We start from the raw sequence: 144,179 nt of genomic DNA on the forward strand, positions 1-144,179 counted from the left end.
GGGCGACAACACTCTTGACCACTGCTACTCAAAAATCAAGGGCGCCTACCGTTCCATCCCCCGACCGCACTTTGGGAAATCAGACCATAAAACGGTGCTCCTTCTCCCGGCATACAAGCAGAAACTCGAGCGGGAGAATCCAGCTAAGAAGGTTGTGCAGTGCTGGTCCGAGGAGACAGAAGAGCTCTTACGTGACTGCTTAGAGACAGTGGACTGGCCCATATTTAAGAACTCAGCGGCCAACTTAAATAAGTATGCCACCACCATCACAGACTTCATCAGCAAATGTGTGGACGACTGCATGCCAAAGAAAGCAGTACGTGCATTCCCCAACCGGAAACCATGGCTCAAATGCGAGATTGACTCCCTACTGAAGATCTGAGGCGTTCAAGGCAGACGACCCTGACCTATACAAGAAATCCAGGTACGACCTCCGCAAAGCCATCCGAGATGCCAAGAGAGAATATCAAACCAAGCTAGAGTCACAGACAGACTCTCGGCGGTTGTGGCAGCATGGTAGCATTGTGGTTAGCACAATTGCTTCACAGCTCCAGTGTCCCAGGTTTGATTCCGGCTTGGGTCACTGTCTGTGCAGAGTCTGCACATCCTCCCCGTGTGTGCGTGGGTTTCCTCCGGGTGCTCAGGTTTCCTCCCACATTCCAAAGATGTGCAGGTTAGCTGGATTGGCCATGATAAATTGCCCTTAGTGTCCAAAATTGCCCTTAGTGTTGGGTGGGGTTACTGGGTTATGGGGATAGGGTGGAGGTGTTGACCTTGGGTCGGGTGCTCTTTCCAAGAGCTGATGCAGACTCGATGGGCCGAATAGCCTCCTTCTGCACTGTAAATTCTATGATAATTCTATGATAAACAACATAGCGGGCTACAAAGCGAAGCCGAACAGTATCTCTGGCAGTAGCGCACTCCTCCCCAATGAACTCAATGCATTCTATGTTCGGTTCGAGCAGGTAACCAACAATCCGCTGTCGAGTGCCCCAGCAGCCCATAATTTACCCATACCCACCATCACAGCTTCCGAAGTCAGATTGGCCTTCCTGAAAGTGAACCCTCGGAAGGCAACGGGCCCGGACGGGATCCCTGGTCGTGCACTCAGAGCCTGCGCGGACCAGCTGGCTGAGGTATTCGGACATCTTTAACCTGTCCCTACTCCACTCCAAGGTCCCCACCTGCTTCAAGAAGACCATCATCATACCGAAGAACCAGGCTACGTGCCTCAATGACTACCGACCAGTGGCCCTGACTTCAGTCGTAATGAAGTGCTTCGAGAGGTTGATCATGAAGCGCATCACCTCCATACTCCCAGAACGCCTTGATCCACTGCAATTCGCATACCACTGCAACCGGTCCACATCAGACACCATTTCCCTGGCCCTACACTCATCCCTAGAGCATCTCGAAAACAAGGGCCCCTACATTAGACTCCTATTTATTGACTACAGCTCCACCTTCAACACCATAATCCCAGCCAAGCTCATATCAAAGCTCCAAAACCTAGGACTTGGCTCCCCACTCTGCAACTGGATCCTCGATTTTCTGACCAACAGACCACAATCAGTAAAAATGAACAACAACACCTCCTCCACAATAGTCCTCAACACCGGCACCCCGCAAGGCTGCGTACTTAGCCCCCTACTCTACTCCCTGTACACACACGACTGCGTGGCAAAATATGGTTCCAACTCCATCTACAAGTTTGCTGACGATACGACCACAGTGGGCCGGATCTCGAATAACGACGAGTCCGAATACAGGAGGGAGATAGAGAACCTAGTGGAGTGGTGTAGCGACAACAATCTCTCCCTCAATGCCAGCAAAACTAAAGAGCTGGTCATTGACTTCAGGAAGCAAAGTACTGAACACACCCCTGTCAACATCAACGGAGCCGAGGTGGAGATGGTTAGCAGTTTCAAATTCCTCGGGGTGCACATCTCCAAAAATCTGTCCTGGTGCACCCACGTCGACGCTACCACCAAGAAAGCACAACAGTGCCTATACTTCCTCAGGAAACTAAGGAAATTCGGCATGTCCACATTAACCCTTACCAACTTTTACAGATGCACCATAGAAAGCATCCTATCGGGCTGCATCACAGCCTGGTATGGCAACTGCTCGGCCCAGGACCGCAAGAAACTTCAGAGAGTCGTGAACACCGCCCAGTCCATCACACAAACCTGCCTCCCATCCATTGACTCCATCTACACCTCCCGCTGCCTGGGGAAAGCGGGCAGCATAATCAAAGATCCCTCCCACCCGGCTTACTCACTCTTCCAGCTTCTTCCATCGGGCAGGAGATACAGAAGACTGAGAACACGCACGAACAGACTCAAAAACAGCTTCTTCCCTGCTGTCACTAGACTCCTAAATGACCCTCTTATGGACTGACCTCATTAACACTACACCCTGTATGCTTCATCCGATGCCAGTGCTTATGTAGTTATATTGTTTATGTTGTGTTGCCCTATTATGTAATTTCTTTCATTCCCTTTTCTTCTCATGTACTTAATGATCTGTTGAGCTGCTCGCAGAAAAATACTTTTCACTGTACCTCGGTACACGTGACAATAAACAAATCCAATCCAATAGGGGTAGTTCCAGAGGAGTACAAAGAAACTCCATGATAATTTGCTCTGTAACAGATCGTTTACCTGCCACGTGTGATTTAATAATGATCCTGATTTGGACAAGTCACAAGTCGTTTGGTAGATTCCTTCCTAGACATCGAATGCCAAACACAACATCCTCCCTAAATCTCTCTGACTTTGACTCCTCCTTTAAGAATGTCGTTATCACCTACCTCGTTGATCCAGCTTCTGGTCAAGGGTAGTAATAACTTCTTATGTGCGTCAGTGTCTGTTTCATAATGCCTCTGTGAAACAAATTGACATATTTTTCCTACATTGAAGACACTGGGCATGATGTAATGGCCTCGTCGCGCCAGAATTGGTGTCAGGATGAGGCCGTTGAATCTCGCGAGAGAACTCTCTGATCCGGATCTGCACATTTAAATTATCATTAGGCTCATTTACACATACGTTCACAGGATTCTTCTGGCACCCGGGACTTAATGGCCACGGCAGGGAGAACTCGCCAGGGCGCCGTTTCGTACTGGTTTGCACAAACGTGGATCAGTTGTAATGGCACCTGGGCGGGGTCTCCTCGGCCACTGGAGTCCCCCGGGTGGTCAGGGACAGGGTAAGGTTATACACTGGCACTCACTCTGGCACCCAGGCACCTTGGCGCGGCCATCCTGACATCCTAACAGTGCCACCCCAGCATTGCCAGGGTACCCGAGTGGCACTTGCAGGGGTGTGCCAATGTTAGGGTGCCCGGGTGCCAGGTGGGCACTGCCAGGGATCGGGCCGCGGGATCTTACCAGGTGCTGGATGGATGAGAGAGTCTTCCCGAGGGCCTCTCCGAGGTTGGGAGGGGGGGAATAGGGGGCTGAAAATGGGGTGGGGAGGGCTGAAAGGCAGGGGGAACGATCGGAGCAGCCAGACAAAATGGTGCTCCGATTTTGTGAGGAGCCTTTCCTGCTGGGCTTGCCAGCTGGATATTCACTCTCAGTGCGGCCTCGGCAGAGAGACCAAAAAAAAAACAAAGTGGCATTGGACAGTGGGGTGTTTCTCAGCACTGCCGCCACCGGAAAACGCTAAACGCACCCAAAACCGGACATAGATTTTCTACGGTTAAATTGCACCCATAGAACCATAGAAGTGGGCCATTCAGCCCATCGAGTCTGCACCGACCCTCTGAAAGAGCACCCTATCTAGACCCACTCCCCTACCATACCCCGTAACCCCACATTACCTGCACATCTTTGGATATTGAGCGGCAATTTTAGCCTGGCCAATCAACCTAACCTGCACATCTTTGTGTCAGCTAAATGATGTGCTGTATTCTCTGGAGTTGGGGTTTAAACCCACGACCGTCGCAGATGCAAGTGTGTTACCAACTGAATCTCACATTGTGTAAGGCATTTGAACGAACCAACTGTGTCTGAATCTCACTTGCATTAATATAGGATATCCAGCAGGGCTCACAGGGCTTACAATGATCAGCAGCAGGAGCTTTGGCTGTGATATTATTTTTAATTCCATTCTAACCTCAAGGCCCCTTATGCAAACGATCTCTGAGCCAGGTTCCGGCTGAGAACTGGATCTGAGATTTTCCATTTCATTGCAGACACTTCATCCAGCTTTGGAAATTGCTTTCATTGCCTGATACATAATCCTGATTTTATTATTAATCATATTCTCCTTGACGATCTGCTACACTCTACTTTATTCATTTATTTATTATTTCTCAAACCATCATTGATTACTTTTTTATGTTAACCCAGTCACTGGACATCAGCCCTGTTAAAGGTAACATTATTAGCTCTCCTGAATGAAAGTTTCACCGAGAACGACATTAAACTGTTCATTCTGTTCCCAGCCTCTCTGACCATTTCTCTGCTGATTCCTCTTTCTTTCCAGATGTCTCAGTAACGATTGGGAGACTGGCTCAGCAAAAATAACATTTCTCAAAACGTCTCATTCATAACCTGGTCACCACGAAAGATCGATTGGTCATTAGTATTAACCTGACATCAAAGCAGATTCCTATTTGTCACATGCTGAATATCCTGGTGTATAATATTCACTTTACCTAACACTCTGGAAGGTATGTAACAGGTGACCAATGCATTATCACCCATTTAGCATGACCGCCCACAACCATTTTCTCTCTGCTTGTGTTTCACAAGCTTCCTGGGGGGTGGAAGCCGACCTGAGGAAATTTTTACTCAGCTGTGTGCCTGGTGTTTAGACAGTAATTGCATCCTCACAAATTAAACCTACATCTGCACAGTGGTTGGGAATTATGTAAAGGGGCTTTACCATGGGGAATGAACCATGGCAATGCCTTTAACCAATCAGAGTCAACCTGCCCGGTTTGAATTTAAATAAAAGCTTGACAGTTCCCTGGTGCATTCTCCATGGCAACACCTCTACAAATCTGGATCTACTTGCCAACCAATCATTTTTTTTCTTTTTTAAAATAAATTTAGTGTACCCAATTTCTTTCCAATTAAGGGGCAATTTAGCGTGTTCAATCCACCTACCTTGTATATCTTTGGGTTGTGGGGGCGAAACCCACGCAAACACGGGGAGAATGTGCAAACCCCACACAGACAGTGACCCAGAATCGAACCTGGGACCTCGGCGCCGTGAGGCAGCAGGGCTAACCCACTGCGCCACCGTGATGACCTACTTACCAACCAATCATGCAAAAATATTGTTGTTCCCTTTACAATTGATATCCTTGTAAATTCTGCCCTGATGAGTGCAAGACGAAAAGCTTCAACAGCATGTTTCTTCTTCGGCAATGCTCAAACTTCCTGATAGATTGAAAGTTTACCCACTGTACCAATTGTATCTACCATTAGGACAGCGACATTGTCAAAATAAAAGTGAAACATTGCATTTTTATGGCAACTTGAATGACCTCAGAATGTCCCAAAGTTTTATTTACAGCCAATGAAGTACTGTTGAAGTGTAATCACTGTTGTAATGCAGTGAAACACAGCAGCCAATATCCACACAGGAAGATCTCATAAACATCTTTGTGGTCTGCAAGCCTATCCTTTAAATTTACCACAAAGAAAACTGGCGACAAGGAGGTCAGAACCACAGCGAAGAAACAAAAGGACAGGAAAATTGTTGATCCATGTGCTGACATCCAAAAAGGATTAAGAAGCTAAAAACTTCTCTGCACCAAAGCTGACAATGGAGGGGTGCCAAATATGGATAACAGTCATCAAAGGAACCAAAATTTAAACATAGATTCTAAGGAAATAACATTGAATAGCTCAGCACTTGCTCTGCAAGGAAAGATCTGGAACAGTACAGGGAGTACTGTACCCTGCAACAATAGTTTTGAGCTGGGGTGTTCCAAAACCTGGAAGAAAACAGGCTGAGGTCAGGAGTACCTTGTTTGAAAAAAGAAGCGAGGCTGTGCTCAAGGATTTGTGGCAAATCGTGCTTATGCAAGCCCTTTCCATAGTAAAAATGGTGAGAATTTTTGTTCCATGGACCGTATGGTGAGACACTGAGGGGTGGAACTCAAATACGGAAAGATTTGATTATTTTTTTCAAGCAAACAAAATTGAGGCAAACATTGTAGTCCCAACTTTCCTGAGCACAACGGGAGGGTGAGAAGCCTTCAACCTCCTGCGAAGTCTGGTGCAGCCAGAGAAACCAGACTCAAAACCTATGGTGAGATTGTGGAGATGTTTCAGGGCAACTTCTCACCTAAACCCTTGGTCATCGCCAAAAGGTTCAGATTCTATAAACATAACCAACAAGTGTGAATCAATCACACACTTTGTGGCTACTTTGAAGAAATTAGCTGAATACTATGAATTTGGACATGTCTTGAATTACGCCATTAGAGACAGACTAGAGTGCGGGTTAAGAAGTATTTCAAAAAAAGCTATTCAAGAAAAGACTGTTAACAGAAAGCAACTTAAACCTAAAGAAGACTTTAGAAGTTTGGTTCTCCATTGAATTAGCTAAGGAAGGCCAATGATTAAGTTTGAGCACTAAAATCAATAAAATGTTGCTGAGACCCAAACACACACGTTCGAAATGGCCATTGATGTGGAAAAACTGGGCACTCAGCAGACTGCTCGTGCAAGGATACAAAATGCAGGAATTGTGGTAAAAAGGGGCTCATCGAATGTGTGTGTTGGAGAAACAACAAGTTCCAAATAAGAACGATAAAAAGAAAGAACCAAGGGTATCAAATGGAACACCGAAGAGAAGAAAGAAGATCCACATGATACAAAAGCGGCATGATAAAGGACCAGAATCACAGTCAGATGACGAACTGTCGTTGAACATTCTGGCTATTGCTGGTGCAACCAACTGTTACTGGATTACTCCTTTACTGGACAACCAGTGAAAATGGAAGTAGAGACTGGAGTAGCCATTTCATTGGTACCAGAACTATTTTCCAAGAGAAACTACGACATGTTGCCTCAAAACCGTCAAAGGTAACACTTAAAACATATATTGAAGAAGTAGTGCCATTGAGGGGCTTTATTGATGTTAATGTGCAACTAATCGGACAGACCACAGACTTGTCCCTGCACATCATTAAAGGTAATTATCCAGCCCTAACAGGGAGAACCTGGCGGGAGAGAATCAAGCTAAACTGGGCCGAGGTGAATCTCATGTTGGAGTCTGAAACAGATATACCGAACATTTTAAAGAAACATGCCATAGTCTTTAATGGAGAGCTAGGAAGATTGAAAGAGCTCTCAGTCAAGCTAAATATTAAGGGTGTGTTTAAAGGCCACATTGCACCCGGCAAAAATTCAGGTGGGCTGGTTAGCTCATGGGAAAGGCCCAAATCGGGAACCGTGCTGAGTGGTTTACAATCTAACCGGCCCACTCCCGATGGCAGGATCCAGATCCTACCTAGACGTGGCTGAAGCTACTTGAGGCCAATTAAGGGCAATTTTTATCTCATTAGCGAGATGGAAGCCCAATCTAACCAGCTCCCTAGTGATAGGTCCCACCGGCGCCGACTAGTACTGGTCCACACAAATGTGGACGAGGCGTCATGGCACCTGGGGTGCCTCCCAGGCCATTGGAGGCCCCTGGGTGGTCAAGGACAGGGCAGTGAGGCCACTGCTAAGATGCCAGGGTGGTGCTGCCAGGAGCACTGCCAGGGTAGCAGCGCCAGGGTGACATTGCCAAGGGTCAGGGTCTGAGGGCAGCCATGCCAATGAAAGGAGGGATGAGGCAGGGTATGAAGGGTGGGGTCCCGATCTCTTGACTCCCAGATGCGACCCCCGAACCCCACAAAGCCCCAATTCACCGATAAGGGAGTCCTCAGGCCCTCTCCTCAACCCCCTGCACCCGCATAGATTACCCCTGGTCCGATCCACAGCACAGTGGATCTGGTGCCCAGCTGGCAGCAGCATAGGTGAGTTCGGGCTTTGGGGGCATTATGGTGTCGCGTCATTTTGGGTTGAGCCATTTTTTAATGACGTCCTGACCTCCTTCAGCATTGGGGAGTTCCGGCGAGCAGAGTTCCTCAGTGCAGAAAATGGGACTAAAGTGAGGCTTCGTCAGGGGGTTCCCTGTTGAGGCCCCGAATCTACCTGAATGGGAACAGAGTCTCATTCCATAGCATGGGGTTTCTTGGTACTCGGAGAATACTCGCTATGGGATTCTGTTCCCATTCTGGTAGATCTCGCCCAATATCTTATTTACTGGAAAGAATGAAGAAGTGCATCTTCACAATTTTGGTGCTACAGTCCAGAGACAGGAAGATTACGGACTATGAGTACGGAAGGATAAATGTGAATTCTTCAAATCTTTTATTGAATACCTGGGGCACGTCATAGATTATTATTTTAATTATAATCTTTATTGTCACAAGTAGGCTTACATTAACACTGCAGCGAAGTTACTGTGAAAAGCCCCGAGTCGCCACATTCCGGCACCTGTTCAGGTACACAGGGAGAATTCAGAATGTCCAAATTACCTAACAGCACATCTTTCGGGACTTGTGTGAGGGAACCGGAGCACCCGGAGGAAACCCACACAGACACAGGGAGAATGTGCAGACTCCGCACAGACAGTGACCCAAGCCGGGAATCGAACCTGGGATGCTGAAGCAACAGTGCTAACCACTGTGCTACCGTGCTGTGGACAAAGATGCAAAGGGACTGCACAAATCATCTTCAAAAACAAAAGCTATAACTGAAGCACTTGCACCTGAAAACGTAATTCAATTTTGATTTCTTTTCTTGGTCTTAATAAAATATAATGGAAGGTTGTCCCTAATTTAGCAACTATTCCCAAGCCAAGTTATTGTGTCTAAACACGAAATGGAAATGGTGGATCAGTGCAAGAAGGCCTTCGCACAAGCTAAGGAGGCACTACTAAAGTCAGAAACCTTGCCACATTTTGGTCCGAAGTTACCATTGCAATTGGTTTGTGACACATCTCCTTATGGTGTGGGTGCAGTGGTTTTTCACATAATGCCCAATGATGAAGAGAAGCCAATACCAGTGTTTGCATCAAGATCCTTGAACAAAGCAGAAATGAACTATGCACAGATAGAGAAAGAAACTCGAGGCATCAATTTCGGAATCAAACATTTTTATCAATGCCTTATGGACAGAGATTTACTTTACTAACAGGTCATCGACCACTGACAGCAATACTGAGGCCACACACCATTACTCCACCTCTAGCAACGAGCCAGATGCAGAGATGGGCATTGCTGCTGTCATCAAATCTCCATGGGAATTCTGATGGACTCTATAGATTACCTTTAAGTAACTGACGAATGTGATATAAAATAGTTACTTTAGAGATATTAGTTACTGTAATGTAGAGATAGGCCAGTCTCATTCTGTTGAGTTCACAGGCAAAGGATTTCAGACCGCATGGCAAAGCAAAGGAAGAGGTGTGTCCACCAAAGGAGGAGAAAAGGATGCTGGGTAATAGGGGCCAGAGGAAGGGATTGGAAGTGAGCCAATCAGAATGTATCACCAGGTCAGGAGGGGTATAGGATGACCTATGGGAATCGTGTATGTGAAACTTGATGCCATTTGAATGTATCAGTACAGACTCCTTTGTTCTACAGCCTCACTTGATTCCAGAGGTGTACGAAGCAGGATGCGCTTTGTGCCGCTGTGAACGGAGTAAAGCTTGCAAGCTAAATAAAATAACTAATGCTGTACCTGCAAATCCATCTCGACTTTTATTGAGGCCAGACTGACGGGTAAAGAAATTTGGGATTTGACATAACGAGTCATCAATGAATAGTTCGAGTGGTAATATTTTCTATTTAGAATAAATTGATAACACTCCTGTAACCACAGGACAAGGTAAGAAGTACACCAGAAATAATCCACACACCAGACATAATCCACTCCTGTCAGAAGTTTACGGACATGGTTCTTGGTGGTAAGACCGTGGGAGCAAACCCAGAGTTGAAGCCATTTGTTACCCGAAGACTTGAACTAGCCGTACAGCTGAGGGTCATTATTCTACCATTGTTAAGGGAACGTGTCTAAAGACATGCAGGTTACGTGGAGTTGCCATGATAAATTGCCCTTAGTGACCAAAAAGGTTAGGAGGGATTATTGGGTTACGGAGATCGGGTGGAAGTGAGGGCTTAAGTGGGTCGGTGCAGACAAGGTGGGCCGAAGGGCCTCCTTCTGCACTGTATGTTCCATGTGTCTTAAACCAACTTCCATGAAGGTCATTTTGGGACAGAAAGGATGAAGATTGCCAGAAGCTATTTTTGGTGAACAGGGCTCAGTAGCAAAATCGAGGAGAAGGCGGGCATGTGTTTAGCTTGTGCAAATGTTCGAAACCTGCTGTCACTAGCACCATTACACCCATGGGAATGACCAGAAGAGCCATGGCAGAGTTCATGTCGCTTATGCTGGACCATTCGAAGAACAAATGTTTTTCATTGTATTAGATGCACCCTAAAAATGGCCTGAAGCCGTCATTATGAAGAGAACATCCTCGGAGAGAACAATAGAAAGACTGGGTGAGATTTTTGCAAGATTTGGTTACCCTGAACAATTTGTTAGTGATAATGGGCCACAGTTCATTTTGCAAGAATTCACAAGTTATCTAAAGGAAAATGGAATCCAACACATCTGATCCATTGCTTATCACCCTACGACAAATGGGCTGGCTGAAAGGTTTGTTCAGATAATGAAGCATTCTTGAGCAAGGATCATTGTCAAAACAACTGAGCCAATTCCTGATGACATACAGGAATACAACACATTCAACAACCCAAAGTTCTCCAGCATTACTCATGGTAAAATGTCAGTTACATACAGCTGAAGCCACCTAAGACAAGAGTGATTGTTGAGAGGAAACAGCAAAGTCAGGTTTTGTGACGTGAGAACAGGGTTAAACACAGTGCCTGTTCTGGAAGGTCAGGAAATATTGGCGAGGAATTATACCATCAGTGATAAGTAGATATCTACCATCGTCTTAGCACAGACAGGACTGGTCTCCTACACTATTCAAACTTTGGACGATGTAGTGTGGAGGAGACACACTGATCAACGTTTAGCAACTAGAACTAGTTTGCCAGAGACAGAGTCAAACAAGAGACTACAACCAACTATGCCAAATGAAGACCTAGATATTCCTGTGAACCTGACAATACCAGAAACAGTTTTGGAAGACAGTACCTCAGTTGAGGACGTTTTAACACTGAGTCAACCTGCAAACATTACGTCAATTCCAGTAGAGGCAATTACAGATGAGATCCAATCTCAACCCAAAACACCAGAGGCTGCACTCAATATGAAAATGCAGACACCTGAGGTTCGCTGACAACCACATAGAAATGGACATCCACCAAAACATCTAACTTATTGACTGTTGTGTTTGTTAATTCTTCATATTGTAAATTTTGATTGTTAACATCAGACTGTGTTTCATTGCGGAACATCTAATGTAAAAGGGGAGGAATGTGTTTGTTCCTAGTTGAAACAAGGTCACTTTAAGAGTCCGATCACGTGACATATTGATGATGTTACCGGCCGTGTGCGCAGGCAAGTGAGCAGTCTATCTTTACAGCCTGTTAAGTAAACACCTTTCCAATAAAGCTCTTGTGTGTTTCTACTTTCATGGTCTGCAAGCCTATCCTTTAAAAATAACACACTTGGGTCATGTGAATGTGGGAATAGTGCTCCCTGGGTCTACTGCTGAAAGCTTTTCTTGCCTTCTTTCTTTCTCCGTCTCTCTCCCCTGAGGCAGCTGGTGCTACTCTGTATGATCTCATTTCCTCCTCCAATTTTTCATGTGGATGATGGGGGACACCTTTCTCCTGCCACTCCTGTAACATACAGTGGCACAGGACTCATTCATTTGGGGTGAATTCCTGAGAGAATTTCCAGAATAAATAGTGATAGGTTGGTAAATTCTTGACAAACTATCCTTGAATGTCTCCCAAAGTGTCTCCAAACAGTGCAGTCAGCCAATCTCAATCAGCAAGTCAACACTTGAAGCAGATTATGACTTAAGTAGCACTCAAAATTCTCACCACGACTTGGTCATTCCTGTTCAGCTGGTTGCTGTGGGAGACGTTGTCAAAGCATTACTCACCAAAATGATGTGAAACCATTTTACTGAATAGCAATCACCCCCTGAAGAGTCTCCAGGCAGCTGTTCCTGGCACATACTTCAATTCCTTCACCAAAATGTGCTAAACCAGTGTTGCAGATTAAGACCTCAGTTTGGGCACTGCAGAGGCTCCTCAATACGTAAACTAATGTTTGAAGTTACTGTAGATCAGGGCAGAGATTTAATAATACACAGAAGGAATTTTTGATCCTGGCCTAAAAATGATTTTTCCAAGGAAGCATTTCATTAGATTAGATTATAAAGTGCCATTAACACATTCTGGAAAGATGCTGATAAGTGATATTGAGTTGTCCATCTCCAGGTCTCTATGTCCATTCTAGCCTTCATTTTCCTGAGGCAGATTATCTGAGAAATGAAAAATGCAATTTTTAATTCATAGTTTATATGCTAATACGGTTCCAATATGTCAGGCATTAGGCAATGGAAACTTAATTAACTGAATTAAGTTATTTTAAAGCATGATTATTATCTACAAAGGAAAAACGGAAAAATGAGATTTATAAAGCAGCTTTCAAGCCATAGGGACATCTCATACCACTTTACAGTCACTGAAATACTTTATATCCATCTCAAGACACTACCTGCAGTCCCTTGTGCTTTAACTTTACATAGTAATCTGTTATGTGAGACCTTGTCAAATGCCTTCTGAAAGTCTAAATAAACCACATCCACTGGTTCTCCCTGGTCAACTCTACTAGTTACATCTTCAAAGAATTCTAGTAGATTTGTCAAGCATGATTTCCCTTTCGTAAATCCATGCTGACTTTGCTGATTACTCCACTGCTTTCCAAATGCTGTGCTATGACATCCTTGATAATGGACTCTAGCAACTCCCCTACTCCTGACTTTAGGCTCAATGGTCCACAGTTCCCTGTTTTCTCTCTACCTCCCTTTTTGAATACCAGGCTGAAATTAGCTACCCTCCAATCTGTAAGAACCATTCCAGAATCCAAAGAATTTTGGAAATGACCACCAATGGATCTATTATTTCTAGGACCACTTCCTTCGGTACTTTGGGATTAAGATAATCAGGCCCTGGAGATTTATCTGCCTTCAATCAGATTAATTTCCACAAAACTATTTCTTTACTACGACTGATTTCCTTCAGCCCCTCACTAAAACTTGTGTTGCTCAGTACTTCCGGTATATTTTTCACGTCTTCCCTTGTGAAGACAGAAGCAAAGTATGAATTTAGTTCCTCAGCCATTTCTTTGTTCCCCGTTATGAATTCCCCCGTTTCTGACTGTAAGGGGCCTACATTATTTTTTGTCAATCTTTTTCTCTTTACATATCTATAGAAACTTTTACGGTCAGTTTTTATCTTAGAATCCCTGCAGTGCAGGATGAGGCCGTTCAGTCCATCGGGCCTGCATGGCTCTTGCAAACAGCACCCTACTTAAGCTCACGCCTCCACCTTATCCCCGCCATCCGGTAAACCCACCTAAACGTTTGGACACTAAGAGCCAATTTATCATGGCCAATCCACCTAACCTGCACATCTTGGACTGTGGGAGGAAACCAAAGCACCTGAAGGAAACCCAAGCAGACACGGGGAGAATGTGCAAACACCATAGAGACAGTTACCCGAGACCAAAATTAAATCTGGATCCTTGGAGCTATGAGGCAGCAGTGCTAGCCACTGTGCCACGTGCCACCCTTGTTCCCTACTAGCTTACTTTCATATTGTATTTTCTCCCTCTTAATCAATCCCTTCGTCTGCCTTTGCTGAATTTTTGTTCCCAATCCTCAGGTCTACTGCCTTCTCCTGCTAATTTGTTTGCCTCTTCTTTCAATCGAATACTATCTCTAATTTCCCTTGTAAACCATGGTTTGGACACACTTCCCTTTCTACTCTTGTGCCAAAAAGGAATAAATAACATTTGGAGTTCACCTATTTGTTCCTTGAATGCCTGTCCACTCACTGTCCTTCCTATCAGTAATGTTTGCAAGTCCATCATAGCCAACTCATGCCTCATACCATCATAGTTACCTTTACTGAGATTCAGGACCCTGACCTCAGAATCAACTACCTCACTATTCACCTTCATAAAGAAGTACATCATATTATGGTCACTCATCCCCAAGAGCTCTCTCACAACTAGATTGCCAGCTAATCCTTTCCCATTGCTCAATACCCAGTCCAAGATGGCCTGTTCCCTTGTTGGTTCCTCAATGTATTGGTCCCGGATACACTCCAGAAATTCCACCTCCATTGTGCTGCGACTAATATGACTGAACCAATCTTTATGCAGATTAAAGTCACTCATAATCACAGATGTTCTTTATCACATGCACCATTGATTTCCTGTCTAATGCTATTCCAAACATTACCACTGCAGTTTGGTGGTCTGTGTCCCATCCCTATGAATGTTTTTTGCCCCTAGATGTTTCTTAACTCAACCCAGACAGATTCCACATCATCTGTGCTGAACTCTTTGCTCAATATTGCTCAATATTGTATCAATATCTTCTTCAACAGTATAACTCCACCACCTTTTCCTTTCTGTCTGTCCTTCCTAAAAACTGAATAACCCTCAATGTTTAGTTCCCATCCTTGATCACCTTGGAACCATGTCTGTGTAACTAATTCATCCATCTAATTTTGAATGCTCTGAGTGCTCAGGTACATTCGACCCTGCCTGGGGCAGAACCCTATTGGGAGGCATTAACGAGACAGATCAGTTCAAGGGTCAGGAGCAATTGAAGTGGTAGGTTGGCTCCATGCAGTTGACGTTCTACCATTAGCTCCATGCTACTGTGTGGGGTGGGGCCTTTGGAGTTTTGATTGTACCATGGAACTTGAGGGGTGGGGCTGGGGGGGGGGGGGGGGGGGGGGGGGGGGGTAGAAGAGGAGCTGAAATTCCTCCCGAGAAAGAGATTTTCATGACTCACCACAATAACTGTTACCTAGGTGGGTTGCTAAGACAATTTGCGACACATATGTTGGTTGTATCTGCCACTTACTGTGAAGTTTGTGGTGTGTTCGGCCATAGTTGGCCTGGTAATTATTATTTACCTCGTGTTAATTCTGGATGTTTGTGCATAAGATAGATAGAATTGACGTTTGCTTTGCTGATTTTTGCATACTAAACTTTCTTCCATTTATTTAAAACATTAGTAACAGGAAATCCGCAGGCTTGAGTGTGCTGCCGGCGAAGCGGAGGATCCCATCGGCGGAGAATCCAGCTCATGAAATACGAGCAGTAGTAAACTATCCGAGCCCTCTGGCCTGCCCCGTCATTCAACAAGATCATGGCTGATCTGTTTGTGTTTCTAGTTCTACAGGCCAATCTATCCCTGATAACCTGTGATTCCCTTGCTTAACAAAAGTCTATGTAGCTCCACCTTAAAAATATTTAGTGACCCAGCCTCCACCGTCTTCTGAGACAGAGTTCCAAAGTCACACAACACTCTGAGAGAAAAGAATTCTCCTAATTTCCGTTCTATAAGGGCAACCCCTAATTTTAAAATAGTGCCCCCTAGTTCTGGACTCACCCACAAGAGGAAACATCCTTCCCATGTCCATATTATCAGGATGATTCAGGATCCTATATACTTCAATCAAGTCACCACTCACTCGGGCGGCACGGTGGCTAGCATTGTTGCCTACGGCATTGAGGATCCGGGTTCGAATTCCAGCCCCGGGTCACTGCCCGTGTGGAGTTTGCACATTCTCCCCGTGTCTGCGTGGGTTTCACCCCACAACACAAAGATGCGCAAGATAGGTGGATTTGCCACGCGAAATTACTCCTTAATTGGAAAAAAAATAATAATTGGGTAATCTAAGTTTATTTTAAAAAGTCACCACTCACTCTTCTAAACTCTTGTAGAAACAAGTCCAGCCTGTCTACCCTATCCTCATAAGACAACCCACTCATTCCAGGTATCAATCGATTAAACCTCCTCTGAACTGCCTCCATGCACTTACATCCTTCCTTAAATAAGGGGACCAAAACTGCACACAATATTTGGGACGCTGTCTCACAAATGTCCTGTATATGAGTAGGTTCATCTCAGGGGTAGAATATCCTTACTTTTCTTCTTGTAACACAGGATAGCATTCCATTAGCCTTCTTAATTGCTTGCTGTAACTGCATACTAACGTTTTCTGACTCATGCACAAACACTTAGATCCCTCTGCACCTCGGAATTGCTTTTTAAAAAATATTTATGTTCAAACAAAATTTTCATTATTACAAAAATATCATACAACACAACCCATCCCAACCCAGTTTTATAGCAAGACTACCCCCAAATCCTCCCCCTCACAAAGAAGACTAGAATAGACTGACCAACCCACCACCTCCCCTCCCCTAACAGCCGACGGTAACCAGCTCCCTTGAAAATGGCAATAAAAGCTGCCACCTTGAGTAAAACCCATCCACCCACCCCCTCATGGCGTATTTGATCTTCTCAAGGTACAGAAGTTCCATCAGGTCCCCAAACCAGGCCGAAGCCTTAGGCAGACCTCCACCCGTGCAAGACTCGCCTCCGTGCTATTAGCGAGGCAAAGGCCAAGATATCTGCTTCCATCCCCGCTTGCAGCATCGGTAAGTCCAACACTCCAAAAATGGCCAACCTTGGCCATTAACACCCAGAGTCCCTGACATTGTTCCAAAAAAGGAGACCCAAATTTAGCAAGCTTGGGCAGGACCAAATGATTCGCCGGCTCCCTAGAGGGCTGCTCAAGCCTATCCTCCACCCCTGAGATGATCCTACTCATACACAGTCTAGTCAAGTGCGCCTTGTGCAGCACCTTGAGCAGCATGAGGCTTAACCTTGAACATGAGGAGGTGAAGTTGAGCTATTCCCCATTTAAAAATACTCTGCTTTTCATCTTCCTGCCAAAGTGAACAACTTCACATTCATCACATTATTGATATTGCCAGAATTTTGCCCACTCTCTCAACCTAACTATATCCACCTGCAAATTCCTGGGGCGAAATTCTCCGTTATCGGCTCAAAGTCCACCGATCGGCGCAATAAACGGCGCAAATCTGACATGCGTCACGCCGGAAAAACCGTTGCAAAGTCTCCGGCCCGAAATGGGCTAGCAGCGACGTGACGGGATCCGCGCTTGCGCACGTGGTTCACGCCGTGCAGCGTCATACATGCCACACGGCGTGACGGCTCATAAGGACGCGCTGCTCCCCCCCACCTGACCGGAACACCCGACCGGAACACCCGACTGGATGGCTGGCCGCCGCTCAGCCCCAAGGTTCCAGTCACGGGATGTGGAGGCGCTCCTGGACGCAGTGGAGCAGAGGAGGGAGGCCCTGTATCCCGGGCACGGCCGCAGAGTTGCCCCACGCCACAGCCGGCGTCTGTGGAGGGAGGTGGCAGAGGCCGTCACCGCTGCGGCCCTGACACCATGGACAGGCACCCAGTGCCACAAGAAGTTGAACGACCTCGTCAGAGCAGGCAGGGTGAGCCTCCCACCCCCCCCGCCCGATATCCATATCCCCCTCCCCCATATCCCCCCTCCCCCATATCCCCCCCCATATGCCCCCCTCCCCCATATGCCCCCCTCCCCCATATCCCCCCTCCCCATATCCCCCCTCCCCCATATCTCCCCCTCACCCATATCTCCCCCTCCCCCATATCTCCCCCTCCCCCATATCCCCCCTCCCCCATATCTCCCCTCCCCCATATCCCCCTCCCCCATATCCCCCCTCCCCCATATCCCCAAGTGAATCCAGCCCTAACCTTAACCTCTGCAATACACGCGCAACCGATGGCGTGCATTCATATACCTGCCTAACACTGTTGCCTTTTACCCCTGCCACCACCCCCCACAGGAGAAGCGCACACACAACAATAGGGAGCAGGTGAGGACTGGAGGAGGCCCCGCTGATGAGAGGCCACTGACCGAACATGAGGAAAGGGCCCTGGAACTGGCTGGCAGACCTGAGGACCGGGAGGTTGCTGATGCAGAGGTCCAGTACTAGCAAGTGAGCCACCGACAGCCCGTCCCCATATCCCCCCTCCCCTATATCCCCCTCCCCCATATCACCTGATCACTGCCTGCGTGTCTAACCATGCATGCTTCATTGTGTATCGCAGGACCAAACGTCGAGGCACCCATCCCCGCAGATGCAGACCGCCCGCAGGATGCCCCTCGGAGGCCACGGGAGATGGAGAGACCCGGACCCTCCGGCATGCGACGCCCGCAGGATGCCCCTCGGAGGCCACGGGAGACGGAGAGACCCGGGCCCTCCGGCATGCGACGCCAGCAGGATGCCCCTCGCACACCACGGGAGACGGAGAGACCCGGACCCTCCGGCATGCGACACCCGCAGGATGTCCCTTGGGAGACCACGGGAGATGGAGAGACCTGGAGCAACAGGGAGACGACGCCCCCGTCACGTGCGGGTGCGACGACGCAGGCGTGTGCCACCGAGCGACGAGAGGGGCAGCCACAGGCCCCCGTCACAGCCGAGCCAGGACACCACTACCCAGGACACCACTACCCAGGTCACCACTACCCAGGACACCACTACCCAGGACGGACACCACTACCCAGGACACCCCTACCCAGGACACCCCTACCCGGGACAGCACTACCCGGGACAGCACTACCCAGGAAGACGAAATACCGGACAGTGACTCAGAGTGGATGGGTGGAGACGAACCCCCACCCCAAAGTGCCATGGACTCAGAGTGGGACGAAGAGCACGACACAACGCCACTGCTGTCACCAACACCCTCCACCATCGCTGAAACACTCACCTCGGTTGTGCACTTTAGTGATGAGGCGTCTGGTACACTCACTGGTGCGCACAACACAGCCGTCCCGGTACAGCAGGTGGAGGTAGGAGCAGCAGAGGGGCCGGGCGGTCGGAGGGCAGCCCAGCCCAAGCGAACATCTGCCGCCCAGATGGATCCCGGGTTCCTGGAGTTACCACACCCACCCATAGATCCGATGCAGCCACCGATCCGGAGACGAGCGATGAGGGTGACGGCCGGCTTACGGCGGCTGCAGTCGCAGGTGGAGGAGTCCACCCGCGTCCAGGAGCTGGGAGTGGTGCCGGTCATGCGTGCCACCCAGGCCGACACCGCACGGGTGGCGTCCGCGGTGGAGGCAATGGGTGCGACGGTGTCAGACATGGGGAACGGTTTGCGAGGCCTGGAGCTTTCCGCGCAGGCGGCATCTGTGGCCCAGGACATGGCTGCCCTCTCACAGGAGGCCATGAGCCAGTGCCAGCGCCAGATGGCAGAGGCGCTCAACGCCATAGCCCAGTCTCAGCAGGCCATAGCCCAGTCTCAACAGGCCATGGCCCAGTCTCAGCAGGCCATGGCCCAGTCTCTGCAGGCCATGGCCCAGTCTCTGCAGGCCATGGCCCAGTCTCAGCAGGCCATGGCCCAGTCTCAGCAGGCCATGGCCCAGTCTCTGCAGGTCATGGCCCAGTCTCTGCAGGCCATGGCCCAGTCTCTGCAGGCCATCGCTGAGGGCATCGGCGCCAGTGGCCATGTGCGAGCCGGCGTCGCACAGTCACAGACAGGGTTTGCCAACCCCCTGGGCTCCATGGCTGCAAACCTGCAGATCCCTGTCGATACCAGCACGGGCCTCCAGGACTGGCAGCGCCAGATGTCGAGGGGGCGTCGGATGGCCAGTCCGTTCGCATCCCCCACCCATGTAGAGGCCTGGGGGCCATCGGGCACCCCGAGGGAGGAGGAGGTGGTGTGGTCCGTCCCGGGTACCCCTGTAGGGGAGGTCTCGGAACACCGCAACACCTCGGACTCCCCCCCCCTTCCGCCCCAGGTACATCGGGTGGGCAACGGGCAGGACAGGCTGGCAGCTCGCCATCCCAGTCGCCCGGGCCGCAGCCTAGCCCATCTAGGCCAGGACGCCGCAGGAAACGGCCGCGAAAGGGATCCTGTGTCAGAAGGCAGGAATCACAGGAGTCCACCTCCAGTTCTGCTGTACCGTCTGGGGAACCACGTACACGTAGTCAAAGGGCCCGTAAGGCCAAACAATTAGACACTGAGTAAGTTGGCACGGGTGCAGGGCACAGATGAGTTTTAGGGGCTAGGGCACGTGCATGAACTCCGTTGGTTATTAAAGTCAATGTTACACCTACAGAAGCTGCCTTTGTGCTCTGTCCAAAGCGTGCGGGGTGTCATGTACATTGAGCGCAGGTCTGTGTGTGAGGGGTGGTCTTACCTCAGCCCCAGGTGAGTCTGCCCCCTTCCCCCTGGGCCGCCATCAACATCCCCCCGGGCAGAGGACGGGACCGTGCGCTGCAGTGTCACAGCCGCATGCAGGGATGGTCCGGGTGGATGGGGGTACTGTGGCCATGGGTCAGACATAGTCCAACAATGTGGAGCCAGGTGATCATCGCAGGGCGGGTTGTCATCATCCTCCATGGCCTGCAATAGACACGCGTCCACCCGCAACTGTGTGAGCCCGGCCATTGTGCCGCAGGTAGATCGGCGATGGGGGGGGTGGTGTGCATGCGGGTGGGGTGGGTGGGGTTGGGGAGGGGGGTGAGGGTGCTGGGTGGGTGGATGGGTGGGGGGGCGTGGGTGGTCGGCTGTTGCCATGGTGTGCGGTCTGTGGCCACACTACCCGATTCCCACGCCCATCTAGTCAGTGAAGCGGGCGGCTATCAGTCTGTCCCGTGCCCGCTGGGCCAGCTGGTAACGGTGGACAGCCACCCGCCTGTGTCTAGCCCGTCTGCCCTGACCATTGCCCCCATCCCCCTCATCTGGGGAGGACTGCGCCTCTTCCTGCTGCTCCTCCACTCCGCCCTCCTCTGCCTGCGGCACATCGCCCCTCTGTTGGGCTATGTTGTGCAGGACGCAGCACACCACAATGATGCGGCCGACCCTATCTGACCGATACTGGAGGGCGCCCCCAGAGAGGTCCAGGCACCTGAAACGCATCTTCAGCACGCCAAAGCACCTATCACTCCCCTTGTCGCTACATGGGCATCATTGTCGCGGTTCTCCGCCTCATTGTGTGGCCTCCGTATAGGCGTCATCAGCCACGATCGCAATGGGTAGCCCCTGTCGCCCAGCAACCAGCCCCTCAGCCGGGGATGGCGTCCCTCGTACATGCCGGGGATGGATGACCGTGACAACACGTATGAGTCGTGTACACTGCCTGGGTAACGGGCGCAGGCGTGCAGGATCATCATGCGGTGGTCGCAGACCACCTGTATGTTCATCGAATAGGTCCCCTTCCTATTGGTGAACACGGCCCTGTTATCTGCAGGTGGCCGCACGGCGACGTGCATCCCATTAATCGCGCCCTGGACCATGGGGAACCCGGCCACGGCAGAGAAGCCCACGGCCCGGGCATCTTGGCTGGCCCGGTCCACAGGGAAGAGGTTGTAGCGGTGCGCCATGGCATATAGGGCATCTGTCACTGCCCGGATGCACCGATGTCTGCGATATGCCGGACAGGTCCCCACTCGGTGCCTGGAATGACCCCGTTGCATAAAAGTTCAGGCCCACCGTAACCTTGATGGACACGGGGAGAGGGTGGCCCCCGCCAGTGCCACGCGGTGACACGTGTGCCAGCAGGTGGCAGATGTGTGCCACGGTTTCCCGCCTCATCCGGAGTCTCCTCCTGCATTCCCGGTCCGTGAGGTCCTGGTATGACTGCCGGGGCCGGTACACACGGGGCGCCCTCGGGTGCGTCCGTTGCCGTGGGGTCTTCCTCCCCCTCCTCGTCCTGTCGGTCAGGTGTCCCTCCAGCCTGGGCGGCTGCCGCCTGCCCCGCCTCTCTGGCACGCTCCTCCTCCTCCTCCTCATCCAGGGCAACATAGACATTAGCGGCTGCCGCCACGGCGGCCAACATCGCTGGATGATCGGAAAACATGACGGCCTGGGGGGGGGGGAATGATGACATGTCATCATTGACAATATCCCCTCCTTCCCCCCAGCCAGGTGGCATGGACCGCATGGGTCCAACTGTTGGAGGCCGGCACCTGGCCAGGTGGACCAACTCACTTGCCCTCGCATCCCCCTCCCCGGCACGGACCCCCCCCCCCCACATCCCCCTCCCTGGCACAGACCTCCCATCCCCCTCCCCGGCACGGACCCCCCCATCCCCCTCCCCGGCACGGACCCCCCCGCCCATCCTCCTCCCCAGCACGGACCCCCCCCATCGTCCTCCCCGGCACGGACCTCCCATCCTCCTCCCCGGCACGGACCCCCCCCCATCCTCCTCCCCGGCACTGACCCCCCCACATCCCCCTCCCCGGCACGGACCCCCCCCGCCATCCTCCTCCCCGGCACGGACCCCCCCCAACCCCCTCCCCGGCACGGACCACCCCCCATCCTCCTCCCCGGCATGGACCCCCCCCATCCCCCTCCCCGGCACAGACCCCCCCATCCTCCTCCCCCCCGGCACGGACCCCCCCCCCATCCCCCTCCCCGGCACGGACCCCCCCATCCTCCTCCCCGGCACGGACCCCCCTCCCGGCACTCCCCCGGAGCCCAGCCCACTCTAACCACCCCCCCCCGCCGCACACACACACACAAAACCCTACACACACCTCTCCCCCACACATTCAGACTGCGGCCATGCCATCGCCTGCCCAGCGGCCAACCCCCCAGGCCGTCACTCACCTCCACGCTGGTCGGCGTGAACCTGGAGCACAGGTTCACGCCGATGAAAAGGAAGTTTGATTTACGTCGACGTGACCGGTCATCACGTCGACGGGACTTCGGCCCATCCGGAAGGGAGAATATCGGCAGGCCCCAAATCGGCTGCCTTGCGCAGACCCGTGCCATTCTCCGACGTCTGCGGCGCCATTAACGCCCCGCCGACTTTTCTCCCTTCGGAGACTTCGGCAACTGGCGGGGGCGGGATTCACGGCGGCCAACGGCCATTCTCCGACCCGCTGGGGGGTCGGAGAATGACGCCCCTGATGTCCTCTTCACAACGTGCTTTCCTCCCTATCTTTAAATCTGCAAATTTATCTACCTTGCCTTCACTCTCCTCTCCTAAGTCATTGATATAAATTGTAGAAAGTTGAGGCTCCAGCAAGGACCCCTGTGGGACTCCACTTGTCACATCCTCCCAATGAGAAAAAGATCCATTTATGCATGCTCTGTTCCCTGCCAGCCAATCCATGCTAGTATGTTACACCCTACACCATGAGCTTTTATTTCCACAATCAACTTTGATGTGGCACCTTATCAAATACGTTTACTGGCTCTCCTTTACCATGGCGACATGATGGCACAGTGGTTTGCACTGCTGCCTCACAGCACCATTGTCCCAGGTTTGGTTCTGACCTTGGGTGACTGTGTGGAGTTTGCACTTTTACCACGTGTCTGCATTGGTTTCCTCCGTGTGATCTGGTTTCCTCCCACAGTCCAAAGATCTGCAGGGCCATGCTAAATTGCTCCTTATTGTCCAAAGATGTGCAGCTTAGCTGGGGTTAATGGGATAAGACAGGGGAGTGGTGCCCTTTCAGATGGTCGGTGCAGACTTGATGGGCTGAATGGTCTCCTTCTGTCGTGTTTGTTACTCCTTCATAAAACCATGCTAACTCTCCCCAATTACCATGCATTTCTCGAAGTGTCCAGCTAAAATCTCCTTAGTGATTGATTCTAACACCGTCCGTATGACAGATGTCAAACTAACTGGCCGATAGCGTATTATTTTCTGCCTCCCTCCCTTCTTGAATAGAAGGTTTAGATTTGCTAGTTTCTAGTCTGATGGAACCTTTCCAGAATCTAGCGAAATTTGGAAAATTAACACCAATGCATCTAATACCTCATTAGCCACTTCTTTTAAGGACAGAGACTTATCAGTATCCATCAATTTGCTCAGTACAGCCTCCTAGTGACTGCAATTTCACCAAGTTCCCCTCTCCTTCCCACCTCTTGATTTACAGGTATCAAGGAATGTATTTTGCATCCTCTATAGTAAAAGCAGATGCATATTTATTAACTCCCCATTCTCACTCTCTGGAGGATAGTAAATCACCATAATCCCAGATGACCGTAGTGGTGATTTAACCCGAGGATCACCACATCTCAGGTGAGGGGCAAGGTTGAGAAGGTGGGGCCTTCATGAATCATCTCAGCAAGTATGGGAATTGAACCCATGCTGCTGGCCTTGATGTGGAGATGCCGGCGTTGGACTGGGGTGAGCACAGTACGAAGTCTTACAACACCAGGTTAAAGTCCAACAGGTTTGTTTCGATGTCACTAGCTTTCGGAGCGCTGCTCCTTCCTCAGGTGAATGAAGAGGTCTGTTCCAGAAACACATATATAGACAAATTCAAAGATGCCAAACAATGCTTGGAATGCGAGCATTAGCAGGTGATTAAATCTTTACAGATCCAGAGATGGGGTAACCCCAGGTTAAAGAGGTGTGAATTGTCTCAAGCCAGGACAGTTGGTAGGATTTTGCAGGCCAGATGGTGGGGGATGAATGTAATGTGACATGAATCCCAGGTCCCGGTTGAGGCCGCACTCATGTGTGCGGAACTTGGCTATAAGTTTCTGCTCGGCGATTCTGCGTTGTCGCGGGTCCTGAAGGCCGCCTTGGAGAACGCTTACCCGGAGATCAGAGGCTGAATGCCCTTGACTGCTGAAGTGTTCCCCGACTGGAAGGGAACATTCCTGCCTGGTGATTGTTGCGCGATGTCCGTTCATTCGTTGTCGCAGCGTCTGCATGGTCTCGCAATGTACCACGCTTCGGGACATCCTTTCCTGCAGCGTATGAGGTAGACAACGTTGGCTGAGTCGCACGAGTATGTACCGCGTACCTGGTGGGTGGTGTTCTCACGTGTAATAGTGGTATCCATGTCGATGATCTGGCACGTCTTGCAGAGATTGCCATGACAGGGTTGTGTGGTGTCGTGGTCACTGTTCTGAAGACTGGGTAGTTTGCTGCAAACAATGGTTCTTTTGAGGTTGCGCGGTTGTTTGAAGGCAAGTAGTGGGGGTGTGGGGATGACCTTGGCAAGATGTTCATCGTCATCAATGACGTGTTGAAGGCTGTGAAGAAGATGACGTAGTTTCTCCGCTCCGGGGAAGTACTGGACGACGAAGGGTATTCTGTCGGTTGTGTCCCATGTTTGTCTTCTGAGGAGGTCGGTCCGGTTTTTCGCTGTGGCGCGTTGGAACTGTCGATCGATGAGTCGAGTGCCATATCCCGTTCGTACGAGGGCATCTTTCAACGTCTGTAGATGTCTGTTACGCTCCTCCTCGTCTGAGCAGATCCTGTGTATACGGAGCGCTTGCCCATAGGGGATGGCTTCTTTAATGTGTTTAGGGTGGAAGCTGGAGAAGTGAGCATTATGAGGTTATCCGTGGCCTTGCTCTGCACCGTGAACCAGCTGTCCTGTCAAATGGGCTACTTCCCTAGTTATTTGATTTGCAAAGATACTCATCCCAGCACAGTTCAGCTGTCGTCTGTCCCAACGGTACAGCCCCTATTTACCCCAGTATTGGTGCTAGTGCCTCACAAACTAGAACACACTTCTCCCATACTCTTTTGAGCCACGCATTCATTTCTGTAATCTGATTTTTCCTATGCCAATTTGCAAATGGCTCAGGTAGTAATCCAGAGATTATCAATTTTGAATTTCTGCTTCTAAATTTGGTACCTAGCCTCTCATACTGACAAGGCAAGACCTCTTTCCTTGTTCCGCTATGTCATTGATACCTACATGGATCATGGCGATTGGATCTTCCCCCACCCACTGCAAGTTCATCTCCAGCCCTAAGGAGATGTCCTAAACCTTGGCACCAGGTGGGCAATATAGCCTCTGGATCTCGTTCTTTGCTGCAAAGAACAGTGTCAACCCTCTCACTATACTAGCCCCTACTAACACTACATTCCTGTTTGCCCCTTCTGTTTGAATAGATTCCTTTACCATGATGTTATTATTATAATCCCAGACCAGACCCCAACAGTAGCTAGGAAACGGGACAGAAACCCCAATACTTTATTTAAATTTTGTAAGACTTTGTAAGAATTTTGTAAGACGGTGAGGAAAGGATACCTCGCTCCAAGAGTGATTACGCGAATAAATAGGGATATGGTATTTTAAAACAAACTTTACAACTAACACTATTAAAATCTTTAACAGTCCAAAGATGTGCGGGTTAGGTGGATTGGCCATACTAAATTGCCCATAGTGTCCAAAATTGCCCTTAGTGTTGGGTGGGGTTACTGGGTTATGGGGATAGGGTGGAGGTGTGGACCTTGGGTAGGGTGCTCTATCTAAGAGCCGGGGCAGACTCGATGGGCCGAATGGCCTCCTTCTGCACTGTAAATTTTATGATCTATGATCACACACGGAAATAGCTTACAATTATCCCTCAAACAATACTATTCAATACAGAGTATACAATACCCTTAATTTCTATCTTTATTCCTACTTAAACAACAAGAAAATAACCCATTTCAGCTCTCAAACCACCTTAAATACCAATGGCCCAGAGTAATACTTGCTTTACAGAGTTATTCTTTGAGAAAACGATCTCTTGCCACTGCTTTACAAAACAGATCTGACTCCGGTCCAATCCCCGGCAGAATATCCGGCTGGATGTCTTCAAAATATGTTTTCAACTGGCTTGTTTCAGCTTTCCCTTGTCCTCCGACAAGTCTGCACTCCTTTAAATACAGTTAATCTCTTTTAACTAATTTACAGTGAGAGCAGGATTGTTTCACTGTGCACACTTTCAGCCAGATCAGAATTCAACTCAAAATGCTTTCTCAAAATGCCCGATGCCTTAGCTCCACCCAGAAATGACATCATCTCATTTAGTTGAAAATGAATTAACTAATCAAAACAAAATTGTATTAGCCCAAGCTTTTACAATGGCTATTTGCACCTACAGCTCCTAAAAGCTTTGTTGTCTTTCAAACCGAGAATCTCTTAAAAACATGACTGCAGCAGTCAAACACACTTCAGCCTAGGCTTTTAACCCTTACTTCACCAAATACTTATTTTTTTTCTTTAATTTAGAGCACCCAATTATTTTTTTTCTAATTAAAGGGCAATTTAGCACGGCCAATCCACCTAGTCTGCACATCTTTTTGGGTTGTGGGGGTGAGATGCTCGGAAACACGGGGAGAATGTGCAAACTCCATATCGGCAGTAACCTGGGGCAGAGATCGAACCTGGGACCTCAGCGCCATGAGGCAGCAGTGCCAACCACTGTGCCACCGTGCCACCCTTTCACCAAATACTTACAATCCAATATATCTAAAATCTTACATTCATCACACCATGGTCAGCCTAGTCAGCCTGCAGACTTCGTATTTGTCCAAACAAGTTGTGAGCACCTCAAACCTGTTTGACAATTACAAAGGCTGAGACTCCTCCACTCGGTCCCTTTACCTATCTCACTCACAGTCACATCCTCCTGTCCCTCACTGTTGATTAAAACCGAGGCCCCCTTGCTGGGGCTTCTTCATGCCAAATTCAGTAAAGTGCTACCTTGACATCAGGTGCAATCAGCCTCACCTTGCCTCTCAAAAGCAGCTCTTTAATCAATTTTTGTAAGAAGATGGGGAGCAGAGAGCTCCAAGAGGACCCCAAACTGAGCACTAGTCAGCAGGTTATTGCTGAGAAAATATCACTTTTAGCATTGTCATAGAATTTACAGTGCAGCAGGAGGCCATTCAGTCCATCAAGTCTGCACCAGCCCTTGGAAAGAGCACCCTCCTTTTTTTATTTTGTTTTGGTTTTTTTAACATTTAGAGTACCCAATTCATTTTATCCAATTAAGGGGCAACTTACTGTGGCCAATCCACCCACTCTGCATATCTTTGTGTTGTGGGGGCGAAACCCACACAAACACGGGGAGAATGTGCAAACACCACACGGACAATGATCCAGAGCCGGGATCGAACCTGGGACCTCGGCGCCATGAGACTGCAGTGCTAACCACTGCGCCACCGTGCTGCCCAAGAGCACCCTACTTAAGCCGACACCTTTACCCTATCCCCTTAACCCAGTAACCCCACCTAATCTTTTAGACACAATGGGGCAATTTAGCATCGCCAATTCACCTAACCTGCACATCTTTGGACTGTGGGATGAAACCGGAGCACCCGGAGGAAATTCACGCAGACACAGGGAGAAAGTGCAAACTCCGCACAGTCACCCGAAGTTGAAATTGAACCTGGGACCCAGGAGCTGTGAGGCAGCATCGCTAACCACTGTGCTACCATGTCATCCCCAGTGTGCCACCGTGCCATCCATGATGCCTTCATCACATTTCTTGGTTTTGTTGTGCACAGGACAAGCCATGACAATTTTCCTCATTATCAGGTAGATGCCAGTGTTATACCTCTACTTGAACAGTTTCAGCTAAGGGCAAAGCTGGTTCTGAAATCTAAGTATTCAATGGTGTTATCAGGCTCACTGCTATGCCCATTGTCTTCAGTCATTTTTGGATTTCTGAAAATCATTTTAATAACTGCTTTCTGTACTTGTTCAAGGTATGGTTTTGCATACTAACCCTGATCAGATGTACAGTCAAGACTTTGGACATCCAAATACGTGTGGCCTTCCAAAGCTGGTACAACATGGGAAATTCTCTCCATGCTGTCAAACGTTCCTTTAGGAATTTCACTGATCAGTCTTTCCAAATGAGTTGAACAATGAAACACCATAAAATCCAATTGCTGGTTTGCAATCAAAGCCTGAAATATAAAACAAACAACCCTAAAAATAATAAAATGGCGTACGATGATAATAGGCTAAGACACTCAATAAGCAGGTTGTCATGGACAATTTTAAGGTGTTGTTTTTTATTTATTTATGTGAAATGTGTATATTTCTTACCTTTGATGTGAGTGAGTCAATTTTAAATAACCCAGCAGCAAGAATTTTGGCTTTAAAAGGGAGAAAGTTAATTTATTTTTTACACCCACTTCCCTTGTAGGTTATTTTTTTAAAAAAAATTTAGAGTACCCAATTCATTTTTTCCAATTAAGGGGCAATTTAGTGTGGCCAATCCACCTACCTTGCACATCTTTGGGTTGTGGGGGTGAAACCCACGCAAACACGGGAAGAATGTGTCCATGTATAGAGATCCCTGAAAGTTGCCACTCAGGTTGAGAGGGTTGTTAAGAAGGCGTACGGTGTGTTAGCTTTTATTGGTAGAGGGATTGAGTTTCGGAGCCATGAGGTCATGTTGCAGCTGTACAAAACTCTGGTGCGGCCGCATTTGGAGTATTGCGTGCAATTCTGGTCGCCGTATTATAGGAAGGATGTGGAAGCATTGGAAAGGGTGCAGAGGAGATTTACCAGAATGTTGCCTGGTATGGAGGGAAGATCTTATGAGGAAATGCTGAGGGACTTGAGGCTGTTTTCGTTAGAGAGAAGGTTAAGAGGTGACTTAATTGAGGCATACAAGATGATCAGAGGATTGGATAGGGTGGACAGTGAGAGCCTTTTTCCTCGGATGGTGATGTCTAGCACGAGGGGACATAGCTTTAAATTGAGGGGAGATAGATATAAGACAGATGTCAGAGGTAGGTTCTTTACTCAGAGAGTAGTAAGGGTGTGGAATGCCCTGCCTGCAACAGTAGTGGACTCGCCAACACTAAGGGTATTCAAATGGTCATTGGATAGACATATGGACGATAAGGGAATAGTGTAGATGGGCTTTAGATTGGTTTCACAGGTCGGCGCAACATCAAGGGCTGAAGGGCCTGTACTGCGCTGTAATGTTCTATGTGCAAACTCCACACGGACAGTGACTCAGAGCCAGGATCGAACCTGGGACCTCGGCACTGTGAGGCAGCAGGGCTAATCCACTGAGCCAACGTGCTGCCCCCCTTGTGGATTATTAAAGAAACTAGGTTTCACTCAGTCTTTCGCTCATATCATACTCTCTCTCTCACACACACACACCAAAACTATGTACGGATAAAGATACAAGCAACACTTGTAAAAATTGAACGGATCTCAGTCTCTGTTTTGAAGCAAGCTTGTTATTTCATAGTTGCATCGTTACATTGTCGTTAATTAAGGTTTTGAAACTGCAGAGATATCTCAGCAGTTATGATGGCTTCTTTCATTGACCTGCCGGGGATTGGTTTCACAGATAAGCTTGAAGATGGAACCAGATAGGTGGGAAAGAGGAGGTTCTTTGCCTTCAAAGAACTGTGGTGTGCTCTTTCCTTTCTTTAGCCTGGATGATTGCAGCAGTTTGACGGCTGTGCCCTCATTCCCTATGGGATGAAGTTCTGTGTTGGCATTCTGTCTGGGAGATCTGACATGATTTGTAGCAGTTTGCTATATTTTAAAAGGATTAAAGATGGCAATTATATCATGTGACCGTGTAACAAATGCCAAGTCAATTGCCAGCTGAGACATTGAGATCGTTTAAATTAGCACTCTGATACTTTTTGCTACTTGTGGCTTTAGCTTTTGTTCAGGCCAAGGTAAATTTACATTCTTACAATGAGATGTTAAAGAACTTTGTTTGCTCCTGGCGAGGCCACAGTGAGTCATAATTAAATTAAAGATCGTCTTTGTCCTCTCAAAAGAAAAACACAGTTGAATCCACAAACCTGCCTGGTAGCTTGGAGTTATTTTGATAGTTAATCTTTTCCAAATCAGTTAAATGGTTTATATACGGTTCAAATACGGTTTTTAAAAATTTGTAATCGGCATGCCTGCACGGGCATAACATCTGACCAATAAGCAGTCAGGCAACACAGTGTCAGGGTGTTTATGGTGAGATGAGTTAGGGTGGTGCCATACATTGTTAAGGTTTAATGGCAATTACACGGTTACAGTTTAATAGAATTAACATTGTTAAACAGATGATGGGTATTTGTACACCTATAAATGGGAATAATTGGGACACTGGGGAGGAGGTGCGTTGGAGCAGTGTTGACTGTGAACCGTTTAGCCAACATAACCCCCGCAATGTTTTGCCCCTGTGACTGGTTGAATCTTTATAAGAAAATTGTAAAATGCAGCGCCACAGTAAGATCATTTTTTGGAATGTTTAGTAAAGAGACATCACACACATTGCTGATGGGCCAAATGGCCTACTTATAGGCAACTGCTTCACATAGTGATCAGTCCAGATACAGATTACAATTTGTGGGAAGGTGAATGGGGAAAATGGAGTTACATTACTGACTTAATCTGAGCAAGTATCCCTCTAAACTGTGAGTACCCATTTACACCCTATAGTCACTATAGTTGCCCTGTACATTTACCTGACTCTGAAAGGACTGCCAAGGGCTTACTGAAAGTTGAGTCATTTGGAAGGCAAATGGAGTTCAGATAATCAAGTTTAACTTTGGGCTGTGATGGGGCAGCACGGTGGTGCAGTGGGAATATTGCAGCCTCACGGCGCTGAGTCCCAGGTTCGATCCCGGCTGAGTCACTGTCCGTGTGTTGTTTGCACATTCTCCCTGTGTTTGCGTGGGTTTCACCCCCACAACCCAAAGATGTGCAGGGTAGGTGCATTGGCCACGCTAAATTGTCCCTTAATTGGAAAAATGAATTGGGTATTCTAAATTTATAGAATTTCTGCCAATGATAAGGAATGGGAGATAGCCATCCTTTATATTGTCAACTCCATTTTCTAAAGTCAACGCAAGGGGAAACTGAGCAGGGTGTATAATGAACAGCTTTATTGCTGTCTGTTTACACCATTCCTGTAACAACTACCGATCTCTTTACCCAGTCCATGGATTCCAAATATTGTCTATTTGTGCTGCAAGTTCTCCTGTTCCAATGAATGGCTGCTTGTTCCTAACAATCAAGTAAGTTCAATGGTTAATTACATTTGTGGGTTTTCCAATGTTAACTCACCTGAACGGCAAGGCCTGTACTGTAGATAGTCCCGATGGTACCATCCTTTTGCTTAGCCGCAAGGAGTCCCTGCAGTAGTCGCACAATGGGCCTCTCAATTTTAAGTCGTGAGATCGTATTGAATGGGGAGCCATGTAAACAGCTTAGAGCAAGTACAGACATGGAGGCTGTGTCTATAACATACAGAATGAACCCAGTTACTGCTCTTGAACATTTTATTCCATCTTTTTGTTTTGAAGATACATTAAATTACAACGGTGGTCAGATCCTATGGGATTCATTGTAACTTCTGGGGATGATGTAAACCAGGTGGGATTGAATTAGCCATCCATTATACATCACATTCCATATCCTTTTTCAATGATTTCAAAGTATAGCTAAATTGGGTGGGGTGTATAAAGAATGATGCATTTATATCATTGCTCAAAGCTAATATGCCCTCCTACATATTTAAAGGCTGTACTATTTGTACCACAACACTAGGGGAGGACTTGCTGAACATCATAGAATGTACAGTGCAGAAGGAGGCCATTCGGCCCATCGAATCTGCACTGGCTCTTTGAAAGAGCACGCTACCCAAGCCCACACCTCCACCCTATCCCCATAACCCAGTAACCCCACCCAACACTAAGGGCAATTCTAGACACTAAGGGCAATTTATCATGGCCAATCCACCTAACCTGCACATCTTTGGACTGTGGGAGGAAACCAGAGCACCCGGAGGAAACCCACGCACACACGGGGAGAACGTGCAGACTCCGCACAGACAATGACCCAAGCCGGAATCGAACCTGGGACCCTGGAGCTGTGAAGCAATTGTGCTAACCACCATGCTACCCAAACATGGACAGATGCAGCATCAATCTCAGTCGTTCAGATGAGTCGTTCAGACTGCTGAAAGTGCAGCTTTCTGCCAATGAATTAGAACTGTAAATGAGATAGTTATAAGATACCAGCTTGCAAAAACTGCATTATTGAGCAACACTTTAAACAGTCATGAGCTCTGTTACACTGAGATTGACACCAGCAGTAGAATTTGCATTGATATTTAAATTAATCAGCAGGTGCATTCAAACACGAATCATGTGCAGGTGGTTATGGCTGTTTATGATGTTCTCGACAAGTAATCGAACCTGCACTTAAATATCCCTCATTCCTCAAGATGTAGGACGGAATTCTCCAGCTTTGAGATTCAGTGCAGTGGCAGACAGTGGGGACTGTCTGGATCCCACACAAGGGGCGGGATTCTCCCAACGGGAGTCGAAGTGCCGATGGCGGAGTAAACACGGGAGTGTTTTACTCCTGCGTCGGCGCCCGTTCCCAGACCCCTATTCTGGGCCTCCGTGGGGCTGGCAGGGGTGTGGCACGATTTGCGGGGACGGGGCACGCGGCGCCTTGGTTCCCGCGCATGCGCAGTTGGGCCACGCCCTCCTGTGCATGCGCGGGGAACTTCTTACGCGCGCCAGCCCCGACCCAACATGGGGTCGCTGTTCAGGAGCTGGCCGCGGCGGAAAGTAGGTCCGGAGGGGGTGAGGCTGGCCCGCCGATCGGGACAGACACCATCGGAGAAGGAGCCCCCCCCCCAACAGGCTACCCCCCCCGAGTGTTCCTGCAGTGTTCCCGCCAGCAGCGACCAGGGGGGAATGGCGCCGGCGGGACTCTGTTGTGTCGGAGCGGCCGCTCGGCCCATCCGGGCAGGAGAATCGGCGCCCCGCCGATTCCAGCGGCCCGCAGCTGGTGCCGCGCCAAACGCGCCGACGCAAATGGCGCCGATTCTCCGCACCTCGGAGAATTGCACGCGGCGTCGGGGCGGGTTGATCCAATTCTCCGGCCCGGCGCGGGGCTTGGAAAATAGCCCCCAAGATTCTGCACTTGGAAATTCATTCATTATGCACAGGTGTGGGCAGCACTTGTCCTTCCCTCCACTTCTTCTACCACCCTCCTTTGACCCCTTGTTTTCATCAGGCCAAATCTGCCCCCAGACCCGGCCTCGCCTCACACTCCACCCTTGGTCAAACTTCAGACCTTTTTGTGGAGGAAGCATGAATCCTGCAGCACAGTCATAGAATCCCTACAGTGCAGAAGGGGGCCATTTGGCCCATTGAGTCTCCCCCAGCGAAAGAGTGCCCCAACTGAGACCCACTTTAACACCCTATCACCATAACCCCACCTAATATTTGGACAACAAGGAGCACCTAACCTGCACATCTTTGGACTGTGGGATGAAACCGGAGCACCTGGAGAAAATCCACGCAGTCCCAGGAAGAAGGTGCAAACGCCACACAAGACAGTCACCCAAGGCCGGAATCAAAACCGGGTCCCTGGCGCTGTGAAGCAGCAGTGCTCAGCACTGTGCCATCGTGCTGCCCTCTCCAGATACACACTGCCGTGTGCACCAGGGGCAAGGAGACCCCTGTACCCCCAGCCCCAGGCATTACATGGATCTGACTCGATGATGCAGGAGGTCCACAGCACAGTTCTGTCCGTGACGACCAGCTCGGCATAGAGATAGAGGCAGGAACCGGTTTGCCTCACAGATTGGTGAACAGCGCATCGGCAGCAGCACAGCACTATGGCAGAAAGTTGTTACACTCGCCCTGAAATCTCGAGTGAACTGAGGACAACCTAGTACACATCACCCATTAGGAATCGTGTTTTCGACCAATGTGATTTCATGCTATCCTGGCTCAAGATTGAAAGGTTTGACAGGATGCCGGCAGGCTGATTTTTTTCAATGAGCATTCATGAGATGTAAATGGCATTCGCCCCACGTGCAAACGGGAAGACTGACCGACGGGAGAATTGCAATGTCACTTTACGCTGGCAGGCTTCCGACCTTTTGGCTTCTGCTAGATTCTCCGTTCCCACTCGCCACCAAACCCACCACAGCGGGATGAGAGAATTCTGCCCGTAGTATCTTGGATGGGCGGCACTGTAGCACAGTGGTTAGCACTGTTGCTTCACAGCTCCAGGGTCCCAGGTTCGATTTCCGGCTTGAGTCAGTGTGCAGAGTCTGCATGTTCTCCCCGTGTCTGCATGGGTTTCCTCCAAGTGCTCAGGTTTCCTCCTACAAGTCCCGAAAGGCGTCTTGTTAAGTAATTTGGACATTCTGAATTCTTCCTCGGTGTACCCGAACAGGCGCAGAATATGGAGACTAGGGGTTTTTCACAGTAACTTAATTGCAGTGTTAATGTAAGCCTGCTTGTGACATTAAAGATGATAAAAGTGTAGTAAATAGCGAGGAAAATAGGAATTGACTTCAAGAGTATGTAAACAGGCTATTAGAACTAAATATCAAAGCCGTATTGCTCACAGCAGAAGAAATGACCAAGGTAATGGCCACGGAACTTGAAAAACAGTTCACAAAGCACATGGAAGCGATGAAGGAGGAGATGGGGGCGGTATTGAAAGTGCTGGTGGAGGAGGCGATTGCCCCGGTGAGGGCGGCGGTATTGAGCGCAGCGGTGGAGGTGCGGGAGCAAGGTGAGACACTGAAGGAAGTGGAAGAGGCATTATTGCAGCACAGTGATCAACTCACCTCGATGGGGAAGGAGCTGCGGAGGGTGATAAGAGACCAACAAGGGTCTGCGAGCCAAAATGGAAGACCTGGAAAACAGATCCAGGCGGCAGAATCTGAGGATCGTGCGTTTGCCCGAAGGGGTGGAAGGCCCGAGGCCGACGGAGTATTTTGCCACGATATTGGCAGAGATATTGGGGGAGGGGGACAATCCCTCTCGATACGAACTGGATCGGGCTCATAGGTCGTGGAGGCCTACACCAAAGGCGAGTGAGCCGCCAAGAGTCGTAACTGTTTGTTTCCGTAGGTACAGCGTGAAGGAGAAGGTCCTGTGCTGGGAAAAGCAGAAGCAGGTGGTGGTGGGCTGGAGCTGGTATACGTATATACCAGGACTTTGCGGTAGAGCTGGCGAGGAGGCGGGCGGCCTTCAGCCGGGTGAAGAAGGCACTGTACATCAGCAAGGTGCAGTGCGGCATAGTATATCCAGCTAAGTTGAGGGTGACCTACAAATCAAAGGACTTTTATTTTGGGACGGCAGAAGCGGCGGAGGGGTTTGCGAAGGCAGAAGGACTGTGGCAGAATTGAGAATTGGGACTGAGAACGGGTCTTGTACCGATGTAGCCTCATGTAACTTTATTTTCTCACTGCGTGTTGGTGTATGTACTAAATGAGTCGACAGCTGTATATTTGGACAAGGGAAGAGTTGGGACTTTCATTTGCAATGAAGGTTCTTTGGGGCTTGGGTGGGTATGCTGGAGTTGTGTGCTAAAGGGGATTTCTTGGTTTTTCCTGCGACCGGGCAAGGGGAAGGAGACCCGGGCGGGGGCCTCCACGCTGGCCGGTTTAAGTCGGCCAGTGAACGGGAGTGAGGTGGGGGGAGGGGCTGTAGCCATCGGAGCCTGGCAGAACAGGTTTCGGTGAGTCTAGCCGGGGTGAAAAGTTGGGGGAAGGAACCAAGGTTGGGGGGAGGAATTTACAAGAGGAAGTGGAGGGGAGGAATTTCTGTGTGGTGGGGGGGTGGGTCTACAATTCATGGGTGTCATTCACGGTACTCTTTCGGGGATTGGATGGCGTCGAATATTAGGGGGGCGCTGGACTGTATATGTCAATGGTGACCATAGGCGATTCCTGATTCCTTTTCCTTTTTCTTTTTTTTTCCACCTTGGGAGGTTTTGTTTTATTTGATGCTTATATTGTCATGCGGGCCATTGCTTGGGAGGTGGTGGGAGGATGGGATCATTGTTGTTAATAAGGGGATTGACATTGTATTCGTTACCGTTCGCGGTTTGTTGATGGGGTGTAATTCTTGAAGGAAATGTGAAAATGGAGAATAAAAATATATTTTAAAAAAAAAGAACTAAACACTAAAGAAGTGTGAGGTGATAGTTTAGCAGGAAGAATGAGGAGAGACAAGACGTGATGGGCTCAATGGCCTCTTTTTGTGTTGTATCATTCTATAATTCCACCCACCACCTGTATAGCCTCTTGACAATGTTAATACTTGAACCTACTTCTAGAGCTACCTTTCATGTCATGTATATCTAGTCGTGTTTGTTTTGGACCTAAAATGGCAACAACCTTGTTCTTATTGCATCAAGGGTTTTTTGATGTATATGTAAGAAAAAGCAATGGGACCAGTCCAAACTGGAAAATGGATAGTGTGGACGTGGAGAGGATGTTTCCACTTGTAGGAAAAACTAGAAGCAGAGGACACAATCTCAGACTAAAGGGTCGATCCTTTAAAACAGAGATGAGGAGGAATTTCTTCAGCCAGAGAATCAGTGGAACTCTTTGCCGCAGAAGACTGTGGAGGCGAAATCACGGATTGGCTTGAAGACAGGTTTTTGATCAATAAGGGGATCAGGAGTTATGGGGAGAAGGCCGGAAAATGGGGATGAGAAAAATATCAGCTATGGTTGAATGGCGGAGCAGACTCGATGGGTCGAGTGGCCTAATTCTGCTCCTATGTCTTATGGTCTAAACTCTGGCATTACCTGATGGAAGCTGCATATGTTTTAATTATTCATTTTTATTTTAAGTATTGTTCATTTTTATTAATAAACGGAAAACCTTCCTACTCACTGTGGTCCGTGGGGTTCATTTTAACTTCGGCAGAGAGTGATCTTAGAATTAGAACTAAGCTATTTAGAGGGAATCCAGAAAGATAGCTGGAAATGTATGGCCCTGTCAAGGGTTGTGGGCAGGGCTGTAAAACACAGCGCACTGTCCAAAAGTGCATCAACTTCAGTGGGACCACAGGCGTAAAATTCCACACATGTTTTGATAGAAAGGCTGAAAGAAATCAGAAACTCTCTGCCCTATAGGCTTTGGGACAAGTAGAACTTTCAAGACTCAAGATCAATGGATTTTTGTTGGTGAGGCTGTCAAAGGATATGAAGCTGAGGTGGTTAAACGGTGTTGAGGTACAGACGAACAATGATCTCACTGAATGGTGGAATAGGTTGAAGCAGCTGAGTGCTGGAGTCACTGCCCAGTATAAACCGTGCCCAATTTCCTCTCCATGGACAGCAATTGAAATGAATATCATGCGTGCAGTATAACGGGACGTCGAGTTCCTTGCACCTGATTGACACCATCAGCCATAGAAATGACCCCACATGGCGAACACTGTGCACTGGTTCAGTCAGAAAGCAGCTGGATGCTGGGTGATCAGAGGCCCACCCCTAGAATCACAACATCACTGCATCGCAGCAAAGAATACCCGCCTGCGAGATCAGACTCACTTCCATAATGGAATGGGTCACGGAAAATAGCACAGTGCCTGGAGATCAGAATCTAATGCAAGAGCTAAACCAATTATTGCATATTGGAAACCAGCCAGATTAGTCAAATAAAGAGCCTTAATTGTGAGACCATCAAGGAATAGGCAGTTAATAAATAGATATATTAGTAGGGCTGTAATCTTTTTGAAACATTTTTATTCGGGTTTTAACATTTCATAACATACTTTACACAAGACAAAATCAAGACACGTATTTACAAGAATTTGACCACTACTGTAGTTTTAACTATTATACATGGGGTGTATCATCTCGACCCTCGGGGCCTGTCATACAATGCTCAGTCGTTGAGATCGCAAGGTGGTCGAGACAGATACAGAAAGAAGTGGCTTACACAGAAAGAAAAACTGCTGTTGAGTGCAGGTTGGGCCAGGCCATGACCTGGAGTTTGGCCACTCGGTCATGTGGGAGTCAGTCGCTGGCTGTGCTGCCTGCCCCCACCCTGGTTGTTCCGAGCACTTAGCCATGCTGGAGGGGAGTGCGCATCCGCTGGGTGCTCCTTCTTTTGTTGACCTTTGTTCCTTTGTCCCTTGTGGTTTTCCCCTTTCCTACTTGCCCTGCATTTTCCCTTGGTGCTTTTATCCCTCTCTCCGCCCCTCCCCCACCCTTTCCTGTCCTACCCCCACCCCAGCTCTTCTGCTCTCCCTTTCTCTTCGTGACCTGTACAGTGTCCCCATCCCCTCCTCCTTGCTTTACTGGGTGCTGGTCACAAATAGGTCTTCGAACAGCCACCGAGTTTTACGGAAGCCTTCCTCCGCTCCTCTGATGGCATACATTATCTTCTCTAGCATGACAAATTCTGCCAGGTCAGACAGCCAGTCTTCAGCCTTGGGTGGTGCTGTCGAGCAGGAGTCTCCGGCAGGCGATCAGGGAGGCAATGGCCAGGACATCGGCCCCTCTTCTCATGAAAACCTCCAGCTGTTCTGATACCCCAAAAACCGCCACCAGCGGGCAAAGCTCCACTCTCACAACCCTGGACATGGCCTCGGAAAAGAGTGCCCAGGACCTGACAAGTCTGGGGCAGGCCCAGAACATTTGGGTATGGTTGGCCGGGCCTCCCTGGCATTGTTCACACCTGTCCTCCACCTCCGAGGAGAACCTGCTTATTCTCGTCCTCGTTAGGTGTGCTCTGTGCACCACCTTTAGCTACCACCTTAGGCTCAGCCCTGCGCATGTGGAGGTGAAGTTTTCCCTGTGCAGTGCTTCGATCCAGAGTCCTCCCCCTATCTCCCTGCCTAGTTCTTCCTCCCACTTCCTTCTAGTCTCACCCAGGGGTGAGCATACCTCTTCCAGCAGTGGTACACACAAGTTCGTACAGTTCCCCTCCCTAGTTCGTCCACAGTCAATATTCCGTCCAGTAGTGTGCGTTGTGGTATCTGAGGGAATATCATCATTTCCTTGCAGAGAAAGTTTTGGACTGTATCTGAGTTCATTCCCTTTTCGGGAGCTGGAACGTGTCCGTAAGCTCCCCAGGGTCGCTACTCTGCCCTCCATGTGCATGTCTCTAACCGTTATTGTCTCCTCGTCCTGTCTCCACCTTTTGAAGGACGCGTCCATTGTCACGGGGGTGAACTTGTTGTTTTTACAGATGGGGGCTATGGTGGACATCTCGGTCAGACCGAAGTGATGTTGCATTTGGTTCCACATTCAAAGTGTGGCAACTACCATTGGACTTTTTGAGTATTTGGTTAAGGGGGGTGAGAGTGCGGTTGCGACTGGCACTCGGAGGGATGTCCCTGCGTAGGCATCTCCTCCATTCTGACCCATTCTGCTCCCTGTTCCTTAACCCAACCCCATACCCTTTCCGCGTCGGCTGCCTGGTGGTAGAACTGGATGTTCGGGAGGGTCAGGCCTCCCACGTTTCTCCTCCTTTGTAGACCCTTCTTCCTGATCCTCAGGCTCTTTCTCCATCCCCTCCCCACCTCAACACCCCCGCCCAAAGCAATTTGCTTATCAATTGCAGTGAAAGGGCCTTGGGGGTGAATATCGGGAGGGATCTGAACAGGAAGAGGAACTTGGGCACCACAATTATCGTGATTGTCTGCACTCTCCCTGCAGGTGGGAGTGGGAACGTGTCCCACTTCTGCAGGTCCTTTTTGACTTCCTCCACCAGACTCGTCAGTTTCCATTTGTGGATCCGTGTCCTGTCATGGTGATTTGGATCCCCAAACATCAGAATTTGGTCTGGACCAGTTTGAAAGGCAGTCGCTCCAGCTTTGCTCCTTTCCCCTGCGGGTGCACCACGGAGGTAGACCCACAAAGGAGACCTCCCGATCGGACGCGCGCCCGACCCTCAAACCCCGCACAATCATTCCCTGGCTGCCTATAAGGCCCCCCCCCCCCCCCCCCCCCCCCCCCCGGCCTCCGATCCACCCGCTACCGACCAGGGCGACCGCGGACTGAGTCCGCAGCCGCCACACAGTATCCCAACTGGTTAGTTCCACGCCGTTGGGACTTCGGCGGAGAATGTCGGAACGGGCCTTTGGCAATTGTCCCCGGTGGTGAGGTGTACTCCCCGGTGACGCCGTTTTTCAGTGAACGGAGAATTGGTGAACCGGCGCCGGTCACAATTTCTGCTTCAAACTCGATTCTCCTCCACGGCGCCAGCCGCGATTTTGACATCAGGGTGCGGAGAATCCAGCTCATAATGTTTTATAGTTACACATAATTAATACTTGATTTTAAGTACATGAGTGATAAATCACGAGAACTGTAAAATGATGTCTTCCCAGGCAGTCTGGGAAGATAAGATGGAATTCTCGAGATTTTTATGAATGAATGAATGAGGCTTTATTTAAGCTGTTTCATTTCTTTCAATAAACCTTTGAGTCAAAACATCAGGAGATGCTGGCAGGTGCCAGGAACCAATTGTAAATTGACAAAGTTATATTCACTAATTATTGTTCAATAATTAGGTTAACTCAAGATAAATGATACCTTAAGAGATGCCATGGACTTAAGGTTAAGACAATTAGCGTAATTTGCTAAAACCAATGGACAAATTATAGACCAATTGGCTATTTCCAACACAACATGCAGCTAAGGTGGCTTGCAACGTCTTTTAGGTATAAACTAAAGGTCTCGAGAAGCCATGTTTGTTAACATGTTATCCACGTTTTGGAATTATCACTTCATCTATCGGCCTGATCAACCGAGGGGGCTGTGAGAAGTCTGTTTGATTGTTAAAGTTAAGGGGCGCGATTCTTCCAACGGGAGTCTAAGTGCCGACGCCGGAGTGAAAACCGGAGTGCTTCACTCCAGCGTCGGAGCCCGCTCCCAGCCCCCTATACTCCCGCCCCCGGGGGGCGCTAGGAGCGGCGTCGTGTAATTTATGCGCACTGGGCCTTTACGCGGCGCCGCGTAAATGACACGGCTGGCGCCGCATGCGCGATTGCCGTCCTCCCTGAGGCCGCCCCGCAAGAAGATGGCGGATGGATCTTGCGGGGCGGCGGAAGAAAGGAGGTCCTCCTTTAGAGAGGCCGGACCGCTGATCGGTGGGTACCGATCGTGGGCCAGACCCCATTGGAGGCCCCTCCCGGTGCAGGGAACCCCCTCCCCTGCCCCCCCCCCCCCCACACAGGCCGCCCCCCAGCGTTCCCGCGCAGTTCACGCCGGCAGCGACCAGGTGTGGACGGCACCGGCGGGAACCTGTCGTGTTGGGCCGGGCGCTCGGCCCATCCGGGCTGGAGAATCGCCGCTCACCTTTTGCAAACGGCGAGCGCCGTTTCTCCCAGCGGCCAGCCGTGATTCTCACCGCGCTGGTTTGGAGGGGGTGGGAGAATCGCGTGCGGGTGTCAGGGTGGCGTGGCGGGACACGCGTGGCACCCCGGCGATTCTCCCACCTGGCGTGGGGGGGTGGGGGGGTGGGGGGGGGGGGGGATGGGGGGGGGAGAATTCACCGCAAGGTTTCTCCTCTTACTGTTAATTACTTAATTAATGCTAATTGCTATTAATTTAGACTTTGCTTTTTATCTTTCTGCCTTATTAGCCTTTTAAAGATTAAGAAACCTTTTGAATTTACCACTTACCAAAGTATTCATTCTTGGACTTCCGGTGGCAGCTATGAAGGAGTAGGTCGCACATTTGGTGGCTCACACTCGGGTCAGAACTTTGGACCTTTTTCCCCGATTTTTTGTTGGCTCTGAAGTGGAAAATTGATGTTGGATACAACTGTGACGAGGAATCCTACATCAGTGCATGGAGAAGCGGACCAGGAGTGCTCGCAAAGGAAGAAATAGGCGAATGGAGAAGGCTTGGGCTGAGGCTGCAATGGGAGAAAGCATGGCGGAGGACAGGAGTTCTGACTCGACGACCCAGCGGTCGACGGAGCAGTTGATGCAGTTTATACAGGAGGGCTTCGCCAAGCAGAAACAGGAATGCTTGGACCCGATTAAGGAATTGATTGCTTGGCTGGAACTCAGACTGGATGCTCAAGATCGGGCGATCCAGAAAGTGGAGAAGGTGCTGATTGAGCAGGAGGAGCACCAAGGTGCAGTGGAGTTGGCGGTGGGAATGTTGAGAGACCAACAGAAAAGTCTCCAGGAGAAGGTGGAGTATCTGGAGAACAGGCCCCGCTGGCAGAACCTGAGAATCGTGGGTCTCCCGGAGGGATCCGAAGGAACGGACGCAGGGGCATACATAGCGGCTATGTTTGAGAAGCCACGGGGGGAGGGGACGTTCACCTGACCCTTGGAGGTGGACTGGGCGCACAAAGCGCTAGCGAGGAAGCCACGTGTGGGTGACCCCTCGAGAGAAATGGTGGTGAGATTCCACAGGTACCTGGACAAGGAATGCATTCTACGGTGGGCCAGGCAGACGTGGAGCTGCAAATGGGAGAACAGCGTCCTGCGTATATATATTTATATATATCAGGATCTGAGCACGGACGTGGCCAGGAGAAGAGCAGTGTTCAACCAGGTAAAATCAACACTTTTTAAGAAGAAGCTAAAGTTTGGACTACTGTATCCGGCCCATCTTTGGGTTACGCACGAAGAGTAACATTTCTACTTCGAGTCGCCCGAGGAAGCGATGGACTTTGTGAGAAGGAACGGGCTGGTAGCAGACTGAGGTGTTTGGACTGAACTTTGCTGCAGTGTTTTTTTTCCTCTTCTTTTCAGTTATTTTTTTTTTTAAAAGAAAGGTTTTGGGCGGGATTCTCCGACATCCCGCCGGGTCAGAGAATCGTCGGGGAGCGGCGTGAATCCCGAATTCTCCGGCGGCGGAGATTTAGCGGGGGCGGGAATCGCACCGCGCCAGTCGCTGGCTGCTGGTAGCGGGCCCCCCCCGGCGATTTTCCGGCCCGCAATGGGCCGGATGGCAGCCTGTTTCTTTGCCTGTCCCGCCGGCATAAATTAGAGTAGGTCCTTACCGGCGGGACCTGGCGGCGCAGGCGACCTCCGGGGTCCTCGGGAGGGTCTGGCCCCGGGGAGATGCCCCCACGGTGGCCTGGCCCGCGATCGGGGCCCACCGATCCGCGGGTGGGCCTGTGCCGTGGGGGCATTCTATTCCTCCGCATCGGCTGCTGTGGTCCTCCGCCATGGCCGACGCGGAGATCATCCCCCCTGTGCATGCGCTGGGATGACGCCAGCACACGCTGGAGTTCCCGCACATGTGCCAACTCGCGCCAGCCGGAGGAGGCCCTTCAGCGCGAGTTGGCGTGGCGCCAAGCCCCTTCCCCGCCGGCCGGCGCCGCGCAAACCACTCCGGCACCGGCCTAGCCCCTGAAGGTGCGGAGGATTCCACACCTTTGGGGCGGCCCAACGCCGGAGTGGGTCACGCCACTCCTCTGTCCCGCCGGGTAGGGGAGAATGTCTTTGGATGTTACTTGTAATGCCTTTTGTATTGATTTGGGGTGTGTGGACGAGCTGCTTGAGTTAAAATTTGCATTTCATCTGTTGGGAGATGGAGGTGTGAATATTAGATGTTGGATCTTCTTTTTGATTTTCTTTCGGGCAATTGGGTTGGGATTGTTTCAGTTTGCATATGTGTGTCCGAGCACGGCCGGGGGTGGGGGGGTTCTGCTGACAGGGGAGGGACTTTTGCTGTGGGACAATAGGGAGGTCGGGGACCGAGGTTGCCGGGGGGCGGGCCTGCGGATTGCAGGGCTGGAGACTGGCCCAAGGAAGGGGATGGCTGATCGGCGGGTGGGGGGTGTGAGCGAGAAGCCCCCCAACCAGGCTGATCACATGGAATGTAAGAGGGCTAAATGGGCCGCTTAAGAGGGCACCCTTGTTCGCGCATTTGAAGGGACTTAAGGCAGACATGGCAATGTTGCAGGAGAAGCACCTTAGAATAACTGACCAGGTCAGACTAAGGAAGGGATGGGTCGGACAGTTCCACTCGGCGTTGGACTTTAAGATTAGAAGGGTCGCGATCTTGATTAATAAGCGAGTGTCATTCGAAGCGGGAAGAATAGTTGCGGACGTGGGGGGCCGGTACATTATGGTCAGTGGAAAACTGGAGGGCTGCCGGTGGTACTCGTGAATGTGTACGCGCCGAATTGGGATGATGTGGCGATCATAAGGAGGATGTTGAGGAAGATCCTGGACCTGGATTTGCATCAGCTGGTTATGGGGGGGGGGGGGGGGGGGGGGGGGGGGGGGGGGGGGGGGCGGACTTCAGCACAGTCATTGACCCAGGGCTAGACCGATCTAGCTCAAGAACAGGCAGGGTGCCGGTAATGGCAAAGGAACTAAAGGGGTTAATGGAGCAGATGGATGGGGGGGGGGGGGGGGGAGAACCCATGGAGATTTGGGCGGCCGAGAGTGAAGGAGTTTTCCTTCTACTTGCACGTGCGCATGCATAAAGTGTTCTCCCGGATTGACTTTTTTTATCCTGAACAGGGCTTTACTGACGGGGGTAGTGGACACCGAGTACTCGGATCATGTCCCGCACTGGGTTGACCTGCAGGTGAGCAAGGAGCGTAGGCAACGCCTGCACTGGAGGCTGGACGTGGGACTTTTAGCTGATGAGGAGGTGTGTGGGCGGTTGACAAAATGTATCCAGAACTATCTGGAAGTCAACGACACGGGGGAAGTTTCGGCTGCAGTGGTCTGGGAGGTGCTGAAGGCGGTGGTCAGAGGGGAGCTGATCTCGATAAGGGCCCAAAGGGAGAAGGCAGACAGGGCAGAGACGGACCGACTGAAAAAGGAAATACTACAGGTCGACAGGAGGTATGTGGAGACCCCAGAGGCAGGGCTTTTAAGGGAACGGTGGAGGCTATAGGCGGAGTTCGGGTTGTTAACTACTGGGAAGACAGTAGAGCAGCTGAGGAAGGCGAGGGGGCGATCTATGAATATGGGGAGAAGCCCAGCAGAATGCTTGTACAGCAGCTCAGAAAGCGGGAGGCGGCCAGGGAGATTGGGAAAGTAAGGGACAGAGATGGGAACCTGGTCAGAGATTCAGCTGGGGTCAATATGGCAGTCGAGGAATTCTACAGCAGGCTGTATGAGTCGGAACCCTCAGCTGGGCCGGAGCGGATGAGGCAATTCTTAGGGGGGCTGAAGTTCCCAAAGGTTGATGAAGACTTGGTAGAAGTGTAGCCATGTAAAATGGCTGACTCCCGATTAGAATGGCCAAACCCCGATTTAAAATGGCGAACGGAAGAGGCTGATGGGAAAATCAGCCAACAGGACTCAAACAGACAGCTGCAGGTAAAACAGTGTATTCGCCTCTGGAGAAGCCAGACCGAATCGATACCTGCAGCCACATAACACCCCAGCCATCTGCATATTAATCAGCAATCCCCGGGAACAAATGATACAAAATAGACACACAAAGCCGACCCAGACCTTTCGGCGCCAGCAGGAGCTGATACAAAGAGAGGTAAACGACCACCCCTCAATCAAGGAATCGCTCCAGCATTGGAGAATATCGAACCAAGTGATTGGGACCAAGTCCAATCACTTGGAACCAGGTACAAGGTCCGCCCCGAGAGGCGGGAAGCCCCTGGGGACTATAAGAATAGGGGCAAAATTAAAATCGACCCTTCTTCTCCTCTCCACACCCTTCGAGACCCTTCTGCAAGAGAACGTAAGTTTTACTCCAACGATCGCTACCAGATAGACTCTCCTGACTATCGACCTGTACCAGCTTTTGAATCCCGCAGGCTCAGAACCCATTCGAAAGGCCATTCGTTTCCCTGACCTGGTGGGCCATTTCCAAAGTTAAGTATTGGCCTGTTAGTTGTAGGAAGTAGCTTAGGAGTAGAATTAATGTATAAGTATTAATTGCTGTATATAATAAATGAGCGTTGATTTAACTCTTACTAAGCGGTGTGTTGGATTATTAATCATTACTCGGACTTGAACCAGGTGGCGGTATCAGAAAGATACCTGGTGACTCAAGAGCAAAGGTGACAGAATTAGAGCAATTAAACTAAGCAACAGGGGTGGTGGCTCCGATCGGGTTGGAAGAGATAGCAGATGGGCTGAATGCCATGCAGTTGGGTAAAGCCCCGGGACCGGATGGGTACCCGGTGGAGTTTTACAAAAAGTTCTCTGGGATGCTGGGGTCGCTGCTGATGGGGACATTTAATGAGGCAAGGGAGAGAGGGGTGCTTCCCCCTACGATGCCACAGGCCACGATCTCATTGATCCTGAAGCGGGGTAAGGACCCAAAGCGGGATAAGGACCCGGAGTTATGTGGGTCCAACAGACCGATCTCCCTACTAAATGTAGACGGCAAATTGTTGGCCAAGATCTTGTCCTCAAGGATTCGGACTACGTCCCGGACGTGATTGGGGAGGACCAGACGGGTTTGTTAAGGGGGGTCAGTTGGCGGCCAACGTAAGAAGGCTGTTGAATGTTATCATGATGCCCCCAGAGGGTAGGGACGTAGAGGTAGTGGTCGCAATGGACGCAGAGAAGGCATTTGACCGGGTAGAACGGGATTATCTGTGGGAGGTACTGGGGCGGTTTGGATTTGGGCGGGGCTTCATTGACTGGGTCAGGCTGCGGTATCAGGCGCCCGTGGCAAGTGTTTGGACGAACAGGTTAACACCGGGCTATTTTAGGCTGCACCGGGGGACGAGGCAGGGATGCCCCCTCTCCCCGCTGTTGTTCGCACTGGCCATAGAACCGCTGGCAATTGTGTTGAGAGCCTCAAAGAGCTGGAAGGGACTGGTCCAGGACCCATTGGAAGGGATGGAAGAAATTATGGGGATTCTGGGGGATTTTCGGGCTACAAATTGAACATGAGGAAAAGTGAGATGTCGCGATCCAGGCAAGGGGGCAGGAGAGGCGATTGGGGGAGCTGCCGTTTAGAGTGGTAGGGGGAAGCTTTCGATACTTAGGCATCCAGGTGGCTCGGGAATGGGAACGGCTGCACAAGCTAGTAGACCAAATGAAGGAGAATTTTCGGAGGTGGGACGTGCTCCCACTGTCACTAGCTGGGAGGGTACAGACAGTGAAAATGACGGTTCTCCCAAGATTCCTGTTTGTGTTTCAGTGTCTCCCCATCTTTATTCCTCGGTGCTTTTTTAAACGGGTCAACAAGGTGATCGCGGGCTTTGAATGGGCGGGTAAGACCCCGCGAGTTAAAAAGGGGATGTTGGAGCGCAGCAGGGGGGAGGGCGGGCTGGCATTCCCGAACTTTAGTAATTATTACTGGGCGACGAATATGGCCACGATGAGGAAGTGGATGGTTGGGGGGGGGGTCGGTGTGGGAGCAAGTAGAGGTGGCATCTTGTAAGGGAACTAGTTTGGGAGCGTTGGTAACGGCGCCTCTGCACGCTACTCCACCAGCCCCATGGTGGTCATGGCCCTGAGAGTCTGGGGGCAATGGAGGAGGCGTGGGAGCAGAGGGAGCATCGGTCTGGTCCCCAATTTGAGTGGGAGAAGGGAGGGTTGCGGACATATATAAGGAGCTTATGGGGTCAGAGGAAACACAGACCGAGGAGCTGAAAGACAAATGGGAAGAGGAGGTAGGAGGAGAGTTAAAGGATGGTCTCTGGGCAGATGCGTTGAGTAGAGCCAACCCATCCACAACATGTGCCAGGCTCAGCCTGGTACAATTTAAGGTCATTCACCGGGCTCGCATGACAGTGGCCCGGATGAGCAGGTTCTTTGGGCTGGAGGCCAGGTGCGCAAGGTGTGCGGGAGGACCAGCGAACCATGTTCACATGTTCTGGACATACCCGAAGCTTAGGGGATATTGGCAGGGGTTTGCAGACGTCATGTCCAGAGTATTGAAAACAAGGGTGGCACCGAGTCCAGAGGTGGCGATTTTCGGGGTGTCGGAGGATCCGGGAATCCAGGAGGAGAAAGAGGCAGATGTTCTGGCCTTTGCCTCTCTGGTAGCCTGGAGACGGATACTATTAGCCTGGAGGGACTCAAAGCCCCCGAAGCCGGAGGCCTGGCTAACTGACATGGCGAGCTTTCTCTGGCTGGAGAAAATCAAGTTCGCTTTGAGAGGGTCAATGTGAGCGTTCGCCCGGAGGTGGCAACCATTCGTCGACTTCTTTAGGGAAAATTAACCGTCAGCAGAAAGGGGGGGGCGGGGGGCTGTCGGGTTAGTTTAGTGTAGAGTAGGGGTTTAGTAAAGGTGGGACCTGTGAAAGAGGAAGATGGCTTTTGCACTATGTTTATAATTGTATTTACACTGTTTCTTCTGCTACTGTTATAAAACCATAAATACCTCAATTAAATATTTATTTTTAAAAAGTGTTCATTCTTATTTGATGATTGAGTCTTGTAGATTTGATTTACGATTGGGGACTTATTACAAACAACCTGAACTTCAAAAGACTTCAAATAAGGAGAGAAACCAATAATGGGAATCTCCATAGGCAAGGAATGAATGCAGAAATATATACCTAAATTCTACAAGAACTGGAACTTGGAAGAAGCTAAAGCCTTATAGAAAAATAAGCAGACAAAAGATGTGGGGCTGGATTCTCCGCCGGTGGGAAGCTCCGTTTTGTCAGCATCCCGGGGTTTCCCGACGGTATGGGGTGCCCCACAATGGAAACCCCATTAAACAGCTGGCGTGACGGAGCATCCCCCTGGCGGGGTGAAACAGAAATGTGGTGCGACGGGCGGAGAATCCAGCCCGCTTTCTTTAGCAATTGTAACTTACTGAAGAGAAGTCCACTAAGAAAGCTTAGAATATCTCCAATTTAAAATTGTCATCCACATTCTCAAACCCCTCTGTTCCTCTCCCTGACCTATCTCTGCAACCCCCTCCATCCTTAAAACCCTCCAAGATATCATCGCCTCACAGTTTGCCTTCTTGAGAATCTTCATTTCATCGCTCTATCATTGGGCTGTCTTGCCTTCAGCTGCCTAGGGACTAAGTTCTGAAATTCCCTCCATAAATCATTCCGCCTCTCCACCTTTCTTTCCTCCTTTATTTCGCTCCATTTTTTGGATGGGATATTAAATTAAGCCCTCGCTGCCCTCTTAAGTGGACACAAAGCATTCTGTGCCATTATTCAAAAAAGCGAGGCATTCTCCGACGTATCCCGACAAATATTTATCCGTCAGTCATTATCACACTGTGCAGCCTTGTCTGCAAATTAGCTGAGTGAGTACATTTCTTAAAAAGTACTTAATTGGCTGCAAAACACTTTGGGACATCACAAAGTAGTGAAAGATGTAATAAGATTGCAAATTTTTCTTTCTCAAACGTCACTTCTTTGACAAAGCACTTCTTCACATGGCTTAATATCTCCTGCGGTGGCTGATATCAAATTTTGATTGGAGCACCTCTTCTGAAGCACACTGGGATATTCCACTAGGTCAAAGTCACTATATAAATGCAAGTTGTTGGTATAAAAAGAGTTTATACTCGTGAATTAGTGAATAATGTGCGAGTGGGGAGAGGTAACATAATCAAAGCGGCAAGTACAACTGGAGAGAAAGTCGTGGACGGCATTTTAACATGGAGCTCAGGGGTAAGAAAAGCTGATGTTACATAATGTATTATACATTATGTATTATGCATATTATAATGCTTATTATACATCTCACCCAATTGTCCTCTCAACTGAAGGCAACATAAAGGAAAGTGGGGCCTGGTGTACAATGGGTGGATATTTCATCATCACCCATTTTATACCATTGCCCAGTATAAACATTACCCATCCTTATCCCAACGTCTGTACAAAAGTGAATGATGCCATCATGGAAAATCATGAGTTAGGCATGCAGAAGTAGTGGTATCGAGGCCCAAAAGTTGGAAGTCGACTGAAAATTGGACATGTTTTGGTTCCAAAACTGCAATATCACTTCATTTGCCCATTTCATTCCCTGCCCGATATTTAGTTCCCTTGATTTCATTGAGATTAATATTGGGAGGACAGCTTATTTGTTAGGGTTGTGGCCATCTAAAATGGCCGCTCGCAAGGAATGATGGGAATTGTGGTCAGGTTGGGACACAGACAGGACACAACTTGTGTACATTGCAAACAACAACTCAGACTTATACAGAAACTCGCACCTGCTAGAGGCCACTCACAGTCTCCCCAGGACAATGGGCTTCAGATTGAAACGTACCATTAGTAGTAGACTCGGGGGAGCATATTGGCCTTATTTGGGAAATGCCTACGTGCCTTGGACAATAACAACTAGGACCCGCCCAGCCATCAAGGTACCCGCCCCTAATTGGCCAGAATCGATTAGGGTGATCAAAATCCTATCGATCCATTGGATCCCTACCTCGGACCGTCCAAAAGAGCGCAAAGAGCGGAGGATAAGAGGAACTGCGCAACGAACATTCTGTCTCTTTTGGGGGACCGGCTTCTGTCATCCAACTGCAGCACATCGACCAGCCAAGTTCAAGGACCCGCGTTCTCCATCTGAAAGACGACACTCAGCCTAGACGAACCATATAACCTCCAGCCGCCACACATGGGGAACCAGATAAAGGCCTCATCTAAACCGAACAAGAGCCGATCACTTGGAAGTTAAGTGAAGGTCGTTTAAACTGCTAGATATAATCTAATGTGTAGTAGCGTGTGATTTATTAAGTATAGAACTAATCCTATGTTCAATAATAAACTGTGATTATACTAAATACTTGTTATGTGGTCATTTGTCCAATACACGGAACACACTCGCACACTGTGGTTATTAATAATAAAGATAGAAGTTAACAACAGGGTGATTGCTGGAAAAACAAATTTGTGGACAAGGGAAAAGGTCAGGAATTGAACAAACCAACGTTCTGTGGAGGCATCACTCCTTCCCCTTTGTATCCCAGGAACAGTATTTGCGGCAAAGCTAACTAAATCTAAAAAGTGGAAGTTACCACGGGAGACAAAAGCATCTAAGTAAAATTGGTCACTGGGATTAAGAAAGTCCATCAACATCTGAGAAAAGACCATGGTTAAATTTTTAAGTACCAATCAGACACTATAATGTGACAGTTGCAGTGAATTGTACTTACCAACGGAAAAAAACGTTATAAATGGAGCTTCATAATCCATAATCCTAACAATGAGCTCCTCCACAACGTAAGTAGAGACAGGTTGTTTTTCTATGCAGAGTGCTAGAATTGCTAAAGTAAGTTGATAGTAGTCTGTCAGAGGCTGTCGATTCAACTCTGTAACATGGAAACAAGATGTTTAGTTGCAGCACAGAAGCCAAGCCAAGGTGATCATTGAGCAGGTTAAGTTTTGAACAACGTTAAAAGTACATTTTGAAGGGAGAAAAGTAAATGCGAAAATACTGTAATTGCTGCAGTTTGTGAAAGGCACTTTGAAATGTTAAAATGTTAAAACCAAAGTAAACAAATAAAGTCACAAAACAAAATCAAAAAAGCAAAGAGATAAGACGCGAGATGGGGCTGCACGGTGGCACAGTGGTTAGCACTGCTGCCTCACAGCTCCAGGGTCCCAGGTTCAAATCCAGCCTCGGGTGACTGTGTGGAGTTTATACTTTCTCTCCGTGTCTGCGTGGGTTTCCTCCGGGTGGTCCGGTTTCCTCCCAAAGCCCAAAGAGGTGCAGGTTAGGTGGATTGACCATGCTAAAATTGGCCCGTAGAGTCCAAAGGTATGTAGGTTAGTTGGGATTATGGGGATAGGACAGGTGAGTTAGGCCTGGGTGAGATCTTTCACAGGGTCGGTGCAGACTTGATGGGCTGAATGGTCTCTTTCTGCACTATAGGGATTCTATGGAAATCTATGTAAGGACTTCGATAGATACAGAAAATTGAAATAGAAATAGACAGATGCCAGAGAGGTAGTGTGTGAGAAAACAAACAAAGGTAGAATAAAACAGATTGTCTACCTTGTTGTTCAAAGGAAAATCCAAATTAAACTTGAAGACATTTAAAATACTTTTGCCATGTCCTTACTTGCACCAACCCCCAATCACCATGTGCACAATGACTTACACTGAGCGCCTGGTTAAGCAATATCTTGATTTTGAAACTCATCCTGGTGTACAAATCCCTCCTTAGCCTTGCGTCTCACTATTTCTGTAATCTCCTACAGCCCTGCGACACTCTTTAATACCAACCTAATAGAGTAATAATTGTCTGTGTTTTCAGTCAAGCATACATAATGAGACAAGAATGGGGACCACTGGAAAATGAGGCTGGAGAAGTAGTAACGGGGTACAAAGAAATGGCAGGCGAACTGAATAGGAACTTTGCATCAGTCTTCACAGTGGAAGACACCAGTGGCATACCAAAGCTTCAAGGGAGTCAGGGGACAGAGGTGAGTGTAGTGACCATCACTAACGAGAAGGTGCTGGGGAAACTGAAAGGTCTGAAGGTGGATAAATCACTCAGACCGGATGGACTACACTCCAGGGTTCTGAAAGAGATAACTGAGGAAATAATAATGATCTTTATTCGTGTCACAAATAGGCTTACATTACATTGCAATGAAGTTACTGTGAAAATCCCCTAGTCGCCACACTCCGGCGCCTGTTTCGGTACACTGAGGAAGAACTCAGAATGGCCAGTTCACCTAACCTGCACATCTTTCGGGACTTGTGGGAAGAAACCGGGGCACCCGGAGGAAACCCACACAGACACGGGAAGAATGTGCAGACTGCGCACAGACAGTTACCCTAGCCAGGAATCAAACCCAAGTCCTGGCACTGTGAAGCCACAGTGCTAACCACTGTGCTACCATGCCGCCCTTTTTGTGGAGGCATTGGTGGTGATCTTTCAGGAATCATTGGAGTCAGAGAGGTTCCAGAGGATTGGAAAATGACTAATGTAACAACCTGTTTAAGACGGGAGGGAGGTAGAAGATGGGAAATTATGGGCCGGTTAGCCTGACTTCGGTCCTCAGTAAGATTTTAGAGTCCAATATCAAAGATGAGATTGCGGTGTACTTGGAAGTGCATGGTAAAATAGGACTGAGTCAGCATGGCTTCGTCAAGGGGAGGTCATGCCTGACAAATCTGTTAGAATTCTTTGAGCAGGGGGCGGCATGGTGGCGCAGTGGTTAGCACTGTTGCCTCATGGCACTGAGGACCCAGGTTCGATCCTGGCCCTGGATCACTGTCCGTGTGGAGTTTGGACATTCTCCCTGTGTCTGTGTGGGTTTCGCCCCCACAACCCAAAGATGTGCAGGGTAGGTGGATTGGCCACGCTAAATTGCCCCTTAATTGGAACAAAAAGAATTGGGTACTCTAAATATATAAAAAAAGAATTCTTTGAGGAGGTAACGAAGAAGTTAGGCAAGGTAGCGCAGGGGTCAGTGTTGGGACCACAGATATTCACAATATACATTAACGATCTGGAAGAAGGAACTGAGGGCATTGCTAAGTTTGCAGATGATACAAAGATACGTAGAGGGACAGATAGTATTGAGGAAGCGGGGAGGCTGCAGAAGGACTTGGACAGGTTAGGAGAGTGGGAAAAGAAGCGGCAGATGGAATACAATGTGGAAAAGTGCGAGGTTAGGCACTTTGGTAGGAAGAATAGAGGCATAGACTATTTTCTAAATGGGGAACGGCTTCGAAAATCTGAAGTACACAGGGAATAAGGAGTCTTGGTTCAGGGTTCTCTTAAGGTTAATGTGCAGCTTCAGTTCGCAGTTAGGAAGGCAAATGCAATGTTCGCATTCATGTTGGGAGGACTAGAATACAAGAGCAGGAATGTACTTCTGAGGCTGTATAAGGCTCTGGTCAGACCCCATTTGGAATATTGTGAACAGTTTTGGGCCCCGTATCTAAGGAAGGATGTGCTGGCCTTGGAAAGGATCCAGAGGAGTTTCACAAGATTGATCCCTGGATTGAAGAGATTGTCGTATGAGAAGCGGGTCTGTACTCGATGGAGTTTAGGAGGATGAGGGGGGATCTTATTGAAACTTACTGAACACTGCGAGGCCTGGATAGAGTGAACGTGGAGAAGATGTTTTCACTGGTAGAAGAGACTATAACCCAAGGGCACAGCGTCAGACTAAAGGGACGATCCTTTAAAACAGAGATGAGGAGGAATTTCTTCAGCCAGAGGGTAGTGAATCTGTGGAACACTTTGCCACAGAAGGCTGTTGAGGCCAAATTAAGACAGAGATAGATAGATTCTTGATTAATAAGAGGATCAGGGGTTATGGGGAGAAGGCTCTTTCAGAAGTTCAGGGTAGACTCGATGGGCCAAATGGCCTCCTTCTGCATTGTAGGGATTCTATGATTCTACAACCTAAGGCAGGAGAATGGGGATGAGAAACTCAGCCATGATTGAATGGTGGAGCAGACTCGATGGGTCGAATGGCCTAAGGGCAGCACGGTAGCATTGTGGATAGCACAATTGCTTCACAGCTCCAGGGTCCCAGGTTCGATTCCGGCTTGGGTCACTGTCTGGGCGGAGTCTGCACATCCTCCCCGTGTGTGCGTGGGTTTCCTCCGGGTGCTCCGGTGTCCTCCCACAGTCCAAAGATGTGCAGGTTAGGTGGATTGGCCATGATGAATTGCCCCTAGTGTCCAAAATTGCCCTTAGTGTTGGGTGGGGTTACTGGGTTATGGGGATAGGGTGGAGGTGTTGACCTTGGGTAGGGTGCTCTTTCCAAGAGCCGGTGCAGACTCGATGGGCCGAATGGACTCCTTCTGCACTGTAAATTCTATGATAATCTATGATAATTCTGCTCCTATGGGCACGATGTAATGGGCTGCTTCCGAACTTTGTACTTGAAATTCTGCCCACAATGTTTGTTTACATAAGGTTAAGGTTTTAACGCTTTATTGTTTTGCTTTTGGCACTTTGAAGGTGCTGGATGATTGACATTTTTATTAGCTTGTACTGAAGTGACATCTTTCCAACATAGGAGAAAGTTACGAATGAATTACTGATGAAAGCTACTTTTATGGGGCAGCACTGTGGTGCAGTGGTTAGCACTGGGACTACGGCGCTGAGGACCCGGGTTCGAATCCCGGTCCTGGGTCACTGTCCGTGTGGAGTTTGCACATTCTCCGTGTCTTTGTGGGTTTCACCCCCACAACCCAAAGATGTACTGGTTAGGTGGATTGGGCACGCTAAATTGCCCTTACTTGGAAAAAAAAATAATTGGGTATTCTAAATTTAAAAGAAAAATAAAGCTACTTTTATACATCCTACTGTTACTAGCGGGTTCACTGATTCTGGACAATGTATAGTGGGTCAATGGGCATGCAAGTACCATAACTCGGCATGTGCAGCACGAACAAACATCGGGGGTGGGATGAAGGGCAGAGCTTCAGCATAGGAGGCATGAGGAGGCAAAGAGGGTGGGTAGACGGCATGAGGTAGCATTCATTTTTTTCAATAAATGGTTTTTATTGGGTTTTTGAACAAAGTATATTTACCGTTACGTACACAGCATAAAATATATATATATATATATATAGAAGAGAATTGCACGCACAAACAAACAAAAAAATAAAAATAATATAAAATAACTGGTAGGGTATTATGCACTAGCTCAACATCAGCAACTCTGTACAATTGGCAATATTACACATAAGTAGCCATCTGTTTGTGGGGGGGTGGAAACTGGGGGCGTACATATACATTTGGGTGTCGGAGAAACAATTACAGAGGGCAATACGCGAATGGATCTGGTGTTGGTGTTGTCACTTGCTTCTCCCGATGAGGTAGCATTCATGGGGCATGTGAAGAGTTTGGAGGGCGTGAGGGGTGCAAAATGGAGGGTAATTGGTGTTTATATTTGAACTGGGACAAAAATCCCACAGCACCGAGGTGGGCCTGTTAAAGAGCCCCCCCCCCCTGCAGCCGGCAGACCCTTTTGGCTGTCTCCAGATTTTTTCCTGGGTCAGCTGGCCCGACCACAGACGCACCCTACCGCTGGAAAGCTTTCTTTGTGGAGAAGGGGATTATTTGATTACACATAATTTCATTATAGAAATTTCTAAAACATACTTAAAACCCACTATGGCTGGAGCAAAATGTGACTTCTTCCATCAGTCAAAGTGGCAACTTAACCCTCTTATATTTCCACTACTTGCCTAGGCTTTGGATCTCCTGCTTTAACTTGTAATTGAGATGTTCCACCAAATCAATTTGGCTGTGTCCATCTGATATTTTGGCCGGGTCAAGGCAGGCAGACCTGAAAGCTAATGTGTAGAGTGCAGTAGGGCCACTAGAAAAGTCGTCTCCTTCAGGGAAAGAAGAAGGAGCAGAGTCAGTAATATCATCCACATCTATAACTCAGCCTGTAATCTTATTAACTACTTGCAATACCTTATTACAATTCTTTTCACTGTAACTCAGTACATGTTGATGTGTTATGTAAATTGGTTCAACATTGACCGCAACTGGATGCAGTGAAACTAGAAACAGGCTTCTGACACAGGAGATGGTCCAATGCTGTTTTATTGAACTTCCTGATTGCTGTACATAGTCTGCTGTGAGTTGACACTCTGACAATCTAACTGATAACCTCCTACTGGCTTGACCAGACTAACTCTCTACCATATGGCGATGGTGCTCACTGGCTTGTGCACTCTTACTATCTCAGTAGCTGTGTCCTGTAGAGAGAGAGTCTTAATGCCCTGTGTGCTTCATAGTGGTGGTGTCCTGTCTGGTGATTGGTTGTTATGTGTTGTGTGTGTTCATTGGTTATCCTGTGTGTCAGTCTGCATCTCATTATATACATGAGTGGATATTATGGCACATGTGACAATAAATCCAAATCCAAATTTAGTTTATATTTTCCTTATGAGTCATTTGAAAACTTTCACAGGGTGGAATCTTACCAGGATTTGGCAAAGTGTCAAGCTCCGACTGAAAACTGGTGTTTAATTCGCCAGTTACACAGACCAGTTTTCTCTCCGGATCTTTAACTTCTTTAAAGAAAATATTTGAGTGGGCATGATTTACGCCATTACTCTGGCAGGGTGGGGCCTGAGAGAGCCGGCAACCGGCTCCACAGATATTGGGGCCCCATCTTAAAGGGGCTCCACAATCAGCACTGAAACCTGATGGCCCCCAGCCCCAATCACGGAGTTATAGAGGGCTCCCCCCGCACACACTGACAATCATCACAAGCATTCCGCGCCACCACCACCACTGCCGAAGTATTACCAGCATTACCCCCCTCAGTGCCCGTGCTGCACCCACCACACATAAATGAATCGTGCCAACCTGTCGGTGCCAACCTGTGCCAGGGCTGTGCCACTATCCGAGCATAAGACCATAAGACATAGGAGTGGAAGTAAGGCCATTCGGCCCATCGAGTCCACTCCACCATTCAATCATGGCTGATTTCAACTCCATTTACCCGCTCTCTCTCCATAGCCCTTAATTCCTCGAGAAATCAAGAATTTATCAACTTCTGTCTTAAAGACACTCAACGTCCCGGCCTCCACCGCCCTCTGTGGCAATGAATTCCACAGACCCACCACTCTCTGGCTGAAGAAATTTCTCCTCATCTCTGTTCTAAAGTGATTCCCTTTTATTCTAAGGCTGTGCCCCCGGGTCCTAGTCTCCCCTGCTAATGGAAACAACTTCCCTACATCCACCCTATCTAAGCCATTCATTATCTTGAAAGTTTCTATTAGATCTCCCCTCAACCTCCTAAACTCCAATGAATATAATCCCAGGATCCTCAGACGTTCATCGTATGTTAGGCCTACCATTCCTGGGATCATCCGTGTGAATCTCCGCTGGACCCGCTCCAGTGCCAGTATGTCCTTCCTGAGGTGTGGGGCCCAAAATTGCTCACAGTATTCTAAATGGGGCCTAACTAATGCTTTATAAAGCTTCAGAAGTACATCCCTGCTTTTATATTCCAAGCCTCTTGAGATGAATGACAACATTGCATTTGCTTTCTTAATTACGGACTCAACCTGCAAGTTTACCTTTAGCGAATCCTGGACTAGGACTCCCAAGTCCCTTTGCACTTCAGCATTATGAATTTTGTCACCGTTTAGAAAATAGTCCATGCCTCTATTCTTTTTTCCAAAGTGCAAGACCTCGCACTTGCCCACGTTGAATTTCATCAGCCATTTCTTGGACCACTCTCCTAAACTGTCTAAATCTTTCTGCAGCCTCCCCACCTCCTCCATACTACCTGCTCCTCCACCTATCTTTGTATCATCGGCAAACTTAGCCAGAATGCCCCCAGTCCCGTCATCTAGATCGTTAATATATAAAGAGAACAGCTGTGGCCCCAAACTGAACCCTGCGGGACACCACTCGTCACCGGTTGCCATTCCGAAAAAGAACCTTTTATCCCAACTCTCTGCCTTCTGCCTGACAGCCAATCGTCAATACTACCCCACCTCCCCACTGCCCCCACAACCCCCACCCTGGAGGGTCAAAATGACCTCTGCATTTCTGGAGGGATTCCCTTGACTGCTTCCCGTTTGGCCAAACTTGTTATAAGCCTCACCGACGGAGGTATGAATATTTAGTAAGGGGGATAATGTTGCGAGGAGAGGGGGGAAATAATATTCATATTCATTAAAATTTATTTCAATTAGTTACCCGTCCCTCATGGGTGTGAACCTTGTGACGTCGCCAGCAAGAGGCAGGGAAATTGGGGAAACGTGATCTCTCCGGAGAGAACCGCCTTTCCAGAGTCTCTCCGGATTTTCCGCCCATGTGGCCGATCGCTCTGACGGCGATTGCACGCTGAAAATCACCCCCCATAGTCTCTGTTTTGTTATTCTTGCATTCATCCATCCATTTACCATCAATCAACAAATCAATAAGCAACAACAATACGCCAGTCATAACCATGTAAGTGATATCAAATCCAATGAGAACTTTCGGGGTTGGAGTTTGACTGGGTATGGACTTGAAGCAAGCGGTAATTATCGGTCATCTGTGATACATCCCACCCAATATTCAGTTCCACACTCTGACAAGACTGAATATGGACCAGTCATATCGCAATCAGGCAATGCAATTCAGCCTGGCTTGTGTCCCTGTCAATATACAATTTAATTCCCAGTGATATTTTTAAATGACAAATGTTTACCTTCCTTCACTTTTCTGACAGCTGCTTCAATCAGGCGCTGTTGGAACCGCCTCTCCCCTTTCAGGTTGTGTTGGTTGGCCAGACGCAGAGCGAGGAAGGCAGTGGGATCAGGATCAGTGGAGTCGCCATCCTTCACGCTTCGCAGCAATGTATTGAGGAGTGAATTGACCAGAGGCCTTTCGATCTCAGAAAAGTCTGTCAAAGGCAAGAATATGAATTTAATGATAACTTTTTTTAGCTGTGAAGAGTCACCACAAGAAGTTGTGCTAATGGCTCATTGGTCAACAGACTCAAGCTGACCTAATGGATTAGTCTGGTCAGCTTCCCAGCATATCATTCGAAGGATGTTCTCCAGAGAAATGTTTCCAACTGCCTGTGGAAGCCATTTATGGAATCATAGAATCCCAACAGTGCAGAATGATGTCATTCGGCCCATCAAACCTGCACCGACCCTTCGAATGAGCACTCTACCCACAACCAACCCACCCTAGCCCCGTAACCCCACATCCCTGGACACTAAGGGGAAATTTGGCATGACCAATCTACCTAACCTGCACATCTTTGGACTGTGGGAGGAAACCGGAGCACCCGGAGGAAACATATGGGGAGAAGAACAAACTCCACGCAGAAGTTACTGAAGGCTGGAATTGAACCCGGGTCCCTGGTGCTGTGAGGCAGCAGTGCTAACCACCGTGCTGCCGTGCCATCTTATGTTGAGCACTGTGCTGACATTCAATAGCCACCCTGGATAATCCAGAAATGAAGGAACAAATCGAACATTCCGCTCTCTGGCCTGCTCCACCCTTCAGTCAAATCAAGGCTGCTCTTAATTTTAACTCCATTTACCTGCCTTAGCTCCTTATTCTCTGATACCCTTACCCTAACAAAAATCTCACGCTTCCAGTCCTGAAAACTTCAATTGTCCGAACACCCACAACCTTTTGAAGGTGTGAATTCCAGAGATTTGAGCATAAACTCCAGTGAGGAACTGCTACACTGTCAAAGGTGCCATCTTTTGGGTGGCATGTTGAACCGAGATCTACCCTCTCATCTGGACACAAAAGATTCCATAACATTCTTCAAAGCAGAGCAGCTGTCCCCTCCAGTGTCCTGCTCAATTCTTATTCTTTCAACCAACGTCACCAAAGCTGATGACCTGATTACAATAACATCACCGTTTGTGGAACCTTGCTCAGCAAACATTGTCTGCTGGGTTTCCTGTATTGTAACTCAAACCTACCTACACTTCAGAATTTCTTAACTGGCTGTTTTGGAATTCCTGTGGTCACACGACCTAAATGTTCTCTTCCTTGCTTTAACTTCAAGAAAGAAACCCACTTCCTGAACACAAATTTGTGACACTGATAAGCCTCTTCCTTCTTCACCTTCTCAATGCTTACTACGATCAAGTGACAGGTGCTGGGACTGAAATTCGACTGACATCAACAAGACTTAATATCATATAAGGCGCCATTTCATGGAAAAGTTTCTCAGTGTGGTAGCGAGCGGGAACTGCCGCAGGTATCCTAGCGCTCGACCCGGTGAGGCCGTCACCTCTATAAAACGTCAATTTGTCCACTTAACAAGGCTCCACGGGCTTCAGGTCACAAATGATTGTCCTGCCGGCTGATTCGCCTCTGAAGCCAGCTCCACAGAGTGGTGGATGCCCTGTTCTCCCGAGGGGCACGGAGGGTCAGCCACAGGGCAGCCAGTACTGCCTGGGAGGAAGTGGCAGCGGCCGTCAGCTCGGGGAGCATCACCAGGAGGACTGGCAACCAGTGCCATAAGAAGGTCAACGACCTCCATCAGACCACACGGATGGGTTGGCACTGGCCCTCTGGCATCGCACACCTCTCCCCCACGAACATGCGCCTGGCACCGCCCCCACCCAGCACCATGCCTATGCCCAGCCCACCCATGTCCAGCAGTGCCAGCCCGCACCCCCGCGATGAACGAAGCATGCAGCTCACGATGCCGCCGTGTGCCCACAGGAGAAGTTGGTCCACAATAGACAGGAGAGGGCCTAGATGGGCGGCGGGGTGCCGGACATCAGAGTCCGCACCCCCAATGAGGAATGGGCCCTGGAGGTCGCAGGGGTGGCCCAGGACAGATTGGTCACCGAGGCAGAAATTGGCGTAAGGCGCAGGGGTTAGGATCCAACAGCGCACACCCAGATGACCTGTCACACATGAGTTGTTAATGCCATACAGACTGGCCTATTCCTCCCACTGACCACATGCCTATTCTCCCGTAGGATCTCCACCCGATGATGCAGGTCCATCCTTGGTGGTCCCCCTCCATGCCCCCCATGAGAACACCTCGGAAGGGTGCTCTGAGGAGACCACCATATTCACGGCACAGCTTTCATTTCAAACCTGGACCAGGTTTACCTGGAGCTCACCCAGGTGGGGCAGCAGTCAGAGGTCTGCTGGATCCCAGGACCCAGCTGGGTCCCAGTCAGACGCTGAGCCTCTGGGCCAGATTTACCCGGAGCTGATGCAGTCGATAGTGTGCAGCTGAGAGATTCAGAGGGGATGTCAGCGACACTGCCACAGGTGTCCATTGTCGATTGGAGGAGTCCTAAAGGCAATGGGCGCAGGAGACGTTGTCGGCAGTGCGCGGCACCGAGGCCAACGCTGCTAGAGTGGACACTGCAGTGGAGAGCCTGGTGCATGATCTCAGCAGCATGAGTGGTGACATCCAAGGTGTGGCTCGGTCAGCGACGGCCATGGCTGAGCGCCTCAGCATCATGTCACTGGGGGACGTCACCCAGTACCAGGTGGACGTTGATGAGGCTCTGCGGGGCATGTCCCAGACTCAGGTTAGCATTGCAGTGGTGCTTCAGAGCATATCCCAGCCGCAAGTGGGCATTGCTGGGATGCTTCAGAACATGTAGCGGCACAGTACCACAGTGGATAGCACTGTTGCTTCACAGCGCCAGGGACCTGGGTTCGATTCCCGGTTTGGGTCACTGTCTGTGTGGAGTCTGCATGTTCTCCCCGTGTCTGCGTGGGTTTCCTCCGGGTGCTCCGGTTTCCTCCCACAGTCCAAAGATGTGCAGGTTAGGTGGATTGGTCAAGCTAAAGAATTGCCCTCTGTGTCCAAAAAGGTTGGATGGGGTTGCTGGATTACGGGGATGGGGTGGAGGTGTGGGCTTAAGTAGGTTGCTCTTTCCACGGGCTGGTGCAGATTCTATGGGTGAATGGCCTCCTTCTGCACTGTAAATTCTATGATTCTATGTCTCAGTCGCAGGTGGGCATTGCCGGAACACTCCAGAGCATGTCCCAGTCATTGAGGAGCACTGCCGAGGGCATCAACACTGTGCTGCAAACATCGAAGAGCTGCCTGGGCTGGTAGAGCCAGATAACGAAGGTGGCAGCCGGGGCTCGATTCAGCTGGCGCTCCACCTCAAGGTGAAACCCTATGGGCCCCGACCGGGAGGATGGGGTGATGGGTGCCAACCCGGAGCCACCTACGGAGTGGCAACGGCAGCCACCAGCTTCCCCGAGTTCCACCCGCCTGACAACGGTGGGTCTTGGAATCAGCCCATGGAACAGGGTGGCACAGCGGGGCATGTGTCGCTGGCAAGTGGGCCAGGGTCTTCTGGCCCCAAGGCTCGCAGAGGACTTCCTCCAGAGGCATCGAAGGCCACAGGATGCGGTAGGCAGCAGGCTGCCTCCACATCTGATGTGCATCCTGGGGACACAACTAGACTCAGCAGTAGAGCACGGAAGAACAAGCAGGTTGAGGATCACGGAGAGGGTACTGGGGGTAGGAGGAAGAGTGGGGTGAGGTGGGGAACCGGTGGACCCTCCAGTATGCTGCTGGGAGAGTCGTCCGCATTGTGGCGACCTGCTTTGTCCTCTACAACATCACACAGCAGATGGGGGACGTGCTGGAGGAGGAGGATGAATGCGAGGCCTTGTCTGACAGGAGGATGAAGGGGGAGGAGGAGGATGGACAGGACATGGCGCCCAGGCAGGCACAGGAGGCTATACAACCTGTGCGGCAGGCCCAAGGCTCACAGGACTCTCCGATTGCCTCCCAGTTCACCGACTAGGGGCGGGGTCTGGTCAGGGGCACAGAAACCCCCCACCTCTCCCCTGCCCCCTCCGCCGGCTGACCACCCCTCCACCCCCCCCCCCCCCCCACCCGCTGTAATCCCCTCCGTGATACATACCTGTCGCACTATTGGGTGGGGCCCCTGGGTTGGCAGTAACAGCGGGTCTGGTCCATGGGATGGAGGATGATGACGACCCGCTCTGCAATGAGCTCTGGTGCTCTGCATCATTTGACAACATCTGACTCCTGCCCACGTCAGCACTTTTCACCATCCACCTGGGTAACCCTGTTAGCGAGCTGGCCATTCCATCACGCTGTGCCATAAGATCCCTGGAGTAGCTGAGGTGGAGACGGTGGACACGAGCTGAACTGCGGTCACTGAGCCAAGTCTTACCCACAACGTCCTCCCATTCCCCCTCTCCCCCCACCCTCACCGCACCTCCTCTGCTGCCAGCCCTGGCGAGCCCACCCCTCACACCTATCTGACAGAACATCGAGGCAGGTTGTAGCAGTGTGAACAGGTATTTAATGTGAAAACATATATACGGATACGTGCCCCAGTCCCAATCACTAAACTGTGCTCTGCATCCGTGCCAACTTAACCCTTGTGTACTTTTCTAGACTTACGGGTCCTAACTCTATGCCGAGATGGATCCCTAGAGGGTACCACAGGCGTGGAGGCGGTCTGCTGTGATTCCCATCCTGCGAACTGGATCCCCTTTGGTGGGCGTCTTCTGGGACGACTGGGCATGGATAGGCCCAGCTGCTGCTCAGGTGTCCCGAGTGGAATGGTGCCACCCTGTTCTGCCTGCTGTCCACTAGATGCACCAGGAACAGGAGGAGAGGGGGGTTGGGGCAGAGAAAGTCTGGAGTACTGCGGTGTTCCCGCACCTGCCCTGTGGGAGTCACCGGCATGGACCACATCATCTCCTCCTTCCTCGGGGTGCCCGATGGCCCCCCGGGCTACTTTATGAGACAGGGGTGCGAGCGGATCCATCCCCTGCGGGCTGCTGCCAGTCCTGGAGGCCCGCTCTGATCTTATAAGAAAGGAGCAGGAGTAGGCCATCTGGCCCCTCGAGCCTGCTCCACCATTCAATGAGATCATGGCTGATCTTTTGTGGACTCAGCTCCACTTTCCCGCCCGAACACCATAACCCTTAATCCCTTTATTCTTCAAAAAACTATCTATCTTTATCTTAAAAACATTTCATGCAGGAGCTTCAACTGCTTCACTGGGCAGGAATTCCATAGATTCACAACCCTTTGGGCGAAGAGGTTCCTCCTAAACTCAGTCGTAAATCTACTTCCCCTTATTTTGAGGCTATGCCCCCTAGTTCTGCTTTCACCCGCCAGTGGAAACAACCTGCCCGCATCTATCCAATCTATTCTCTTCATAATTTTACATGTTTCTATAAGATCCCTCCCGCATCCTTCTAAATTCCAACGAGTACAGTCCCAGTCTACTCAACCTCTCCTCATAATCCAACCCCTTCAATTCTGGGATTAACCTAGTGAATCTCCTCTGCACACCCTCCAGCGCCAGTACGTCCTTTCCCAGGTAGGGAGACCATAACTGAATACTATACTCCAAATGTGGCCTCACTAACACCTTATATATTTGCAGCATAACCTCCCTAGTCTTAAACTCCATCCCTCTAGCAATGAAAGACAATATTCCATTTGCCTTCTTAATCACCTGTTGCACCTGTAAACCAACTTTTTGCGACTCATGCACTAGGATACCCAGGTCCCTCTGCACAGCAGCATGTTTTAATATTTTATCATTTAAATAATCCCTTTTGCTGTTATTCCTACCAAAATGGATAACATCACATTTGTCAACATTGTATTCCATCTGCCAGACCCTAGCCCATTCATTCAAACTATCCAAATCCCTCTGCAGTCTTCCAGTATCCTCTACACTTTTTGCTTTACGACTCATCTTCGTGTCATCTGCACACTTGGACACATTGCACTTGGTCCCCAACTCCAAATCATCTATGTAAATTGTGAACAACTGTGGGCCCAAACTGATCCTTGAGGGACACCAGTAGCTACTGATTGCCAACCAGAGAAACACCCATTAATCCCCACTCTTTGCTTTCTATTCATTAACTAATCCTCTATCCATGCTTCTACTTTCCCCTTAATGCCATGCATCTTTATCTTATGCAGCAACCTTTTGTGTGGCACCTTGTCAAAAGCTTTCTGAAAATCTAGATATACCACATCCATTGGCTCCCTGTTATCTACCGCACTGGTAATGTCCTCATAAAATTCCACTAAATTAGTTAGGCACGACCTGCCCTTTATGAACCCATGCTGTGTCTGTCCAATGGTACAATTTCCATCCAGATGCTGCGCTATTTCTTCCTTGATGATAGATTCCAGCATCTTCCCTGTTACCGAAGTTAAGCTAACTGGCCTATAATTACCCGCTTTCTGCCTACCTCCTTTTTTAAACAGTGGTATCATGTTTGCTAATTTACAATCTGCCATGACCAGCGCAGAGTCTAGTGAATTTTGGTAAATTATCACTAGTGCATTTGCAATTTCCCTAGCCATCAGTTTTAGCACTCTGGGATGCATTCCATCAGGGCCAGGAGACTTGTCTACTTTTAGCCCCATTAGCTTGCCCATCACTACCTTCTTAGTGATAACAATCGTCTCAAGGTCCTCACCTGTCATACCCTCATTTCCATCAGTCACTGGCATGTTATTTGTGTCTTCCACGGTGAAGACCGACCCAAAAACCTGTTCAGTTCCTCAGCCATTTCCTCATCTCCCATTATTAAATCTCCTTTCTCATCCTCTAAAGGACCAATATTTACCTTAGCCACTCTTTTTTGTTTTATATATTTATAGAAACTTTTACTATCTGGTTTTATATTCTGAGCATTTTTACTCTCATAATCTATCTTACTCTTCTTTATAGCTTTTTTAGCTTTCTGTTGCCCCCTAAAGATTTCCCAATCCTCGGGCGAAATTCTCCCCAAACGGCGCGATGTCCGCCGACTGGCGCCCAAAACGGCGCCAATCAGACGGGCATCGCGCCGCCCCAAAGGTGCGGAACGCTCCGTAGCTTTGGGGGCCAAGCCCCAACATTGAGGGGCTAGGCCGGCACCGGAGGGATTTCCGCCCCGCCAGCTGGCGGAAACGGCGTTTGTTGCCCCGCCAGCTGGCGCGGAAATGACATCTTGGGGCTGCGCATGCGCGGGAGCGTCAGCGGCCGCTGACAGTTTCCCGCGCATGCGCAGTGGAGGGAGTCTCTTCCGCCTCCGCCATGGTGGAGACCGTGGCGGAGGCGGAAGGGAAAGAGTGCCCCCACGGCACAGGCCCGCCCGCGGATCGGTGGGCCCCGATCACGGGCCAGGCCACCGTGGGGGCACCCCCCGGGGTCAGATCGCCCCGCGCCCCCCCCAGGACCCCGGAGCCCGCCCACGCCACCTTGTCCTGCCAGTAAATAGCTACTCTAATTTACGCCGGCGGGACAGGCAATTTATTGGCGGGACTTCGGCCCATCCGGGCTGGAGAATTGAGCGGGGGGGCCCGCCAGCCGGCACGGCCCGATTCCCGCCCCCGCCCAATCTCCGGTACCGGAGACTTCGGCAACCGGCGGGGGCGGGATTCACGGCGGCCAACGGCCATTCTCTGACCCGCTGGGGGGTCGGAGAATGACGCCCCTCTAGTCTCCCACTAATCTTTGCCACTTTGTATGTTTTTTCCTTCAATTCGATACTCTCCCTTATTTCCTTAGATATCCAAGATTGATTTTCCCCCTTTCTACCATCCTTCCTTTTTGTTGGTATAAACTTTTGCTGAGCATTGTGATAAATCGCTTGGAAGGTTCGCCACTGTTCCTCAACTATTTCACCATAAAGTCTTTGCTCCCAGTCTACCTTAGCCAGCTCTTCTCTCATCCCATTGTAATCTCCTTTGTTTGCGCACAAAACACTAGTGTTTGATTTTACCTTCTCACCCTCCATCTGTATTTTAAATTCCACCATATTGTGATCACTCCTTCTGAGAGGATCTCTAACTATGAGATCATTAATCAATCCTGTCACATTACACAGGACCAGATCTAGGATTGTTCCTTCGTAGGTTCCATTACATACTGTTCTGGGAAACTATTGCAGATGCATTCTATAAACTTCTCCTCAAGAGCAGGGTCTGCATGCTCGCGGCCATGGAGCACAGGGAGTGGACCGCCTCCATCTGGGACTGTACCACATCATACTGTGGCTGTGACTGTGCCAACACCTTATAGGTCTGTGCCACATCAGCCAGTGACTGCACCATCTCCCTCTGGGACTGGGCCACCTCCCTCTGCATCATGTCGGCCAGTGCCTATGCAATGCCGTCGACACTCAACCATGGCCGGCTGTAACTGGGCCATGCTGAGGAGCGCCGCTGCATTGTCTAGGTGGCTCTGGCACATGGCTGCCTGTGAGAGGGCAGCCCTGTCCTGGGCCTTGGCCACCACCTGCACACGATGCCCCAGGCCTTGAACACGCTGATCCATAGCCGAAACCGTCGCCCCCAATATCTCCACTGAGAATACCACCCATGCGGTGTTGGCCTGGGTGGCATACATGGTCGACACCACCTCCTGCTGCTGCAGGCAGTTGGACTCCTCCACCTGCACCTGCAGGTGCTGGATGCTCCCAGACAGCCCCTCAGGCAGTCCCTGGTTCTGCGACTGCATCTCCACGATCGATGGGACTGTCTGTTCCAGAAGCCCGAAACTCGTTGAATGGTAGCTTGTTCCTGGGGTCGGGCTGCCCTCCGACCCTCCGCCCCCTCGGGAGTTCCTGCCTCCACCTGCTGTACCGGAACATGTGTCTGGTGCACACCAGATAGTGTCCCAGGAGCCACTTCACTAACGTGCCCAACCGAGGTGAGTGTCTCTGGGATGATGGTGGGTTTTGGAGACAGCTGTGACAGGAAACCTGTTATCCTCGGACTCGAGTTTCGGGGTGGCCGAGGCCTAGCACAGGGCTGCCCTCTCACAGGCAGCCATGTGCCAGAGCCACCTGTACATTGCAGCGGCACTGCGCAGCATGGCCCAGTCACAGCAGGCCATGGCTGAGAGCGTCAGTGGCATTGCCCAGGCACTGGCCAATGTGGTGCAGACACTGGGCGAGGTGGCCCAGTCCCAGAGGGAGATGGCCCAGACACAAAGGGACGCGGTCCAGGCCCACAAGGTTGCAGCCCAGTCACTGGCTGATGTGGCACAGACCCACAGGGTGGTGGCACAGTCGCAGTGTGATGTGGCACAGTCCCAGACGGAGATGGTCCACTCCCCGTGCTCCATGCCGCGAGTATACAGATCCTGGTCGAGACCAGAGTGGGCCTCCAGGACTGGTAGCACCAGGTGGCGGGGGGGCCTCAGCGGATGGCTCCGCTCGCATCCCCATCCCATGGAGAAGCCCGGGGGCAATCAGGCACCCCTCCCTTCTTCACCCCTCCCTCTACTCGGTGAATCTGGAGGCGAGCAGAGCACCTGAAGCACATATTCAGGATGCTGAAGCATCGCTTGATCACACTCCTGGTCATTATAGTGGGTCTCCGCTTCGGTCTCCGGATAGGTGTCTTCAGCCACGGCCACAGTGGGTAACTCCAGTCGCCCAGGGCCAACCCCTCAGCCCCTCCAACATGCCAGGAATCACAGAGTGTGCCAGGATGAAGCGGTCGTGCACTCTGCCTGGGTATCGAGCGCAGAGGTACACGATGCACAGCTGATGGTCACAAAGGTACCCCTTTTGGTTAGTGTAGAGCGGCCCGTTATCCGGCAGTGCCCGTAGGACGACATGCATCCCATCCATTGCTCCCTGGACCCGAAGCATCCCGGCGACGGCAGCGAACCCCACTGCTTAGGCATCCTGGTGGGCTCGGTCGACATGGAACTGGATGTATTGAGGCGCCTGGGCATATCGGGCCTCTGTGAGGGCGCGGATGCACCTGTGCGCCAAGGCCTGTGAAATTCCAGACAGGTCCCCACTCGGCGCCTGGAAGGACGACATGGCATCGACATTCAGGGCAACCGTCACCTTGAGGGTCACCGGGAGCGGGTGTCCTCCCCCACGGTGCCAGGTGTGCCATCCTCTGGCAGATGTGTTGCACTGTCTCTCTGCTCAGCCCGAGTCTCCGACATCATGGTCCGGCATGGCAAGTCCTCGAAAGACAAGGTCTCATGCTGCGCCACTTTGGCACCTCCTCCTCAGCCTGTTGGGCGGCCGCCCCTCCAGCCTGTGCGACTGCCATCTGCCCCTCTGCAGCCCGATCCTTTGCTACCTGCTCTGCTGCTGCCTACTCCGCTGTTGCAGCGTCCCCCTCCTCTCCAAGTGGCCCCCGCTCACTCGGCCGCAGGGCATCTCACAGGGCTGCGACCATCAGCACGGCGGCCAGCATTGTAGGTTGAACGTCAAACGCCATTGTCTGCAGGGGGTGAAAGGCCAATATGTTAGCATGGCGCATACTCCTGTGGGGAGTCCTGTGGGAGGGCACCCCAGCATGTTCCCCCCCTTCCCCCTCCTCTCCCCGGACCCTGGCAGGGCCTCCTCCTGCCGCAGCCAGCACAGCTGGTGACGGGCCGGCAGCCCACAGTCACGCCACGCCATTTCCTACCTCCTCTCTCTCGCTCAGCAGCCACGACGCCAGGTTCACAACTTTTGAGAGCACAAGTGAACCACGCTGTCGGGAACTCGGCCCATCGGCGGTGGTGAATCTCGGAGGCCCCGGAGAATAGGGTGTCAGGCCCGCTAATGATATGCCTAGTGTACTTCAACCCCGCACGTTGCGCGATGCATTTATGCCATTTTGGGGGTGCCGGAGCATTCCAATTTGGCATCAAACCGCCGCCTACTTCGATTTCAGTGTCGGAAGCTATTCTCCACCCAATCGTGTTTCGCGATTTTGGTGTCGAAAAACAGAGAATCCCGCCCATTATTTTTACTGCTACAAAAATGGAGAGAACGAGCCAGGGCCTGTGTGTTTCTGGGCTCCAATACTCTCGCTTATAAAAAAATTAAAATCACAATAGAGAATATCATTAGCGAGGTTTATTGATAATTTACAATGTTTTAGCTATTCCCCCACGCATAGATCACTTGGGTAGTTGCACAACCTCTGTTCCATTGAGTACCCATAATCTATACATTGCAATAGGATAAATCTATGGATTGGACTGCTTATGAAGCTCATTACGAGGGTCACCTTAACCAAACTTGCAATGGAGGATCCCATGGAATTTGGTGGAAATGCCAGTTTTACACCTCACCCTCAATATTACTCTCGTCACTGATGTAACAGTACCACAGGCAGCATAGGGCAGCTCGTTAGCAGAAGTGGATAGCACTGTGGCTTCACAGCGCCAGGGTCCCAGGATCGATTCCCCGCTGGGTCACTGTCTGTGCGGAGTCTACACGTTCTCCCCGTGTATGCGTGGGTTTCCTCCGGGTGCTCCGGTTTCCTCCCACAATCTAAAGACGTGCAGGTTAGGTGGATTGGCCATGGTAAATTGCCCTTAGTGACCAAAAAGGTTAGGAGGGGTTAATGGGTTACGGGGATAGGGTGGAAGTGAGGGCTTAAGTGGGTCGTTGCAGACTCGATAGGCTGAATGGCCTCCTTCTGCACTGTATGTTCTATGTTCTAGGCAGAGGGAGGTGTGAGGAGGGATGACAGAGGCAACACCAACTGGAATACAAGTTTCCCATGTTTACATGTTTCATCTTGTGCAAGAAAGGGAGAATGAGCGACACTCACAAAAATCAATAAAGACAGATTCAGCGGAATTCAATTACTTACGGCATTTTTCAGTGGAATGTCCAATGGTAATGAGAAACTGGAAGACAATAACTCTACAAATAGACATTGTCAAACAGAAGCTCCTTGTTCCATAACCTATATGCTGAACAGAAAAAAGTGACACAATCAATTTTAGAACATCCTCCTTTAGATTGAAGTCATCGACAAATTGGTTTTCACATTGTGCACATTTAATAGGTGTTGCACTGGATATATCCACTCTATTTGTTGTGTATAGGCAGCTGAGCATTGGAATTCATATTCAGTCTGTTTTCTAACTGTTCCCAGTGGGGATAAATTGAACTTTGAATAAAGGCACAAAATGCCTTATGTCCCCTTCAGTTGTGGACAACGTTAAAATCTCTGGTAGTAGGCAGCACGGTGGCGGAGTGGTTAGCATTGCTGCCTCACGGCGCCGAGGTTCCAGGTTCGATCCCGGCTCTGGGTCACTGTCCATGTGGAGTTTGCACATTCTTCCCGTGTCTACATGGGTTTCACCCCCACAACCCAAAAGATGTGCAGACTAGGTGGATTGGCCACGCTAAATTGCCCCTTAATTGGAAAAAATTAATTGGGTACTCTAAATTTATTTTTAAAAAAGAACGAACAAAGAACAGTACAGGACCTTCGGCCCTCCAAGCTGGCGCCAATCATGATGCCCGTCTAACTTAAAACCTTCTGCATTCCGGGATCCATATGCCTCTATTCCCATTCTATTCATTTATTTGTCAAGATGCCTCTTGTAGCTATCGTACCTGCTTCCACCATCTCCCCTGTCAGCAAGTTCTAGGCACTGTCTCAGTCTTTATAGCTAACTTGCTGGGCACTGTGAAATCGAGACCACGCATAGTGACATATTGTGCAATTCTCTGGTTTGTGAGATCCGTAATATCCAGAAGAAGTTTCTGTCAGAATCCAAAATTGAGTTGGAAAAAGCGATCGAGGTCGCTCAGGCAATGGAGTGCACCAAAAAGGCGCACTGAGCTTCAAAACATGGCTGAAGGGGTGGTTAACCAAGTATAATAATAATATTATAATAATCTTTAATGTCACAACTAGGCTTACATTAACACTGCAATGAAGTTACTGTGAAAATCCCCTAGTCACCACATTCCGGCACCTGTTCGGGTACACAGAAGGAGAACTCAGAAAATCCAATTCACCTAACAGCACGTCTTTCGGGACTTGTGGGAGGAAACCGGAGCACCCGGAGGAAACCCACTCAGACACGGGGAGAACGTGCAGACTCCACACAGAGTGACCCAAGCCGGAATCAAACCTGGGACCCTGGCGCTGTGAAGCAACAGTGCTAACCACTATGGGGCAGTATTGCTGCAAGGTCTGCAGTGGGATCAACATGCACAGCACAGAACTAAACACTGTCTTCAGGACAGGACCGGAACCCAAGAAGCGGGAAGTCAACCCGAATCGGAGGTGTACTGCTATCCTTGCCGAGGGAGGGGGCCCATTCCCAGGAGACCTGCCATGTTCAGGTGCTTGTGTGCTTCCGACACAAATGAAAGGGATAGATTCAAGCACGTTGCCGTGTGAGGCAAAACGCGCCAATGCAAAAAAAAAAAACAGTAGCAGCAGCAGTCCATAGTGCCACTGAACATAATGGAGAATAGATCTGAAAAAGAGCATGCACTTTGAATGAATATCGGTTGAATGCAGTCCATTGAATAAGATGGCCCCGATTGAAATAATCTTAAGGGTAAATGGCAGACCCCTTAAAATGTAAGTCGACACTGGAGCTTCGGTGACTGTAGTGGGTGAGCAGACCTTCCAGACTGGGAATCCAGTCCAAAGATCCTATCTTTGTGCAGGAACCCAGTCTTTAAGTTGGAAGAGTACTACAGCCAAACTTTCAACATTCTCTGGGGAAATTTTGAAGATCTTTGGAACAACCAATACCCCAGTGACCTAGAGGGCAGGAGGCCAATCTGCCGCTGGTTGTGGTGGAAGGACTTAGACCCAGTCTGTTGGGAAGAGACTGGTTACAGAAGATTAGGCTCAACTAGCTGGAAGCCTTCTACATATCTAATGGCGTCCTCCAAGATGTCTTAAGGAGGTATGAAGACATCTTCCACAAGAAATTGGACTGGATTAAGGGCGTTAAAGCCAGATATATGTCAATCCATATTTGACACCCAAGTTCTTCAGAGCCAAGCCAGAGCCATATGCATTGCTTCAGAAAGTTAAAACAGAGCTAAAAAGACTGGAAAAGCTGGGTGTAATCAAGTCAGTTCAATTTTCAGAGTGGGCAGCGTTGATAGACTCTGTCCTTAAACCTGATCGTTCGATAAGGATTTGTGGGGATTATAAGCTGACCATAAATCAAGCTGCCCAGGTCAACCGGTATCTGATTCCACAAATTGAGGACCTCTACGCTAAACTGGCAGGGGTCCTCACCTATTCAAAATTGGACATCGGTCATGCCAACCTGCAACTAGAATTGGATGAAGAGCTACAATAAATACCCACAAAGGCCTCTTTCAGTATACCAGACTGCCTCTCGGCATTGCTTCAATCTACACACAGGTTCTTCCAGTGCACAACGGAAAATCTCCTTTTGCGATGCTCCTCCCCCTCCAAAATGGCATACTCTAGGAGTACGCTGCGCGCCATACTGATGGTATCAGGACATTACCTGAGGCCCTCCCCCCGATGCTCTGCCGTCAACGGGTTGAGTTCCCGACGGCGTGGGACTCTTATGCTATTTTTTGTCGGGTTGAGTCCAGCCCCGCCACAGTCAGGGGAGAGCCAATCCGCGGGTAGGGGGGGCTTTGGCATGGACTGTGGGCACTGGTGGGGGGTGGTCCGGGGTGGCGTGCCTGGCCAAAGGGGGGTACTATTTGGCAGGCCGAGTCCGCGAGCAGCTGGCGCCATGTTGCACAGCTGCTGTAGGCCGCCGCCGTGCGCATGCGCAGCCACAGACGCGGCAATTCTCCGGCCGTATTGGCAGCTAGAGCCAGGTGCTCTACGCTGCGTGCCTGCTAGCCCCCAGAAAACGGGGGCTCTGTGGCCGCTTTGCGCCGTTTTATCAGTCGTAAAATGCCACCGTTCCCACGCCGGCGTCAGGATAGTCTCCAAATCAAAGAATCCAGCCCCCTATTCTTTCACTGGTTAAACAAATTATATAGTTTGGCTGGCATTACGCTAATTCTGAACAGCTGAGGCCCGACTTCATTCATCTGGACGAGTTGACATGTGAAGACAGTGTGATTTTGTGTGGATCACAGGTGGTTGTCCTGCCTCAGGCTAGGGGACCTCTCCTTCAAAAGCTACATAGCGCCCTCCCAGTGCAGACAAAGATGAATATGCTGGTGCGCAGATACGTCTGGTAGCCAGGCATAGAGAAAGCCATGGAATAGCTAGTACAACAGTGCCACCCTTGCCAAATGCAGCAATCTTTGCCACCGTCCACCACCCTTCACCCTTGTGAATGGTCAGGTCGCCGATGGACCAGGAGCCACATTGATTATGCCAGCCCATTTATGGGCAATATGTTTGATGTACTAGTGGATGCCCACTGAAGTGGCTATTGGTTCAAGAGATGGGGCCATAATCTCAGCGGCCATGTTAGATGCTTTGTGCCGAGTGTTTGCCATTCATGAGTTTCCCAATTGCTTTGGACAATGGCACTCCCTTCACTGGCAATAATTTCCAGTGTTTTGTGTGAGCAAATGGCATTCATCACAGGAGGGCAGCCCCCTACCACTCAGCGTAGAATGATCTGGCTCAGAGGGACATTCAAACTTTCATGAATACCATGAAAAAGAAATCTGATAAAAAACTTTGCGAAAGGTTGGTTAATTTTTTTGCTGTACAACTCAACCCCTCATTCAACCATGGAGGTCACAGCAGCTTAGCTGCTCAGGGGCCATCAGTTGAGAATCAAATTGGATCTTGGATTTCCAAATTTGGCTGGGAGGGTGCCGACACGTCAGGCCTCTCAGAAGAGTCAGTGGTCAGAGCAGAGAGGTGACAGGTTGTTCCAGGTGGGAGACCCAGTTTTGGTTTGTAATTTTGCTTCAGATTCGCCTTGTTAAAACTTGGTTGTGGTCTAGTCAGAGCCAGTGGGCGCGACCTTCCCAAAAGGAAACAAAGTTCCCGAGCGAGCACGTTTAGCTGCATGTTTCCCGGCACTCTCAGTGCCAACAAACACATGGCCATTCAATGTGACTCGCTTTGAATAAGGGGCCGAACGGGGAACGCGCGTCCAAGGCCACACTTAGTCCGTTTTTTACAATGGGGAGCTCCAGTTGTAGAGAGAGATCGGGCTGCCATTTTTTAATGTTGTCCCGATCTCTGAGGCACCCAAAACAATCCCTGAACTCCCGCCCAGCCCGAATGCAACCCCCCCCCCTCCCCTCCCACCCCACCCCCGCACCCTAACACCCACACCGAGCAATCCAGCCCAATCGTGTACGCGCAAAAAATGCAGCATTGCAGGCCGGATAGGAAAATTTGGAGAGCAGCCAAAAGTCAATTGCCGTTTCATGGTTGGCACTGGATAAGAAGGCAAGGGGGAGGAAGGGAGGTATGAGGGGACATGGAGGGAGCATGAGCGACATGAGGGGAAACGGAAGGGGCATGGGTGGATGCAGGCAAATGGTGTTGTAGTCGAGATGTCACTAAACTAAACATCCAGAGGCCCAGGCTCATGCTCTGGGGACATGGGTTCAAATCCCACCACAGCAGCTGATGGGATGTAAATTAAATTAACGAATAAATCTGGAATATAAAGCTGGTCTCAGTAATGGTGACCACGAAGCTATCACCTGCAACCCACGTTACCTGCACTTGTGGGCACCATAAAATCCACTCCCCCTTCGCCATTTGAAAATGAAATGAAAATCGCTTGTCACGAGTAGGCTTCAATGAAGTTACTGTGAAAAGCCCCTAGTCACCACATTCCGGCGCCTGTTCGGGGAGGCTGGTACGGGAATTGGACCGCGCTGCTGGCCTGCATTGGTCTGCTTTAAAAGCCAGCGATTTAGCCCAGTGAGCTAAACCAGCCCCTGTGAGGCAGCAGTGCTAACCATTGTGCCACCGTGCAGCACCTTATTTCTGAGAAGAACCGTGCTCAAAATAATAAAGAGTTTCGATACAGTGATTGTGGCACACTTTCTAGTGGCAGAGGGTTGGTGTGATTGGGAAAAGAACCGAATGTAATGTGAGAAAATGGTTGGAATCCTCCAGCTTCCCAGCTGCTGTCTCCCGGCGGAGGGATGTGGTGCGGTGTTCACTGGCGGCGGTTTTCCCTGCTCCCGCTACTGTCAATGGGATTTGCCACGCCAAGCCACAGGGACACCAGTGGGCGGTGGTGCACTGCAGGCAGGACCAGAGGATCCCACCGGCTGCGAATGGCCAATATATTTTATGCAGTGAATTGTCATGACAAATGGGGGGGGGGGGGAATCCACCTAACCTGCACATCCTTGGACTGTGGGAGGAAACCGGAGCATCCGGAGGAAACCCACGCAGACACGAGGAGAACGTGCAAACTCCACACAGTCACCCGAGCTCAGAATTGATCCCGGGTCCCTGCTGCTGTGAGGCAGCAGTGCTAACTATTGTGCCACCGTGCAGCACCTTATCCAGGCACATTTTCATTAACTGCTGCCTCTCTGGATATTCTATAATTGGACACTATTTTTGATACTAAGTTTTTCCATGACTCTGACACTGCCCTATGTTGACATTTCTCCCTTACGTTTTCCCAGTACTTCTCACTTCCCTGCTTTGGTCTGCCGACTTGCCACAAAATGCTGCAATGAGATTTTCACTTGCTCATCCAAGGAGGACAAATCGGGAATGATCGAGGGACACTTGTCGGGTCTTTGAACTTTGGACGATCGTGTCAAATAGCTGATACCCAACTGACCTTCCATTATTTCTGCACCTCTCCCAGTTCTGCTTTCAGTCAGACGTGGAGTATGATGAATGGTTACTTTCCCTGACTCATCTCCCATTAGGTCAAGTACAAACTAGCTCTGTTTTAAATTACTGCAGTGAGATCGAAACAGCATGTTTCTATGTGCACTGTTCCTTTGCACCACTTTATGAGCAAGTGTCTGCTCCTCGCTTTCATTTATGATTTATTGCATGCTTCCCTACCCGGTGCTTTCTTTCCCATACTTGATCACATAGAAACATTAGTTGCTGCCTCTTTTTATATTATTTTCTTTCCCCTACAGTTTACCCTTATTCCTACTTCCTGACTCATTGATCCCTCCTCCCCTGATCTGCAGTAGTTTTTAACACAAGTCTATAAACAAAATTCAACTGGAACAACTAGGAAACAAATGGCAATGGTATTTACTCTCTAATTTAATCTATCCATTCATTTCTTAATAACTTATTTTCTCTCTCTTCACCTTTCTTGCCCTCTTTTTCCCTCCCTTTCTCTGTCTCTTTCTTTCCTTTGTCTCTCATTACCTCTGCCTCCCTCTTTCTCTCATTTTCCCTTGTTCTCTCTCTTCATACTTTTTCCTGTCTCATTCTGACTCTTTCTCTCCCCCCCCATTTCTCTCTCTTTTCTTTTGCTCCTCTGTTCCCATTTCTCCTGGCTCTCCCTCGATCTCCCTCTTTCCCTCCTTTAATCTCCTTCCCTTGCCTCTCTGTAACTCCCTTTCCTTCCATCTCCTTCTCCCACTTGCTCCTTATTCCCCTCTCTCTTCCTCTCTCCTGCCTTTTCCCATCTGTGTCTTTTCTCTTTCTTTTTTGCTCCAGCTCTCCCTTTCTTTGCCTCTCTCTTTCTCAGGTCCTTGCTTGCTATCTATCTCTCTCCTGCCTCCCTCTCACTGTTTCTGGCCTTCTCGCTCTCTCCCATGATCCATCCCTCTCTCCCATGTATTCTCATTCTTTCCTTCTGTCTTTTTCATTATCTGTTTTGTAAGGGGCAAACAAAGCGACCACATCTAGTTGTACAGAAAAAAACAAAACTTACTTTATTGAACACATTAATTATTATATGCAGTTTCAGTAGTTTCCTACTGGGTCTTCTCTAGTCGGTGCCTGACTCTCCGACTCTATTTATACAAAGACACATGAACCGTGTTAAAGTCCCCCACCCCCTTATCAGGGGAGCTCATGTTCTGCAAGTTCCAGGGGGTAGTAGATCATCCCTACCCCGTAAGATCTGTGCATGTTACAACATTCTACTCAATTAATGTTGCCTTTCTCTCCCCATCCATCTCTCTATCCCTAACTCTTTCTCTTTTAAATTTTCCCTCTCTGTCCTCACTTGCGCCCTTGGCCCTCACCTGCACCCTCGGCCCTCACCTGCGCCCTCCCCCCTCACCTGCGCCCTCCATCCTTATCGAAACATAGAAAATAGGAGCAGGAGGAGGCCATTCAGCCCTTCGAGCCTGCTCCATCATCCATTATTATCATGGCTGACCATCCAACTCAATATCCTTATCATAGAATTTACAGTGCAGAAGGAGGCCATTCGGCCCATCGAGTCTGCACCGGCTCTTGGAAAGAGCACCCTACCCAAAGTCAACACCTCCACCCTATCCCCATAACCCAACCCAACACTAAGGGCAATTTTGGACACTAAGGGCAATTTATCATGGCCAATCCACCTAACCTGCACATCTTTGGACCGTGGGAGGAAACCGGAGCACCCGGAGGAAACCCACGCACACACGGGGATGTGCAGACTCCGCACAGACAGTGACCCAAGCCGGAATCGAACCTGGGACCCTGGAGCTGTGAAGCAATTGTGCTATCCACAAGGCTACCGTGCTGCCCCGCAGCTTATCCTGCTTTCCCCCCATATCCTTTGATCCCCGTCACCCCAAGTGCTATATCTAATCCCCCTCATTCTTCTGAACTCCAGCGAATACAATCCTAAAGGATTAAATCTCTCCTCATTCGTCAGTCCTGCCATCCCAGAAATCAGTCTGGTAACCCTTTGCTGCACTCCCTCTTGAACAAGAACATACTTCCTCAGATAAGGAGACCAAAACTGCACACAATATTCCAGGTGTGGCCTCACCAAGGCCCTGTATAACTGCAGCAAGACATCCCTACTTCTGTACTCGAATCCTCTCACATTGAAGGCCAGCATACCATTTGCCTTCTTTACCGCCTGCCGTACCTGCATGCTTACCCAGTGACTGGTGATCGAGGACACCCAGGTCTCGTTGCACATTCCCCTCTCCTGATTTGTGGCCATTCAGATAATAGTCGCCTTTTCACTTTTCCTACCAAGTGGATAACCTTGCATTTATCCAAATTATGCTGCATCTGCCATTCATTTGCCCACTCACTCAACTTGTCCAAATCACTCTGAAGCATCTCTGCATCCTCCTCAAAGCTCACCCTCCCTTCCAACTTTGTGTTATCTGCAAATTTGGAGATATTACATTTTCTTCCCTCATCTAAATCATTAATATATATTTCAAAGAAACTTCAGAGGGCCGTGAACACAGCCAGTCCATCACACAAGCTCCTCTCAGAAAAATACTTTTCATTTACCTCGGTACTAGTGACAATAAACAAATCAAATCCAATCCAATATTGTGAATAACTGGGGTCCTAGCATTGATTCCTGCGGTAACCCACTAGTCACTGCCTGCCAATTTGAAAAAGACCTATTCATTCCTACTCTTTGTTTCCTGTCTGCCAACCAGTTTTCTATCCATTTCAATACACTAACACTACCCCTAATCCCATGCGCTTTAATTTTGCACACTAATCTCTTATGAGGGACTTTTGTCAAAAGCCATCTGAAAGTCCAAATACACCATATCCACTGGCTGCCCCTCATCAACTGTACCAGTTACATCCTCGAAGAATTCCAGTAGATTTGTCAAGCATGATTTCCTCTTCATAAATCCATGCTGACTGTCCGACGCGGCCATTGTTTTCTAAGTGCTCTGCTATAAAATCTTTGATGATGAAATCCAGAATTTTCCCCACTACTGACGTCAGGCTTACCAGTCTATAATTCCCTGATTTCTCTCTACATCCATTTTGAAATAGTGGAGTGACATTAGCTGCCCTCCAGTCTGCAGGAACTGTTCCATAGTCTGTAGAATCCTGGAAGATGACCACCAATGCATCCACTATTTTTCTTGAATTTTTCCAATTAAGGGGCAATTTTAGCGTGGCCAAACGACCTACCCTGCACATCTTTGGATTGTGGGGTGAGACCCACACAGACATGGGGAGAATGTGCAAACTTCATACGAACAGTGACCCGGGGCAGGGATTGAACCTGGGTCCGCAGCGCTGTGAGGCAGCAGTGCTAACCACTGTGCCACCGTGCCGCTCTGCATCCACTATTTCTAGAGCCACTGCCTTAAATACACTGGGATTAGATTATCAGGCCCTCGGGATTTTTCAGCCATCAATCCCATCAATTTCCCCAACACCATTTCTCTTCTAATATTGATCTCCTTCAGTTCTTCCCTCTCACTAAACGCTGCGTTCCCAACATTTCTGGTATCTTATTTGTGTCTTTTGTGAAGACCGAACCAAAGTATGTATTTAGTTGCTAAGCCATTTCTTTGTCCCCTATTATACATTCCCATCTTTCTGACTGTAAGGGACCTACATTGTCTTCACCAATCTTTTTCTTTTCACATACCGATAGAAGCATTTACAGTTTTTATGTTCCCTGCAAGCTTAATCTCGTACTTTGTTTCCCCAAGGGGCTGGATTAGCACACTGGGCTAAATAGCTGGCTTTTAAAGCAGACCAAGGCAGGCCAGCAGCACGGTTCAATTCCCGTACCAGCCCCCCCGAACAGGCGCCCGAATGTGGCGACTAGGTAAATTAATTGAAGCCTACTTGTGACAATGAGCGATTTTCATTTCATTTTCATTTTCATTATTAATCAATCCCTTGGTCCTTCTTTGCTCAATTCTAAACTGCTCTCAATCCTCAGACCTGTTGTGTTTCTTGGCCAATTTGAATGCTTTGTTCTTGGATCAAATACTATCCCTAATTTCCCTTTAGGCCATGAGTTGGACACTTTTCCCATTTTACTTTTGTGCCAGACAGAAATAAACAATTGCTTCAGTTCCCCCATGCACTCCTTGAATGTTTGCCGTTGCCTATCTACAGTCTTCCATTTAAATAACATTTCCCAATTGATCATAGCCAACTCACGCCTCGTATCATCATAGTTTCCTTTGCTCCCTCTGATCCTTCACTGCACCACGCTCTGCTTCTCTACTCCCCCCCCCCCATTTGCTTCTTTGTTTCCCCCTTTACCTCTCTATTCCTCACATCTGCCTTTTTATTCCCCCCCCGCCTTTCTACTCTCACTGCCTCTCTGCCCCCCCCCCCAACTCTGTCTCTCCCTCTTCCGCCTCTGTCTTCCCCTCTCTATCACGTGTCTCTCCCCTCTCTATCATTTTACATCACAGTCCAGTGTCCTCTCTCTGATCGCTTTCTCAATATTCTCTGGGCAAGATTCTCCGGTTCAGAGACTAAGTGTTGATACCGGGGCTGAATTGCATGAGTTCCACAGCCCCGAAAGTGGCTCTGGTCCTGGAGTGTTTCAGGACATCCTAATGTGTTAGCACAGGCACCATGTGGAACTAGTGCAATTCCAACAAATGCTGGCGCGTGATTCGCTGGGGTGGAGATTGGCACTCGAGAGCCTGACAAGCAGGAGCTGCATCTAGGCACTGCACACCCCACACACACTCATTTCAGACAAAAAGTTGGCCCTCGATATGCTGGAGTGCACCCAACCCGTTGATAGGTTGGCTGGAGCCAGAGAGTACCTAGGGGGGTGGCCTGGGGAAGCACCCATATGACCTGTGACGCTAAGTTCACAGTGAGCAGTCAGCGGCATGTGCAGCCGCATGGCTGCCTTGCAGGCTGCAGCAATGGTGGTCCGTGCCTGTCCACCACAATCCCACCTCCCGGCCACCCCTGCTCTACTGCCCCCTGGCCCTAGCAGAAGTCCCCAGGCCAGCAGACAACTGTCAGCACACTATAGCGATGGTGGACACTTAGCGTACTCCCCTCTCTCCCTCAGCAGCCACAGTCCCCGTTTCCCGATTTTAAATCCCACAAGTGAACCTTGCCGTCGGTAATTCCTCCTGGCGGAGGCGGAGTATTGCGGGGGCACGGTAATTGCCGGATCAGGCCTGTTAATGATATGTCAACGTTTACTGTACAATTTACATGCCCACACCGGTTTACGGCATGGAATGCATTCAAGCCGCTGCAAGTCATCGGAGCATGGCATTCTGACGGGAACCCGGCGCCAGCCTCAATTTTCAGCTGACGTGCAATCATCCGCCCGATTCTGTTTCCCGATTCCGGGATCACTGGATGGAGAATCCAGCCCTCTCTCTACTGCTCTGTTTTCTATTTCTTCCTCTCATTAGCCGATCTCTCACATTCCCTCTACCTATGCTCTCCACTCCCTCTTGCCCCTGGCTCTCGCCTTTCTTCCTCTGGCTCTCTCTTGATTTGTCCTCTTTCTCGTCTCCCTCTGATCTCCCGCAATCTTTTCCTCTCTCTCTCCCCATTTCTCTCCCATAATCTCTACCTCTATCCTTCGAAGGAACGTCACCTTCTCTCTTGTGTCTCATTCCTGACCAGTTGACTGTAAGACTGCCAGTCCTCTCAGAGTTACTATACTCCCTATACACACACAACAGTGTGGCAAAATTTGGCTCCAACTCCATCTACAAGTTTGCTGATGACATGACCGTAGTGGGTTGGATCACAAACAACGATGGGTCAGAGCACAGGAGGGAGATAGAGAACCTAGCGGAATGGTGGAATGACAACAATCTCTTTCTCAAAATCAGCAAAACTAAGGAGCTGCTCATTGACTTCAGAAAATAAAGTACTGTACACACCCCTGTTTGCATCAATGGTGCCGAGGTGGAGATGGTTAGTAGTTTCAAATTCCTAGGGGTACACATCTCCAAAAATCTGTCCTGGTCCACCCACGTCGCGCTATCACCAAGAAAGCACAACAGCACCTACACTTCCCCAGGAAACTAAGGAAATTTGGCATGTCCACATTAACTCTTACCAACTTTTACAGATGCACCATAGAAAGCATCCTATCTGGCTGCATCACAGCCTGGTATGGCAACTGCTCGGCCAAGACCATAAGAAACTACAGAGAGTCATGAACACAGCCCAGTCCATCACACAAAACCTGGGCAGCACAATCAAAGACCCCTCCCACCCGGCTTACTCACTCTTCCAACTTCTCATTGGGCAGGAGATACAAAAGTCTGAGAACACGCACAAACAGATTCAAAAACAGCTTCTTCCCCGCTATTACCAGACTCCTAACCGACCCTCTTATGGACTGATTAATATTACACTCCTGGATGCTTCACCCAATGTCAGTCTCTATGCATTTATATTGTTGTCCTATTATGTATTTTCTTTTTATTTTATTTTATTTTCATGTACTTAATGATCTGTTTGAGCTGCTCGCAGAAAAATACTTTTCACTGTACCTCGGTACACAGACAATAAACAAATCCAATCCAATCCATCCATTGACTCTGTCTACACCTCTTGCTGCCTTGGGAAAGCGGGCAGATCCCAGCCCTGGGTCACTGTCCATGTGGAGTTTGCACATTCTCCCCATGTCTGTGTGGGTTTCACCCCCACAACCCAAAGATGTGCAGGTTAGGTGGATTGGCCACGCTAAATTCCGCCTGAATTGGAAAAGATATAATTGGGTTCCCTAATTTTTTTTTAAAAGGGAAAGCGGGCAGCATAATTAATGACCCCTCCCACCCGGGTTATTCACTCTTCCAACATCTTCCACCGGGCAAGAGATACAAAAGTCTGAGAACACGCACTAACAGGTTCAAAAACAGCTTCTTCCCCGCTGTTACCAGACTCTTAAATGACCCTCTTATGTACTGACTTGATCTCTTCACACATCTTCTCTACTGAGTAGTACTGCACCCCGGATGCGTCACCCGATGTATATGTCTATGTATTTACATTGTGTATCTATCGTATGTCTCACGTATGGAATGATCTGTCTGGACTGTACGCAGAAAAAAACTTTTCACTGTAACTCAGTATAAGTGACAATAAAACAAATCCAAATCCAAAGTTCTCTCAGCTCCTTGTCTTGGCAATAAGACCATCAGATTGTAACCAAATTGTCATTCGAAGTTCGGCACAACATCGAGGGCCGCAGGGCCTGTTCTGTGCTGTACTGTTCTATGTTCTATGTTTTTCTCACAAGTCACTTACTTTTGTCAAATTGTCATACACACCATTAAAGTGAATCCAACAGGCTTTCGCTGCTCCTTGTCTCAGCAGGTACTTCCTCACTGTGACTCGGAGGCTGGACTAAGTTTATTTGCTTCACTGTGGAAACCAGTCTTCCCGGTTTCTAAATGTGCAAATACCTCAGCTTGAATCAGAATTTCCCTCGGGTTGTTCCTGTTGAACTGTATCAATATAAAACAGCTGGAGAACCATCAAGTTGAAATATTACTCTTGCTACAGATGCTGTTAAACCTACTGAATCCTTCCAATATTTCCTGATTGCAATACAAGAGACACCGATCCTCCAGGACTGTTCGAAAGGTGCTGGAATTAAAGATGAATCTGCTGGAAACAACTCTAAAGGTGCAGAACAGAGGGACCTGCGTGTTTATAGGCATAAATCATTGAAGGTGGCAGAGCAGGTTGAAGGAGCAGGAAATGAAGCATACAGGATCTTGGGCTTTACTATGAGGGACATAGAGTACAAAAGGCAGGAATGATTAACCTTTATCAAACTCTGATTCATCCTTAACTGGGGTACTGCATCACCTCGAGATGCCATACTTTAGGAAGGGTATAGGGACATTAGAAAGAGTGCAGAAAAGATTCATGAAGACGATCAAGGCGTGAAGAACTTTCGTAATGTAGAAAGGTTGCATAAAAATTCAAGAGGTCAAGAAGGTAAGTTAAACCAGTGTTTTTCAAACTTTTTTTCCCGGGACCCACTTTTGCCAACCAGCTGACCATCGACACCCACACCGGCTGACCTTTCCGAGCCACGCAAGCCGACCTGCGCGACCCACGTCAGCCAACCTACGTGACGCACGCCACATTTGTTTACCTTTATTCTAAAAGGGGAGCCTGCTTGGTCCTCACAATCTCACGCCAATCAGGTTCACAGGAGGGCAATGCGCATATCAGATGCAGGCTTCAGCAGTACTTTTGTGCCATCTTCATCCTTGTAAAAACAGAAAATCCAACCTCATACATGTAGGTCATCGTGAAGGGCAATAACAACAAAATGCTTATTTTACTCAGCACTGGATATTCCTGGGAGATGCTACTCCAGAATGCTGATAGCTTCATGGGCGTTTAGCATGTTTTTAATATGCTGTCACAGGTCAGGTACAGTAGCTTAGTTTTTTAATTTCTATTCAGCTGTAAGTTAATAACTGACTCTGGGGTGAACAATAGAACATTACAGCACAGTACAGGCTCTTCGACCCTCGATGTTGCGTCGACCTGTGAAACCAATCTAAAACCCATCTACACTATTCCATTATCATCCATATGTTTATCCAATGACCATTTAAATGCCCCTAATGTTGGTGAGTCCACTACTGTTGCAGACAGGGCATTCCACGCCCTTACTACTCTCTGAGTAAAGAACCTACCTCTGACATCTGTCCTATATCTATCTCCCCTCAATTTAAAGCTATGTCCCCTCGTGCTAGACATCACCATCCGAGGAAAAAGGCTCTCACTGTCCACCCTATCCAATCCTCTGATCATCTTGTATGCCGCTATTAAGTCACCTCTTAACCTTCTTCTCTCTAACGAAAACAGCCTCAAGTCCCTTAGCCTTTCCTCATAAGATCTGGCAACATCCTGGTATAGGTCCTCTGCACCCTTTCCAATGCGTCCACATCCTTCCTATAATGCGGCGACCAGAACTGCACGCAATACTCCAAATGCTGCCGCACCAGAGTTTTGTACAGCTGCAACATGACCTCATGGCTCCAAAACTCAATCCCTCTACCAATAAATGCTAACACACCGTACGCCTTCTTAACAACCCTATCAACCTGGGTGCCAACTTTCAGGGATCTATGTACATGAACACCGAGATCTCTCTGCTCATCCACACTACCAAGAATCTTACCATTCGCCCAGTACTCTGTATTCCTGTTACTCCTTCCAAAATGAATCACCTCACACTTTTCTGCATTAAACTCCATTTGCCACTTCTCAGCCCAGCTCTGCAGCTTATCTATGTCCCTCTGTAACCTGCAACATCCTTCCGCACTGTCCACAACTCCACCGACTGTAGTGTCATCCGCAACTTTACTCACCCATCCGTCTGCGCCCTCCTCCAGGTCATTTATAAAAATAACAAACAGCAGTGGCCCCAAAACAGATTCTTGTGGTATACCACTAGTAACTGAACTCCAGGCTGAACATTTCCCATCAACCACCACCCTCTGTCTTCTTACAGCTAGCCAATTTCTGATCCAAACCGCTAAATCACCCTCAATCCCATGCCTCCATATTGTCTGCAATATCCTACCGTGGGGAACCTTATCAAACGCTTTACTGAAATCCATATACACCACATCAACTGCTTTACCTTTGTCCACCTGTTTGGTCACCTTCTCAAAGAACTCAATAAGGTTTGTGAGGCAAACCCTTCACAAAACCGTGTTGACTATCCCTAATCAAATTATTCCTTTCTAGATGATTATAAATCCTATCTCTTATAATCCTTTCCAAGACTTTGCCCACAACAGAAGTAAGGCTCACTGGTCTATAGTTACCGGGGTTGTCTCTACTCCCCTTCTTGAACAAGGGGCCAACATTTGCTATCCTCCAGTCTTCTGCCAATATTCCTGTAGATAATGACGACATAAGGCAAAGGCTCTGCAATCTCCTCCCTAGCTTCCCAGAGAATCCTAGGATAAATCCCATCTGGCCCAGGTGACTTATCTATTTTCACACTTTCCAGAATTGCTAACACCTCCTCCTTATGAACCTCAATCCCGTCTAGTCTAGTAGCCTGTACCTCAGTATTCTCCTCGACAACTTTGTCTTTTTCCTGTGCGACTACTGACGAAAAATATTTATTTAGCGTCTCTCCTATCTCCTCGGACTCCACGCATAACTTCCCACTACTGTCCTTGACTGGCCCTACTCTTACCCTAGTCATTCTTTTATTCCTGACATACCTATGGAAAGCTTTAGGGTTTTCCTTGATCCTACCTGCCAAGGACTTCTCATGTCCCCTCCTGGCTCTTCTTAGCTCTCTCTTTAGGTCCTTCCTGGCGAACGTGTAACTCTCAAGCGCCCTAACTGAACCTTCACGGCTCATCTTTACATAAGCCTCCTTCTTCCTCTTGACAAGTGATTCAACTACTTTAGTAAACCACAGTTCTCTCGCTCGACCACTTCCTCCCTGCCTGACAGGTGCATACTTATCAAGGACACGCAGTAGCTGTTCCTTGAACAAGCTCCACATTTCAATTGTGCCCATCCCCTGCAGTTTCCTTCCCCATCCTATGCATCGTAAGTCTTGCCTAATCGCATCATAATTGCCTTTCCCCCAGCTATAACTCTTGCCCTGCGATATGTACCTATCCCTTTCCATCGCTAAAGTAAACGTAACCAAATTGTGGTCATTATCACCAAAGTACTCACCTACCTCCGAATCTAACAGCTGGCCTGGTTCATTACCCAGTCCCAAATGCAATGTTGCCTCGCCTCTTGTTGGCCTAGCTACATACTGTGTCAGGAAACCCTCCTGCACACATTGGACAAAAACTGTCCCATCTAAAGTACTCGAACTATAGCGTTTCCAGTCAATATTTGGAAAGTTAAAGTCCCCCATAACAACTACCCTGTTACTTTCGCTCCTATCCAGAATCATCTTTACAACCCTTTCCTCTACATCTCTGGAATTTTTCAGAAGCCTATAGAAAACTCCCAACAGGGTGACCTCTCCTTTCCTGTTTCTAACCTCAGCCCATACTACCTCAGTAGATGAGCCCTCATCAAACATCCTTTCTGCCACCGTAATACTGTCCTTGACTAATAATGCCACACCTCCCCGTTTTACCACCTTCCCTGAGCTTACTGAAACATCTAAACCCCGGAACCTGCAACAACCATTCCTGTCCCTGCTCTATCCATGTCTCCGAAATGGCCACATCAAAGTCACAGGTAACAACCCATGCTGCAAGTTCACCCACCTTATTCCGGATGCTCCTGGCATTGAAGTAGACACACTTCAAACCACCTTCCTGCCTGCCAGTATACTCCTGCGAACTTGAAACCTCACTACTCTCAACCTCCTGTACATTGGAGCTACAATTCAGGTTCCCATCCCCTTGCTGAATTAGTTTCAACCCTCCCGAATAGCATTAGCAAATTTCCCCCCCAGGATATTGGTACCCTTCTGGTTCAGGTATAGACCATCCCGTTTGTAGAGGTCCCACCTACCCCAGAATGAGCCCCAAATATCCAGGTATCTGAATCCCTCCCTCCTGCATCATCCCTGTAGCCAGGTGTTCAACTCCTCTCTCTCCCGTTTCCTCGTCTCACTAGCACGTGGCACGGGTAACAACCCAGAGATAATAACTCTGTTCTAGCACTAAGATTCCACCCTAGCTCCCTGAATACCTGCCCTACATCCCCATCCCTTTTCCTACCTATGTTGTTGGTGCCTAAGTGGACCACGACTTGGGGCTGCTCCCCCTCCCCCGTAAGGATCCCGAAAACACGATCCGAGACATAATGGACCCTGGCACCTGGGAGGCAACACACCAACCGCGAGTCTCTGTCATTCCCACAGAATCTCCTATCTGTCCCCCTAACTATGGAATCACCAATGACTAATGCTCTACTCCTCTCCCCCCTTCCCTTCTGAGCAACAGGGACAGACTCTGTGCCCAGGGACCTGTACTCCATGGCTTACCCCTGGTAAGTTCCCCCCCCCACCAATCCAAAGCAGTATACTTGTTACTAAGGGGAACAACCACAGGGGATCCCTGTACTGACTGCTTCCTCCCAGCTCCTCTCACCGTCACCCATCTATCTTCATTCTTCGGAGTAACTACGTCCTTGAAGCTTCTATCTATGACCACCTCTGCCTCCCGAATGATCCGAAGTTCATCCAGCTCCAGTTCCCTAATGCGGTCTTTGAGGAGCTGGAGATGGGTGCACTTCCCACATGTGAAATCAGCAGGGACATTCTGCAGGAGGAACATTGCACTGCCTTCCCTGCCATCCCCTCTAAATAAATTGTGGAAAAAACACGAAAAAGAAAGAAAGAGCTTACCTGATATTCACTCAACCCCTTAGATTAGAGGTGGCTCTTCCGCGCTTTTAAATCTCCGGCTCCTCTCCCGCTTTTAAATCTCTGGCTCCTCTCCCGCGCTTTTAAATCTCCTGCTCCTCGCCCACACTTTTAAATCTCTGGCTCCTCTCTCGCGCTTTTAACTCTCTGGCTCCTCTCCTCTTGTCTCAAAACACAAAAGGAATTTTTCACCCACCACATCTCTTTCAAATCCTGAAACTTCTCCTCTCATTTGCCAGTACTTCCCTGCATATAACATATATTTTGCATCCTTATTTGCAATGGTATTATTGACATACATTAAGAAATCATCTTTTTACTGCTTTATTCCTGAGCTAAGTTTCTTCTTTGTCGACGAGGGAGTGGGTCTGGATAGGGTGCTCTTCCAGAGGTCAGTGCAGACCTGATGGACCAAATGATCTCGTTCTGCACAGTAGGAATTCTATGGTTCCATGATATTTATATATTTACTCTCGCAAGTGGATTATGTCAAAGAGTTAAAATAATTAGCACAGAAATGAAACATTTCTCCAAGTGGTTAAGATCTGAGGCTCCTGAATTAGATTGACCCGCCCTCCTACGCCTGTCTCCCGGGGGGGGGGGGGGGGGGGGGGGGTAGAGCGTATGCGCATGCACGGCTGCCGTGGAATCCGCCCCGTCTCCAATGATTGGTGCCTTCTTGTGTGCGCGTGCCGCTCACATCAAACCGGGCTCCGCGGAGTCGGCCTATATAAGTGAGCGGCCATTTTCCTCGGTCTCTTTGTCCTCGGGCTGGCGGTGGAGGAGGCTGGTGCTCTAGTGGAAGGAGGTAACTGCTCTTTTCATGTTGCTTTCTTCCCTTTCGTGTAGTCTTCTGGCACTAGATTTACGTTTGTTTGTTGGGTGTGTTATCGCTGGATGGTCATTGTAATATTGCAACAAGTATTTCAAAAAACTAAAATGGACGCGATGGGCGCCACGTGGAGATACACGGGGCCTTCACAGGCTTCGCACCTTTGGTTGGGGGTTGGAGTGCGGAACTGGGCCAGAGGCAAGGTCTGTGTCGGGGGGTGCGGTCTGTGTCGGGGGGTGCGGTCTGTGTCGGGGGGTGCGGTCTGTGTCGGGGGGTGCGGTCTGTGTCGGGGGGTGCGGTCTGTGTCGGGGGGTGCGGTCTGTGTCGGGGGGTGCGGTCTGTGTCGGGGGGTGCGGTCTGTGCCGAGGGATTTACTTATTGTTGCGTTAGTAAATACGGCTGAAAATATTGAACAAGGAAGGCCCTCATCCTTTTTCTCTGCAGACCATTGTAACATACCGATTATTATTTGGCGGTCTAATGCGAAAGTTTATGGTTCTGACTCGTAAAACTTGTGTTGGGCAGATGTGTGCTAACCCAAATATGAAACCAAGCCTCAATGTGGGCTAGGCCGAAAATATCAGCAGGTCTATCAGCAGACGATGAGTTTCAATGTAGGCATGTGGAAGATATTAGACTTTTGCCCCCCCCCCCCCCCCCCCCTTGATGCTTTAGTTTGATCTTGTATTGTGTTTTTCACCATCTAATTGTTGGAATTTTCCTTTCCCTGTCAGCTGTGGCTGTGGGCACTGGGTTGTGGCGTCTCTTGAGCATTGTGGCTTAGACTGACAACTGTGCAAATACTTCTGTTCCCATGTAACTAGTGTTGGGAAATTTGTACTGGATATTGTATGAGCTAGGTATGGAATTCAGAATCATAGGTTTTAGTGAAATGATAAAGCAGATTTAGGTGAGTAGTGAAATGGGTATGTAACCTATGTGACCTAATGTAACCTAGAGTAACCTCGTGTGACCTAACGTAATCAAACATAGAATAGATGACCTAATGTAATCAAGTATAGTTTATATGATCAAAGCAGAAGACCCAGAAAAGTAGTATAGCAGTCAGTAATTAACGAATGCAAACAATAGTCACTTGGGGGAACAATGAATACTGCTCAGTGGTTCGATTTAATAGTTGACCATAATAAAAAAGAGAATAAAGTGAGCAGGTGTTTCCACACATTCGGCCTAAGTCAGCTAAACCACGATTATTGCACAAACAGAGAAGTTTAGATAAGGGCAAGAGTTATAACCACCATGGTTTAAGAAACAAAGAGAGGAAACAGGAAGCGACCAATCTTGAATAAGACAGATAAAGAGTCAACTAAAAACAATGGTGGCCAAAGCAAGGTCGGGCTGTAAAGTAAGATAAGAAAGATAAGAATCTTGAGATATGGAGCTGAAATGTACATAAAAAGACTGTAAGCCTGAGGGCTCGTCGGATTGTTCCGGACATCCTGACTTTATTCTCTTGTGCTAGGTAAATAAAGTCTACTGCTGGGAAGATTGCTGCTCAGACTCTCTGTTTTAATCGGTGTGAACGAATTGTCGTCCTGGGGAACCACGACAAAATTGGCGCTGCGAGCAGGGTTGGTGAGAGATCGCCCAGAAAAAACATCTGGAAGGAGTGGCGGAGGTCCGACCGGGGCTGGACATCCCAAAGCCAGCATTCTGACAGCAAGGTGAGCAGATTTGTATTGCATGTAAATCCTTGTTGTCAAAAGCACAGGAGTGGAATCTAACCCAGAGAAGGGGATTAGCAGCTAGAATAGAGGAAGTAAAAGACCAATTTGAACAAACTGATCTGAGGTAGCGGCGTGGAGGACAGAAATAAGAGGGAGAATCGGAACACAGGTAGGGTAATAACTAACAACTTGGAAAGATTACACTGACAAAACCGCCTAGTGGCGAGATTGGTACAACCGGTTGAGAAGAAAAAGTCAGGGGATTAAAAAGGATAATAACAAAAACGGAAGCAACACTGGATTGGAAAAAGATTACACATATAACTAACTTAGAGGAGATAAAGAATGAGTGGCCGTATGTAAACTGGGAAGGAATAGCCGATAGGAATTGGATAGACGAAATAAAATTGGAAACTCTAGAGAAATTAATAAAGGAATCCGACCGATACAAGGTTTCTGTACACATAGACGAGCAAGTGAAAACCTACTACCCTATAGCCCGGGAGAGGAAGATAGTGCCGGGACAGGGGACTACGGGGAAGTGGATATCGGGACCCCGGTTAGAGTTACAGATATTGGCAAGGGAAACCCAAAAGAAAGGTAAACAGGGGACTGAGCACGGAAAAATAATACAGCGAGTAATAATCACTGTGATACCTAACTCTGACAGATTAAGTGATAAAAATTGTGACAGTAGTCCGAAAAGACGAGTAATGGCACACAAAGTTAAAACACCAGTGGAGATACTAGGGGATAAGTTCCCAGCCCTCAGGGGAGATATAGAACACGTCTCTAAAAAATGGGCCAAAAGAACAAGTAAGACCAATACACAGTGGCCGGAGGAAGGCACATGGGACATAGAGAGGTGTGGGGACCAGAAGGGAATGATAAAGAACTATAAAATTAAGGATAGGTTGAGCAAAAGAAGGGAGAAGCGAGAAAAGGAGTTAGAGATACTAGCACTATTCGAACGAGAGGGGAAAGAGAGAAGAAGGGTATGGAGGGGAGGTAGGAGGCGGATGCCAGTGCAACTTCAGGAAAAAGCAGAATTGGAAGATCCAAACGTAGCCCCGCCCCCATACTTAGGGGAACAGAGCTCCACGGGACTGTACCCAGTTATATCAGGCACAATGAATTTTGAGGGAGAATATAACATAGAACAGATGACGAAGGAGGAATGGGCACAAAGAGAGAGAGAAAAGAAACAAGGTATAGAAGAAGCGGCTAGGAAAACAGAACAGGATTTGGATGGGCTGAGCCAAAGGAGAAAGGAGTTGGAGGAAGAAGTAAATGTGGTAGAACTTTTGAAATGGGCAAAGAAGGTAATGAAAGTGGATAAGGAACGAGAAGGGAAAGGAAAGAATGTTAGAAAAGAATATGAGTGGAGAACAGAAGATGATCCCCCCGAGTGTGGAAGTGAGACATCACAGGGAAAAATAGAAGGAAAGAGAGTCGGGGTGAACAGAGAGGAAAAGGAAAGAGAAAGGAGCAAAGAGGAAATATGCTGGGAAGTGCACAAAGGGGCAGACAGACGAAGATTGGGGAAAACATGGATGTGGAAGCACCCAGAGAAAAATAGAATGAGGCGTGCTGGCATCCCGACCGCAGCTTATGACCCAGAGGTAGATGGGACACTCATGGACCCGTATCGCCACGACATCTGGCAGGCACTGTGGGATATATACCCCAACCGAATGGATGTAAAAACCCTAAGGGGAGAGCCATTGGGTGAGGAGGAGAATGCAGCTGTGTATGTGGAAAAGCAATTAAAAAGATGGAGAAGGGACACGGAAAGGGACATTCTAATAGACCCGCTGACCAACTCCATGTTCCGGGCTGCAATCCTAGAGGGCTTGCCAGTCTCAGCTAAGACAAGACTGGAGGAAGTAGTGGGCTTGGACTCAAAAAGCTACCGAGAGTTTGTGGATTATGTTGCCCATGCAGTAGAAAGACATCGCAAAGATGAAAAGAATGCAGACAAACAGCTGAAGGAGATACAACGTAAACTCCTTCAGGCACAATTGGAGGAGATCAAAAGCAAGGATAAGATAAAGGCAAAAGAGGAGCAAAAGTCAGAGGAAATACCTGCACCAATATTAGGGGGGAGCGGAGATGGAGGCCGGCCCATCATAACCTATAACATTTCTGCCTTCCCACTGTCCATGAACCCAGAAGCCTATGGCCTAAATTATCAAAACCCATACGCCCTGCAAAGTCAGACTGACTGGAATAGAAATGGGAAAGGACAGGGAGGTGGTAGGCCACCCTATCAGAATCAGAGAGGACAGGGACAGGTTAATCATCAGACTCCGAGACAGGGACCATTGCCTGGCCCTTCAGGTGTGTGTTGGGGGTGCGGGGAGGCAGGGCACATAAAAAGGAATTGCCCGCGGAATTCCCACAGGCAGGAAGAAAACCAGCAGCAGACAGGCCAGCAACTGATCCAAGTATCGCCGAACAGCATCCCGATGTTTCAAGGGCCGGTAAACCATCAGAGTTCCCCATAGGGAGGCCCAGAGAACCCCAAAATGGTAGGACAGTACGTACAAATAACAGAAACCGCAGAGCAGGAACCTATAGTTAACGTTAGAGTAGGAGGGATCGAGGTCCCCATGATGATAGACACCGGCGCCACATGTACGTGCATACAAACGAAATATGCGGATCACTTACCATTGTCAAACCAGTTTGTAAAAACTGTGGGGTTCTCGGGGAAAGTAACATTAGCTCGAATGACGACGCCGGTGCCTGTTACCATTGGAAATAAGACTACCCATGTACCTATTTTAGTATGTGATAAAACTCCTTTAAATCTATTGGGAAGGGATGCAATCCTAGGTCTAGGACTGAAATTAGAATGCACTGAACAAGGAATTGATTTGATGGGAATGTATCCACTTGAAATACCAGGAAAAGAAAGGGTTAATGTATATTGGTTGGGAGATATAGAGGAACAAGTTAAAAAACAGATATGGGAAGTTTGGGGAAAACTTATAGACGCCTGGATACCACAAGCCAAATGGCCAAGAACAGAATTACACAGTACAATGATATTTGATGAAAAACAGGAACCTGAGGTACAGGAGAAATGGGAAAGGGAGGCGGGACGAGAACAGGAAATAAAGTCAGGAAGTATTTTAATCGGACTAGAGGGAGCGGCCCTCACAATCGTTAGGAATGAATGGGTTGACAAATGGTTCTCTGTATCTGGAGCGGAGCCACATGTCACATTGAAAGTGAATCCGGGATATAGATCAAAAGACCTAGGACCAATGGTGTTGAGAGCACAAGACTTAGAATTTGTCCAGACAGACAATGTAGATATTTGGACGTCCAGCGATGGACAAATGATGAAAATAATTTTGGATGTTAAGATGCTTGGGAAACCAAAGCAAATAACAATAGGAGTGCAAATTGAGGAACAGGAACTGGAGTGGAGAGAGAGTTTAGAGCAGGATTTGAACTCCCTCCCGCAGGAGTTGTGGTCCAGACAGGACACGGATGTAGGGAGGGTCAAAACCGCTAATCCAGTTGAAGTCAGATTAAAGACAGGACGCCAGGGGCCTTATAGGCCGCAATACCCAATCAAGACAGAAGCAATTGAAGGAATTAGAGAAACAATTAAGGGATTGATAGAAGCAGGGGTATTAAAAGAAACCCGGAGCAGGTGTAATACACCGCTGCTACCGGTAAAGAAGGCGGACGGAGAAAAATGGAGATTGGTGCATGACCTCAGAGCAATTAATGAGGTAGTGGAAGATATGCCAGTAGAGGTTCCAAACCCTTACACCTTGTTGACAAATATACCACCTGAAAGTAGATGGTTTACTGTGATAGACCTATGTTCGGCATTTTTTAGTGTGCCGTTAGCTCAAGAAAGTCAGTATCTCTTTGCATTTACGTTCGAGGGGAAACAATACACATACAATAGGATGCCCCAAGGATTTAAACACTCCCCACATGTATTCAATCAGGTGTTGAGAGCAGATTTAAAAGGAGTGCAGTTGGAAGGAACACTGATACAATATGTGGATGATTTATTATTATGCACAGAAACACAAGAACAATGCAGGAAGGATAGTTTAAAACTATTGGAAAGACTAGCAGAAGGGGGCCATAAAGTATCCAGGAAAAAGCTGCAGCTGTGCCAGAAAAAAGTAGAGTACTTGGGAAGAGAAATATCAGCAGGGCAGAAAGGGATAGCTTCTCAGCAGATAGAAGCTGTACTAAAAGTTCCGAAACCACAGACGGTGGGACAAATGATGACATTTTTGGGAATGACAGGATTCAGTTCAGAATGGGTGGAAAGCTATGCGGAAAAAACGCAGGCACTACGAAAGGTAATGAAGGAGGCAGGGTGCGAAGAATTAAGAACCAAACTAAGATGGGATAAAGATGCTTCAGACGCATTTGAGAATATAAAGAAAGAGATGGCACAGGCACCAGCATTGGCTTTACCGACCTATGACAAACCCTTTGACTTATTTGTGAGTAACAGAAGCCGGATTTGCTACAGCAGTGTTAACGCAGGAAAATTGCAAGGGTAGACGAAGGCAGGCTGTAGCATATTACAGTACCAAGCTAGACGACGTAGCAATGGGATATCCTCCGTGCTATCAAGGCCTGGCAGCAGCTTGGTGGGCGTACGAAAAGGCAGCTACAGTCACAATGGGATATCCGATAAACATACATGTGTACCATAAGGTAGCTGAATTGATTGAAAAAGGGAAGTTTGTTCTGACGCCGGCTAGAATTCATCATTTTCAAATGCTGACCACATTCCCGGACATTACGATAGTGAAGTGTAATAGGGCCAACCCAGCTGACTATATGCCATTACCACATGAGGGAGAGGAGCATGAGTGTGTAAAAGAGACAAGAGTGTTTATGAAACTGAGGAAAGACTTGAAGGCAGATAGATTAAGCACAGAAGAGAAGAGGACGTTGTACGTTGATGGTTCGTGTCATAGGGATCATAGGGGAAATCATGCTGGCTATGCAGTAGTTGAACAGAGAGGGGAATCATTTGAGGTAATAGAGGCAAAAGAATGTGAGCAGCCATGCTCAGCCCAGTTAGCGGAGCTTGAAGCACTGACCAGAGCATGTGAGTTAGCAAACGGGGAAGCGGTGGAAATTTATACTGATTCGGCCTTTGCCCACGGGGTCTGTCACCTGTTTGGGGCAATATGGAAGCAAAGGGGATTTATGAAAAGTGGAGGAGGACCAATACACCACGAAGGTCAAATCAGGGCTTTAATAAGGGCCATGATGGGTCCAAGGGAATTAGCCATAATTAAGTGTCAGGCGCATAAAAAGGGAACGGATAGCATCACACAGGGAAACACCAAAGCCGACAAGGCAGCTAAAGAAGCGTCAGGATGCATTGAGGCTACGATAGCCCCAGTAGAAATAGCAAGGCCACACCCAGGGCCAGGTGTGGGGAATATCGAGCCTCAAATCACATTAGACGATGTGGCACAGTTACAGGAGGAAGCCCCTGTAGCTGAAAAGACAATGTGGAAAGATAGAGGAGCAATACAGGGACAACATGACAAAATATGGAGAAATGGGGAGGGATTGGTCATAGCACCCACATCATTACTAACCATACTAATCAGCGAAGCACATGGAGTGGACCACTGTGCCAGAGGAGAGGTGGCTAGAAAGATCAAGAAAGAAGGATTCTGGTCACCATACCTGCAAAACTCAATTGACTACATACTAAGTCAGTGTGAGGTGTGTGCTCAGAATAATATCAGGAAGGGCATTACTGCCCCAATAGGGCATATACCCATTCCCGAAGGACCATTTAAACATCTATGCATGGACTATGTGGATATGGGAAAGGTGGTGAGGGGGAAAAGATACATGCTAGTGATTATTGATAGATTCAGCAGATGGATAGAAGCAACACCATCCAAAGATCAAGGATCTGGAACGGTGATTAACTTCCTGTCAAAAGAAATTATCCCAAGATTTGGCATACCCATGCAATTAAGTTCAGATAATGGATCTGCTTTTATAGGAAGGGCACTGAGAGAGACGCTCTCAGCGCTCCGAATAAAGCAGAAGTTTGGATGTGTGTATCATCCTCAATCCCAAGGAATGGTGGAGAGAGCAAACGGGACCCTTAAGGCTAAAATAAGCAAAATTTGCAGCGAGACAGGAAAAAACTGGATGGATGCTCTGCCATTGGCTCTAATGCAATACAGGAGTCAGGAAAACAGAATCACACATTTGAGCCCACATGAAATGATGACAGGAAGAGTAATGCCGGTGCCAAAGATCAGGGGAGCAGGGGGCCCCGCGCTGGAATGTTTAGATCAGGACGCAAGGGAGTATGTACGACAATTAACTATTATACATAGAACTATATTTGAACAGGAAAAGGCCAAGGAGGAGGAGAGCCCTGCAACGGAACACCAGATCAAACTTGGAGATCAAGTATACATCAGGAAGTTCCGGAGACGTTGGAACGAACCGAGACGAGAAGGACCGTTTGAAGTCACCAAAGTGTCTCCCACGGCGTTGCAAGTAGAAGGCAGTACACTGTGGTATCACTTGAACCATTGTACCAGAACGATAACAGGGGTAGGGGAGAGAAGGGAGATTGAAGACAGTGGCAGTGCGGATAGAAGTAACAGCGAGGAAGAGATAGAACTACACGGGGAGAATCGTGGGAAGGAGGAACAGAGCCAAAGTAGAACAGAAAGAGTAGAGGATGATGAAAGTAGTTCTGTGCATGAGCTGGCTGATGATACAAATGCCCAGCCTGGGCCTGTTAGTCAAGGTGCCGGGGGAGGTGAGAACAGGGAGGGGGCCTCGTTCCCCACCTGGGACTTGGAAACTATTTCCTTTTGAGGACTTCATTGACCCGTAACAAAGGAAAGTGGGATGCAGAGGACATAAGGGTGCAGAATCAGGAAGGTGGAGTATTAAGACAAGCAAGACGTAAACGGTCAGTGAGCACAGATACTATGTGGGAGAAAGCACAGAAAAACATCTGGTGGAAATGGGCTGAGTATACTGGTACGAAAAACAGTGATGGGAAAGACTGATATGTGCGGCAGAAAGACCACGCACCCAAGTAACTGATATACCGTGGGGATCAGGAGACTGTTGGACCATGCTGCTAAAATGGAAAAAGGAAAATTGCCGTACATATAACACATACACACAGACATATACGCATAAGAATCAGACTTACACGTATGAGACGATGAACTGTTCAGGATCCGCATGTGATAACCTTTGTAAGGGGAAAATGCCGAGGTGTCAATTCCTATGTATCCTGCGTGCTGGGGCAAAAAAGCGCACCTACCATGTGGCCCACGATTGTCCAATATGGCCAAAGACGGCAATGGACGCGGCCCCAGAGGAATGGAGGGTGGAGCCCAACTTACAAATCCAAGATTGCTATTGGAGGGAAGGCAGCACGGGAAGTAGTTTGGGAAACCACACAGGACAGTGTGAAAGGATTTGGGATATATCCGACATCCGTAGTCTGCTCAACCCTGCTATTCCCGCCCGGACAGGGGGAATGCCACCCGCTCCTTATCTATTAGAAAATCAAGTAAATCAACTGGCCGATCTCTGGTGGCTTTGTGGCCCGGAAAAAGGGCTGCTGGCTCGATTACCACTGGATTGGAAGGGACTATGTGCCCGAGTTATGCTGGCCCAGAGCACTGTGATACTGCCGGTGGAAAACGGCATTAAATCACAAAGAATTAAGAGGGCATATACCCTTGACCCTAACATACAAATGGACGCGATTGGACAGCCCCGAGGCATCCCGAATGAGTTCAAAGCTAGGAGTGAAATAGCCGCGGGGTTTGAATCCATCCTTTTTTGGATCACACCCAACAAGAATACTGAGTGGATCAATTACATCTATTATAATCAGCAGAGGTTTATTAATTATTCAAATGCTGCCCTGGCGGCCTTGGGAGAGCAGTTGGATGCGACCAGCAAAATGGCGTGGCAAAATCGACAGGCATTAGATTGGCTCCTGGCAGAAAAAGGAGGTGTGTGTTATGTTTGGGGATCAGTGTTGCACATTTATCCCTAATAACACTAGTCCAGAGGGGTCATTTACACAAGCCATGAATAAGTTAAAGAATCTTGCGAAAGAAATGAAAGAAAATGCTGGGTTTGGACAGGGGGTATGGAGTTGGCTGGATAGAATGTTCGGAAGATGGGGGGCATGGTTTGCCAAGGCTGGAGCTGTAGCAATCACATCAATAATCATTCTGGGATTAATATTTTGTTGCTTTCTACCCGTCCTGAGATCCTTCCTTACCAGGGTGGCAGCACGGCAGATGGTGACTCGGGTGATACGCAATTCTCGCTCAAAAGGAAAAACAGAGGAATGGGGAAACTTCGAGCCGCCCCCGCTGAGTGAATTTACCATGACCTTGGTCGAAGTTGAAACTCGTCACTCTGTAAACTAACTACGATAGTGGAAGATCGTCTGGTGACAACGATAAGCACCTTGCTGAAATCCGCGGGGGACCAAGAGAACTTAGTCTGTACACAGGAATCAGTCTTTTTCCCTTCCCTCGACAAGGGTGGGAAGGTTTTTGGCTGATGACTGTCAGGAGCAGGCAATCTGGGGGAGCAACCCAAGAATCAGAACCTGGATAGACACATTATGCTAAAGTTAGAATAGGGGCATTGATCCCTGACCAAAGTATTCGGCTCCTCCACATCGCCTGCAAAGAGTGATTAAAATAAAAATGCAAATGGGATCAAGCGAGGGGATTATTTGAGCTTGGTAATCGAGATGAGGCTAGGAAATAGCCTCAAAGGGGGGACATGTTGGGAAATTTGTACTGGATATTGTATGAGCTAGGTATGGAATTCAGAATCATAGGTTTTAGTGAAATGATAAAGCAGATTTAGGTGAGTAGTGAAATGGGTATGTAACCTATGTGACCTAATGTAACCTAGAGTAACCTCGTGTGACCTAACGTAATCAAACATAGAATAGATGACCTAATGTAATCAAGTATAGTTTATATGATCAAAGCAGAAGACCCAGAAAAGTAGTATAGCAGTCAGTAATTAACGAATGCAAACAATAGTCACTTGGGGGAACAATGAATACTGCTCAGTGGTTCGATTTAATAGTTGACCATAATAAAAAAGAGAGAATAAAGTGAGCAGGTGTTTCCACACATTCGGCCTAAGTCAGCTAAACCACGATTATTGCACAAACAGAAGTTTAGATAAGGGCAAGAGTTATAACCACCATGGTTTAAGAAACAAAGAGAGGAAACAGGAAGCGACCAATCTTGAATAAGACAGATAAAGAGTCAACTAAAAACAATGGTGGCCAAAGCAAGGTCGGGCTGTAAAGTAAGATAAGAAAGATAAGAATCTTGAGATATGGAGCTGAAATGTACATAAAAAGACTGTAAGCCTGAGGGCTTGTCGGATTGTTCCGGACATCCCGACTTTATTCTCTTGTGCTAGGTGAATAAAGTCTACTGCTGGGAAGATTGCTGCTCAGACTCTCTGTTTTAATCGGTGTGAACGAATTGTCGTCCTGGGGAACCACGACACTAGTAATTTGTTGGCACATGCTCCAGCCATCTGTACAGGATCAGTGTAAATAAAATGTTGTCCAGTTAAACTGTTTTTGATGATGATCATCTAGGATGCATGTAAAGCTCCTGCTCCAGCATATGATTTTGTAATTCTTTGTGCCTGTTTGTCTGCATCTTTTAAACTGTTGCTGCTCCTGTATTTGGACAGTAAGAACACCAGGTTAAAGTCCAACAGGTTTGTTTCAAACACTAGTTTTCAGAGCACTGCTCCTTCCTCAGGTGAATCCTGTATTTGGACACAGTCCTATCTCAACCAACTTGTGAAAACCTTGGGTGCAGTGGATGATACTGGGATCTGGGTTCAATTCATAGAATCAGAGTATCCACAGTGCAGAAGGAGACCTTTCAGCTCTTGGAAAGAGCACCCTACTTAAGCCCATGCTGCCGCCCTATTCCTGTCGCCGAGTAACCCATCTAACCGTTTGGACACTTTATGGCCAATTTCGTGTAGCCAATACACCTAATTCCAGCCTTGGGTGACTATGGAGTTTGCAAGCTCTCCCTGTGTCTGTGGGTTTCCTCATAGTCCAAAGATGTGTGGATTGATCATGCTTTACAAAAAGTGCCAGGGATGTTAAATTGTCCCATCGTGTCCAAAGTTTAGGTGGCGGTTTGCAGGGTGGTGTGCACTTCAGTGGGTTGGTGCAGACTCAGTGCTGATTCTATTGTGATTTTCATCCCTTTGGTGAAGGTGCCCCCTGCGTGGATTTCCTCTGGGCGCTCTGGTTTCCCAAAGATGTGTTTGTTAGGTGAGTTCTCCCTCAGTGTACCCGAACACGCACTGGAGTGTGTCGACTAATTTCTTAAACTGATGTAATTCTGGTTAGTCCAGAGTTCTTTGTGCACTCGGCCACAGTGCCTCTAGTGTCCTTGGCCTGTCTTACATTCCTTTGACGCTTGTGTACAATGTTTTTAATGAAATGCAAATTAGATGTACCTTGGTGGGAAATGGTTTTGTGGTACAGCTAGAATTTTGTGCATGCTTGTTTAGTTTGTTTTCCCTTGTCTCTTGGTCTTATCAATGATGAAAAATATCCCGAACCTGAAGTTCTGATGATAAAATACGGATCTGACTACTGAGATTTGACCAACTGGCTTAGTAAAATACGGTAATGCGTCTGTAGAGAAACTAACATTGCAGGAGAAAATGGAAGGTTGTTCTGAAATGTTAGTTCTATTTCTCACGACAGGTGTTGCCAGATCCTGCTGATGTAGGCATGTGGAAGATATTAGACTTTTTGCCCCCCCCCCCCCCCCGTGGCTTTAGTTTGATCTTGTATTGTGTTTTTCACCATCTAATTGTTGGAATTTTCCTTTCCCTGTCAGCTGTGGCTATGATGGGGCACTGGGTTGTGGTGTCTCTTGAGCATTATGGATAAGACTGACAACTGTGCAAATACCATGGGAGTGTGCCAATGCTACAGATGCTGTCTTTCAGGTAAGCTGTTAAATGGAGGCCACAATGCCTTGTTTACCATTTCTTTTTCTTGACATTTTTTATTTAAAACAAATTTGTTACATTTCCAGAGAAAACCGGCCCAATGCAAAGAGCCTTAACATAGTGAAAACAAACAGTGGGAAAGAATAAACATGTCAATAAAGCACTTTCCCTGTCAGCTCTGTTTGCCCTGACCCACGTGTTCAACTAAACTAACGTGGCTCTCCCCCCCTCAGGTGCTGCTGCTGTCAGTTTCCTGCGCTCTTCCCTGAGAGTCTGCAAGTGACCTTCTACCCTGGGGATCCCTTGACAATCCCCTTGCCCATTTAAGTCTTCTCTGCTCTCCTCAGCTGCCCTCTCCCAGCCCCCCTCCACCTACAGTTCCTGGGGCCCCCTGACCTATGCTGGTGCCTGTCTGTCTACCACCCGAGCGCTCAAGCCCTCCCCCACACGCCATTAACCTGATTGTATCTCACCGTGCCCTTTCAAGTCCCCTAACCAGCCCATCCCCCTCTCCGAGGCCCTGATCTCCTGCCAAAAGATACCAAGTGCAGGGCCCCTCTCTCTACCCCACCCCGATGCTATCCCCCAAGAACACCCTACACAATGCACCCTCCAGCCCCTGCTCTCTGTCGCGGCAGAAAACAATCTTGGATAGAACATTACAGGACAGGAAAATTTAACGAACCGCTGCCACACAAGCTCAGAGCCCAGAGTCCTTTAGTTCAAGTCCAGCTTTTAATAGATGTCCACACCTAGTCAGCAAATTAGGTTAACAGATCGCTGTCACTGTACAGCACTGAGAAAGCTAAGTGCCCGTGAGTTCAAGTCCAGCTTTTCTTTAATAAAAGTCCAAACCTGTTCTGGTGTCTCAAAGTAGTAGTGGAGTTCCTCAAACGTAACCCAAAGCTTTTGAGGATACAGCATTCCAAACCTCACCACCTTTTTGTAGAGGGCTGCCTTTACCCTGATGAATCCTGCATGCTTCTTGGCCAGCTCCGTTCCCAAGTCCTGGTAGATGAGCACCTCAATTCTCCCGTCTGCTGCTCCTCTCTGCCTTGGCCCATCGCACCACACGTTCCCTGTCAGCAAGCCGGTGAAAGCGGACCACCAAGGCCCTCGGTCGGTTGCCCGTCCTGGGCTTCCTTTCGGGGGCTCTATGTGCCCCATCCAACTCCGGGGTCGGGGGAAGGCTCCGGCCCCATCAGCGCCTCGAGCATACCTTTTTGTTTACTATTTCAAAGTATGTTGGAGTGTTCCTGCTGGTGCTCTTGCCAATACGTGTTGCTGAATTTCATTAATAAAGATTTGGTGACTCATGGATGTTTCTGTGCAAAGTAGCTGTAAAGGTTCTTTACGCAAAGAGTAGTGAGGCCGTGGAATGCCCTACCTGCTACAGTAGTGAACTCGCCAACATTGAGGGCATTTAAAAGTTTATTGGATAAACATATGGATGATAATGGCATAGTGTAGGTTAGATGGCTTTTGTTTCAGTGCAACATTGTGGGCCGAAGGGCCTGTACTGCGCTGTATTGTTCTATGTTCTAAAGGTTACCACAGGATGTCCAGTGGTAGGTGGGTGTAATTGCAAGCTGTCCTGTTATTGGGAGGGGGTGGGGAAGGAGATTTTTATTAGCCTCAGCTAATGCACAATACGACACTTAATTGTGCTGTTAAGTGTTGCGTGGGATATTGATACTTTTGGTTTGGGCAGCATTTGTAACCCATCTAACTGTCTGGGTTTCCTCATAGTCCAAAGATGTGTGGATTGATCATGCTTTACAAAAAAAAGTGCCAGGGATGTTAAATTGTCCCATCGTGTCCAAAGTTTAGGTGGCGGTTTGCAGGGTGGTGTGCACTTCAGTGGGTTGGTGCAGACTCCGTGCTGATTCTATTGTGATTTTCATCCCCTTTGGTGAAGGTGCCCCCTGCGTGGATTTCCTCTGGGCGCTCTGGTTTCCCAAAGACGCGCTTGTTACGTGAATTCTCCCTCAGTGTACCCGAACAGGCACTGGAGTGTGTTGACTAATTTCTTAAACTGATGTAATTCTGGTTAGTCCAGAGTTCTTGGTACACTCCGCCACAGTGCCTCTGGTGTCCTTGGCCTGTCTTACATTCCTTTGACGCTTGTGTACAATGTTTTTAATGAAATGCAAGTTAGATGTACCTTGGTGGGAAATGGTTTTGTGGTACAGCTAGAATTTTGTGCATGCTTGTTTAGCTTGTTTTCCCTTGTCTCTTGGTCTTATCAATGATGAAAAATATCCCGAACCTGAAGTTCTGATGATAAAATACGGATCTGACTACTGAGATTTGACCAACTGGCTTAGTAAAATACGGTAATGCATCTGTAGAGAAACTAACATTGCAGGAGAAAATGGAAGGTTGTTCTGAAATTTTCTATTTCTCACGACAGGTGTTGCCAGATCCTGCTGATGTTTCCAGCACTTATGTCTGACTTAAATGTAATCTGTTGCAAAATGGTCTGAATGTGTTCTGCCCCTCTTGTATCTGAAGGTGCAGTTGGCTCTACATGATGGATTGCCCTCCAGAAGTTTGATCTCGGTTTAGCGATGGCTGCAGGTAAATGGTTTTACTGTTTTTGCTGCACCCAATCTTGTTCTTGGCAAAACTTGCCCCTTTTGACTGTTGGGTGTTTCCAAAGCTGAAGTTCTCATTGACAATGGTACTGTTATGGCATTCGTGCCTTCCAGATGTGTAGGGTGATCTTTGGAAATGTGACAATCTGGTGATGCTGCATAATTTGGCTATGGAGATGCTCAATTGACCAAATCTGATACTGCAGTAGCTGAAAGTAACAATTGAAATGCTTAATTGTAAATCCCCCAACGTTTTAACACTGCTATGACCCATGTGCAGCCACTTGTTGAATGATCAAAGTCACTTGATTTGTATTGTAATCTGTACATGTTTTCATTATTTTCCACAGTGCTGAGGTAACAGATGGAAGAGTTCTATCACAGATCAAGGGATGTATTCTACCATGGGTAAGTGCAACATTTAATACTTCTTGTAGTTGAAGGAAATTATTCTGTTGCTTCCCAAAATGGTCTAATCAGTGATGTCACTATCCCAAATCTGACACCTGATTAAACTTACAACGGATCTGACTGCTGAGATTAGACCTTTTTATTTTGTTTAATGGTTTGTTACTGTCTGGCATTTATAGTCTGCATAAATCCCATCACATTTTTAAACCATTCAATACAACTGAAATGTAGACCATTTCTGAAGGCAGTTAAGTGTTGGCCACTTGCTGTGGGTCTTGAGTCCTGTGGGCCAGACAGCAAAACTGGTAGTTTCATTATCATTACGAGCTGGGTTTTTACTCCGGGTGTATTCCTAGACTTTCAACTACATTCTGAGCTTGTTTTCCTGGAGCATTCATCCAGGTCTCGACATTCCCATTAGGAGACTGAGATGAGTTGCTGCCCTTAATCAAGGAGCATTTTATAGTATGGCATTCAGGGAGGAGCTGTCCACTGGGAGTCGCTACACGATGAGGCAGCAGCACTGACCACTTCTGCCACCATCCAGGGCAAAGTCGCAAGTTTTAGAGTAGCCAGGTTTTTTCCCCTGGCAGATTGGGCAATCCGCCTAACCTGCACATCTTTGGGTTGTGAGGGTGAGACCTACACAGACACTGGGTACTCCAGAGCTGTGAGACAGCAGTGCTAACCACCGTGCTGCCCCATTGAACTTGCTTTCCTTCATGTTGCTAGTCCAAATCTTGGAATGACATTGTGGGTCTACCTACACAAGATGAATTGAAACTGTCCCAATTGAGGGCATTTGGGAATGAGCAGTAAATGTGTGATGTTCACATTCCATGTGGATCTTGAATGGTTTCAAAAGCTGATTTGATGGGGTTTGAGGCTTACTTGGATGCCATATAATGCTAGCAGTGCTGTGCAAGTCCTTGCTGTAAATTGTTAAAGCTGTAACTTCTATATTTTCAAGTTCCCTTGTGTTTTATTTTGCAGGTGTCATCTATGTTCTGAAGGTATCTGATTTTGCAGATGTTCTGAAGACATCCCTGCAAAGATGTGCAGTTACAACTTGCTGCCCTAGTCATGTTCTTGGATGACACCATGTAGCCTGTTTACAAAATTAATAAAAGGGTTAAAAATGAACTGTTTCAATTTTATACCCACCTTTGGTTGGGTTGAGCTTTCGGCTACAGTTAAAATAACGGTTGTATTACATTTTGCTTGTGCAGGCTGGCAGGAAGTGATATGGAATGAAAATTACAATTGTTTATTGTCACAAGTAGGCTTCGAATGAAGTTACTGTGAATGCTCCTAGTCACCACATTCTGGCACCTGTATAGGGAGGCTGGTACAGGAATTGAACTGTGCTGCTGGCCTGCCTTGGTCAGCTTTCAAATCCAGCGATTTTAGCCCTGTGCTAAACCAGTCCCTGGTTTTGGATTTTGGTCCCTTCTGCTTCTAATATTTCAGAGGGATCTGTACTGTTCAGTGATTGGATGACACATTGGGGGATTTGGTTATTGAGATGACAAACATTGTAGAATGTGATTTCGTTGTAGATAAGTGGGAAATGGTCCTCATCACTGCGACCAATTTAGTGAACCTTTGCTGTACTGCCTCATTCTTGAATATGGAAATTGCAGACTAACAGTGCTTCATGTGGTCTCAGAAAAGCTCTGTACCATTGTCATAACCTTATTCTTGCACTCTTATTCCCTTGAAAAAGATCAGCAGGCTACTGCTTTGTGCCTGCTTAAGTTCTTAGTGGGCACCCCAAGTTCATCAATGCAAACATTGACAGGTTTCATTTTTACAAAAAGCAGAACATGTAAAACCAAGCTAATAACCTCCAAGCATGAATCATCTACCATCTTCACAGCTTACTTTTCACCCAGGCTAATGTGCTGAGACTTGGGGAATTTGAGATAATTATTGCCAGAACATTCACTGTTTTTAGAATCCTTTGGATTGTGGTCCCTTGTGCTTCTAATATTTATTGCCATCCTGAAGGAGCCTTAATATTTCCCTATAGATTTGTAAAATCTCTTGCAATCTGTTTTTATGTTCCTAATTTGCTGTCTTAGTTTATTTTTATACATTTAGAGTACCCAATTCATTATTTAGAGTCATCAGACTCTAAATTTCTCTTTCATTTCAGATTCCAGCGTCCACAGTAACTTGCTTTTATTGAAGTGGCAGTGTAGGCTTAATGGTCTGCTCCTGTGTTCCTCTACCTAAATAGCGCAATCGAGCAAAAAAAAAAAAAAAAAAACCGAAGTGATAGACTGACTTCCATTCGGCCCATTGAGTCTGCACTGGCTCTTGGAAAGAGCGACCTTCCCAAGGTCAACACCTCCCCAATCCCCATAACCCAGTAAACCCACCCAACACTAAGGGCAATTTAGCATGGCCAATCCACCGAACCTGCACATCTTTGGACTGGGAGGAAACCGGAGCACCCGGAGGGAACCCACGCGCGCACACTGGGAGGATGTGCAGGTTCCGCACAGACAGTAACCCAAGCCGGAATCGAACCTGGCGCTGTGAAGCAATTGTGCTATCCACCATGCTACCCTGCTGCCCTATTCATTCCTGATCATTCTACACTGATTGTAGAATGATCCGGATAGAGCTGTGAGATTAGATCTGAGCAAAGGTTGACTTGAGACAAGTGGAACAGTGTCATCCCAGACTTTTAAAAGCTGGACCAGCTTACAGGGTAGATTTGTTTACAATATGTTTTGCATCATTATATTGCCAATGAAATGAAAATCACTTGTTGTCACAAGTAGGCTTCAATGAAGTTACTGTGAAAAGCCCCTAGTCGCCACGTTCTGCCACCTGTTCGGGAAGGCTGGTAAGGGAATTAGACCGTGCTGCTAGTCTGCTTTAAAAGCCAGCTATTTAACCCAGTGTGCTAAACCAACCCATGAGAATACATGGAGCAGTGGTTAGTACTGCTGCCTTAAAGAGCCAAGGCCCTGGGTCACAAGTTAAGTAAAAGATTAAATAAAAATTGATTAGTGCATCAGCTCTTTCCATGCCATGTCTGAAATCACAATGGGATGACATTTTACCAGCAAGTTCCAGGAGTGCATAATTATGTGCTTTCAGTCGGGTCTCTTGGTCAAATTAGTGGGGAGGGAATTCTGCTAAAAGCACAATGCCTCAGGTCAAAAGGATAATTTGAGGACTCTGGGTCTGTATGCGATGAAGCTTAGAAGGATAAGAGGGAGAAACTCATTGAAACTTGCAGAATACTGAGGGGCCGAGATAGAATGAACGTGGAGAAGATGTTACCACTTGTAGGAGGAACTAGAACCTGAGGGCACAGCCTCAGACTGAAGGGATGATCCTTTGAAACCAATAAATTGTCAGCCAGAGTGGTGAATCTGCAACTCATTGCCACAAGGCTGTGGAGGCTGAATCACTTAGTGTCTACAAAATATTTTATTGAGGCATTTATAATTTTAAACTGGTTTCAACAAGCAAAACAGCATAACCAATGCCCCCTGCCTCCCCTGCTAACAAACCCCAGCCAGCATAGTGTTGCACAAACAGGACCAGCCCCCTTTCCATTGGATCTCCTGCCCTTACTAGCTTATGCCTCCCTTTCCACCCCCTGACAGCCAATATTTCTCAAGTGCCACCTCTGGGCAAACCCCTGCAGTGATCCCCTTGAGGTGAATTCAACTTCCTCGAGTCTCAGAAACCTTGCCATGTCACTAACCCATTCCCCCGACTTTCGGGGTTCCAAGTCCCTCCAACCTAGTAAGATTTGTCTCCAGACCACCAGGGAGGCAAAGGCCAGGACATCAGCTCCTCTCACCACCCTGGGCTCCTGACTCTTCCAACACACCAAAGATCAGCACCAACCTCGCCTTTAAAACTTGTGACGCGATGTCAGCAAACCTGCCAGAAGTCCCTCAGCCTCGGATATGCTCAAAACATGGGCATGGTTTGTAGGACCCCCACACAGCGCCCACACCTATCCTCCACTCCCTTGAAGAATCTCATCCAGGCCACTGTCATGTGTGCTCACTGGACCACCTTAAATTGTACCAGGCTGAGCCTGGCACACACCGAGGATGCATTTGACTCTCCTCAGGGCCTCCTCTCATAATCCGGACCCCAACTCTTCCCACTTTCTCCTCACCTCTCCTAGCGGGGCTCCCTCCCACTCCATCAGTTTCCCGTCGATCTGAAAGCTTCCCCTCTCCTGTTCTTGACATCACCTTCTGTAGCCACCAGGTGCGGGAAGCTCGGAACCTACCTCCACACAAAATCCCTCACTTGCAGATACTGGAACCCATTCCAACCTGGCAACTCGACCTCCCCCAAGCTCGGGAAACCCTCATTAATGAAAAGATCTCCAAATTTCTTGATCGCTGCCCTGCCCACTTCCAGAACCCCCCATCCAGCACCCCTGGAGTGAACCGGTGATTACCACATATTGGTGCCCACACTGACTCCCCCTCCAACCCCAGATGCTGCCTCCACTGTCCCCACACCCACAGGGCTGCCACTGCTTGTGGAGTGGCTGGCGGGTAAGAACAGCAGAGGTGCCGTTAACAGTGTCTTTACTCATGTCTATGAGACCGCTTCCACCCACTCTTCCTGACCACCGCAATATTCGCTGCCCTAGACGCTGCGCAGTCTAGTAGCCTGAATCTCAGTATTCTCCTAGACAACATTGTCTTTTTCCTGTGAATACTGATGAAAAATATTCATTTAGCACCTCTCCTATCTCTCCATGCACAACTTCCCACTACTGTCCTTGACTGGCCCTACTCTTACCCTAATCATTCTTTTATTCCTGACATATCTTGTAAATATCTATAGAGAGCTTTAGGGTTATCCTTGATCCTACCTGCCAAAGACTTCTCGTGTCCCCTCCTGGCTCTTCTTAGCTCTCTCTTTAGGTCCTTCCTAACTAACTTGTAACTCTCGAGCGCCCTAACTGAACCTTCATGTCTCATCTTTACATAAGTCTCCTTCCTCTTGGCAAGTGTTTCGACTGCTTTAGTAAACCACGGTCCTCCCTGCCTGACAGGTACATACTTATCAAGGACACGCAGTACCTGTTCCTTGAACAAGCTCCACATTTCCATTGTGCCCATCCCCTGCAGTTTTCCCCTCCATCCGATGCATCCTCAGTCTTGCCTCATCGCATCATAATTGCCTTTCCCCCAGAAATAACTTTTTTTAATAAAAATAATTTTTATGAAAGGTTTTCATAAAATATCAATAACAAAATGAGAACGAAAAAAACCCAACAGGGTTAAGTACAAAACACAATGTAAAAAAGCAACCCCCCCCCCCCCCCCCCCCTGTACATAAATAATAAATTAACATTTGCACCCCGACTTAACACAACAGGTGTATACACCCACTCAGACCCTCCAGTGTAAATAACAAAGAAAAATAAAATAACCCCCCCCCCCCCCCCCCGAGCTGCTGCTGCCATTGACCGATGTCTATCGTTCTGCCAGAAAGTCTAAGAACGGTTGCCACCGCCTAAAGAACCCTTGTACCGACCCTCAAGGAGAATTTCGCCCTCCAATTTAATGGATCCTGCCATATCGCTGATCCAGGATTCCACGCTTGGGGGCCTCGCATCTTTCCACTGAAGGAGAATCCTTCGCCGGGCTACCAGGGACGCAAAGGCCAGAATTCCGGCCTCTCACCTCCTGCACTCCCAGCTCCTCTGCCACCCCAAATATTGCGAGCCCCCAGCCCGGTCTGACCCTGAATCCTTCCACACTCGACACTGTCCTTGCTACGCCCTTCCAAAATTCCTCCAGCGCTGGGCATGCCCAGAACATATGGGTGTAATTTGCTGGGCTCCCTGAGCACCTAACACACCTGTCCTCACCCCCAAAGAACCGGCTCATTCTTGTCCCGGTCATATGTGCCCTGTGCAGCACCTTAAACTGTATGAGGCTGAGCCTCGTGCACGAAGAGGAAGAATTCACCCTCCCTAGGGCATCTGCCCACGTCCCCTCTTCGATCTCCTCTCCCAACTCCTCCTCCCACTTACCTTTCAACTCCACCACCGAGGCCTCCTCCTCCTCCTGCATCACCTGGTAAGTTTCCGTGATCTTCCCCACTCCCACCCACCCCCCCGAGAGCACCCTGTCCTGTACTGTGTGGCAATGGAGTCCACGTCGAGGCCCCAACTTCCCCCCTATGCCACCTCCACTGCCCCCAAATTTTGAGTGCTGCCATCACGAACAGGCTTGTGGTATACCTCCTTGGAGGGAACGGCAGTGGCGCTGTTGCCAGCGCCCCCAGATTCGTACCCACACAGGATGCCGTCTCCAGCCTCTTCCATGCAGCCCCCTCCATCACCCACTTGCGCACCATCGTCGCATTGGCGGCCCAGCAGTACCCACAGAGGTTGGGCAGCGCCAGCACCCCCATCTCTACTCCGCTCCAGGAACACCCTTCTCACGCTCTGAGTCCCTCGCGCCCACACAAACCCCATTATACTCCTGTTAACCCGCCTGAAAAAAGCCTTCGGGATAAACACGGGGAGGCACTGGAACAGGAACAAAAACCTTGGGAGCACCGTCATTTTGATTGACTGCACCCTACCCGCCAAGGACAGCAGCAACACGTCCCACCTCTTGAACTCCATTTGCTCCACCAGTCTTGTAAAGTTAAGCCTATGCAGGGCCCCCTCAGCTTCTGGCCACCTGGACCCCCAAATATCTGAAGCTCCTCTCCGCCCTTTTTAGTGGGAGCTCGCCAATCCCCCTCTCCTGGTCCCCTAGCTGAACTACGAACAGCTCCCTCTTCCCCATATTGAGCTTGTACCCTGAAAAGTCCCCGAATTCCCTAAGGATCTTAATTACCTGTGGCATTCCTCCCACCGGGTCCGCCACATACAGCAGCAGGTCGTCCGCATAAAGCGACACCCTATGCTCCTCCCCACCCTGCACCAACCCCCTCCAGTTCCTCAACTCTCAGTGCCATAGCCAGGGGTTCAATCACCAGTGCGAAGAGCAGGGGGGACAGGGGACACCCCTGTCTCGTCCCTCGGTGCAACTGAAAGTACTCTGACCTCCTATTTGTGGCCACACTCGCCATCGGGACCTCATACAACAGCCTAACCCACCTGACAAACCCCTCCCCAAACCTCTTCAGCACCTCCCACAGGTACCCCCACTCTACCCTATCGAAGGCTTTCTCAGCGTCCATCGCCACCACTATCTCCCCCTCCCTCGCCGGCATCATGGTAACGTTCAAAAGCCTCCGCACATTCGCGTTCAACGGTCTCCCCTTCACAAACCCCGTCTGGTCTTCATGGATGACCTGCGGCACACAATCCTCAATCCTCATGGCTAAGACCTTCGCCTGCACCTTGGCATGTACATTTAGCAAGGAAATCGGTCTGTAAGACCCACACTGCAGGGGATCCTTGTCCCGCTTCAGGATCAAGGAGATCAGTGCCCGGGACATCGTTGGGGGTAAAGCCCCCCCCCCCACCTCCTTTGCCTCATTAAAGGCCCTAACTAACAGCGGGCCCAACAGGTCCATATATTTTTTATAAAACTCGACCGGGAAACCGTTCGGCCCCGGTGCCTTCCCCGCCTGCATCCTTCCTATCCCTTTGATCAGCTCCTCCAGCCCAATTGGGGTCCCGCTACCAGTCCCTCTTCCACTTTTGGAAACCTCAATTGGTCCAGGAAACGGCCCATCCCTCCCTCCTCCCGTGGGGGCTCGGATCGGTTCACTTCCTCGTAGAAGTCCCTGAAGACCCCATTGATGCCCACCACGCTCCCTCCCCTGTCCTTAACTCCCCCGATCTCCCTAGCTGCGTCCCGCTTCCGAAGCTGATGCGCCAGCATCCGGCTTGCCTTTTCCCCATACTCGTAGACCACCCCCTGGGCCTTCCTCCACTGCACCTCCGCCTTCCTGGTGGACATGCCAAATTTCCTTAGTTTCCTGGGGAAATATAGGCACTGTTGTGCTTTCTTGGTGATAGCGCGACGTGGCTGGACCAGGACAGATTTTTGGAGATATGCACCCCATGGAATTTGAAACTACTAACCATCTCCACCTCGGCCCCGTTGATGCAGACAGGGGTATGTACAGTACTTTGCTTCCTGAAGTCAATTACCAGCTCTTTAGTTTTGCTGGCATTGAGGGATAGATTGTTGTCACTGCACCACTCCACTAGGCTCTCTACCTCCCGCCTGTATTCTGACTCGTCGTTATTCGAGATCCAACCCACTATAGTTGTATCGTCAACAAATTGTAGATGGAGTTGGAACCAGGGGTTGCACCCCTATTGTCGTTGCTCCCCTGTTGTCGTTGCACCACTCCACTATAAGACCGTAAGACATAGGAGCGGAAGTAGGCCATTCGGCCCATCGAGTCCACTCCACCATTCAATCATGGCTGATTTCAACTCCATTTACCCGCTCTCTCTCCATAGCCCTTAATTCCTCGAGAAATCAAGAATTTATCAACTTCTGTCTTAAAGACACTCAACGTCCCGGCCTCCACCGCCCCCTGTGGCAATGAATTCCACAGACCCACCACTCTCTGGCTGAAGAAATTTCTTCTCATCTCTGTTCTAAAGTGACTCCCTTTTATTCTAAGGCTGTGCCCCCGGGTCCTAGTCTCCCCTGCTAATGGAAACAACTTCCCTACGTCCACCCTATAAGCCATTCATTATCTTGTAAGTTTCTATTAGATCTCCCCTCAACCTCCTAAACTCCAATGAATATAATCCCAGGATCCTCAGACGTTCATCGTATGTTAGGCCTACCATTCCTGGGATCATCCGTGTGAATCTCCGCTGGACCCGCTCCAGTGCCAGTATGTCCTTCCTGAGGTGTGGGGCCCAAAATTGCTCACAGTATTCTAAATGGGGCCTAACTAATGCTTTATAAAGCTTCAGAAGTACATCCCTGCTTTTATATTCCAAGCCTCTTGAGATGAATGACAACATTGCATTTGCTTTCTTAATTACGGACTCAACCTACAAGTTTACCTTTAGAGAATCCTGGACTAGGACTCCCAAGTCCCTTTGCACTTCAGCATTATGAATTTTGTCACCGTTTAGAAAATAGTCCACGCCTCTATTCTTTTTTCCAAGGTGCAAGACCTCGCACTTGCCCACGTTAAATTTCATCAGCCATTTCTTGGACCACTCTCCTAAACTGTCTAAATCTTTCTGCAGCCTCCCCACCTCCTCCATACTACCTGCCCCTCCACCTATCTTTGTATCATCGGTAAACTTAGCCAGAATGCCCTCAGTCCCGTCATCGAGATCGTTAATATATAAAGAGAACAGCTGTGGCCCCAACACTGAACCCTGCGGGACACCACTCGTCACCGGTTGCCATTCCGAAAAAGAACCTTTTATCCCAACTCTCTGCCTTCTGCCTGACAGCCAATCGTCAATCCATGTTCGTACCTTGCCTCGAATACCATGGGCCCTTATTTTACTCAGCAGTCTCCCGTGAGGCACCTTATCAAAGGCCTTTTGGAAGTCAAGATAGATAACATCCATTGGCTCTCCTTGGTCTAACCTATTTGTTATCTCTTCAAAGAACTCTAACAGGTTTGTTAGGCACGACCTCCCCTTACTAAATCCATGCTGACTTGTCCTAATCCGACCCTGCACTTCCAAGAATTTAGATATCTCATCCTTAACAATGGATTCTAGAATCTTGCCAACAACCGAGGTTAGGCTAATTGGCCTATAATTTTCCATCTTTTTCCTTGTTCCCTTCTTGAGCGGGGGTTACAACAGCGATTTTCCAATCCTCTGGGACTTTCCCTGACTCCAGTGACTTTTGAAAGATCATAACTAACGCCTCCACTATTTCTTCAGCTATCTCCTTTAGAACTCTAGGATGTAGCCCATCTGGGCCACGAGATTTATCAATTTTTAGACCTCTTAGTTTCTCTTGCACTTTCTCCTTTGTGATGGCTACCATATTCAACTCTGCCCCCTGACTCTCCGGAATTGTTGGGATATTACTCATGTCTTCTACTGTGAAGACTGATGCAAAGTACTTATTCAGTTCCTCAGCTATTTCCTTGTCTCCCATCACAAAATTACCAGCGTCATTTTGGAGCGGCCCAATGTCAACTTTTGCCTCCCGTTTGTTTTTAATGTATTTGCTATCATTCCTAATGTTACTGGCTAGCCTACCTTCAAATTTGATCCTCTCTTTCCTTATCTCTCTCTTTGTTATCCTCTGTTTGTTTTTGTAGCCTTCCCAATCTTCTGACTTCCCACTGACTCCCCAATATTGACTGGGACTCACTTAGTGCCAGGGGCTTAGACGGGGCAGAGTTTGTAAGGAGCATCCAGGAGGGCTTCTTAAAACAATATGTAAACAGTCCAACTAGGGAAGAGGCGGTACTGGACCTGGTATTGGGGAATGAGCCCGGCCAGGTGGTAGATGTTTCAGTAGGGGAGCATTTCGGTAACAGTGACCACAATTCAGTAAGTTTTAAAGTACTGGTGGACAAGGATAAGAGTGGTCCGAGGATGAATGTGCTAAATTGGGGGAAGGCTAATTATAACAATATTAGGCGGGAACTGAAGAACATAGATTGGGGGCGGATGTTTGAGGGCAAATCAACATCTGACATGTGGGAGGCTTTCAAGTGTCAGTTGATAGGAATACAGGACAGGCATGTTCCTGTGAGGAAGAAAGATAAATACGGCAATTTTCGGGAACCTTGGATGACGAATGATATTGTAGGCCTCGTCAAAAAGAAAAAGGAGGCATTTGTCAGGGCTAAAAGGCTGGGAACAGACGAAGCCTGTGTGGCATATAAGGAAAGTAGGAAGGAACTTAAGCAGGGAGTCAGGAGGGCTAGAAGGGGTCATGAAAAGTCATTGGCAAATAGGGTTAAGGAAAATCCCAAGGCTTTTTACACTTACATAAAAAGCAAGAGGGTAGCCAGGGAAAGGGTTGGCCCACTGAAGGATAGGCAAGGGAATCTATGTGTGGAGCCAGAGGAAATGGGCGAGGTACTAAATGAATACTTTGCATCAGTATTCACCAAAGAGAAGGAATTGGTAGATGTTGAGTCTGGAGAAGGGGGTGTCGATAGCCTGGGTCACATTGTGATCCAAAAAGACGAGGTGTTGGGTGTCTTAAAAAATATTAAGGTAGATAAGTCCCCAGGGCCGGATGGGATCTACCCCAGAATACTGAAGGAGGCTGGAGAGGAAATTGCTGAGGCCTTGACAGAAATCTTTGGATCCTCGCTGTCTTCAGGGGATGTCCCGGAGGACTGGAGAATAGCCAATGTTGTTCCTCTGTTTAAGAAGGGTGGCAGGGATAATCCCGGGAACTACAGGCCGGTGAGCCTTACTTCAGTGGTAGGGAAATTACTGGAGAGAATTCTTCGAGACAGGATCTACTCCCATTTGGAAGCAAATGGACGTATTAGTGAGAGGCAGCACGGTTTTGTGAAGGGGAGGTCGTGTCTCACTAACTTGATAGAGTTTTTCGAGGAGGTCACTTGGATGATTGATGCAGGTAGGGCAGTAGATGTTGTCTATATGGACTTCAGTAAGGCCTTTGACAAGGTCCCTCATGGTAGACTAGTACAAAAGGTGAAGTCACACGGGATCAGGGGTGAACTGGCAAGGTGGATACAGAACTGGCTAGGCCATAGAAGGCAGAGGGTAGCAATGGAGGGATGCTTTTCTAATTGGAGGGCTGTGACCAGTGGTGTTCCACAGGGATCAGTGCTGGGACCTTTGCTCTTTGTAGTATATATAAATGATTTGGAGGAAAATGTAACTGGTCTGATTAGTAAGTTTGCAGACGACACAAAGGTTGGTGGAATTGCGGATAGCGATGAGGACTGTCTGAGGATACAGCAGGATTTAGATTGTCTGGAGACTTGGGCGGAGAGATGGCAGATGGAGTTTAACCTGGACAAATGTGAGGTAATGCATTTTGGAAGGGCTAATGCAGGTAGGGAATATACAGTGAATGGTAGAACCCTCAAGAGTATTGAAAGTCAAAGAGATCTAGGAGTACAGGTCCACAGATCACTGAAAGGGGCTACACAGGTGGAGAAGGTAGTCAAGAAGGCATACGGCATGCTTGCCTTCATTGGCCGGGGCATTGAGTATAAGAATTGGCAAGTCATGTTGCAGCTGTATAGAACCTTAGTTAGGCCACACTTGGAGTATAGTGTTCAATTCTGGTCGCCACACTACCAGAAGGATGTGGAGGCTTTAGAGAGGGTGCAGAAGAGATTTACCAGAATGTTGCCTGGTATGGAGGGCATAAGCTATGAGGAGCGATTGAATAAACTCGGTTTGTTCTCACTGGAACGAAGGAGGTTGAGGGGCGACCTGATAGAGGTATACAAAATTATGAGGGGCATAGACAGAGTGGATAGTCAGAGGCTTTTCCCCAGGGTAGAGGGGTCAATTACTAGGGGGCATAGGTTTAAGGTGAGAGGGGCAAAGTTTAGAGTAGATGTACGAGGCAAGTTTTTTACGCAGAGGGTAGTGGGTGCCTGGAACTCACTACCGGAGGAGGTAGTGGAAGCAGGGACGATAGGGACATTTAAGGGGCATCTTGACAAATATATGAATAGGATGGGAATAGAAGGATACGGACCCAGGAAGTGTAGAAGATTGTAGTTTAGTCGGGCAGTATGGTCGGCACGGGCTTGGAGGGCCGAAGGGCCTGTTCCTGTGCTGTACATTTCTTTGTTCTTTGTTCTTTGTACTCTTTGCCACATTATAGGCTTTCTCTTTTGCTTTGATGCATTCCCTAACTTCCTTTGTCAGCCATGGCTGCCTAATCCCCCCTCTGATAACCTTTCTTTTCTTTGGGATGAACCTCTGTACTGTGTCCTCAATTACTCCCAGAAACTCCTGCCATTGCTGTTCTACTGTCTTTCCCACTAGGCTCTGCTCCCAGTCGATTTTCGTCAGTTCCTCCCTCATGCCCCTGTAGTTACCTTTATTTAACTGTAACACCTTTACATCTGATTCGACCTTCTTTCTTTCAAATTGGAGATTGAATTCGACCATATTATGATCACTGCCTCCTAAGTGCTCCCTTACTTTAAGATCTTTAATCAAGTCTGGCTCATTACATAACGCTAAGTTCAGAATGGCCTGTTCCCTCGTGGGCTCCATCACAAGCTGTTCCAAAAAGCCCTCCTGTAAACATTCAATTAATTCCCTTTCCTTGGGTCCACTGGCAGTATTATTTACCCAGTCCACCTGCATATTAAAGTCCCCCATGATCACTGTGACCTTGCCTTTCTGACATGCCCTTTCTATTTCGTGGTGCATTTTGTGCCCCTGGTCCTGACCACTGTTAGGAGGCCTGTACATAACTCCCATTATGGTTTTTTTGCCTTTGTGGTTCCTCAACTCTACCCACACAGACTCCACATCATCTGACCCTATGTCGTTTAGTGCTATTGATTTAATTTCATTCCTAATTAACAGGCAACCCCGCCCCCTCTGCCCACCTCTCTGTCTTTTCGATAGGTTGTGAATCCCTGGATGTTTAAATGTCAGTCCTGAACCCCCTGCAACCATGTCTCTGTGATGCCTACCACATCATACCTGCCAGTCACAACCTGGGCCACAAGCTCATCTACCTTGTTCCGTACACTGCGCGCATTTAAATATAGCACCTTTAATTCTCTATTGACCGTCCCTTTTTGTTTTCTTAGTGTGGTGGACCTTGGTTTACTGAGCCTTTCCATACACTGTGTCATATTTTGTGGGATAGGGACAATCGTAACCACTCTTGAGTTTTGTCTGTTCGTGTTTTTTTGTATTCCTAAGCAGCTACGCTCCCCGCTGATTACTTCACCCCTTGGTTCCCTGACTTTCCCTTCCCCCCCAATCTTTAGTTTAAAGTCCTATTGACCACCCTATTTACTCTTTTCGCCAGAACACTGGTCGCAGCTCGGTTCAGGTGGAGACCATCCCAACGGTATAGGTCCCCCCTGTCCCAAAACTGATGCCAGTGTCCCATGAAAAGGAACCCCTCATTCCCACACCACTCTTTCAGCCACGTGTTAACTTGTTAACTACACTACTTGTAGAATTCCACCGGATACCCGTCTGGTCCAGCCCCTCCATTACTTCTACCAGCCCAATTGAGGCCCCCAGGCCCTCCACTAACTCCTCATCCACCTACGGGAAGTCCAACCTTTCCACCAGAAACCGCCTCACCCCTTCCTCCCCGGCTGAGGATTCCGACTCGTATAGTTTACTATAGAAGTTCCTAAACACCCCATTCACCCTGCCGGGTCCAAGACCTTATCCCACCTGTGTCCTTCACTTTCCCAAACTCCCTCGCCGCCTCCTGCTTCCTCAACTGGTGCGCTAGCATCCTGCTCGCCTTCTCCCTGTACTCATATACCCCTCTCACCCTTCTGACCTGCCCTACCGCCTTACCCGTAAATAACAGCCCAAACCCCATCTGCAGCCTCTGCCCAGCAGCCCAGCTCCGGGGCCCCCACATATCTCCTGTCCACCTGCAGGATTTCCTCCACTAGCCTCTCTATGTCCGCCCGCTCCGCCTTCTCCCTATGTGCCCGAATTTAAATAAACTCCCCCCTGACCACTGCCTTCAGTGCCTCCCAAACCGTACCTGCCGAAACCACCCCCGTGTCAATAATCTCCACATATCCCCGGATGGCCTTCCTCATCCCCTCGCACACCTCTTCCTCCGCCAACAGTCCCACATCCAGCCTCCATGGTGGGCACTGCCCCCCCCCCCTCCCTTTGCTCACTTGTAGTTCCACCCAGTGCGGGGCATGGTCCGATACCACTATTGCCGAATACCCAATATCAACTATCCCTGCCAGCAACGTCTTGTCAAACATGAAAAAGTCTATGCAGGGGTACACCTTGTGCACATGGGAGTAGAATGAAAATTCTTTCGCCCTCGGTCTCCCAAATCTCCACAGATCCACCCCGCCATGTGCTCCATGAACCACCGGAGCTCCTTAGCTGTTGCCGACACCCTCCCCAACCTTGAACTTGACCGTGCCAGTCTCGGATCCAGCACCGTATTGATGTCCCCCCACCCCATAATCAGCCGATGAGTGTCCAGGTCAGAACTCCTCCCCAGCACCCGCCTCATAAATTCAACATTGTCCCAGTTCGGGCCATAGGTATTCACTAACACTACCAGCATCCCCTCCATTTTCCTGCTCACCATAACATACCTCTCCCCAGAGTCCGCCACTATACTTCCCACTTCAAACGCCACGTGCCTTTTGATCAGAATCGGCACCCCCTTCATTTTAGAGTCCAATTCCGAATGAAATACTTGCCCAACCCATCCCTTCCTCAGTCTAGTCTGGTCCCCCACCTTCAGGCGGGTCTCCTGTAGCACGGCCACATCCGCCCCCCCCACCCCGGGCTGCTGCTGCTGATGATCTATTTTCCCTTAACATTCCGCGAGATAGTCAAGGAACGGTTGCCACTGCCTGGAGAACCCCTGAGCCGATCCTCTCAGCGCAAATTTTGTTTGTTCTAGTTTTATGAACCTTGCAATATCGTTTATCCAGGCCTCCACGCCGGGGGGGTTTCGCTTCCTTCCACATGAGTAAGATCCTTCGCCGGGCTATCAGGGACGCAAAGGCCAGAATATCGGCCTCTTTCACCTCCTGCACTCCCGGCTCTTCCGCTACCCCAAATATAGCTAACCACTCCTATATGGGGCCCCAGTGGCAAGTGTAGTCACAGACCGGCAAAGATCGGAGTATTTTCGGTTACATAGGGGAACAAGGCAGGGGTGCCCTCTGTCCCCATTCCTGTTCACGTTGCCAATTGAACCACTGACCATAGCGTTGAGAGACTCTAAGAAATGGAGGGGGGTGGTTAGAGGGGGAGAGGAACATCGAGTCTGACCCAACTGACAAACGCCTCCCCGAACCCGATAGGGCAGCACGGTAGCATTGTGGATAGCACAATTGCTTCACAGCTCCAGGGTCCCAGGTTCGATTCCGGCTTGGGTCACTGTCTGTGCGGAGTCTGCACATCCTCCCCGTGTGTGCGCGGGTTTCCTCCGGGTGCTCCGGTGTCCTCCCACAGTCCAAAGATGTGCAGGTTAGGTGGATTGGCCATGATAAATTGCCCTTCGTGTCCAAAATTGCCCTTAGTGTTGGGTGGGGTTACTGGGTTATGGGGATAGGGTGGAGGTGTTGACTTTGGGTAGGGTGCTCTTTCCAAGAGCCGGAGCAGACCCGATGGGCCGAATGGCCTCTTTCTGCACTGTAAATTCTATGAAATCTCTATGAACCCAAACCTCCTCAACACCTCCCATAGATACTCCCACTCTACCCTATCGAATGCCTTCTCTGCCTCGCCACCACTATCTCAGCCTCCCCCTCCGCTGGGGGCATCATTATCACCCCCAACAGCCGTCGCACGGTGACATTCAGTTGTCTCCCCTTTACAAACCCTGTCTGGTCTTCATGCACCACCCCCGGGACACAATCCTCGATCCTCATCGCCAGCACTTTTGCCAGCAGCTTGGCGTCTACATTTAGGAGTGAGATAGGCCTATATGACCCGCATTGCAGCGGATCTTTATCCCGCTTCAGGATTAGTGATATCGTCGCCTCCGACATTGTCGGGGGTAGAGTCCCCCCTTCTCTGGCCTCGTTAAAGGTTCTCGCCAGCAGCGGGGCCAACAATATTTCCTGTAAAATTCCACCGGGAAGCCATCTGGCCCTGGGGTCTTCCCTGCCTGCATATTCCCCAGCCCTTTAGTCACCTCATCCACCTCAATTGGCGCCCCCAGACCTGCCACCTCCTGCTCCTCCACCCTCGGGAACCTTAGTTGGTCCAGAAACTGTTGCATTCCCTCTTTTCCCTCCGGGGGTTGGGACTTATATAGCCTCTCATAAAAGGTCTTAAAGGTCATTTACCTTCCCTGCTCTCCGCTCCGTAGTTCCCGTTTCATCCCTAACTCCCCCAATTTCCCTCGCCACTATCCTCTTGCGAAGTTGGTGGGCCAGCAGCCGGCTCGCCTTTTCCCCATACTCATATCGCATCCCCCGTGCCTTCCTCCACTGTGCCTCTGCCTTTCCTGTGGTCAGCAGGTCAAACTCCGTCTGAAGTCTTTGCCTCTCTCTATATAGTCCCTCGTCCGGGGCCTCCTCATATCTTTATCCACCCTCAAAATCTCCCCACTAATCTCTCCCTTTCTTTGCCCTCTTGTTTCTACTTGTAAGCTCTAATGGAGATCAACTCTCCCCTAACCACCGCCTTCAGCGCTTCCCATACTACCCCCACCTGGACCTCACCATCGTCATTGGCCTCCAGGTACCTCTCAATACATCCCCGCACCCTTCCACAGACCCCCTCATCCACCAATAGTCCCACATCCAGTCGCCAGAGTGGGCGCTGCTCCCTCTCATCTCCTAATTCCAGATCCACCCAGTGCGGGGCATGGTTTGAAACGGCTATGGCCGAGTATTCCGTTCCTGCTACCTTCGAGATCAGTGCCCTGCTCAAAACAAAGAAATCTATTTGGGAGTATGCCTTGTGGACACGGGAGAAAAAGGAGAACTCTTTGGCCAATGGCCTAGAAAATCTCCACGGATCCACTCCCCCCATTTGCTCCATAAACCCCCTAAGCACCTTGGCCGCTGGCCGCTACCGGCCTTCTTCCGGTCCTGGACCTAGACCGGTCTAGCCCTGGATCCAGCACAGTGTTGAAATCCCCCCCCCATTACCAGGCTTCCCACCTCCAGGTCCGGGATACGTCCCAGCATCCGCTTCATAAATCCCGCGTCATCCCAGTTCGGGGCACATACATTTACCAGCACGACCTCCTTTCCCTGCAATCTACCACTCACTATCACGTATCTACCCCCGCTATCCACCACTATATTCCTAGCCTCGAACGACACCCGTTTCCCCACCAATATCGCCACCCCCCCTATTTTTCGCGTCCAACCCTGAGTGGAACACCTGTCCCACCCATCCTTTCCTTAACCTAACCTGATCCGCCACCTTCAGATGTGTCTCCTGAAGCATGACTACATCCGCCTTCAGTCTTTTTAAGTGCGTGAACACTCGGGCCCTCTTAATCGGCCCATTCAGGCCCCTCACATTCCACGTGATCAGCCGGATTGGGGGGGCCACATTATTTAAATAAAATAGTGAACTCCCATCCCCCCACTATCCTTCTGCTCTGCTCGCCCCCCACTGCGTTTCCGTGAACTAACCCACCCAGCTAGCCGGCAGCCCCCGCCCATGGCGGCTAGCATCCTACCCCCCCCCCACTGATTCCCCTCCCCCTCTGTTCAATCATCCGGCTAGTGCAAGCAAAAACAGCCCCTCCCCAAGCCCAATTGAAGATGTCAACCTCCCATCTTCCAACAAAGAACAAAAACAAACCTGAAGCCGAACAATGGCCCCACACTCAAGTTAAATGCGGCGCCAAAGCCTCTCCACCAAAGTTCAAAGTCCACCTTTTCCTGCCAGTCCATTGTCTCTGATAGATTTCATCACCTCCTTTGATGTCCCAAAGTACAGCTCCTGGCCTTCATAAGTCACCCACAGGCATGTAGGGTACAACATCCCAAACTTCACCCCCTTCTTGAAGAGGGCCACCTTGGCCTCATTAAAACGCCCTCTCCTCTTGGCCAGCTCTGCACCCAGGTCCCGATGGTTCGAAGTTCACTGCCCTCCCAGGTACAGCACCTCGTCTGCCTGGCCCACCTCGTGACCCGCTCCTTGTCCAGAAAATGGTGCAAACGCATCACCATCGCCCTCAGCGGCTCGTTCTCCTGCGGTTTCCTCCTTTGTGCCCTGTGCGCTCGATCCACCTCAAGAGGCCGTGCGATTGTTCCCTCTCCCAGCAGCTTCTCCAGCATCCTCCCTACATACGCGCCAGCGTCGGCTCCCTCACTTCCCTACGACAGGCCCACAATCCTAATATTCTGCCTGCGTGACCGGTTCTCCAGGTCTTCGACTTTCTCCTGGAGCCGCCTCTGCTGATCTCGCATCTGCCCCATCTCCGCTGCCATCAGGCAAACTGCTCCTCATGTTCCCCCGCCACCTCCTCCATCTTCTGGATCGTCTGGCCCTGGGCCGGCAGCTTCGTTTCCACGCAGTCGACCACAGCCTCATCCAGGTCCTCCAGACTCCCCTTACGTCGCTGGGTGAACTTACAGTTCAGGAAGATCACCAGCTGCTTTGTTGACCACTGAGCTGCCAGGGCCACTCTCTGACCCACCGCCGTCTCCACAAGCGTCGCAGACAACGCACCTAACCTTTGCAGTCTGTTCCCCGCTTTTGCAACTGCTTCTGGCCCTCAGCTGCATTCACCAGTGGGTCAATCTCTTCTACTAACTCTCCTGCACCTTTTTGCCTCCTTACATCCACCCGTTAACCGAGGAAAAGGTCCGAAACAAATGCCACGATCGGGAGCCACCAAATGTGTGACCACTCACACCATGGTCGCCACCGGAAGTCCCGAAAGATGGGTTCTTGACGGGATCTGAGGTTATGGGAAGAAGGCAGGAGAATGGGGATGAGAAACATCGGCCATGATTGAATGACGGAGCAGACTTGAATGGCCTAATTCTGCTCCAATGGTCAAATGGATAGGACTGCATTTTCCCAGTCCTCTCAGAATTGATTGGGGGGGGGGGGGGGTTGGGGGCGGTGTTGGGGACAAGGACAGGAGGGGTGAAATGGTGAGGTATAGCAGGAGAGGGTGGAGTGTCTTCCCACCGCTGTGCCGTTACAGCAGCACTGAGCTTGAGGCTGTTCCTCCCGCCCAGAGGCTAATTAATGATCTCTTTCTGCCACCGCTGCGGTGGGCCCTCTGCTATGTGAGGAGACCCTTTGGTGAATGCTGGCAGCCTCCCTTGGGCTGAGTCTTCAGGCACTTTTTGGCCCATGGCTCATTGCCCTGGTGGCAATGGCTGCAGTAACCACAGACCTCCATCTACCTGTGTGGTAAACCACTGTTGCACCTGTATTAGGTGATGTAAGGTAGGATCTGTACTACAGGTTCGCCGGTAGTCCCTGCCTGCTGGCTCCGCCCAGTAGGCAGAGTATAAATATGCGTGTCCTCCATTCAGTAGCCATTTTGCCAGTTGCTGTGGGAGGCCACACATCTTAGAGCAATAAAGCCTCAGTTGTATCCAACTCTAGTCTGTGTTCAATTGATCGTGCCTCAATTTATTGCTCTAAGATTTTCTAAAAGATGGACCTCCGAATCAAACCAGATCACCTGCAGCTGGATCCGCAATCAAGCGATGCCAAAAAGGACTTTCAACACTGGCTAGCTTGCTTCGAGGCGTACATCAACTCAGCGACCACCCCTGTTCCGGAGGCTCAGAAGGTACAGATCCTGTACTCAAGGTTGAGCTCCAACGTGTTTCCGCTGATCCAGGACACCCCGAACTACACCGACGCCATGGCGCTTCTCAAAGAAAACTACGCACAGAAAACGAACACGCTCTTTGCCAGGCACGTACTCGCCACTCGCTCTCAACCCCCTGGTGAGTCCATAGAAGACTTCTGGCGGGCCCTAATCCCACTCGTTCGGGACTGTGACTGTCAGGCCGTTACGGCCACCGAACATTCCAACCTTCTTATGCGGGACACGTTCGTAACGGGAATTGGGTCGGACCACATAAACCAAAGACTGTTAGAAGGGGCCACGCTCGACCGAGCTGAAACAAACTCTGAAACAAACGGCCTCACTACTCTTTACGCAAAGAGTAGTGAGGCCGTGGAATGCCCTACCTGCTACAGTGGTGAACTCGCCAACATTGAGGGCATTTAAAAGTTTATTGGATAAACATATGGATGATAATGGCATAGTGTAGGTTGGATGGCTTTTGTTTTGGTGCAACATCGTGGGCCGAAGGGCCTGTACTGCGCTGTATTGTTCTATGTTCTATGTTCTAAAGAAGCTAGCGCTCTCCATGACAGTTGCCTCACGTAACATTCAGGCCTACCCCACCAGCCGTGCGGCCCACCCCTCCTACCCCTCGTGGACCCCACAGACGGCCGCCCCAGCGGGGGCCTTACCCAGCCAGTACGCCTGCGCCACACACCAGCCTGCGACCCCAGGGGTCCCCGATGTTACTTCTGCAGCCAGCAGAAGCACCCTCACCAACGCTGCCCGGCCCGCGCTGTCCTTTGCAAGGCTTGCGGCAAAAAGTGGCACTTCGTCACGGTGTGTCAGGCCCGTGCAGTCGCCGCTATCGCCCCCACCCCTAGCCTACACCACGCGCGGCCAGTGGGCGCCACCATATTCACCTCCGCGGACCACGCGTGGCCAGTGGGCGCCGCCATCTTCACCTCCCGGGGCCACACGCGGCCAGTGGGCGCCGCCATCTTCTCCCCCTCAGACAACGTGCGGCCCATGGGCCCATCTTGTCCAACCCCTGCAACGTGCGGCCCATGGGCGCCGCCATTTTGCCCCCGCAGGATCTTCAGGCGCCGCCATCTTGTCTCCCCCACTGGACATGGACACCGACAGCATTCCAGGACCTGGGCCCCCCAGGCTCCCCATCATCCAACGTCAGCGATTACCGACCACGACTCGCCTCAGTGACGGTCGACCAGTCTCATCCGCACAACATGGCCACCGCATCGACCAGTGTTAAAATCAACGGCCACGTGACGTCTTGCCTGCTGGACTCCAGGAGCACCTAAAGCTTCATACACCCAGATAGGGTAAGGCGCTGCTCCCTCGCGGTACACCCCGCCAACCAAAGAATTTCCCTGGCTTCCGGATCCCATTCCATTGCGATCCGGGGATTCTGCACGGTCACACTCACGGTCCAGGGCATAGAATTCAGCGGCTTCCACCTCTACGTCCTCACTACCCTCTGCGCTGCCTTACTATTCGGCCTGGACTTCCAGTGTAACCTCCAGAGCCTAACCCTCAAATTCGGCGGGCCCCTACCACCCCTCACTGTGTGCTGCCTCGCAACCCTAAAGGTCAATCCGCCTTCCCTCTTCGCCAATCTAACCCCGGATTGCAAACCCGTCGCCACCAGGAGCAGACGGTACAGCACCCAGGACAGGACCTTCACCAGGTCCGAGGTCCAGCGGCTGCTACGGGAAGGTATTATCGAGGACAGCAACAGCCCCTGGAGAGCCCAAGTGGTAGTCGTTAAAACTGGGGAGAAACACAGAATGGTCGTGGACTACAGTCAGACCATCAATCGGTACACGCAGCTTGACGCGTACCCCCTCCCACACATATCTGATATGGTCAATCAGATTGCACAGTACCGGGTCTTCTCAACGATAGACCTCAAATCCGACTGCCACCAGCTCCCTATTCGTAAATCAGACCGTCCATACACCACTTTCGAGGCGGACGGTCGTCCCTATCACTTCCTCAGGGTTCCCTTCGGCGTCACTAACTGAGTCTCGGTCTTCCAAAGGGAGATGGACCGAATGGTCGACCGGTACGGTTTGCGGGCCACCTTCCCATACCTAGGCAACGTCACCATCTGCGGCCATGACCAGCAGGACCACGATACCAACCTTGCCAAATTTCTCCACACCGCCACTCTCCTCAACCTCACCTACAACAAGGAGAAGTGCGTGTTTAGCACGACCCGCTTAGCCATCAAGCAGAGCTCTTCATCATCTAAAATGCTCTGACTCCCTTGGGTGGACCCTGTCTCCTCTTATACTCTGGTTAATAAACGATCCAAGCACCTGAACTATTCCGTCCCAATGGAGTTAGTCATATTTGTATTCCAGATTGCAAACAGGATATAAAACACAGTTTTGCATTCTCAATTAGAACATAGAACATAGAACGATACAGCGCAGTACAGGCCCTTCGGCCCACGATGTTGCACCGAAACAAAAGCCATCTAACCTACACTATGCCATTATCATCCATATGTTTATCCAATTAGCTGTAGCATGTCTTATTCAACAAGCCTCTTCTCTCAATATGAACACTGATATTAAATAGTCTTGCAGAGGGCAGGCAGGTGAATTAAATTAGAGCAAAAATTATAATAATTAGTCTCTGGAAGAGTCAGACTTGTGTGGAATTCATTGTATTTACTGTGCAGAAGGAGACCATTCTGCCCATTGAGTCTGCACCAGCCCTTGGCAGAGCACCCTACTTAAGACCATCCCTGTAACCCAGTAACCCCACCTAACCATTTTGGAACTAAGGGCAATTTATTTATTTAAACATTTAGAGTGCCCAATTATTTTTTTCCAATTAAGGGATAATTTAGCATGGTCAATCCACCTACTCTGCACATCTTTGGGTTGTGGGGGCGAAACCCATGCAAACACGTGGAGAATGTGCAAACTCCACACGGACAGTGACCCAGAACCAGGATCGAACCTGGGACCTCGGCGCCGTGAGGCAACAGTGCTACTCACTGCGCCACCAACTAAGGGCAATTTAGCGTGGCCAATCCATCTAACCTGCACATCTTTGGACTGTGGGAGGAAACTGGAGCACCCGGAGGAAACCCACGCACACACGGGGAGAACATGCAGACTCCACACACAGTCACCCAAGCGGGAATCGAACCTGGGACCCTGCCGCTGTGAAGCAATAGTGCTAACCACTGTGTTACCCTGTCACTGGGCTGATATAGGAGAGGAAGGCAAGTTTAAGAGATGAGGGTTGATACAGGCTAAGCAGGCCAGTATAGGTGAAGAGCAGTGGCGTAGGAAAAGAAAACTTATACGGGGATGAAGACTGGTATATGAGGTGAGGGCTGATATATGTTCAGCCTTATTGGTCACGACTAAACTCACTAATTTACGGTCAAAGGTCTGGTTCAGGTGCTTGGATCGTTTATAGGGATAGGGCGGGGAGTAGGCCTAAATAGGGTGCTCTTTCAGAGGGTTGGTACAGACTTAATGGGCTGAATGGCCTCCTTCTGCACTGTAAGAATACTATAGTTCTCTGGATACAGGTTTCAAGTTTTGAAGAATCAGTGGGTTTATTATCGGCAAATCTAAATATGGCACAACCAATGCTAACCGTTTTTATGTGGCTGATACCAAACCAGATAACGTCATCGACAGGGAACTGGATTCCCTGGCTGTGATGAACGGTTACTGTTACACTGTACCCTTGTCATCATGTATTGTGATGTCCCCTTTAAGATCGGGCTTGGAACCCTGGGGAACTCCGCCTCCGGCTCCGCCCACCTGGGAGCCGTATATAAGGAGCCGCCTTGTGGGCAGTGCAGCAGTTATCACACGTCTCAGCTCTCATCTAGTTCTTAGTTTATGGAAGCCTTCTTTACTGTTTACACTCTAAGCGTCATTATTGAGGGTACCACACTGACTCACAGCTGTTAATCCCCCAAAGTTACCTAAGGTTTGATCGCGAAATGTGACTCAACTCTCCACACGCCATTGGGCTGTGTATTCCGCAGGTTACAGATGGAACGTTCACCCCATCGTGTCCTCTCTGGTCAAAGTCCTCGTGGCCGTACCCGTTCCCTGGGGAATCCGACTTCCTCCGGTCCTGGCTGTAGAGAGAGGGCAACAGAGAGCGAGCCAGACGCTGCTCTGATGTACCGATCTTGTCAAGCTATCTACCTCGTGTTCCTTCCTTTTCATTTCACCCCACGTCTTGATCCCCCTTTCATTTCAGAGAATGCCCCAATTGCACCGTTTTCTGCCTGATCCATCCAGATGCCAAAAACAAACCCAAAAATTGTAGCGATTGATCCCCTGGACAGAGAGCATTGTTCGAATGTGTATTGTTTGCCCACCCCTCGTCTAGCTGGTATTGCAGAACAAAAGAATCTCCTGGTCTGTAATATTATACAATGTGTGAACTGCATTCCTATGGGCTCTATTGTCTCCATGATCACATCAGACCAGTGGATGTCATTGTTTTCCTAGCCAGTTTGGGACCAGCGATTAGGTGATTAATCATCTAGATAGGAATAATATGATCAGGGATAGTCAGCATGGCTTTGTGAAGGGTAGGTCATGCCTCACAAACCTTATTGAGTTCTTTTAGAAGGTGACTGAACAGGTAGATGAGGGTAGAGCAGTTGATGTGGTGTATATGGATTTCAGCAAAGCGTTTGATAAGGTTCCCCACGGTAGGCTATTGCAGAAAATACGGAGGCTGGGGATTGAGGGTGATTTAGAGATGTGGATCAGAAATTGGCTAGCTGAAAGAAGACAGAGGGTGGTGGTTGATGGGAAATATTCAGAATGGAGTACAGTCACAAGTGGAGTACCACAAGGATCTGTTCTGGGGCCGTTGCTGTTTGTCATTTTTATCAATGACCTAGAGGAAGGCGCAGAAGGGTGGGTGAGTAAATTTGCAGATGATACTAAAGTCGGTGGTGTTGTCGATAGTGTGGAAGGATGTAGCAGGTTACAGAGGGATATAGATAAGCTGCAGAGCTGGGCCGAGAGGTGGCAAATGGAGTTTAATGTAGAGAAGTGTGAGGTGATTCACTTTGGAAGGAATAACAGGAATGCGGAATATTTGGCTAATGGTAAAGTTCTTGAAAGTGTGGATGAGCAGAGGGATCTAGGTGTCCATGTACATAGATCCATGAAAGTTGCCACCCAGGTTGATAGGGTTGTGAAGAAGGCCTATGGAGTGTTGGCCTTTATTGGTAGAGGGATTGAGTTCCGGAGTCGGGAGGTCATGTTGCAGCTGTACAGAACTCTGGTACGGCCGCATTTGGAGTATTGCGTACAGTTCTGGTCACCGCATTATAGGAAGGACGTGGAGGCTTTGGAGCGGGTGCAGAGGAGATTTACCAGGATGTTGCCTGGTATGGAGGGAAAATCTTATGAGGAAAGGCTGATGGACTTGAGGTTGTTTTCGTTGGAGAGAAGAAGGTTAAGAGGAGACTTAATAGAGGCATACAAAATGATCAGGGGGTTGGATAGGGTGGACAGTGAGAGCCTTCTCCCGCGGATGGATATGGCTGGCACGAGGGGACATAACTTTAAACTGAGGGGTAATAGATATAGGACAGAGGTCAGAGGTAGGTTCTTTACGCAAAGAGTAGTGAGGCCGTGGAATGCCCTACCTGCTACAGTAGTGAACTAGCCAACATTGAGGGCATTTAAAAGTTTATTAGATAAACATATGGATGATAATGGCATAGTGTAGGTTAGATGGCTTTTGTTTCGGTGCAACATCGTGGGCCGAAGGGCCTGTACTGCGCTGTATTGTTCTATGTTCTATGTTCTATTAAGCTCTCTCTTGGGTAGTGTTGGATTTGGTTTAGCATCAGAAAAGTTCTGTCCTTTTTGGTCTTGGGACCAACAGCCTGTGTTTTTAAACCCTTAAACCCTTTCCCAAAACTGGGATATTCCCTGGCGAAAACCTGGATTAAAAAATGATGACCTCGTCTATGAGAGGCAACTGGAATATGAAGGGTGGGCTGTATAGTGAAGGAGAACTAAGCCTAAATCCAGAAACTATACTGCTGATTTCCCCAGAGAAGATGAAAAGGCAATTACCCATCCTTAACTCTTTTGTTGTATTGCCATGTGGTCAGGCTGGCAAGGCCAGGAGCAGGAACTGTCACATGAGGCCCTTGCTGGAATTGATATTGCCATCTGCAAGAGCACTCAAGGAAACACAAACTTGTTATTGCTAAAAGCAAAGTACTGCGGATGCTGGAATCTGAAACAAAAACAGAAAATACTGGGCAATCTCAGCAGATCTGAAAGTATCTGTGGAGAGAAAAGGGAGCTAACATTTTGAGTCTGGATAATTCTTTGTCAAAGTTATTGCTATATGAGCTTTGTGATTACCCACTCACGTTTACACAAAAGAACAAGACCATGCTATGAATATAGAACAAATTTACAGACACAGGTGATCAACTTTGCAGAAGGATGAAGAACAGGCAAAAGAAGCTATCAGATTCCATAATGAGCTGATTGCTGGTCAGACGAGGGTGTGTCAGAGGACAATGGGTCTTCATTGAATCACCCTGGACAAACAGGAGTACCCTGTCTTTCTCATTAACAAGTTGGGGTTTGGATGGGACAATAGAACTCAGTCCAGTTGTGTGCATATACCTATGACTCAAAGCTAGCAGACCTGTATAAAGGAAGGAACATTTGGAATAGATCTTCAACGATAACCTGGTAGTCCCCCAGGCACAATCATCGTAAGAAGAAAGTACCCTGGGTTTCGAAACCTAGAGAAGATATCCACATTAAGTGATCGCAGCTTTCCAGCCTCCTTCACTAAATGCGGGTAAAACCTAAAGCTCAGCTGTGTGTCTGAGTCATACTTTGTTGAGTGAAAGATTTGTTAATAAAAGTGTGTAAAACTGTGAACCTGGGCGGGATTTTTTTGTAGGCTGATTCCGGAATCGGGGAAACGCGATTGGGTGGAGAATCAGTTCTGATGCCAAAATCGGGGTGGGTGCCGATTTCACACCAAATTGCAATTCTCCGTCACCACGAAAGCAGCATCAATGCATTCCAGAACGCACTTACAGTAAACGGGACTGGAGCGGTGTACAGGCATGAACCACCATTGCTGCGGCCGCAAGGCAGCCATCTTGCTGCACACCCCACTGACCACCCACCTTGGCCCCAGGTTCTGCAGAGTGACACCGGCTAAATTAAGAGGCAATTTTGCATAGCCAATCCACCTACCCTGCATATCTTTGGGTTGTGGGGTTGAGACCCATGCAGAGATGGGGAGAATGCAAACTGCACATGGACTGTGACCCGGGGCTGGGATCGAATCCGGGTCCTCGGCACTGTGAGGCAGCAGTGCTAACCACTGCGCCATTGTGCCACATTTCGTACTTTGAATGAGAGCCCTTACTCATGATTGTCCATGTCAGCTACACTGGCTGTTGTGGAACCTTTTTAAAATAAATTTAGAGTACCTAATTCTTTTTTTTCCAATTAAGGGGCAATTTAGTGTGGCCAATCCACCTATCCTGCACATCTTTGGGGTGTTGGGGTGATACCCACGCAGACACGGGGAGGATGTACAAACTCCACATGGACAGTGTCCTGGGGCCAGGATCGAACCTGACTCCTCAGCACCGTAGGCAGCAATGCACACCACTGCGCCACCGTGCTGCCCCAGCTGTTGTGGAACTTAAATGAAATTGGTCCTGACTTTAACTAGGGCCCAGTTCTGATGGGTGTGTTTTGTGTCTCAGTGCTAACACCCTTACGACAAATAGGAGAATGTCAAGAGGTGTTTAAACAGGTCTCCATTTCACTATGTACGGTCCCATAGGTATTTTTATGGCAGCAGGGTTCAGACACCTGAGTATTCCATCCTTGGACACTCTATTAACATATTTAAAATCAGGTTCTCACAGTTCACCTAGGGGCCCAATTTAAGTTTCACAGTTGCCATGTTGGTCTCCTCGGGTGCCTGCAGATACGTCAAATCTGCCACCTCATTGGGCAGCACGGTAGCATTGTGGATAGCACAATTGCTTCACAGCTCCAGGCTCCCAGGTTCGATTCCGGCTTGGGTCACTGTCTGTGCGGAGTCTGCACATCCTCCCCGTGTGTGCGTGGGTTTCCTCCGGGTACTCCGGTTTCCTCCCACAGTCCAAAGATGTGCAGGTTAGGTGGATTGGCCATGATAAATTGCCCATAGTGTCCAAAATTGCCCTTAGTGTTGGGTGGGGTTACTGCGTTATGGGGATAGGGTGGCGGTGTGGACCTTGGGTGGGGTGCTCTTTCCAGGAGCCGGTGCAGACTCGATGGGCCGAATGGCCTCCTTCTGCACTGTAAATTCTATGAAATTCTATGAAATTCATTAAGAGACACAGATTTGATTACTTTTTTTTTCAAATGTAAAGGACAATAGAACAACAGTTGGTTTATAAACCTCATGAGTGGCTTATTTTAACCTCCAACAGGTCTACGCGGTTTAAATCCATGCCTGCATCCTGCAGTTTTAACTGGCACATGGGCCAGTCTTGGAGGCTGTGAATTGATCTTCCGATCTGGACATTCTCCAGTTGCATAGCACCCTTGGGCAGGCAGGGAGACCACACTAGAAACTGAATTTGTTCCTAACACCAGTTTATTCCTCTCTCTTTCCAGGAACACCAAGACAACCAACCTGTTTCCGAGCTTCAGCCGGCAGAAGTGATACATTGGCATGAATTGGGATGCCTGTACCTGGCAGTGGAAAAAAAAAGAAAGTTGATGGCATCACAAGATGCGCTCCTCTTCATGGACCAGATGCCTTGCAAACTTCTGACCTCTACCGCCTCGAAGGACAAGGCCAGCAGATGAATGTTAATAGAACATAGAAAATACAGCACAGAACAGGCCCTTCGGCCCACGATGTTGTGCCGAACCTTTGTCCTAGATTAATCATAGATTATCATTGAATTTACAGCGCAGAAGGAGGCCATTCGGCCCTTTGAGTCTGCACCGGCTCTTGGAAAGAGCACCATACCCAAACTCAACACCTCCACCCAACACCAAGGGCAATTTGGACATTAAGGGCAATTTATCATTGGCCAATTCACCTAACCCGCACATCTTTGGACTGTGAGAGGAAACCGGAGAACCCGGAGGAAACCCACGCAGACACGGGGAGGACGTGCAGACTCCGCACAGACAATGACCCAAGCCGGAATCGAACCTGGGACCATGGAGCTGTGAAGCAATTGCGCTATCCACAATGCTACCGTGCTGCCCTTAAGAACAAATAAATCTACACTATATCATTTTACCGTCATCCATGTACCTATCCAATAGCTGCTTGAAGGTCCCTAATGTTTCCGACTCAACTACTTCCACAGGCAGTGCATTCCATGCCCCCAATACTCTCTGGGTAAAGAACCTACCTCTGATATCCCTCCTATATCTTCCACCTTTCACCTTAAATTTATGTCCCCTTGTAATGGTGTGTTCCACCCGGGGAAAAAGTCTTTAACACCAACATCTGCAAGTTCCGCACCCTGACTTGGAAATATATCGCTGTTCCTTCACTGTCATTGAGTCAAAATCCTGCAACTCCCTCCCTAACAGCACTGTGGGTGTCCCTACTCATCAGGGACTAAAGCGGTTCAAGAAGGCAGCTCACCACCACCTTCTGATGGGCAAACACTGGCTCAACCAATGATGCGCACAACCGTGAATGAATAAAAAACTCAACTGAAGTATTTAAACACCCAAGTAGAAGATAGGATTCGGAGGAGTTAGCAATTTTAATCAAGAGCTGGTGTAAAGAAATGCAGAGTGACTGGTCGAAGGCACTTGAGGGGGCAGTGGCACCTCTTCGCGGGACTTTTGATGGGTGGACAAGAGCTGGGAGGTACAAGGGGTGACGATCCAAGAGATGGAGAAGGTGGTGTCCGACCAGATTGTGTCGCTGGAAGTGGTCATGTGTTAGACACTGCGAGCAAAGATGGCGCACCAGGAAAATAGGCGGCAAAATCTTCGGATTATGGACATACTGGAGGGAGTGGAGGGAACGAGTTCAACGGGCTACATCAAGCTGGCCAGGTTGGTGTACGAGAAGGTGCTGGACAAGGACCCGGAGGTGGATCGGGCCCATTGGTCTCTGAGGTAGAAGCCAAGAGCAGGGGAGCCGCCACGGGTGGTGATTGTGCGTTGCACAAGTTCCAGGACAAGGAAAGTATTCTGAGGTGGGCCAGGGCGCAGCGGAATTCCGATTGGAAGGAAACCAAATCCGATTTACCAGGACATTGCTGCAGAGCTGGCCAAGTGACGTGAGGGGTTCAACAAGGCCAAGACAGTGTTGTACCGGTGCCAGATTCGGTTTGGGGTGTTGTACCCGGTCAAACATTGGGTCACTTTGGAGGGTTGGGACTATTACTTTGGGACCCCGGCAGAGGCAATGACTTTATTAAGGAACATAAGTTGGGGGAGGGCTGAAAGAGGAATGTGGGTGGAAGTTCTGTCTCTGTTAAATATTGTGACATGTTTTTGTTTGCCGATTGGTAAAGGTTGTTATGGAGGTGGTTGCACCCTGTATTTTGTTTTAGTTTTGTATTGAAGTTAAATTGCTTCTTTTTTCAGAGGGGGGCCCGTCGGTGCTGGGGTTTAACATTTGATTGTATTGCACTTTGTTTGTTATGCTCTGCACAGTGCATTTAAAAAAAAGAACTGAACTTAAGATGTGAGGTGAGAGTGACTGCTCTTGACAGCAAGGCAGCACTTCACCAATTGTAGCATTAAGGAGCTCTAGCAAAACAGGAGTAAATGGAAACCAGGCAAAAACTCCCAACTAGTTGGAGTCATATCTAGCACAAAGGAAGATAGTTGTGGTTGTTGGAGATTGATCATCTCAGTCCCAGTATATCACTGCAAGTGTTCCTCAGGGGAGCACGGTAGCACAGTGGAGGGGGGTACGGCAGCACAGTGGTTAGCACAGTTGTTTCACAGCTCCAGGGTCCCAGGTTCGATTCCTGGCTTAGGTCACTGTGCGGAGTCTGCAAGTTCTCCCCATCTCCCCGTGTCTGTGTGGGTTTCCTCCGGGTGCTCCGGTTTCCTCCCGTAGTCCAAAGATGTGCAGGTTAGGTGGATTAGCCATGCTAAATTGCCCATAGTGTCCAAAAAGGTTGGGTGGGGTTACGGGGCTAGGGTGGGAGGTGTGGGCTTAAGTGGGTGCTCTTTCCAAAAGGGCCGGTGCAGACTCGATGGGCTGAATGGCCTCCCTTTGCACTGTAAATTCTATGATTCTATGAATGTGCCCTAAGCCCATACGTATTCAGTTACTTTATCAATGACGATCCCTCCATCATAAGGTCAGAAGTGGGGATGATCTACGATCTCTCTTCCTAAGTCTCTGTGTTAAGTGAATCCTCGGCCTCTGATTTTCTATTTACATCTCTAGGGCTAGCCCTCTCCTCTCTGAGTTCACCACCTTGCTGTATTCTCTCAATCTTAATAAATTCCCCTCCCAAACCTATGGACTGCTCTTTGACCTCATCGATACTCATGACCTCTCTGCAGCTGAGGACTCAGTCTCTGACCATTTTTGTTTAAACATCAGTGCCCTCCTAGTGTCCTCCAACACCACCATTCTCCCATTGAAAATAATCTGCATCAACTCTCACAAATTCAGTCCCAAATTCCCACATACACACATTTAGCTCTCCACCCTTCACAAGTATCATTGGTCTTTTGACCTTCCCCACGATCATACCCGAGTCTGCCTTCAATGTCTTTATTCCCAACAAATCAACTGGTCTCTCCAACCCTCGTACATCCTATTTTACCCAGACTCGCATTGCGGACACTCCAGCACCGCACTTTGCACTTTGCCTATTTCTCCGCAAACCCACTCTGAGCTCATCCCATCCACATAATAGAAACAATGATCTGAGGCAGAATCAATTGACACTTGGGAAATATATGTTAACAATTGACAGCCAAACAGATACATTAAAGCTCCATAATGTTTGACTTATTATTTGATAAAGCAACAATAAAGAGTTGATTGTTCAGCACTCGATGCTGGACTTGCAAATCATAGAATCCCAACAGTGCAGAAGGAGGCCATTCAGTCCATCGTTCTGCACCGACCCTCTGATAGAGCACCCTATCTAGGCCCTCTCCCCTGCCCTGTAACCCCACCTAATGTTTTGGATACTAAGGGGCAATTTAGCATGGCTAATCCACCCAACATGCACATCTTTGGATGATGGGAGGAAGCCGGAGTGCCCGGAGGAAAACCCACGCAGACATGGAAAGAATGTGCTAACTCCACACAGTCACCCAAGGCTGGAATTAAACCTGGGTCCCTGGCGCTGTGAGGCAGCACTACTAACCACTGTGCTGCCCTAAATGGCATTACCATTTAACAGACTTGTTAGCAAAATTGAAGTCTATGGGGTTAAAGGGCAATGGTAGAATGGAGATAATTTTTTCTGAAGAAACAGAAAACTATGGTGAATGGTTATTTTTCAGACTGGAGTTAAATGAACAATGGGATCCCTTAGGAGTTGATATTAAGACCACTGCTCCATTTGATATATATGCGAACGACCTGGAGTTTAATATGCAAAGTTCGCAGATGAGGTCAAAGATTTTAGGCACATAGCAATCAAATTTCAGGAGGACAAGGACAAAATGGCGAAATGGTCTACTTTAAAAAATAAAAAATTTTTATCCTCCTCCTTTTTCACATTTTCTCCCAACTTTACACCCACCAATAAACAATAATCAGTAATGAATGTGATGTCAATCCCCATATCAATAGGGGCTGTTTAGCACAGGGCTAAATCGCTGGCTTTGAAAGCCGACCAAGGCAGACCAGCAACACGGTTCAATTCCCGTAACAGCCTCCCCGAACAGGCACCGGAATGTGGCGACTAGGGGCTTTTCACAGTAACTTCATTTGAAGCCTACTTGTGACAATAAGCGATTTTCATTTTCATTCATTTCATTTCAATAACAACGATCCCATCTTCCCAACAAACCCCAGACATTGGCCCGCATGTTAACATAAACAAATGACAAAAGGAATCAGGAATCACCCATAATCACCATTAACACATACAGTCCCCCTCCCCCCCAACCCTCCCAGCCCCAACCCCCCTCTAATGTTCAATATGATCCAATTCTCGAAAGAGCATAATGAATAACGCCCATGAATTGTAGAACCCCTCCATCCTTCCCCTCGGTTCACGTTTAACCTTTTTTTTTAATAAATATTTTATTGAAAATGCTTGGTCAACCAACACAGTACATTGTGCATCCTTTACACAATATTATAATAACACAAATAACAATGACCTATTTTATAAACAAAACATGAATAAATAATAAATAACAAAAATGAAAACTAACCCTAATTGGCAACTGCCTTATCACAAGTAACACTCTCCAAAAATATAATTTAACAGTCCAATATATAATTATCTGTAGCAACGACCTATACATATTATACAGTATATATTAACAACCCTGAGAGTCCTTCTGGTTTCTCCTCCCCCCCCCCCCCCCCCCGCCCCCCCCCCCCCCCCCCCCCGATCCTGGGCTGCTGCTGCTGCCTTCTTTTTTCCATTCCATCTATCTTTCTGCGAGGTATTCGACGAACGGTTGCCACCGCCTGGTGAACCCTTGAGCCGACCCCCTTAGAACGAACTTAATCCGCTCTAGCTTTATAAACCCTGCCATGTCATTTATCCAGGTCTCCACCCCCGGGGGCTTGGCTTCTTTCCACATTAGCAATATCCTGCGCCGGGCTACTAGGGACGCAAAGGCCAAAACATCCTCCTCTCTCGCCTCCGTGCACTCCCGGCTCTTGTGCAACCCCAAATATAGCCAACCCCCAGCTTGGTTCGACCCGGACCCCCACTACTTTTGAAAGCACCTTTGTCACCCCCATCCAAAACCCCTGTAGTGCCGGGCATGACCAAAACATATGGGTATGATTCGCTGGGCTTCTCGAGCACCTCGCACACCTATCCTCCACCCAAAAAAAATTTACTGAGCCGTGCTCCAGTCATATATGCCCTGTGTAATACCTTAAACTGAATCAGGCTTAGCCTGGCACACGAGGACGACGAGTTTACCCTGCTTAGGGCATCTGCCCACAGCCCCTCCTCGATCTCCTCCCCCAGCTGTAAGAATCCCTTCCTCACTCTCGGTATCTTCCCGGCCCACACAAAACCCATGATGCTCTTTTCAATCCTTTTAAAAAAAGCCTTCGTGATCACCACCGGGAGGCACTGAAACACAAAGAGGAATCTCGGGAGGACCACCATCTTAACCACCTGCATCCTCCCTGCCAGTGACAGGGATACCATATCCCATCTCTTGAAATCCTCCTCCATTTGTTCCACCAACCGCGTTAAATTTAACCTATGCTATCTGGATAACCAGGTAACGAAAGTCCCTTGTTACCTTCCTCAACGGTAGGTCCTCTATTTCTCTACTCTGCTCTGCTCCGCTGGATGCACCACAAACAACTCACTTTTCCCCATGTTCAATTTATACCCTGAAAAATCCCCAAACTCCCCAAGTATCCGCATTATTTCTGGCATCCCCTCCGCCGGGTCTGCCACGTATAGTAGCAAATCGTCCGCATACAAAGATACCCGGTGTTCTTCTCCTCCTCTAAGTACTCCCCTCCACTTCTTGGAACCCCTCAACGCTATCGCCAGGGGCTCAATCGCCAGTGCAAACAATAATGGGGACAGAGGGCATCCCTGCCTTGTCCCTCTATGGAGCCGAAAATATGCAGATCCCCGTCCATTCGTGACCACGCTCGCCATCGGGGCCCTATACAACAGCTGCACCCATCTAACATACCCCTCTCCAAAACCAAATCTCCTCAACACCTCCCACAAATAATCCCACTCCACTCTATCAAATGCTTTCTCGGCATCCATCGCCACTACTATCTCCGTTTCCCCCTCTGGTGGGGCCATCATCATTACCCCTAACAGCCTCCGTATATTCGTGTTCAGCTGTCTCCCCTTCACAAACCCAGTTTGGTCCTCGTGGACCACCCCCGGGACACATTCCTCTATTCTCATTGCCATTACCTTGGCCAGGATCTTGGCATCTACATTTAGGAGGGAAATAGGTCTATAGGACCCGCATTGTAGCGGGTCCTTTTCCTTCTTTAAGAGAAGCGATATCGTTGCTTCAGACATAGTCGGGGGCAGTTGTCCCCTTTCCTTTGCCTCATTAAAGGTCCTCGTCAATATCGGGGCGAGCAAGTCCACATATTTTCTATAGAATTCGACTGGGAATCCATCCGGTCCCGGGGCCTTTCCCACCTGCATGCTCCTAATTCCTTTCACCACTTCTTCTACCTCGATCTGTGCTCCCAGTCCCACCCTTTCCTGCTCTTCCACCTTGGGAAATTCCAGCCGATCCAAGAAGCCCATCATTCTCTCCCTCCCATCCGGGGGTTGAGCTTCATATAATTTTTTATAAAATGTCTTGAACACTCCATTCACTCTCTCCGCTCCATCTCTCCTTCCTCATCCCTCACTCCCCCTATTTCCCTCACTGCTCCCCTTTTCCTCAATTGGTGTGCCAGCAACCTGCTCGCCTTCTCCCCATATTCATACTGTACACCCTGTGCCTTCCTCCATTGTGCCTCTGCAGTGCCCGTAGTCAGCAAGTCAAATTCTACATGTAGCCTTTGCCTTTCACTGTACAGTCCCTCCTCCGGTGCTTCCGCATATTGTCTGTCCACCCTCAAAGGTTCTTGCAGCAACCGCTCCCGTTCCTTACTCTCCTGCTTCCCTTTATGTGCCCTTATTGATATCAGCTCCCCTCTAACCACCGCCTTCAGCGCCTCCCAGACCACTCCCACCTGGACCTCCCCATTATCATTGAGTTCCAAGTACTTTTCAATGCACCCCCTCACCCTTAGACACACCCCCTCATCTGCCATTAGTCCCATGTCCATTCTCCAGGGTGGGCGCCCTCCTGTTTCCTCCCCTACCTCCAAGTCTACCCAGTGTGGAGCGTGATCCGAAATGGCTATAGCCGTATACTCCGTTCCCCTCACCTTCGGGATCAACGCCCTTCCCAGCACAAAAAAGTCTATTCGCGAGTAGACTTTATGGACATAGGAGAAAAACGAGAACTCCTTACTCCTAGGTCTGCAAAATCTCCATGGGTCTACACCTCCCATCTGCTCCATGAAATCTTTAAGCACCTTGGCTGCTGCCGGCCTCCTTCCAGTCCTGGACTTCGACCTATCCAGCCCTGGTTCCAACACCGTATTAAAATCTCCCCCCATTATCAGCTTTCCCATCTCTAGGTCCGGAATGCGTCCTAGCATCCGCCTCATAAAATTGGCACCATCCCAGTTCGGGGCATATACGTTTACCAAAAACACCGTCTCCCCCTGTAGTTTGCCACTCACCATCACGTATCTGCCCCCGTTATCCGCCACTATAGTCTTTGCCTCGAACATTACCCGCTTCCCCACTAATATAGCCACCCCCTGTTTTTCGCATCTAGCCCCGAATGGAACACCTGCCCCACCCATCCTTTGCGTAGCCTAACCTGGTCTATCAGTTTCAGGTGCGTTTCCTGTAACATAACCACATCTGCCTTAATTTTCTTAAGGTGTGCGAGTACCCGTGCCCTCTTTATCGGCCCGTTCAGCCCTCTCACGTTCCACGTGATCAGCCGGGTTGGGGGGCTTCCTACCGGAAGCCCTTGTCGATTAGCCATCCCCTTTTTCCAGCTCCTCACCCGGTTCCCACGCAGCTGTATCTCCCCCAGGCGGTGCCCCCCCACCCATCCCCTCCCATACCAGCTCCCCCCTCTCCCCAGCAGCAGCAACCCAGTAATTCCCCCCTCCCAGCCCCCCCCCGCTAGATCTCCCGCTAGCGTAATTACTCCCCCCATGTTGCTCCCAGAAGTCAGCAAACTCTGGCCGACCTCGGCTTCACCCCGTGACCTCGGCTCGCACCGTGCGACACCCCCTCCTTCCTGCTTCTCTATTCCCGCCATGATTATCATAGCGCGGGAACCAAGCCCGCGCTTCTCCCTTGGCCCCGCCCCCAATGGCCAACGCCCCATCTCCTCCACCTCCCCTCCTCCCCCCATCACCACCGGTGGAAGAGAGAAAAGTTACCACATCGCAGGATTAGTACATAAAACTCCTCTTTCCCTCCTTTTTAACCCCCCTCTTCGCCCCCCACATTCGCCCCACTACTTTGTTCAAACGTTCTTTTTAATAACCCGCTCATTCCAGTTTTTCTTCCACAATAAATGTCCACGCTTCATCCGCCGTCTCAAAGTAGTGGTGCCTCCCTCGATATGTGACCCACAGTCTTGCCGGTTGCAGCATTCCAAATTTT

General features: G+C 49.0%; 2 protein-coding genes and 3 non-coding genes across 14 annotated transcripts; 4 read left to right on the forward strand and 1 right to left on the reverse strand.

Moving 5' to 3' along the window:
• Window positions 1-9,156: 9,156 nt before the first annotated feature.
• On the reverse strand, window positions 9,157-90,427 carry LOC140419236 (cobalamin binding intrinsic factor-like). 5 transcript variants are annotated; one of them, XM_072503065.1, is made up of 9 exons: window positions 90,141-90,427; window positions 85,615-85,731; window positions 71,535-71,637; window positions 59,664-59,858; window positions 56,686-56,835; window positions 51,674-51,829; window positions 31,970-32,142; window positions 28,647-28,830; window positions 9,157-12,545 (listed from the first exon to the last, which is right to left on the reverse strand). In XM_072503065.1, exons 3-9 carry the CDS (start codon window positions 71,599-71,601, stop codon window positions 12,517-12,519), a joined length of 954 nt encoding a protein of 317 aa, XP_072359166.1. In that variant the 5' UTR covers window positions 71,602-71,637; window positions 85,615-85,731; window positions 90,141-90,427; the 3' UTR covers window positions 9,157-12,516. The 5 variants fall into 5 exon arrangements, with proteins under 5 accessions (XP_072359166.1, XP_072359159.1, XP_072359151.1 ...); XM_072503058.1 differs by having other exon boundaries at window positions 89,824-90,427; XM_072503050.1 differs by lacking the exons at window positions 85,615-85,731; window positions 90,141-90,427 and adding an exon at window positions 84,779-84,856.
• Window positions 90,428-90,536: 109 nt separating this feature from the next.
• On the forward strand, window positions 90,537-107,561 carry LOC140419254 (uncharacterized). 6 transcript variants are annotated; one of them, XR_011945662.1, is made up of 7 exons: window positions 90,537-90,649; window positions 92,157-92,358; window positions 102,661-102,718; window positions 103,296-103,407; window positions 105,925-105,990; window positions 106,358-106,415; window positions 107,412-107,561. XR_011945662.1 is itself a non-coding variant. In XM_072503098.1 (7 exons), the coding sequence occupies exon 3, from the start codon at window positions 99,488-99,490 to the stop codon at window positions 100,427-100,429; it is 942 nt and encodes a 313-aa protein (XP_072359199.1). In that variant the 5' UTR covers window positions 90,537-90,649; window positions 92,157-92,358; window positions 98,746-99,487; the 3' UTR covers window positions 100,430-102,718; window positions 103,296-103,407; window positions 105,824-105,990; window positions 106,358-106,415; window positions 107,412-107,561. The 6 variants fall into 6 exon arrangements, 4 of the variants coding, with proteins under 4 accessions (XP_072359199.1, XP_072359181.1, XP_072359191.1 ...); XM_072503098.1 differs by having other exon boundaries at window positions 98,746-102,718; window positions 105,824-105,990; XM_072503080.1 differs by having other exon boundaries at window positions 98,746-102,718.
• Window positions 102,986-103,052, forward strand: LOC140430732 (small nucleolar RNA SNORD50). Its single transcript, XR_011949516.1, has one exon. It is a non-coding gene; the product is annotated as a small nucleolar RNA SNORD50 (small nucleolar RNA).
• Window positions 105,654-105,720, forward strand: LOC140430736 (small nucleolar RNA SNORD50). The gene has a single exon (XR_011949519.1). It is a non-coding gene; the product is annotated as a small nucleolar RNA SNORD50 (small nucleolar RNA).
• On the forward strand, window positions 106,482-106,548 carry LOC140430754 (small nucleolar RNA SNORD50). The gene has a single exon (XR_011949532.1). It is a non-coding gene; the product is annotated as a small nucleolar RNA SNORD50 (small nucleolar RNA).
• Window positions 107,562-144,179: the final 36,618 nt, after the last annotated feature.

This window comes from Scyliorhinus torazame, chromosome 1 (assembly GCF_047496885.1).
Source record: "Scyliorhinus torazame isolate Kashiwa2021f chromosome 1, sScyTor2.1, whole genome shotgun sequence".
NCBI classification, from domain to species: Eukaryota; Metazoa; Chordata; class Chondrichthyes; order Carcharhiniformes; family Scyliorhinidae; genus Scyliorhinus; species Scyliorhinus torazame.

What these genes read in the sequence shown, in the direction of transcription:
- LOC140419254 (XM_072503098.1), top strand. Translation starts at nt 99,488, where the DNA reads ATGCTGCTAAAATGGAAAAAGGAAAATTGCCGTACATATAACACATAC.
- LOC140419236 (XM_072503050.1), bottom strand. An exon ending in GTACAGGCCTTGCCGTTCAG is followed by an intron (nt 28,831 to 31,969) that starts GTGAGTTAACAT and finishes TTTATATTTCAG; the next exon opens with GCTTTGATTGCAAACCAGCA. An exon ending in TGACTGTACATCTGATCAGG is followed by an intron (nt 12,546 to 28,646) that starts GTTAGTATGCAA and finishes TTCATTTCTCAG; the next exon opens with ATAATCTGCCTCAGGAAAAT.